At 39.7% G+C, this 114,543-nt stretch overlaps 5 protein-coding genes and 1 long non-coding RNA gene across 11 annotated transcripts; 3 read left to right on the top strand and 3 right to left on the bottom strand.

The window, feature by feature from the left end:
- Positions 1–4,569: 4,569 nt before the first annotated feature.
- Positions 4,570–11,561, bottom strand: si:dkey-17e16.9 (hydroperoxide isomerase ALOXE3). Its single transcript, XM_031727713.2, has 15 exons — positions 11,462–11,561; positions 11,097–11,251; positions 9,891–10,095; positions 9,679–9,760; positions 9,443–9,565; positions 9,239–9,342; positions 8,835–9,007; positions 8,615–8,758; positions 8,239–8,442; positions 8,002–8,088; positions 7,730–7,896; positions 7,362–7,483; positions 7,169–7,269; positions 6,299–6,469; positions 4,570–6,190 (listed from the first exon to the last, which is right to left on the bottom strand). Exons 2-15 carry the CDS (start codon positions 11,247–11,249, stop codon positions 6,011–6,013), a joined length of 2,016 nt encoding a protein of 671 aa, XP_031583573.2. The 5' UTR covers positions 11,250–11,251; positions 11,462–11,561; the 3' UTR covers positions 4,570–6,010.
- A 2,534-nt stretch (positions 11,562–14,095) lies between these two features.
- LOC116310744 (F-box only protein 30) lies at positions 14,096–19,421 on the bottom strand. 2 transcript variants are annotated; one of them, XM_031727644.2, is made up of 3 exons: positions 19,244–19,421; positions 15,090–17,219; positions 14,096–14,898 (listed from the first exon to the last, which is right to left on the bottom strand). In XM_031727644.2, the coding sequence occupies exons 2-3, from the start codon at positions 17,166–17,168 to the stop codon at positions 14,704–14,706; spliced, it is 2,274 nt and encodes a 757-aa protein (XP_031583504.1). In that variant the 5' UTR covers positions 17,169–17,219; positions 19,244–19,421; the 3' UTR covers positions 14,096–14,703. The 2 variants fall into 2 exon arrangements, with proteins under 2 accessions (XP_031583504.1, XP_031583505.1); XM_031727645.2 differs by lacking the exon at positions 19,244–19,421 and adding an exon at positions 19,044–19,181.
- Positions 19,422–23,615: 4,194 nt separating this feature from the next.
- grm1a (glutamate receptor, metabotropic 1a) lies at positions 23,616–57,181 on the top strand. Its single transcript, XM_031727525.2, has 9 exons — positions 23,616–23,674; positions 24,544–25,384; positions 28,041–28,290; positions 44,947–45,182; positions 46,670–46,916; positions 47,402–47,570; positions 50,408–50,534; positions 52,653–53,589; positions 55,107–57,181. The coding sequence occupies exons 2-9, from the start codon at positions 24,655–24,657 to the stop codon at positions 55,918–55,920; spliced, it is 3,510 nt and encodes a 1,169-aa protein (XP_031583385.2). The 5' UTR covers positions 23,616–23,674; positions 24,544–24,654; the 3' UTR covers positions 55,921–57,181.
- On the bottom strand, positions 48,425–60,658 carry LOC120433312. The gene is made up of 4 exons (XR_005608485.1): positions 60,461–60,658; positions 50,488–50,527; positions 48,950–49,109; positions 48,425–48,855 (listed from the first exon to the last, which is right to left on the bottom strand). It is a non-coding gene; the product is annotated as an uncharacterized LOC120433312 (long non-coding RNA).
- rab32a (RAB32a, member RAS oncogene family) lies at positions 59,271–73,546 on the top strand. The gene is made up of 3 exons (XM_031727643.2): positions 59,271–59,670; positions 69,590–69,867; positions 72,205–73,546. The coding sequence occupies exons 1-3, from the start codon at positions 59,457–59,459 to the stop codon at positions 72,352–72,354; spliced, it is 642 nt and encodes a 213-aa protein (XP_031583503.1). The 5' UTR covers positions 59,271–59,456; the 3' UTR covers positions 72,355–73,546.
- Positions 73,547–74,399: 853 nt separating this feature from the next.
- On the top strand, positions 74,400–112,635 carry adgb (androglobin). Of its 5 annotated transcripts, none has more exons than XM_039599476.1 (36): positions 74,400–74,597; positions 74,804–74,963; positions 75,138–75,230; positions 76,313–76,384; positions 76,629–76,805; positions 78,357–78,496; positions 80,031–80,114; positions 82,524–82,696; positions 84,625–84,927; positions 86,261–86,334; positions 88,228–88,402; positions 88,827–88,920; positions 89,400–89,550; positions 91,916–91,958; positions 92,867–92,978; positions 93,088–93,151; positions 93,291–93,386; positions 93,795–93,903; positions 94,106–94,244; positions 95,954–96,068; positions 96,891–97,058; positions 97,962–98,091; positions 98,423–98,557; positions 100,082–100,175; positions 100,881–101,012; positions 101,302–101,455; positions 101,661–101,848; positions 101,955–102,121; positions 103,097–103,224; positions 104,568–104,679; positions 106,661–106,794; positions 107,625–107,780; positions 107,914–107,998; positions 108,085–108,187; positions 110,908–111,091; positions 111,229–112,635. In XM_039599476.1, exons 1-36 carry the CDS (start codon positions 74,527–74,529, stop codon positions 111,430–111,432), a joined length of 4,719 nt encoding a protein of 1,572 aa, XP_039455410.1. In that variant the 5' UTR covers positions 74,400–74,526; the 3' UTR covers positions 111,433–112,635. The 5 variants fall into 5 exon arrangements, with proteins under 5 accessions (XP_039455410.1, XP_039455409.1, XP_031583499.1 ...); XM_039599475.1 differs by having other exon boundaries at positions 93,792–93,903; XM_039599477.1 differs by having other exon boundaries at positions 74,402–74,597; positions 74,804–74,925; positions 93,792–93,903.
- The last annotated feature ends 1,908 nt before the right edge of the window (positions 112,636–114,543 follow it).

Below are 114,543 nucleotides of genomic sequence, written 5' to 3'. Positions count from 1 at the left end.
GTTGTTTTACTTTTTTTTCTTTGGAGGTGGTGATTTGTGGGGGAGGGGCTAGTGAGGGTTGTGCATCATGGATTGATAAAATGCAAAACTTAATACATTAGTGCACTTCTGAGAGAGATGTCGAGCCATTCCTGCAAACTCCACTGGCTCTCCAACATTTGGGAGAGTCTCCAAAATTGTCTGCACACACAGCAAGAGCGAGCCATTGGACACCCAGGAGTGGTAATCAAGCTAGATAAAGGAGTGTTGAGTAAATAAGCTTCACAGCTGTGCACACAGCTTCCTCTGGAAATCATCAGGAAATCTCTGGACTTTAAATTTAGTTTACTATAAATGTGATCTAAAATTGACAACCTGTATATAAAAGATGTTTTAATTGAAACACTTTATCCATTTCATTGCCCAACCTGTCTATTATTGTTTGCAGCGAGTTGACTTGTCACTGTGAAGATCAGCATTGTGATGAACTTGATCACTCCCTCAACAGTATAAGTATGCTACTCCATAAGTATGGATCTCGTGGATCCTCTTTTGAAGCTCTGTGTCTTTTTGCACGTCGCCGTCTGACGGATAGTATTAATCCACTATATTCCTCACAAAGCTGGCAAAAACATGACAGTTTGACTTTCAATGAATCTGACATCAGTGCAGCATTTTTAAATTAAGAATTAATCACCACACTCCCAACAATGTGCAAGACTGTTTATTAATGAATTAATTTGTAGACGTTTATGTAATGCTTGAATGGATTTCCTGAGTGACATGGCCTCCAGTATTACTGTGAATTGCTGAAATGAAGCCATCCTGCCTCTGAGTGACAAAGTAGTTTATTACTCCTTTGCTACTCTATTATAATTCTTCAGAGTCAGGCTGTCCGAAAAACGCTCCGAAAAACCTTTAGCGGATCCAAAACACTGCCCTGAGAGTACTCACCGAGACTCCCATATTAGCTTCTACTCATTGGCTTCCAGTTAAATCCAGAATTTATTTGTTTACCAGAGTTTGCAAAAGAATAATGGCAGTCAGACCTTTTAGCTATTAGATCCCTCTCCTATGGAACCAGCTCTCACTTTGGGTTTGAATGGCTTTTAAGACCAAGCTTTCTTTTTTGATTAAAGTTAATATAACAGTTATGCTTCTATATGCTGAGCATCTCCCATTTCTTTACTCCTCATGCATTTGTCACAAATTACCTTTTGTCTTCTTTCTCTTGTAGCCCATCACCCTATACCACCCCACCCCATTTATGGCTCTCTTTATGATCCATTTATTTCTTTCCCCTCCGAGTGACACCATATTAGTGGCCTTTCTAAATCTAGTCTTTCATCAAGTTCATACTTCTCTACTTCACCCTCGCTACTTTACAATATAAAAGTGCCTAAAGACAACTGTTGTTGTTAACTATATAATGATTGAAAAAAAAGTTCAGACTGTAGCAGTTTTCATACTCTTAATTTAATGCTGACCTGTTGATGATGCTCCACAGCGTAGTAGAAGTTGGGGATCAACTGCAGTCTTCATGCAGTGATGTTCTCTGGCAGGCAGAGGGAGCTGCAGGAAGAGAGACCCCGTCTCATGAGCTCTTTTATCCCCTCATATCCAAGTAAACTCTGTTGCTAATCAGGTGTTAGTTGAAATTTCTAAATATATTGCATAAAAAAAAGAGAATCCACACATTGCTCTTGAAGTCCCATCAGGTCCAAAAATAGTTGTACACAGTATTGATGTGCAAAGTGTACCAGAAGTGTGGGATCAGTAGCTGTACACATAGAAAGTAATTATCAAAGTAAAAATTTGAATAAAGATCAGGGTAAAGTCCTCTATATGATATAAAATGATATAAGTAATATAGAAACATCACTATAGAAGGGTTTTATAGTGTATCTCACCAAATTTTACCTTGTAGAGAGGATGGATCTCAGGGAAGCAGCGGAAAGTAGCAATAGCAAAGACCTCTGCCAGATAGTGAGTGCTCATGAGGTGATAGACTTCTTGATGTTCCAGTAGATCTGCACTTTTAATAAACAGCTTGGCTAGCAGCCAGTCTGCCTCAGAGTCACTGGGCAGAAAGATGGGTTCTGCTCAGAAGGCTGTAGATGCAGCTGTAATAATAAATATATTGAAAGATATTGTACTAATGCTTCTGAAAAAACCCTAACCATTCATAATGCAAATTTTCACTGGTACCAATGACTAGTATCTTCTGTATTTACCGTCCTGTTGGAAGACATCTGAAAAACAGTGTGGTATGTTGGAGCAGCAGTTTATTGGCAGCTGAGAGGAAGAGGTTGGATAAACTCATCAGGAAGGCCAGCTCTGTTCTGGGATGCACCCCGGACCCAGTGCAGGTGGTGGGAGACAGAAGGACTCTGGCCAAAATAACATCTCTGATGGACAGAGTCTCCCACCCCATGCATGTAAATGTTGCTGAACTGCAGAGCTCCTTCAGTGAGAAATTGCTGCATCCTAGATGCATGAAGGAGCGTTTCCGCAGGTCCTTCCTCCCTGCAGCTGTCAAACTGTACAATCAGAACTGCTCCCAACAATCATAGATGTTTACATCTGCGCTGTAACTGCAATAAGTTAATCAACCGATTCGCACTACAACCTGGTTTGCCTCTTATCTGTAGTTATTTATATTTAATTTAATAACTGTACAGTACTCTGTTTATAGTAACCATTGTCCATTGTAAATATGTAAGAAAAAATTGTGTATGTTTCTGTTCTGTGTCCTGTGTACTGTTTGTTTGTATATGTGTCTTTCTGGCTGCTGTTACAACCAAATTTCCCCTTGTGGGACAATTAAAGGATTATTCTATTCTATTCTAAAAGCAATAACCGTGCATTACCAAACCCTGAACTGCCCCTCTTCCTAATCTTTGGCACATGACACGTCACCGCCACACCACCTCCTTTGTGATTGGGATTTGGGGGAAGTTCTGTGCACCTCTTGATCCCATTTGGGTTTATTGCATTCAAAAACTGGAATCCAAAAAAATCACCATCCTTCCAGTGCTCTATGACATACTCTGGAAAAAGTTAGCAAACAGAGATCTCATATGATAGGGGACTTTTTCCACAGTTGCTGTGGTCAAGTAAAATCCTTTGGTCCAACATATTCTGCTTTTCTCATTCAAGTTTTTTCGTATCCTCTTACAATGAAGGACAACTGCATTTACGAGAGAGTGGTTAATAATGAATTAGATTTAAAATAAAGTGGGTTAGAAATGTGAACCTCCTGTTGGTTTGCTACTTTGCAACTTTTGTCCTGCTGGCTAGCACAGCTAACCTTAGCTAAATTCATGCTAGCTAACAAAGATTGTACAAACCTGCGTTTATTAGCATATAAACAATTTCTGCTTTATGACAGGGCTAGAATTGTCATGTGACTTCAATGTCTCAATTAACTGAATAGACACCTGTTAAGATGGATTATAGCAGACTACAAAGCATTTTTATTACAGCATAACACTTTTAGAGGGAAAATGTAGCATTTCCTATACCTCTACATATGTTAGCACAAACCTAATCTCCCACATACTGACCATTAGTCTTTTTTTACTTAATGCAATGGGTAAATTATTTAATTAACCACTCCAGTGTGTCTGTCTGCCTTTGGTAGTGAAAGCCTGGAACGGAGAACAAAGTTGCAGTCTTGGTGTAATCTTTTTAGGCCTTTCCAGAGAAGGTACACCACAGTTACACTGGAATTGGCTTGTTAACCCTTGTATGGTGTTCGGGTCTGTGAGACCCATGCCATTTAGAGGCCGTTGCCCCTTTAGGCAGTATATACCATCAAAACCTGCAAAATATGGTATAAAGATATTTACACTTGATTATAACTGATTTTATTTTTTTTATAACATTTTATTAAAAAAAAACGAGAAGCACATTAATTCATAAATGTGATCGAACAAAGGTAAAGGGAAAAAATTAACCATGTTTGCTGTTCACATGGCTCGTAATTGGGATGAAGTAAACATCTGTTGAATAATTTAACATAAAATTGTTTGATAGTGTTAATTGGAAAGCCAAAACGCTAGCGGGTCCACCAGACCCATGAACACTGGCTGAGTAACAAAAATACGAACACCACACAAGGGTTAAACTGAAATCAGTTTTCCAAGAAACAAGTGGTTAGGTTTGGACAGCTTTTTTCCCTTAAATCTGTTTCTCATTACTGGAAAACAGTACTGGTCAGGCAAGATGTTCGTTTCGGGTGTGTTTTTCTTCTCTTCCAAGATATCCACCCCCCTCGGGCATCACCTGGAAAATAATCTGATTCGTGATAAAAGAAAGCTAATCTTAAAAAGCTACAGGCTTTAAAGTCACAGTCCTTATTTACAGAATTCCAAGATTTATTTTGAGAATCAGTCTTAATGTTCAGCTGAAATTGTCCACTCCCCTTTCTGTTCCACATAAAGTGATGTATATGTGGTCTAGTGACAGCAGCTCACATGCGTAATGCGTGCAAGCTGTTCTCACCTTTAGCTTTTATTTACCCATGATTGCATTGTGGAAACTACAGAAAAAGAAATCAAAGATGCAAAAAGATTTTTAATGCTTGAATTTGCTGAGCCTCATTAGTATTTCTTTATTGGTATTTAATGTCACAGCAAAAGGAAAATTAAAACATACAGCTTTACACAAAGCGTGATTGTTCCCACCGTTCTGTCGTGAATAAATTTCCTTCTTTGTGGTTGTTATTTTTAAAGCCAGTTTGTGTAGTGTGTCAGGTTTGCCTGCAGGTCTGTACCTGCATACTGGGTTGTTTTTTTTGATAATTTTTCTGTTTCCCAGCGTTTTTACACTGTTTGGCTGATCCCTTTAAATCAATTCTGAACCACATAAAAAAAGAAAGTGAAAAAATGTATATTGTACAGTGCTTAACATGATTGTTAAGCCATCTGTCATGAAAACACAAAATAAATATTTTAGAAATTTCTCAAAAAGTTGTTTAAAATTAAGAATTATATTGTTATTAGGGAAATAAAGTGAGTTCACATTTTTATACCCAAATGTTAGCCAACACATTGGACTTGAACCAAGCATATTTTTTTTCTGTTCAGGAATACGAGTAAATAATAAAATTTGGTATCTTAATTAAAAAATAATGAGCTTTACTATTTCTTCTTCTTTTTTATAAAACAGTATATTTGAAAATTAATGGATAACAATACTTACGAATCAGCTCGTGCATACTGGTGCACTAACCATTACAAAAACATAAAAAATGATTTTGGTAATTACTGGTGCTTTTTATTTTATACAACTGTGCTATAAACTTTACATTGGCTCACAGTCTAAATCAGGGGTCTCCAACTCCAGGCCTCGAGGGCTGGTGTCCTGCAGGTTTTAGATCTCACCCTAGCTCTACACACCTGAATCAAATGATTAGTTCATTACCAGACCTCTGGAGCACTTCGAGACATGTTGACGAGGTAATTTAGCCATTTGAATCAGCTGTGTTGGATCAAGGACCCTCAACATCAAGGACCCTTGAGGCCTGGAGTTGGAGACCCCTGGTCTAAATCTTCAGCATTATAAAAGAAGGACTAACCTTTACATATCTATAAGTAGTTAACAACTGTGTGTTAGGGTAATAGGCATTATCCTTGGTAACATTAGCTATGCACACACTATGTGTCTATCATGTGCCTCCTACAACCAAAAAAAGGAGTGACAGTCTGAACTCACTGGAGTTAGATACTCAGATGTGCATGCTACTTTCAGGCGTATAGGAACAAACTATTTTAACTATTCTTTAAAAAGCATGAAATTATGACAAGTTAAAAACCATTTTCTCATTTTGTTGTAAAAAAATTGTCCCCCAATGTCCCCAAACTAATCTTGTAATCTATGTAATACATAGTAGATACAAAACATGAACATGCGTATTTATCATGATACAACTAACATATAAAACCTGAGAAGCTGCCAGCGTCACCTCACTTGGTACTATATGTACCAGAATTATAGACAAAGAAAGCAGGATACAATGTATTGTTGACTAAATGGTTACACTGTTCTCTATTTCAGTCGGGTTCAGATATGTGTAGGGTACTTCAAGCCGAGAATTTCTTGCTGTAATTTCTTCACTGAGGTAGGACAGCTCTGCTTGAAACTCTTTAATCATTTGTTTCGGGGTAGGTTCATCGAATCGTTCTTCAGGGTACTGACCCAACAGAACCTGCAGAGGCAAAATTAGTTAGTCAGACTAACAATATTTTATTTGTGATACTCTTTTTTTTTTTAAAAGGAATATAAATAAAGCATGAAAAGAAAAAACGATACATACCACATCTGTATACTTGTGGGAAAGTACCCAAAGCATTCCTGCAAACTTTACGGTCTCCCCAATATTTGGAAGAGTCTCCAATAATGTCGTCATGCTTGACTGCCCCTTTGTGGTTGGAGCAGGTTTGTGAAGCAAGCCTGAGCCACAGGGCGCCCAGGAACTGTAGTCAAACTAGAATGAAACAGAAGTTTTTATAAATGACTTGCTTTATTTTTCAAACAAAGGACATAGCTATTGTATCTATGTAAATAAGGGTAGATATCTGTTCTCATGTTAAACATTATCCACCAATAGCTTCAGAGCTACAGCAAATTCTATTATTCTTCTATTATGTTTTTCTGATACATAAAGCAAAGGGAATTATAGTCGGAGAGAATAACTGACAAAGCAGATTTTACTAAATGTTTTATATAGTTATATAAATGATAAATGTGGTCCAAGATTTTGCGTGCCATAATGTGTGTTTTTTGATTTTTGCTTCACCTTATGATAGCATTAGGTGAAAATTGAATATCTGGAAAATGTAGTTGGTTTCAGAATGTCAGCATTTGACAACATTCACATGTTTGCATAAAATCTGATAACTCAGCTTATCCCAGCATGATGGGACAATGATCCAAAGAACTGGGTGCAGTAACTTGCAATGACTTGACTTACTCAGCCAAATGCTCCTAAATTTCTTGTAAAATTATGAGGTGTGTCTCTGGATCTGCTGCAGCATGTATCCTTTACAAAAGTGCAAACCTGGGAAACATGGAAGTGAATAGAGACACTTCTCTGTGGCCAAAAGGGAGCTGAATCAATTCCTTATTGGAGATGCAAAGACTCACTGTACTTGATCAAACATAATTACATAGCCTGCTGTCATACCTGTCCATTATTGATTGCAGCATGTTGAACTGACACTGTGAAGATCACCATGGTGATAAACTTGATCACCTCCTCAACAGTATTAAAGGATGCCGGAAACCCTGTTAACAGAACGCTGGCTGTCAGTCACTATTTTTTTCATTATAACCTAGGCTTTATGTGACAAATATAATTAAGGGTATTTATTATTTACCAGAGAGTTTGTTTCCTAAGAAGCCGTGTGTAAATATCTCATTGATCCATTCCTGCAGCTCGCCGTCCTTGCACACATCACTGTCTGATGGATAATAGTACTCCACTATATACTTAACAAAGCTGGTAAAAATATATAATATATGCATGTAAATACAATTTTATATTAAATTTGCATTGTAAAACCATATTAACACCAAGTTCCATCAATGAATCATTGTTGTAGTTGCAAAAATATAAATGCAATGTGTAGTGTACCAAACTAACAAAATCAGATTAATATTATCTAGTAATGAACATCTTGCAGCTGTATTGCAATGCTGTTGCTTAAAAACTGTATTATTTCCATACAGTTAATTTAATCCTGACCTGTTGATGATGTTCCACAGCTTGAGGCCGTCATCTCTGTAGTAGAAATTGGGGATCGACTGCAGTCCTCGTGCAGCGATGTTCTCTGGCAGGCAGAGGGAGCTGTAGGTCATTCTGGAGAGACCCCGTCTCATGAGCTCTTTTATCCCCTCATATCCAAGTGAACTCTATTGGTAATTAAGTAGTTGTAGTTTGGTAGGTTTCTGGAATTTATAGTTATTGAAATATAAAATACAAGAACTATGAGAGTGTTGGGATGTACATATGCATACAATGGTTAAAGGCCCATCAGGTCCCAACAGATTGTTGCGAGCCCCGTTGTTTATGTTCAGAGTGTAACGGAAGTGTGGGATCAGTAGCTGTGCAGACAGAGGGTAAAATACCAAATATAAGTTAGAAAACAAATCAAAGTGAAGCTCTGTTAACAGAAAAGAAATTATTTTTAATGTTGAAATAGGTTTTTCTATAGTATATATTACCACATCTGTTAATTTGTGGTGTCATTTTACCTTGTAGAGAGGATGAATCTCAGGGAAGCAGCGGAAAGTAGCAATAGCAAAGACCTCTGCCAGAAAGTGAGTGCTCATGAGGTGATAGACTGCTTGATGTTCCAGTAGATCTGAACTTTTAATAAACAGCTTGGCTAGCAGCCAGTCTGTCTCAGAGTCACTGGGCAGGAAGATGGGGTTCTGCTCAGAAGGCTGTTGATGCAGCTGGATTTATAAGAAAATAAAGATAATAAATATATTGAAAAAATACAAACAAAAAGAGAGAAAAACTACAACTTAAATGCATAATGATACCAGTGGCTCCACACGCACGTCATCACTGTGCAACACAAAAGAGCTCATAATATGAATGCCATCTGTTCTCTCAGTAAAATACCTGTATTGCAATTGGCATCAGTTTGTTCTCTGGGTTCATGTAGAACAAACACAAGCCAGCAGTCACATGCAGAGGGTGACCATCATACGTCCTGGTGGGTATTCCATCCATGATCTTCTGGTCACAGATGAAGATATTTCCTTTCTGATCAAACAACAGAGAACAGAAGCTCAGAAGTTAACTGGAGACAGCAAATTTTAAAACTACATTTCATTCATACCCCCATTTCCTGCTTCAAGGAGCTTCCATCTCTCAGGAATGGCTTCACCATCTCCTCTGTGACGGGAAAGTTTGGGGGAAGTTCTGAGCACCTCTTGATCACATTCGGGTTTATAGCATTCAGAAACTGGAATCCAAAAAAGTCATCATCCTTCCAGTGTTGTATGACATACTCTGAAACACATTGGCAAAAAATAAGGTTTCCTATCTTATCAGTAATTATTGAGCTTTTGCAAATGAGTACCTTCTCATAATCACTGCTAACAACAAAGAAAAACAAGATTCAGACTGTCCTTTATAATACGGCCCTATAAAACAGTCCAATTTCTTCAGGTTTAGTTGCTGACAGTTATTGACGCGTCAGCCGTTGATGTAGATGTATTTCACCAAGATGGTGTTTTCTACCTGATATTGTAGTCTTTTTGAACCAAAAGATCTTCTTTATATCATCTGTGTTTGTCCATTGTTTAGTAGATCCAGCGAGCCCCTTGAACATCAGTTCAACACCACTAAGTGAGGAGGAGTAAGAAAAATTTTAAACAAGATACATGACCAGTAATTCACAATTCAAAAAAATCTATTAAGATACAGATTGAATTCCTAACTTACACCATCCTTTTGGTATGAAGCATCTCATCTGATTTGGCTGCAGAGAAACGTAGTTCAGCTGGAAACTCAGACACATTTTTAAAATGGCTGTGGTGCGGTAGCTTTTCATCAGTGATCTCCCATCTAAAAACAACAACAACAAAAGAAAGTGTGAAGTCAAGTGTGTAGCTCAATGTTTAATGTTAAAAGACACAAAAGTAAGAGTATTAGCAGCATAAATATGCATGTAAACTTACTGGTACAATTTCTTTTTATCTAGTAGCTCATTTCTTCTGTGGTCAATCAGCAGAGGATGATCATCATCAAAAACCTTCATAGCTGTGAGGTATAAAAACGGTTTCAAATAAAAAAAAATAGTCAAAAGCAAAATACAACAATGTTTGAAAAACATTCAATAATATCAGCATCATTAACTTATGAAGAATTGCCATTTAAGTTTTTAGCAGACCTCGCCCTCCTCTGAGCTCCACCAGCTGTCCCCTGGAGATCCATCTGTAACAGGGGAAGAGAACGACATCTCCCTCTGGAGTGGTCACCACTATTCTGGAGCAGTACCACTCATCTTCTGAGATTAGAAAAAATGGATCTTTCTCAGCCTTGACAAGAAGAAGCTTTCCCAGTGACATACTGGTTTTTATGGTGTATGCTCCTGTCTGGAAGTCAGAATATAAAACAAACGTTAAAAAACAAACTCATTGCATTATGCAACTTATCATACATGCATGTTGAAAGCAAGCTAGAGACTCGTGCAATAGTGCAGTCACTCAAGTTAAAGCTTTCAAGTGCTAGGAAAAAACAGAATTTAGTGGACATTCACAGGCCACTATATTAGGTACACCTTTTCTGCTGCTCATTAACGCACAAATATGATCAATCACATGGCAACAACTAGATTCATTTTGGGATATAGACATGGTAAACCCTGCTGAAATTCAAACTGAGCATCAAAAGCCTGGGTGAATATTGGAGTTGTCTCAATTTCTGCTGCAAGGGTCACAATTTGGCATAATGAAAGCATAATACAACATAAAAGCATAGATTCGTCTTGCGTTATACCAATGGGCCAGGCTGCTGCTGGTGTAACGGTGCGGGAATAATTTTCTTGGCACATTCTGGGCCTCTTAGTAACACTTGAGCATCATTCAAATGATCTAAAACATGCTTCTTGAACATTACAATGAGCTCACTTTACTCAAATGGCCTCCACCGTTACCAGACATCAGTGTAACAGAGCTCCTTTGGTATGTTTTGGAACAGAAGATGCACATCATGGATGTACAGCTGGAAAATCTGGTGCAACTGCAAGATGGCTCAAATTCTCGGAGGAATTTTTCTCCATAATGAACCATTAAGGCAGTTCTGGAGGAAAATAGTGTTCCCTCCCCAGTACTAGCAAGGTGTACCAAACCATTGGCTGGGGAGTATTTGTCACTGTTATAGTCCATAAACAATTCAATCCAGTAGTTTTTATCATATTTATTATAAATAATATTTTTTGCATCATTTTTGTGTTTGTGGGACCTGTGTTGTCAATGGCATCAGGTGCTGGTAGGTTCTCTCCCTAGTCCCTAAGAGTGACTCAAAACATGGCTGCACTTTGCCCCTGGAAGAAGGAACAAGGGCCCCCTATTTTATAACATTGTTACTTACTTACCTTGCCGGATATAAAGTCGATGCCCAAGTTGTCCAACTTAGTTCGGTCACTCTTCCCTTCTGTTCCAAACAGGGTGATGTATATGTTGTCCATTGTCCCTGCATATTTCATGTCACCCGTTGTCACCTCTAGCTTGTACTCCGCCATGGTCATGTCTTTGAAAAAGTGTAGGAGAAGAAAATAAATCTCAAAAATATGATAGCAAAACAGAAAGACGTTAACTTTTGTAAACTTAAAAATATTCATCGAACGAAATTCTTGTTTAAGCCCAGCTTCACTGAATGTTGTCCCGGGTGCATTATTAAACCTAAAATGCAATGATAATCAGCTATCATAGCAAGCACAAGCACAGTGAGTACACAAACCTTTGCTTTGGAGCCGTTCTTACTCTCCTCTTAGAAGCTGCGTTAGTCGTCGGCTTTATCTGTGGTTTCAATTCAAGTGGGAGTTACATTTCTCCCTTTTTAAAAAAAAAACTTAACAGGTACACCTGGTTAATCAGGTTTGCCTGAGGGCAGCTCCTTAGATGAATGTATACTCTGTACTTGGAAAAAACCCCACAGACATTTTTCCAGATAATTATTATTTTCTCATTGGTTAGCAGATCCATTTAATATCAAATAAACAGCATCAATATAAATATAAACTGTCTAGTGTCAGTTGAGATAGGTTCCAGCCAATGTGCAACCCCGAATTGGATAAGAAATGGAAATTTAGGTTTATGAGACAATTTTGATTTTTAAAGTGATTTTTCAGTCATAGTTAGAAAGTGTTGGTATGTGCTGTAACCCTCTTAGAGCTACACTGACTTATCCCCTTGTATATGTCTGTCAAAATAAAGTCATGTATATGTGGTCGTTTACCCTTACCTATTGCAACCTGCATGCTCAGCTCACTCAACTCAACCTCAAACCTCAAGTTTGCATGATGCAGATTTACAGTGAGGAGCTGCATTAAGTCTTTCTTGTTTGCGGTCTGAATACTTGCTTTGTGTCTGTCCCATTGTGACTCTAAAGATTACTTCCTCACAGTTAAGAATGGCTCAACACCAGCACCTGTAATAATAAAAAATGTCCACAATTAATTTCAAATCTCACTTTATGGATGCTTAGTTCCCTCTCAGAATTTTGGCCTTCTGAGCTCAGGTCTGATTTACCTTGCTGCTGTCTTTGCCCCTACTATCAGCGAATCTCTGGCACTTACTGCAATGTGGGTTGTGCAAACCAATTACAACGGAGCAGTGATGACATAACACTTACAAAGAAGCTGTGTGAGATAATACCACACTGATCCATTCCTGGGAGCCACTGTCTTTTTGTGGAGACATTGCAATACTCAGTAATAATCACTCAATAATCAGTTTAAAGACATTTGTGCAACAACATGCTACTAATCTTGGCCTTGCATTCAACTCTTTCTCCCTCTGGAAAAGATCAGTTTGGACTGTGGCAATATGCTTATTCTGTTAATTTAATCTTCACTTGCTAATGATGTTTCACTATATGATCCCGGGAGGAGAAACAAATCCCTTTTGGGGTTGGCATTAGGAAGTTCAAAAAACCCCTGCTAAATTAAACATGTAAAGCTACCCACTGTGACAACCCCTTGTGAATATGGAAGCAGCAAGTAGCATATTACATCTCTGTAGCAGAAGTTGGGGATTGAGTCCAAACTGGCCAACAGAGGGAGCTGTAGCTCACTTTAGTCAGACTTTTTTCCCATACCTGCAACTAGGTAGGATGAGCAGCTGTACAGACACTGAAGACACATGTTTTTCATGAACCGTTTGATCCTGTCAGATCCAAAAGACAATAATTATTATTAGTTAAATATAATTAATAATCAAACACATTAGTGGTAGATGTGCTTTTTGAATTAAGGATAATCTAAATGCAAATGTAAAATATAAATACGCCGATGCTAGATCTACTACTAGATGCAACAGAAATATTTTTACACAATTAAAAAATGTAGATGATTTTTTTTATCACTGAGTAAATACCACAGTTTTCCTGTATTTTCACCAAGAGAATATAAATACTGTTGTATTTGTTTATGAATATTTTAATGCTGATATTTGACTGGAAAAAGAAGTGGTGAAAATGTTTTAGAATTAATTTAGCTGAGGTTAATCTAAATTGTAGCGTAAATGTCAGCCTAGAGTTGATGACAATAATAGATGTAGCTGTAGTTTTTAAACGCACTGTTTTTCCATAGACTGCAATAATGGCCAAAAAAATCTGCAAACTGCTGCAGATTTATCGGCAGCACAGCCAGGATGAAACCTCCTGTTCCACCACATGCCAAAGGTGCTCTACTGGGTTGAGGTCTGGTGACTGTGAAGGACATTTGAGTACGACGACCTCATTTTCACCAGTTTGGGATGAAATCGGCTTTGCGACATTGGCGTTATCCTGCTGGAAGCAGCCATCGGAAGATGGGTACACTATTTAAATGATGCTCAATCAGTACCAAGAGGCCCAAAGTGTCCCAAGAAACTGTCCCACACACCATCACACCACTAGCAGTGGTCTGAGTTGTTGATACAAGGCAGGATGGATCATGCTTTCATGTTTACAGACATGTATTGCAGCAGAAATGGAGACTCGTGAGACGTTTTTCCAATATTATAATGTCCAATTTTGGTGAGCCTCTGCAAATTGTAGCCTCAGTTTTCAGTTTGTACCTGACTGGAGTAACAGCCGGTGTTGTCTCCTGATACTATAGTTCATCGGTTTGTGTTTAGGGAACACATGGCAAACACATGTCCAGGGAACTGATGCTCACTTGATTTTTGAAGACCATTCTCTTTAAACTCTGGAGATGGTTCTGCAGGAAATACCAGTAGATCAACAGTTTCTGAAATACTAGTTTTAGAAACACAGCTATGCAATTTTAATTAATAATTTAACTGTGATTTAACTATACTAGCCTAGTTACAGTAATAGAAATAAATAAATAAATGAAACAAACCCTCCAAAATAAGAAAGAACTGTACAAAAATTGTAAAGACTTTATTAAACTGTATTAAAGCACATGCATTACTGTGTTATCCATCTGTTTACACTCACATCCGGACATCCTACACACCCAGACAACAAGTTTGCACTTGGCTGACACTTGAAGAGATCAGAGCTATAGCATTCAGGGTCACTGAGAAGGGAATAGCAAATATTATATAAAGTGCTGGCATACCTTCTGACAGACAGAAATTATGCAAAAAACCAAAAACAACAATCTGCTTTTCCCCATGGCTACTACTGAAAGGCAAGAGTGTGAAAACATTTAAATTCCTGTTAATATAGATATCATATCACATAGAATAATATAAATCCACTGTGCATATCTGTAAATATAGTTCATCTTATCAGAATAAGTGCGCATTTTCAGATCATATCCATGCGAAGTGAAATGCTTGTTTTATTTCTCTCTCCACAGGGACCTCACACACACACACACACAACAAACCTGGCAAGTGAAGTGTGTTTTCATTAAGGCTTCTTCATAATCTAGTGTGATGCAGGAAGAGATTTTCTTTTTTTAGTTGCAGCATTCACACATTATGACAGTGAATCTCATGCAGCTTTGACTGGTCGGTCATGTTTGGTCAGATGTTAACATGACGTAGGACGCGACGGAGTGAGTGTCCATCCCGTGCGGTGCACATGGCGGGAAGGGGTACAGGCTCGGTCTTGTGCTCCACAGTGTTGAAGTGGCACTTCTTAAGGTGGTTCGACATGCTGGGGACATCAGTGAAGCCCCACGATAACACCGGGCTGAAGGCAGTGCTGAATCGCCACACCTGGGGTAGTAAATAAAAAAAGTAGTTTTTGATTTATTATCTTTAAAATCTGGCCATTTATATTTTACTCTGCATTTAATACAGGTAGTACAATAGCTATATACATTGCTACTAACAAGAAATTTTATTAACTATTTTAGAGAAATAGTTAAACACCAGTATACAGTGCAGTACACTGGATTTCTGCTTACTTTATTTTTCGTCTGCCATGACACAGTGCCATGAGGACCAGGGCTTTGTCTTCGCTCCCACTGCAGGTCCACTACACCCCTGGTTTGGAGGAGGCTTGCACACACTTCCCTCATAGTCCTTGATACCAATGACAGCTGGCACAAGCTGAAACTGTCCAGGAATCCAGCTATGTGCCACAGTATCTCAATAGGAAGCCCACTAAACTGGTCTGACTGGGAGTCACCTGGAAGTTTTGCTTTAGGGCAAGGCTGGACTCCAAAGGATTTGAGGTGCCTGTCATGAATCACCTTTGCCCCCTGGACAGATGGGTAAAATCTTCTTTGGGAAAACGTGCAGCCATAATACGCCAGGGGGCAGCGTTGCTCCATCCAACCATTGAGACCAGCGTGAATGTCACCGTGGACATTTGTGAAATGGGATGAAAACTGGTCCCGGCGGAATGACTGACCACAGACAAAGGGGAACATATGCTGGTAGCGGGGGTTAGGAGGGAGGTAACGGTTATGGGGGACTGCCTCGACCTCCAGAGCTTCCAGGACAAGACCTAAGCGGAGGGTACGGAAAGGGCTGGGGTAGGAGATCTGTGGGGCAGCATGGTCGCAGGCAGAAGCAGAGGCCATGTCACCCACTCTGGTGTTAGTTACTAAGATTGCAGCAGGAAAGGTGAAAGTCTGTGTGCCAAAGTTAACATGGTAACCATCAATATAGACTGTATCAGAGATCCTTCTGCACTCTCTAGACTCCTCTAAACAGAAGAGCAGGGCTGCTGTGATCAGATCGATCTCTCCTAGACCCATGGGGTCGTCATCCTGCTCTAGCTCTGAAGTATCCACTGCCTTGTCCTCCATTACGGGTTGTAACCTAGGCAATGACCTGCCTGGAGTGATACCCATCTGACCATTAGAAAATGAAGATTGGCTTGGGCCCCTAAAGGTCTGGTAGTTCCTCTCGACCCCATGGTTTTCTGAAAGAAAGAACCCTCTATCTTCTAGAACGATATGACCAGCCTTCTGTGCCACAGGCTTTCTGACATGGAGTGGAGGTGCCATTTGACGGGCAAGTAATTCTTGAGAGTCATCAGCATGCAAGTTATCTTGAACCTCAATGGGACAGGCCGTCTCAAGACAAGCCTCAGGTGCCCCTAAAAATGGTCCATTGGCTGTATTCACAATCATTACGTCTGTTTCTTTTAGAGACCCATTTCCACTCAAACAGCTTGAACAAACACTTTCCTCCTTAATGCCGCTTTTATGCAAACTATCTGAAGCTGCAGGTGTTTCGTCTTCCAGTCCATTCTGAAAGTCTCCATTGTTGCTCAATCTACTTTTCTGTACAGCAGCTTCTTTGTTCACACGCTCTGCGCTGGTTTCACCAGAGCTGGCACTGCTAACAAAGTCTAAAGCAGCAGCTAAGCTTCTTGCAGTCTCAACTGTGGCCTCATACAGTTTACCAAAGTGCTCCTCATTCAAGCCATTAATTCCACTGAAAATTTTCTCCTTTGCTGAGCCTGGTGGGGGTGGTTGTGCTTGATCAGTGGCTGGCAGCGGGTAAGATGACTGAATAAATGAGGAGGCCTTAGGAGCACACGTTTGTAAAGTGGAGTGTGTCGCTCTGTTCTCTTTACTAACACTGACAAGTGGCTCTCCTTGTGCAGTAGGTGCCATGGCAATCACCTTGAGGGACTCCAGCAGTGTACGCTGGTCCTGAAGGGCAAGTGCCATGTCCAGCTGCTCCACCTCTTCCACACCACGGCTCAGACTTTCATAGGAAGTATAGTCCAGGCAGCTAACAGGCCATCTGTTCCACTCCATAGTACAGCACACAAGTCCAGCTGGACACACTTCCAGGTGAGCATACATCTGGTTGCGCACCAGGGTGGTGGGGCAACCATATCCACTGTTTAGGCAAGGAATCCTCATCAGTGGGCACATAAGTTGATGTTCATCCACTTTGCAGGAGTGAAAAACAGCCCCACAAACCAAAGGACACGTTATAAGCTCGCAAGAAACTCCTGTTTCAGCTTTGACCATGCACCTCTGGTTAAAACAGGACATACAGTGAACATGGTCCTCTTCCATCTTCAGACCAGAGTGATGGGGAGTGACTCTGGAAGAAGACAGTCCAAAGTCCTGCCAAAAGATCAAATGCAGTAAGTGTAGGGTGACGACATATAGGCAACAAAGTCTGCTCCACATCTGGAATCTCCACATTAGAATAAATAGCATCATCTTGAAAAGACAGCTCGTAATGGTCACTGGGAACATACCCCAAGGTAATTCTTCATGCTAACAACAATAACTGACATGTAGGCCATCTCGGCACCACATGAAGTATGTTGCACATTCTTCATTTACTACAGCTGTTCTTTCTAAATGAGAAATATTAAAGATAAAAGAATTAAAAAAAAAAAAAAAGAAGTAGCCATCTGAGCCCTTCCTTGTACACATAAAATAAAGAAAACTATAAAATCAGTATTAGAGTTTTGGTCAAGTCTTGAAAGGCTGTTATAACTACAACAAACCAGTAGATGTCACACATGAGAGCCATGCCTCAGCCATGCCTCAGTACTAAATATCTTTATTTCAACCAAATACTGTGTAAGCAAAGCATCAAAGCTTCTTAAAGATGCAACAAGAAAAGTAGGTAATACAACAGAAATGATATTTCTAGGTAGCAGAAACTGCATTTAAAAGAGACTTTTACTGTAGTTCAAAAGAAGTGTGCTAACCTTTTTAATTTATTGTCACAAATTATTTCATGAAAGAGTGGCGCATTATACTTGCCCCCTCTGCATACAACATAACATGCCTCATGAAAGCACTGGGGAAAACAATCAGTAGTGACAAAGCAAACCTAAATATTCTGCAGTTTTCTTCTTTCCATGAATGAAGCCTGCATGGTAACTGTGAAACAGTGCCCTCTCTCCCAAAGAATAACAAACTCAGCTGCAGTCACGTGACACACCTAAAAGGCTGTCTCATACAGTACCTTATTAGGAAAATTCCCTGGTCAGTGCAGGACGCTGAAACCTTTTCCTTTTCACATTTTGGACAGGAGAATAACATATCTCCCTATTTTAAGCATGATTTGAGTCGGCAGTGTGTTCTTGTTAAAAACGTGACAAATTAACTTACACTGAAAAACAGCATACTAGCTTTCAGTATATTAAACACACTGCTGTATCTATTATGTCATTCACTGGCAAGGCTCCAAAAAATCTTACAAAACAAATAAATGGTATTAAATCAAATTTAGGAGCAAAATAAATCTTCATCTTTAAGAATTTACATAGCCAGTGTAATTCCAGTGTTGCACTAGCATTTGATAGTGCACTTAAAGTTTAACTTCCTGCGGGCATAAAATGCAAAAGTGTGTTGGCTCATAATGAATGATCCTAGATTATATTAAAGACTTTAACAGAAGTTGTGAACAGAACACATTAAGTAAAGTTATTTTGTAGCCAGGACTTGGAGATCAGCTAGTGACATCTTTAAGAGCTGAAAACACGTCTAAAATGTATCCAACGAAGCTGGACATGTAGAAAAGGCACTTACGGTGCAGCCATTTTTAAATCTCACGTGTAAAAAGATTAAAAAAAACAAACAAAAACCTGATGCCAGTGGCAAGTTACTCAGAGCATCCGTTTCTGTAACCACTTCAAGCAAACGAGTGAATACAAACAAATCCATCTGAAAGTTAAACGCTACCCCGTCACTTCTAAACCTTGCAGCATGTATAAATACATAACCCAACACGCCACTAACATCCACAATATTTTAGCAAAACAATACTACTTACTTTTTTTTTTACCAGCATCTCTTTTCAGATGTGTGACCCAAATAAAGCGCATTCACTGACAACAAATGTAACACAAAAACACAGCGTGGCTAGTTAATGTTCCCCGCTAAGTTTACTTAAAACAAGAGCAAAAAAAGACGAGAAGCTTTTACTACCGTGTACAGTCGTATATAACGTTTCCAGTGCTGCAAGCTTGTTTGTTGTCATCAGCTCCTTCCCCATCAAATCAACTTGTTTTTGTAACAATGGCAGGCAGGCTCATACTGTTAGCTAAAAACAGCTAGCTAGCTCGGAAGTTGAACGGTTCAAAACAACAGCGGTATAAACCCGGGTTAGCATGCAGGGCACTTCTTACCTGATCGTAATGTTGGCAGCAAAAAGTCCGATCAAAAGTATTAAAAAAAATTACAACAAACCCAGCTGTTAACTGCAGTTACAGCTATAGAGAAAGTGCTAATGATAGCCACTAGCTAGCTACATGTCCTCTCAGCCTCTCTCTTTTTTTGTGTTCAAAACTTTATTGACCAAAGCGCACATCTGTTTTCCACGGGGTAAAAGAAAAAAAAGAAAAAAAAGCTGAGAATAATCACGGGAGTTGCCTACATAGGCGAATACAAGGAGTTTTGCAACGATTTAAAAAGCAAACAATACTGAAAAACTGGTGTTTTTAACTGAACAATGAATCTAAATTTTAAAAAAGGACACATATGGTCAGTGTTTAGTTCCACTTATACATCATGACGTCTATAATTTCTATGACAGAATAAAACTGTGCTGTTATGTCACGTGTTGTTTTGACATTGTAGCATTAACATTTGTAAAACCTGTAAAAATATATTTGGAAGCCCAATCATTGGGCTTCCAAATATATCATTGGAAGACACAAATGTTACTTCAGTAATGTGTGTATATCACTTTAATGATGTGTTTAATAATGTGATTAGGGAGAGAGAGAGAAAGAGAGAGAGAGAGAGAGAAATTGAGAGTACAATATTTACAACAATTGTAAAAAGAAGGCGAAAGTAACAACATTACACTGAAACAGTACTTTAGTAAAGTTCCTGAGGGAATGTACTGAGTTACATCCCACTGCTGATTCCGTACATGCTCCCATCCGGTGGTGTTGGGTTCTGTAACACTAACAGGACTTTCGTCCAACACCAGTGGATAAGGATGGACAAGAGGGTCCAATAATTAAGTTAAGTTCAACTTCAATTCATTATAAACTGCAAGTCTAACTAACAAAACTGGCATATTACATCATACAAACCTGATTATTTTATATAGATTAAGCCATTAGTGAAAAAGATTTTTTCCAATAATAACTTGTGTTCCTTGTTTGTTTGCATTCAGCAATTTCTGGATACCTGACAATATACCGTGTATGAACTGATGACGGAAGCTCCTTAATGTATGCTATAAATTTATTTTATTTGTTCGTTTTATTATGTCTCCGTGCAAAAAAATAACTCACAAATAAAGTTGCTGGCCTTAAGTCCACAAAACATTACAAATATGACTTAAATGATCATTTGAAAGAAGATTACTGATTTTCCCATGTGCTGGTGATTCTAACTTTTTCAAAAAAGTGAGAAAATGAATGACCTGCTAAACTGAAAATTGCTCCTCTTTAAAAACAGAAGTCATATAAACTTTTGGGTCTGATATGTCCAAGAGAATGCAGCTTTACAAACATTTTTTTGAATAACATGCAGTAATCGCTAACAAACAGGAGAGGTCACTGTTGCACTGTTGTTTTTGTTAAGCCTCCTCCCAGGTGGAAAAAGATGGACTATGCTTCACTTTATTGCTGTTAACAGAAGGACATGCCACGTTTAGAGGTCGAGGCCACCTACATAACAGCACCACAAGACCCGGGGGAGCTGACTCACGGACACATCAAAGCTGAGCAGAACTGAATACACCTGTCACGAGGTGCTGAAACAAACCCATGCAGTGGGAATATGGCTGTTTTACATCATATCAACATCATATCAACCGAAGTCTCACTGTCATTTAATTTAAAGAACTAAATAAAACAAACAAAATGCATTCAAATCCACTCAGGTTGAGGTCTGGACTTTGACTGGGTTATTGCAACATCTTGTTTCTTTTGTTTTTTAACTATTCTGTTGCAGACTTACTGCTGTATTTGGGATCATTGTCCTGTTGCATAATCCAGTTTAGGCCAAGCTCTAGCTGTTGGACAGATGGCCTCGCATCTGACTCTAGGGGAGTTTGTGGTTGACTCAATGACTTCAAGGTGCACAAGCCCTTTGACTGCAAAACAAGCCCAAATCATTGCCAGTCCACCACCGTGCTTAAGAGATGAGTTGAGGTGTTTATGCTGATATGCACCCAGTCTTGTGGGTTGTTCAGATGCAACTTGACAAACCTAAGCTGTACTGCGATGTTCTTTTCACCTCCAAACAAGCGACACTTGTCCTGTCTTTTTCTAATTGTGACCTTTAACATTTAACATACTAACTGACGCTTGTAGAGTCTGAGATGTAGCTCATGGGTTTTTGCACCTTAATGCTCTAGACCAGCAAACTGCCAAAACATTGGCGTTTATAAAAGTGCTCACACTTATTGATGATCAATTAATCGAGTCCATTTAATTTTAATTTTATAGAGGGTTGTAGTCTATACTACTTGGTTTTTCACAGAACTGTGAAAACTTTCTTGCTCTGTGTAGATTATTTTTAATTCTCATCTTTATCACTCCACCCACCCTCACCAACCTGAAAACCACGTCTATCTGTGCACATTCGCGAGAGGGTTAATGTAAAGTATTTCAACAAGAAAACAGATATTTATGTACGACTCTTTTCACTGTTGCTTATTAAGCAGTTCTTACTTTCTGTTTTTAAGAGAGGCTATCAATCGTCTGCTGTGGATGAGAAGGGCAGACATTGCTGCAAGCGGAACAAAATAAGGACTGGTAACACAAGACTTTTCAAAATGTTGATTGATGACAGTAAGGTTTTGAAGATGTAAAATAGCTAGGTAAGAGTGTTTTGTGGGTGATTTATCTATTTTTTTTTAAATGTCTCTTTTTGCAAGCATAAGCAGCCACTGTATTAATAGCAGAAGGTGGAAACAATGCAAAGTCTAAATCAGGAATGTCAAACTCATTTTGCATCATAGGCCACATAAGGTGACTTTAATCTTAAGTGGGCCGGACCCATAAAAAACATGATAAATGTGTGAAATTACAGAAAAGGTTCCAGCAGTTATTTTTCCCAGACTGTCTTATAATTATAAAATATAAAGTTTTCATTTTCACAGAAAATGTCCTTTTTTTTGGACTCAGTGTAAGAAGTGAAGTATATATGTGGTATGAATCCAACTGAAGGGAGAAGGTATAATTTGAAAAGCTGTAAAACATGAAAATACAATTAAAAGTTCACATTTTCTAAAGCTGTCCTGTCTTGGCCTTGCCGATTTTGGCCTTATGTATGACACCCCTGATCTAAATGGACATCAAACATACAATACCCAGTTTATAAAATAAATTTAAGGGTTTTTTTCTTATCTGTTTTCACTAATATTGCATAATCTAAATAATATCACTCTTAAGTGGTTGCTACAAAGCCTTGCGGTCCACCCACTCAGGCTGAAGTCCCCGCCCACAGCTAGCTGCAGTATCCAGCAGTGTCTCCTTCTTAAACATGTCACTTCTATTCAGGTTCAATATCAGATGCTCGCTCCCGGAGCCCTGGGCACCAGCAATGGCAGTAGTGACGCCTTTGTATAAGTTTATTTTTGATTCATACCGCCTGGCGTGAGTCACGACAGGGCCCACTACTTGAGAATACATGCCTCTCGGGAGGGAAACCTTTGCTTATGATAATGGATGGGTAAAGATGAAACAATTACCAAATTCAACTCAGATTTAAGCGAAATTATTTCAGATTCCTCTCTGTAATCATAACTGACAGGGAGTAATTATTTAAAAATACATAAAAATTAGATCTTACGTCCCAATTGCAGCTCTTTGAATCTGCTTAAGGGTCGAAAAGTTGAGATCCGTGGCCGGCTTTTGTTGACCTAATGACTGATAAGTCATCGAGCTCCTTCAACCAAACGCTAGATGGCGCAACAGACTCTACTCCGTGCTGAAAACATCCACGGCTTCTTTTTCGTGCTGGAGCCAGAGGCCTCAAGTAAACTCAAGTGAGTGGAGATATGAGAAGCAGGCTCCTCTCTGTTTGTTGTTTGCACTTCTCATCTCAGCGTCCTAAAATTCTCTTCAGCTGTCAAATGACTGAAAATGGTGGGTAACGCCAGACTTCAGACTAATCTGATGTTCTTTCTCCCTTTCAAAATAAAACAAGTGACAAAATACAAGTTAATTGAAATAATGACATACAAAAGCCTGTGTCCAACACAAACATCCACGCACACATGTACAGCTACAGAATAATTGTTTTCAGTGCCCTGCTCACCTGACGTCACAAAACGCTCAGAAGATGCATTTTTTTTGTGCGTTATGTTTAAATACAGATTTTGCTCATATGCTCGTATTCTTATCTCTCATAAAACCTTGCAAGATTTATGGGCTTAGACACGGGGAGGGGGAAGGGGTGACACTTGCAGAGGGGGATCTTCATTTTCATGTTTGGAGTCGAGAGAGCAAGCAAGAAATACGAGAGAGAGAGACACGGAGAGAAAGAGAGAGAGGGGGGAAGAGAGAGAGAGAGAGAGACTCAAGTCTAATACCGCCGAAGACCACGCGCTACAGAAGACGGATGAAGGCACGCGACATGTCTCAAGGATTCAGGTAAGTTTTGACACACCAGGAAAAAAAACATGTTTGAATGTGCATGGTGTTTGTAGCAGAATGGGAAACATGGATTGATTAAAGGTGACAATAAGAACATGTCATGTCATGCTTCCTATTATAAAGGTAACAGCTTAGTTTGTTTATCATTATTATTATTATTATTATTATTATTATTATTATTATTATTATTATTCATTTAAACCGAGAGGTACCTTAGGCTGGACGACGGATAATAATAATATGTTTATATGTATATCGTCTATCTTGTAGGCTTCCTCGTATTAAACTCACATAGATGCCGATTCGTATAATAGTTTCTATTGTTCGGCTTTCATTAGAAATTAGATGAGTCAAATCGTGAAGAATGCGTCTGTGAGGGGATGACGAGTGCAGGCAGTAGTCCCAAAGACGTCCTTGTAACGTGTTTGGAAAGCGCGCTGTCCACGGTCCTGAAATCGGCAGCCTGCCTGATCTTGTGGATGGCAGAGCCAGCATCCGCACAAAATAGCAAGCGATCATTTGCAATGAAAACACCGTATTGTCTGAGAGGTTTTGAAGTAACGGACTGTCTCCGCACGTGTTAAATAGATGTAGAGGCTTGGCAGACCAGACAGTAGTACTGTTGAACCACTGTTGGCCATAGACCAGCTGGGTGTCCGTTTTGAATGCCTTGCTCAATGGCATCTCGCATCTGGTGGTTGATAATAGCGGGATAAGGAGGGCTGCCAGCTGTAGGAATGTGAAGCAGGGCGTTGATGTAAAGGAGCATGCGTGCTTAGTCAACTCTTTATACATAAACGTTTGGCACATCTGTCCTCGTTTCTCCTAGCTTGCACGTCACAGCAGTTTGTCTTGTTTCCCCGCAGGTGTGCGTGGATGCCTCCCAGGTGTCGTGCTCGCAGGTCATGGATGGGATAAGCGTGGAAGTACTGGCAGACAGCAGATGATATGCCTGCACAGTTGGCACGGCTCACGCGATGTGGCGCAACATGGCACGCGTAAAGATGGGTCTCTTAGCTCTCCTGTGTCTCCCCGCGTGTTTCTTTCGGGTTCTCGTGCTCTCCCACAGCAGCAGCATCTATGAGCGGTCGGTGGTCCCACGCGCTGTTTCCCGCTCCGTGGCTCGCATGGACGGAGACGTGATCATCGGCGCGCTCTTCTCCGTCCACCACCAGCCGTCTGCTGAGAAGGTGGCCGAGCGGAAGTGCGGGGACGTGCGCGAGCAGTACGGCATACAGAGGGTCGAGGCCATGTTCCACACTTTGGACCGAATTAACGCCGACCCCAACCTGCTCCCCAACATCAGCCTTGGCTGTGAGATCCGGGACTCCTGCTGGCACTCGTCTGTCGCCCTGGAGCAGAGCATCGAGTTCATCCGGGACTCCCTCATCTCCATCCGGGATGATAAGGACGGGTCCAAATGGTGCATTGACGGTACCCCATCCAACCAGCCACCACCTACCAAGAAACCTATCGCTGGTGTGATCGGACCCGGATCCAGCTCTGTGGCTATTCAGGTGCAAAACCTGTTGCAGCTTTTCAACATCCCGCAGATTGCCTACTCTGCCACCAGCATCGACCTGAGTGACAAGACTTTGTTCAAGTACTTCCTGAGGGTCGTTCCTTCAGACACCCTTCAGGCTCGGGCCATGCTGGACATTGTGAAGCATTACAACTGGACCTATGTGTCTGCAGTGCACACTGAGGGTGAGAGCCTATTACTGCTCATCTCTAACATCACCACAACAGTAGAATAATTCACCCATAGTCTCGCAGTCTATTAGTGGACAACATAGTGAAGCATCACAGCAATGCTGTAATTGATCACAGAGTTTGGAGCTTGACAGTGACACATGTCCAGCTTTTGTATAAGATGTTGTGCCAATCCTGGGTGTTTGATTGTCCAAGTGTGAAGGGCTACTACATATATTTTTATATTTATATTTAAAAATAGCTTCACGAGTATGTTTTTTTTTAAATTCAAGGTAGCTGGTCTAAGACATTTGATTACTATTTTACTTCTCTTTGAATATCACATTGCACCTTCCTGACAGTCTCTAACTTTTTTGGCAAATACATCCACATCTCTGTAATAAGTGTAGACCCTCATTAGTTTGGAGGGTTGTGTTGGCCTCACGTACAGCAAAGCATCTCATATATACTAAAACAGAATTATGGGTGCCTTGCTCGCAAAAAAACAAACAAACAAACATGCACGACTGTGTAAGGTGACTACATATCGGACCGTCTGTTTTTTTTTTTTCTTCATATTGGCATGATGTTACAGTATTGGGATCCAAAGCTGGACTTTCTCATCAGTGTTATTAAAGTCATCATTACAAGTTGAAAAAGTAGAAATCTAGCAGGACCTTTATTAACATTAAAAATGTAGGTGTTCTTGTGGAAATTTTAAACTGTTAAGTGTGAAGGGTGAGACTGGACTGAAAAATGACGTTAGTTCTTAAAATTCCTCTCAGTGCATATAAATTAAAATGAATATCATGTCTCACACAGCGGGCTCACTTTTGTCTCAAGAAGTCTTACCAGTGCATTATGGCAGAGACGGGAGGTAAAAAGGAGTGACAGGTTGGGAAGACAAAGTAATTACTGTGACATGAATTATGTCCAAGGGTTTTCATTAAAGTCTTGGTGAACACACAGTCATCGACTGTGCGCCCAAATTATGAGTGACAGGCTACATTACCCAGGATCCCCCCTGAGGAACTGCATACTCATGGGGAGTGTAAAACATCTTTGGAAAGTCCTATTATAGTCAGGTGTTGCAGATGGGCTTTGACACAGGTTGCTATCAGATAGATGAAGATAGGGAGTTAGGGAGGTGTAGTACCTGGAGGCACATCTAGGTGGCGTCAGCTGTCTGACCTTCAATGTACCTACAGCAGGATCCTGTGGGACTGAAGTCATAATTTAAGAGTGATGAGAGCACAGTCAGGGGAGGGTGAATTTCATTGCATACGGCATCACTTTTTCAGTTATTATTACAGTAATCTACTTTTGCACAATATAAACTTTTAAGATTTAATTAACTGTAGGCATTCTATCTTTTAGTTTATTCAGACTTAATATATTTTGCCTTATGCCGACCGTACTCGACCTTTGAGAAGTCCAGTGTAAATCCACTAATTTGTTTTGAGCTATCTTTATTTATCTCTGAAACTGTGGTCACGACTGTCTTAAGCCCACGAGTTCCTACTCCCTGCCACCTTATTCAAGTTATAATTGCAGCTTGTTGCCAGTAGCAACAGCTAGGGCTGTGAAATTGCATAAATTACCTGTCCCGATTATCATCTGTCTGGTTGCAATGCTCCGAGTGGGTTTTTGGTGGTCATTGTCAAAAGGCCTGTCAACTAATGCACCACCACCCACCTGTCTCACAGCTGAGATGGAAAGAGTAAAATAATTGGATATCATTATTTCCATTTACCAGTGGAAGAATGAAACGAGGCAATTGAAAATATCATCAAAGGGCTATCGGAAAACCAACACGTGGCCACATTGTGTCAGAATAAATGCTTTAGTGTGATGCCTGTGTCAGCTGCTGTCTTCCTCGCTCTGTAAAGCCATGCCATGCACAGACAGAATACTTTTTCTCCATCACCCATGTTTGGGGGGGGACGGGGGTGGGGGCAGTGAAGCCAATCACACAGCCAAATGTTTACACATTTTTATTTAAAGGTGCTTTTAATTCCCTTTTGATAACAAACACAATCAAATGCAAGTTGGTGTTCCTGCATGCACAGCTGATTGACTTGTCTGTACAATCCAGGTATCTTGCTAAAGATCCGTTGGCTTCATCCGAAATCCAGCTCTTGACGCATTAGTCAAGAAAAGTAGTTCACATGAAAATAGAAGATTTAGGCTCAGCAGCTTTGCCGTGCTCTTGATTGGGATAGCATGCTGTTAAGCAAGGACAACGATCTTCACCCCTCTTGGCTATGATTGCAATCACTAGCCGGCCGACTCTCACACTCATTATCAGTGGATCAGAGCTTCAACTCGGTCAGGGCTTGTTACAGTGAACAACTGGTGGGAGGGGTGGGGGGTGGGGTGCTTTAAACACTTGTTGTCCATCAGCACAATAATTAGAGATGTGTGGTTAAAAGCAATTACTCATATTTAATGATGCCAGTGTGTTATTGCATATAAAAAGGCATGCAATGCAAAACACCAAGATGTGGATTGTATCCCAATCACAGATGAAAGCTTCATCTTTTAAGCTCTCAATGACTGAAAATGGACCCATCATTAAGAAATGGGATTACAAGACACTGAAGATACATTTTATTGGACGCCATTTAAAATTTCGTTATTCTCACTGTCTCTTTTGTTGCGTCACCTGCAGGAAACTATGGGGAGAGTGGCATGGAGGCTTTCAAGGAGCTGGCTTCTCAAGAAGGCTTGTGCATTGCTCACTCGGACAAGATCTACAGTAACGCAGGGGAGAAACATTATGACCGCCTTTTGAGGAAATTACGGGAGCGACTACCCAAAGCTCGTGTGGTGGTGTGTTTCTGCGAGGGCATGACTGTCCGAGGTCTGCTGATGGCCATGAGGCGGCTCGAGGTTTATGGAGAGTTCCTCCTTGTTGGCAGGTGTGTGGGTATTTTAAATTTTTTTGCCTTTTATTGAACAATTTAGAGCCTGCCTTTGGAAGGCTGCGAGATGCTGCGTTGTCCTCCTGATGTGCATGTCGCCAAGGCAACTGAGAAGAATTAGACCACATACCAATAGCACTGAATAGAAATGTTCTCCAACAATGAATAATTGGCATTTCTGTTGCCAAAAAAGCTGCAAACAATGCCTCAAGTCCATTCTCTCCGTGTCCATGCTTCGTCATATTTGTCTTTATTTTAAGGCAGTAGCAGTCATTTCTTATATTCAAATGTGATTATACATGAAGCTCATACTGAATCCAGCTTCTTTATAAGAATTGATCCCTTTTATTATTACACATCCTCCTCGGATATTCACCCAGTCCTTTCTTTTCCATATTTCTTCTCTTCCTTACTGTCTCTGTCATTTCTGGTGGTGGCTTAGTCACTGGAAAAGGGCAAGTAGAGTTGTCTCACACACTAGTATAGTGTCACATTACACCATGAAATCATCCTCAAGGAACATTCACAGTTGTCAATAAAAGTCACAGCGTATTTGATGCTAATTTTCAGTTTATTCCTGCAGCATCTTTCACTCTTCATTTCAGAGAAGGAAGAGGTTTTTGGCACTTCTCTATTGTAGACTATTTCAGCCATATGCACAGTACTGTTAATATGTATTTTGATACATATGGCAAAACATATCCACCTTAAATGTAATATTTTACATATACCGTTAAGTTACTTAAATGGCTAAATGGCTGGCTAAGGAAACCTGTGCTCACAGAGTCCTTACTGATGATGATGATGATTAGACTGCTGAGGATGACTTTGTAGCTGAATCCTGAATGAATGCAAATCAAACTCATAAGCCTAGTAAAACCAATACAGTACAGTGACTTCCTTCATTTTTGTATGTTCACTCATATCAAAATCTTGGTCATAGTCCAGGTAATTCTCACAGAATAAAACTGTTATTGTTCTACACTTATAAAAATGTACGAACCAATTCAACACTGGATGTTAAATGGGTTAATTGCACGTGAAAATCCTTTTGCAGTTAACAACTATTGGCTCTTTGTTTGTTGCATGCTCTTGTCACAAACTCTGCAACGCACATTTAATGTGGAATCAAAGCTCTGTGCATGAAACATGTTTTAAAGGAGGACTCAATGTGCATTTCGGTGTTTACCTCACACGTGTCAGTCAGCAGCTGAAGTTTAAAAATGGACTTGTGTGTTCTGTTATATTTGTTGACATCAGTAAACTCGTCCTCTTAACTAGATGGTGGTTTTCATTACAGAGTAGTGTGTTTAGACAGAATCACTTCCTCTTTATTACCATTGATGTTCAAGTGTTGCATCAGTTTCAACTGAAGCCGATAAGGTGCAATAGCATACAGTTTTTTCTGTCAACAAGTATAATTATAATAACTGTTTATTGTACACATATCAGTCTAATATAAGTTTTGTTTGTGTAGCCAAAGCCTCACCTTTCATTGTTTTAGACCCCAGCTGCTTCAACATGGTGAATTGAAACACTGTGTTAGTGGATTTCCATGGACACTGTTTGTTCTGGTGCTGAGAACCACTTTACAAGGGAGGGAAGTTAAAAATATTTAAGATACATTCTATACTTCTGTTGGTCTTTTCATGACAATTTTCCCTTTATTACTTAGCAGTATGTAGAAAGCTAAAGAAAAAGGTGATAAGTAGCAGGAGAATGATATGAAGTAAAGCTCTGATTGACTTGCAAATGAATTTGGGACAAACTGTTGATGGCATTTGCACTCATGTGGTATGATCACTAACCACTTACTTATCAGGTGCCCTCTATTACAAGTTGTCACCAAGAAAAATGCTTATCTTTAAACTTTAAGTTGTCTTTAGGTTGTGAATAAAAAAACTGCTGTTGCATTAGATAAAATCTGTCAGTGACTGTTTGCCGAATCTAATTCTCTTGCACACACTTAAAGATTTGCTGGTGTGATTAGAGCATTTGTTTCCTGTCATTGCCATTGGCAACAAAGACGCCTTTCTGACTTCCTGTTCCATGTTTCGCCTCGGTATATGAAGAGAAGACACGTGGTGCTCTCATCAGGAGCGTCTCTTTTGATTGAATATGCCATGTTCAATGCACACATGCATATTTAGGTTCATAGCAGAGGATGGCACTCTTTCTTTTTTTACAAGCCTTTTAAATTATCTATTATAATGACACTCTGGGATCGGCTGCATTGCTTCCCATATCTTTACTCTTCTCTTTCCTCCATAGGAGATGGGAAAAGTGTGTCTTTTTTTAGCTTCTGTGAAAGTCTCGATGGGCAGAAGAAATGCTTCTGGGTCAAAGAGAGAGAGAGACAGAGAGAGATGGAGAGAGTGAGGGCCAACACATGCAAAGCCATGTGTGTGCATGAATGAAGCTGGCACACAGGTATTAGCTTATCAAAGAGAAGCTTGTTTTCGTAGTTTATGCTTTCACCTCTGAGGAAGCTTTTACGAGCTGCGTGTGCGTCTGTTTATGTTTGTGCTTTTTTTGTGTGTGCATGTGTGCGAGTTCTAATAAAAGTGGTAATCTACCACAAAAAGCAAAAAGGGCCCAGTGAAAAGAAAAGAAAAGAAATAAAGAAGTCCTCTGCACATTTTAGATGACTTTGCATGCCGTGATCAATTTTTTGGCACTATGCAATATGTGGGAAAGTAGGTCACTTGTAATGAAGAGCTGACAATAACTCAGCGCACTGTTTTAGTCTTACAGTCCCGCATTGTTTGTAGTGGCAGCAGGTAGCTGATTTCAGTGGAAAGAGCCACAAAAAACCCAGTACCAGCACCAAATGGTAGGCAGACAAAGTTAACAAGTGGCTTTTAAACATAACTGAGGACAAAAACATGACAAATGTTGCTCCATGCCTGCTGGGTGTGTAAATAAACATCTCATAATATCAAGTTAAACCTGGTAATATGGTAATAATCTTCTTTCTGCCTTATATACTGAGACACCAGTTCAAGAAGAACCGAACACGATTTATTGAGATACAGAATTCAATTAATCTATTTGGCGATTACACACTTTACATCCACTCCACATAGCAGAACGTAATCCTGGTGATAGGAATTAGGACAGATCTGAGTGACCACGGTGGGAGGAGGTGGGTTGAGCGGACAAAAGCATGAAAGGGACGGTGACCGATGAGCTGTGAGATTTTAAGCACGTGGAGTGGTGACTGACTGGTTCGAAGAAGGTGGACAAAAAGATGATTCAACTAGTGTCAGCATTGGTGTCAACATTGAGTTTGACAGCATGGGAAAGCGGAAGTGGTGTAAATAATAGACGAACGACCGAACACCCAGGAAAGCAGGCAGATAAGTGATTGCAATCCTTCCTTATTGAACTTCCTCATTAGCTTCAGTAACCAGTCAAAAAAGCTTCTCTGTATTACCGCAAAAACGTCCTTCACATGGTCTACACCACGGAAGTTCATTCAAGGTCTCAAGTTCAACTATATCTCCCTAAAATCACCACAAAATGCTTAATATCAGAAAAGTTAAAACAGACCATAGCCAGGAATAATATCAGCAACAGTCAGGATGGAATAGAAGCGTAATTTTCTTTCAAAATCACACAGGCACACTTGAGGCTTTCACTGCTTTTTTTCACCAAAATAATAAAACTTCCAAATACTGTCCTCATCAGGCCAATCAGTGTACTAATTAAAATCTAAGTGCGAGTAAAAAGCATTACACTTCATCACAATTATCCTATTGTTTTTGTGGTAAGGGTACATCTGAGAATATTTGAGTGTAAAATATGACACCAATTTAACATAGTTGGTGTATTTTTTTTAAGGATAATGAAGCAAAACCAGTGAGGCAGATACTGCGGCCAATTTCTTTTGAAACTTTATGCACGTCCCCATTTCATTTTACTTGGCATTAAAAACAATAAAGGAGTGTAAGTGGTGCACCGGACCGAAATGTTTGCAGTGTTCAAAAGCAGGGAACGCTGCGGTTTTCTTTTCCTTGTCTCGTGTTTTACGGTGATCACAGAGCACCACAGAAGCAGACACAAACACAATACCGCAGTGGCTGCATAAACTACAAGTGGGCATTCGGGGATGTTTGAATCTGAGAGCCTTTGTTGTTCTGTGCAGCTAACCTGCTCTTCAGACGAGGGCCAGGTGTGGCGACGTGCTCGACCCACTTCATCCCTTATCTGCGGTCGCTGCTCTGCATTACTTCCACACTTTACATCCACTCCACTCTCGTATTGTCAGTCAGAGGGCCTCTTGTTTTTCTCTCTCTGTTGTCAATCATGATTTTGCCAATCATTTGCTTCTATTACTTTGTTGCTGCAGGCATATGTTACACACACACATTGCATAAAGAGACAATATTTATTCCATCCATATATTCTGTCAGGGAGCTGCCAAGACACAGTGGCAACATAGATTATCTACTTCATTCCAATCAAGAAAACACTGATGTCCATCTTCTTGTTGTGTTTCAAGTACATTTCAAATTTTTTCTCTTCTATTAGGTAATAATATGTTCCGCAGAAGATGAGACAGAGTGAAACGTAAAAGCATAAGCAAAGCATGAAGAAAAGAGTAAGTGTAACTTAGTCAGACGTTTATGGAGACACATAGGGGAGGAGAAGAAGAAGAGGTAACAAACTGAAACGTTAGAGGGAACAGGCTGTGTTAGTTTATTATCATAATACTGCGACCGGTCCAGTTTTTTGTTGCTTCTCAGTAGTTTGAGTAATTCCTCTCATTTTTGATCTCACAGGGAAAACAGCAGCATCATTTACTCAAATCTATGTTAAACAAAAGACTCCTTGGACGTTGGCAAGTAAATTAACAAAGTGACAAATGAATTAATCTAATTTGGATGTATCATTGTACACTGAACCTTTCTATCCAGTCCCATATATTTAAAAGCTCCGGGAAATTCTGATGGAACTGCAAGTCTGCAGCTGAGTCACGTACACCTCTTGTCTAACTCGAGAACAGGCTCTCTTAACTTTTAATGTGCACAGTGCCCGCTTTCAAAAACACGGAAAAAATGAACCATCATGTAATGGAAACTCTCATCAGTACATCTGAAAATGTAGACTTTTATGTAAGCTGTAACTTCCACAATCAAAAACATGATTCTGCACCCTCAAAAGTCATAACTTTTATTAAACGCACCTAAAAAACATCAAATCAAAGTTTAATTTATTTAAAAAATCATTAAGGAAAATGTGCTTGGTATAGTCAGAATGGATATCAAAGCAAGTAAATTTGTAAATTTCTATTATGTAACGTTTTACATTGTCCATACATAACAAAATTACATGGAAAATATACCTTTAATTAAATTAGTTAGTCAGGAATTTGCTGTAAAAATACTGGAAATTGCTTTTTCACAATAGAGCTGAACCCTAAAGATTACAAAGGCATAATAGGTGAAAACGGGGGAAATATTAGAAGTAAAATAATTGAGTAAGGGATTAAAGTCAATATATTCAAAATAAAGTTGAAGTACTAATTTCAGAGTAATGTCTAATTACAGAATAAAGATGACATTCCTTTATAAAAAGCCTTGTGCTGGTGGGTTCATCATATTTTATACTTTAAAACTGGTTTTATTAACAAGCAAATTGCTTCTTTTTCAGGACATTAGTGGCCTGAGTGGCCTCATCGATGTTTAAATCTTTGTGTAGTACAGGGAGGCTAGGTTGCATCATAATGCACAATAGGACACTTGTTCAAGTTGTTTAGGCGTGAAGGTGTAGCGCTTAGGTAGGTGACACATAGATTAGTCCAATAAACTGCAGCCACGTGACACTGACTTCACTGGTTTTAGCTTCTGTGTTGTGCAAACTGAAGCTGACTTCACTTTATTCTTTAGAAAGCATGCCAGCCCTGATCTTAAAGGTGGATTTTACTCTCACAAGTACAACGTTTTTCCTAAAATTTCAACTTTATTCTCAAAATGTGACAAAAAGACATCCTTGTCTTTTTCAGATACTGGTACATTTTACACAGAGTGATATATAATATATTGAGTTATATTTTACACTCGGATCAGCATAATGGCAGCCAAACAGCTGACAGTGTTTTACTGTAAAGCTTGTATTCCGTATAACACAGCAGCATGTTTCGCAGGATTTGTTGCAGATTGCAGATGTGACAGAAATGCATCATTAACGAATCTGACAGCGTAGTGAGTGTGTGTGTTTGTGTGCCGTGTGTGTTTAACTGAGGGCTCCTCGGGGCCAACACCATTAGACTCTCTCACAGTCTCAGGAAACCTCTGAATCTGGAATGTTAATTTCAGTTCAGCTCTGTCTGCTGAGCTGTAGTTTCTGAAATGTTCGAAAGCTGGATGCACATTTACTGTACGGTGTCATTATCATTGCCTCTAAAGTCTCTTCCCCAGTAGGCTTACCGTGCTTGGTTTCTGAATGGCAGCATGGAGTGCATCCACCTACTCATTTGCCTGCCTGCTTGCTCTCTTGCAATTAGCATCATTCGTTTTCTCTCTCCCGCTAATGCTGCTTGAATGCTGTTATTACTAAACATCATTTGCATAAGCTGCTTTTCCACATGTAACGCTCATTTCTGTCCCTGTCTTACAAACGCAGTTTTGGTCCTGGTCCCATTTTGACTGCTCACTTCTTGTTTGTGTTTTATTCCTGACAAAATGGACACTGACACAGGAATGCGGATGTTCTGCCTCTGCAATAGCTTGGCACCGGTCATTAACGCAGTATGACTGCATCTTTTGAGACGGCACTGAGGTGCGAAGAAAGCTGCAAGCCCGTATTGTGTGCGTCACATGCATTTCTGCATTTGCCTGTCCTGTTCCATTTTCTGTAATAAGGGGACGCTGAGCCGGAATAAATGAAATGTTTAAGGCAGGAATGAGAGACAGAGAGACAGAGAGACTGAGAGAGAGGAGTTGTGGTGGGACACATTTAGAGGCTTTTTTCCATCATCTCTAAGGCTCTCATCTCCTCCCCATCTCAGGAAGGAAAGCGTGGAGGATGTGGAATTTTGCCTATTGACTTCTTCTTGCGAGTAATTTGGCAAATTGCAGGGCTTCAGCAAAGAGCGATGTTATCTCTGGCAATATAGCACTGAAAACACCGCCAAAATAAACGGGTATATTTGCCATCCAGAACTGTAGATTCGGAAAGGTTTAGGGCTAAATTTCTGATTTATTCTGCTTGGGCGTAACCCATAATAGCTCTCACTGAGTCAAATCTTTAAAAAAAATATATGCAAGGTAAAGGAAACTCTTTGGATATCAAGTTTAAGGAGTTAAAATCTTTTTTTCCCCATTTGGTGATGGTTTCAAACTTAAATCCAACACTTCAGAAGAGTGCTTTTCATGTACTGCGTTAGTGTTTTCACCATCTCAGATTCTCCTCTTTATTGGTGATGCGCTTCATGTTTGCTTTCAAGCAGCAGCTTCCTTTTGTTAGACATCCAGTTTGCAGCAAAGTCGTGACTGATAAATCAGTTCTGAATGCAAAGATTCGAGATAGAGAGCGAAGGTGTGGAAGGCAACACGAGGCCTGGCGAGATCCTCAGTCTGTGACGTGACCCTCTTTTTTGTGACCACCCCCTGCTCTAAGGAAAGTTTAGTTTCATGAATTAAGGGCAGTATGTTTGTTTGTTAGGAGAATAGGGCTTACAGTACCGCTGGAACAAAAGGCTCGTGCGCTGCTTGTGCTGCAGTCGCCATGGAGATTTTGTTTGGCCTCGAGATGGAGTTGGTATGATCGTCTCGCTGCAGATCTGTCACTCAGTCTGTCAGCGGGGGCTCCACAGAATACAGCACAATAGTCCCTTCTCAGAAAATACGGCTGACATCTGAAAAATTCCTCCCAGCAACAACAGTAACAAAGATGGTAATTATAAGATAAGAAAACATTGGCGATGATCATTCAGTAATGGAGCCTGGCTCGCGAACACTTGTGGCTCCGAAAGTATATTCAAGTTGATTCAGAATTCACGATTACATCTGTTTGTGTTCCACTGTGCAAGGGAGCACAATGAGCTACATTTGAATATTTATAACACGCCTCTGATGTTAATTGAAAGCAGCCACACTTTGTCAAGGACATCTCCCTCTCTGCAATTGAAGCCCGGTGCTCCCAAAGTGCACAGCGACGGGTGAATGACATTGGAGCGATCAAAAATAGCACTCGGGCTTTGCATCTGGACACAGTTGTCAGATCCAGATTAGTAGAAGCTTTCTGCTGCAGACAGCTAACAGTGGACCAAGAGAGTAGCGAAAGATGCCATAGAAAATCTGAACCTCCACTCAAAACATCACAGAAAAAAGAAAAGCAATCAATAGCAATGTTTTTACAACCGTTTGCAATTTAAATAGCAAATATTGTTTTTCCAGCCTTTTAGAATCGCTGCCAGTCGGACCGCCTCAAGTGTTGGACGGTTTCTCAGATGAAATAAGCGACTGGAATTTATCATCCTGGGCTCTGAGTGATTCTCATGTAACGCCGGATAGTGCTCGCCCCCAACCCCGGCTGGGTAAAGCAGCGGGCTGAGTAAAAAGAGAGGCAATCGGCAGTGAATTGAAAAAAGAAAAGAAGAAAAAAATCAATGATGTAATGTTTTTACCTAAAAGGCCTTTGTGAAGCAAATGGATCCAGACCTACCTCGCTGGCTTAGCTTCCCATAACATATAAATATTTATTACTTTTACAGTATTTCTTTTCTCGTGGGCAGTTAATATAATACAAAACCATCCCCATAAAATAGTGTATTATGTAAATAAACATTACGTAAGGCTACAGTTTGTCTTTAGGAGAGAATGAGGTTTTTTGCCCTTTCTGTTAACATTTAAAGCAAAAATATTGCATTATTAGATTTTTGGGTACATGTGGCATCATGATAGTCATTATAGTTTTCTAACATGTTACTTGTACAGTTGTACAAGAAAGATCTCAAACTTACACCTTAATCAAAATGATACTGGTTAATAAGTATTTAGTTATATAGTAATAATGTAACAAAATATGCTGAGAATGGAAAGAAAAACATCTAAAAGAGCATTCTCCTCACACTTTAATAGAAATTCTGCATTAACTTAATCAAGTATTCATAAAATATCATTGAGATTTTTGTGATGAGATTTTTTATTGAACTGACATGTCTTGGCAGTAAAAAGCAAACGCTATTTTTTCCCAGCAGTGTTTCCTGTCATTGTGGAGGACAGTGATCTCCCAACTCAAACTGGAGCATGCTGAATAAATAAAAGCAGCCTGGATAGGCTTTAAAGGCTTCCCAGCAAACCCAGGGCCTCTGCGTCTTGCTGTTATACCGCCAAGTAGCTAACAAGCCACCACCACTTCTGTTTTAACTCAGAAGAACGCAGATTGAGAGAAATAAGAGAAAAGGAGGAGAATGGAAGAGCGGGGAGACGGAATTTGGTAGACAGAGGATTAGTGCTTAGCTAAGAAGACCGGCGTTGGTGTGACGAGATCTTCATCCGCCTGAACAGTTTCAAATTAATCAAGAGTGTTGTGGGATCGGGATGAAGATGGAGAACTGAGACCTGAAAAAGAAGCAAAGATAGCAGCATTGAAAATGTCAAAAACATTTAATTAAATACTGCTCTTAAGAAAATATATGAGACAATTTTTTTATTTATTGGAATATTTTAATTCATTATGTTTTTACTCAGTTCACGAAGTCATATGTTCACCTTATAACATGCGATGCTTGTGTTTTTGTTCAGGTGAGGTTTGTAATAGAAATGCGGTATTATGCTGTCAGTCGCCATAACAAAAGTGGTCCTTGTAACGATAATAAGCTGCTGGGTTATTTGTAACGTCTCTGCATGCGTTTTTATGGTATGGTGTGGTGGTATGTTATTAGCCTGTATGTCCATCGGTTGTCCTTGAGTTTAGAAATTGTAAAGAGTTTAATGAATAGCTGTTATTTACAGGCTGAGACGCTTGGGTGCAGTTCATTTCATCAGTTTTCATTTCATTTAGTAGTCTTGAGGTTTTTGGTTGCAGGAGTAGTATACGACAGTATATACTAGTTCTCCAGTAAGTTCTCCAGCACTTCTGAAGGGCTTTCAAAGTTTTTCTTTGGACGTTGGCTTCTTTATGACTTGAAGGACATTCAAAATGCTTTGAATGTCCTTCAAGAAGCCTGAAGAACAATTCCTGAAAACTATTCAAAGAAATGACACGAAAGTTTGCCTAGGAGAGTTCAGGCTGTGCTGAAGAACAAAGGTGGTCATACAAACTACTTACTCACAAGCTCATTAAAATTAGACAAATATGACAAAGTATATTTTTGGCTTTCCGTGTTTTTCTGATTCAATACACCTTTGTACCATTTCCCATTTTCAAACCCAAAGAAATGAGGCATCGTAAATAATTCTACTGTTTTGAATACTAAGCACAAAAATTGCATTCACTTGTATGTAGATCACTAAATTTAACTGGAGAATGTGCAAAAAGATAAATGACACCAAAATAAGGTATAAAAGAGAAACAGTATGAGGTTTAAGCCTTGAAAGTGAGAACTTTTGTCCATCATCCTCTACTACACCTTAAAGGGCTATTAGGGTGGAGAAATGGTATAGATTAGGGTTAGTGTAAGGCAAGCATTTAGATTAGCTTGGAAATGCAATATGCCCATAAACACAAATGTACAATGATGATGATGAAACATTAAACAGACAATTTTATTTACTTTTATTACTTTTAGAGCAGATAAACGTTGGCGTTTAAAATTTCTGCGAATGACAGGCAGACAGATTAAAAGTTTTTTTTTCTATTAACTAACTGAACTTTTTGTACAGAGCAATTAGGAAACTCTTGACTCCCCTATCCTCCCCTTCTTCTTTTTAAAGTAACTCTTCTCATTCATCCTCCAGGGGAAACAGTGCATGTGATTAAATCTCTGCCCTGCCAATTAATTCATGGCTTCATAAATATACAAATGTGCTATCAAACTAGAACTAGATCATCCGGCAGAGTGAATGGAGCTCTCGGTCTGCTCTCTGTTGTGTACACTTCTATTAATTATACAGCTGTTGACACACTGTGCTCCTCTAAACAATGCCACACATCATCGAGCCTTAGTATGTTATCAAAATGCGCTCGTCTTAATGCTAAGCATATGGCGTTGAAGGGATAGCAGCTTGCTGACTTTAATTGCCGAGATAAATACCGACTTAGATTTATTAGATTTCAGTAGATTTATTTGGAAAGTATAGAATAAAGCTGAAGGGAAATTTTATTCTTTTATTCTAAAAGCTTTTATTGATCTGTGAATGTAGACATACACTCATGGACCACACGATAGAGCGGTGTTTATCAAGTCCTGCCTATAAGATGAGCATCAGTGTAATCTTATACCACTATAACACTGTGAAACCTCTAAGGCATCTTAATTTTAGATCCTACAGCATTTTTCAAATCATTATCTCGATTTTTTCCGAGTCTGGCTTCCTGTCAGATTTAAAATTTAGCTCCAAATTCTTTTAATTACTTTTACATAACATCATAACTGATCCAATATAGAAAATCGGTAGCTTATTTTGCCATAATCAATGACTTTGAAATCAAATCTTAAGCCCAGTGCTTTCATGCCCAGTTTGTTCTAATTCTTTAACAAATCATGGATTTGGATTAATATTTCTTGGACAGGTTTCCAGTGGCTGTTTTGTAAAGAGACAAAAAGAGATACATGAATAAAGATTCACATCATAAATGCTTAAAATCATCATAATTCTATTTACAGTGTTGTCCATGGTTCATCTTCAGTTCTTTTCTTACCTTGCACACGCTTCAGCCATGAAGGTAGGAGATCAGAATTCACCCATATGATCACCTCCGAAAGAGTCACATGGATCACTTTTGGTTGGTGAAATAGAGGCTTTTCAGGTGTTATTATTAATATTATTTCAGTGTTCGTTCTTACTGGCGCTCAGTGGGAAAACTGCAAAAGTAACGCTCTTGAACAGCAGTGACTCCTTAATCTGCTTAAACAGGTGTTCCTGTAGTATATCTAACCCAGGTTATGTAATAATGGGCCTTCCGATATGCGGTGTGAACATTGAGGTGACATTAAATCAGATTTGATCCCATTAGGCATCCCTCTGGTGGCCCGAGAGTTTTGATGAGCTGTTTGGAGCCCTGCCAGACGACGCCACCCTGAGAGAGGCGAGCGAGAAAAGAGAATGTCATTTCACCTCATCACAAACTCCACTGTGAGAAACAGTCGAGCATGTCTTCTGTGCGTTGTGCATTATTCATGTCGCGTGTTGAACAGCACTTCTGTCTCTCCATCTATCTCTTCTTCTACGCCCGTCCTGTCTTTTTATCCGCGAACAGTCGGCTTTTCTCTGGCATAAAACCTGAAGTGTACTGACCACATTAGGGCGCATTAAATGCAGTTAGCCTGCAACATATGTGTGACTCGGAACATCGAAATGGAAATATGCAGGCTAGTGTATGAGTCTTTGTGCCTCTCCCTGTACTACATGTACTGAAATGGAGGGTTAAGGGACAAGGACTGTATTCACTTAGACTAAATGAAGTAAATGTGACCAGGACTAATGCAGTTCACGTTTCTCCAACTCTTGACTTAATTACGAGGAAGAAAAGGATGACTCAGCTGAATTATGCTCTCCAAATATACGGCAGAAAATACTGTAAACATTTTAACATATTAGGCAAATATATCCTGCTGTAGTTACCCACATAAAACAAATGTTATGTTGTGATTTTATACTGCAGTAATTTTGCCCACTCACAATTACCTAACACTGTTGCTGTCTTTAGCAATATTAGCTGCATGCAGCAGAGGATTATTTAATGAATCTTGGAGAACAACATTCATTACAAGCTATGAAAAAAATGCTCAACAAAGCATACCTTTGTCAACCTATCATGCATTGCAATATGTCAATACAAGCTCACAAATCCATAAATTGATATCAAATTGATTAATTAATTATGCAAATATGCAAACCTGTTCTTCCTAGATACACCACTCTGGCTAAAGCATGCTTAAATGGCACTGATTGAGCTGTTCTTAAGCAAAAAGAAAAATGACCAATGATTACAACCATTTAAAGTCAGATATGGAGCCAAACAAGATGAGAAAAGCTTTTCTTACTATTTTTTTTTTTTTACATTTACATTTTCCTAAAGCTGCTGAATTGGAATCCATCCATCCATCTTCTTATGCTCATCCATTTCAGGGTCGCGGTGCTGGAGACTAGCCCAGCTGTCTTTGGGTGAGAGGTGGGAGTACACCTTGGACAGGTTGTCAGTCTATCACGGGGCTCACACATGGAGACAGCCAACCATTCACGCTCACATTCACACCTACAGCCAATTTAGAATTGACAGTTAACCTGACATGCATGTTTTTGGACTTTGGGAGGAAGCTGGAGTAAAAGGAGGGAACGCACGCAGTCATGGGGAGAAAAGTCCACAAAGAAGGCTTTCAACTAGCCCGTGCTTTCAAACCCTGGACCTTCTTGTTGTGTTTCAACATCAGGCTTTGGAATGGAGTGCTGTAATGTACAGTACTTCTGGAGGTTTCTTGCCTAAAAATAAACACTGAAAGTAACCTACAAACCTACAGCATGCGCATTATTGCAAAGATGGTACTGAGGAATATTAGCACAATATTAAATTATTACCTATCATTGAATATAGCTTATTTATCTTCTCATTTCACGTCTTATATAGACTGGCACTATTATACCCTTTTCTTATTTGAGCCTTCTTGCCCAAGACTGGGCCGGCTTTTTGGACGGGACCATTTATCCAACCCAGAACTCTCAGAACTGTTTGGATTGTGTTGTAAGAAAAGAAAACCCCGAAGCCTCTGCAGCAGGTGATTAAAGCAGAACATCGCCAGTACTCATCGACTGAGCATCAGCGACATCGCCAAGGTGCAGGGCTCAAATTATATTAAAAGACAATATCCAGGCCAGTCACAGCCTGTTCACCCTTCTGCTGTTTGGCAAGCAGTACAAAAGAATTAGTATCAGACTTCGACACGCTATTTTCCCTTAGGCTGTGAAACTTGGGAACGCATCTTGCGCAAGCAACAACAACAGTTAGTTATTTATTCATTAAGTTTTAATTGTTTTTTTTTTATCCCCTGGACTACGAATTTTGTAATTCAAGAGCATACACCCATTGCACAATGCTTTATCATACTGTGCATATAAAATGCCTTTTATTTTTATCAGTATGGTTATACATCACCTGGTGCTGAATGTGCCAGTTGAGTATTCATAGGATTGATTAATTAATTGATTATCATTCCATCATAATTCTTTGAGTTTCCAGCTCCTGGTCAGGAAGTTGATGATGGTGTGGTTTTCTTTTAGGACACAAAGCCTGTAGAGAGGTGATGGGATCAAAAGGTTGGACATTAGGGTCAGCTGGAGCTACTTTAACGACGTCTGGACTACGTGAGGTTTATTTTTAGGATGTTTTTTTAGTTTCCTGCAGGCTGAAGGAACCCACATGGATTTTACCATGAGAAGGGTGGAATAGCTCAACCATAAATTCTCACAAATTAGTTTCAATGTCTCCTTTTTCTTGACTGGCAGTAATTGTTGAGGAAAAGGTCATAGACTTCGACCTGCACCTACACGAACATGCACACGTCCTTATCCATCACCCAGAGCATCCTGTGTGTGAGGTGCCTAATTGGTTCCACGGTGAATCATATCTAATTGGCGTGTAGCTGTCTATAGCGAAGGTATGTTGAGGCAGTAGACTGAATCCCACATAAAAGTGTAGAAGAGTGTAAAAGAGAGTAAAATCTGAAGAGCAGTGCTGCTGGAAGCTTTCAATAGGACAGAGAGAAAGAGCAAGTTCATTGTGGTGTTATTTATCTGTTAATTTGTTTTTTCAGTGTCCCCATCACTGTGTTTTCCATCTCTCTTAGAGCCCAAATCAAATTAGCTCAGTAGGCTAGAAATTCTCGCGCAGAGGGTTACAAAAGTAAACAAACAGGCAAGCTGACTTGATTGTGTAAAGTCTGCATTTATTGTTGAGGCACTATTGCTGAGATGATTACGGTCTTCTTAAACTGAGGTTTGCTGCAGGGGACGTGAGATAAGTTCCCAAGCCGCCATGCTAATTTAGCACTGCACAAGAGCCGAGGCTGCAGTCTACCTACTTGTGATGGAATATTATTTAAATAAAAGCAACGCCTGACTTAAAGTTTTGACTTGTGCTATGATACTCTTCTGTCATCGTTTTTGCTTTGTTAAAGGATACTTATTCTACAGCCCAAGCAGAGAAATCCATAAGATTTGGACCACTGCTGAAGTTTAGCGCTGCTTTGTTGCTAGTTAGGCCTCCAGTATTAATAGCATACCAGCCACCATGAGCCTCATATTTTTCTGTGTCTTTAAAAAAACTTTTATTAAGGTAATAAAAATGTACTTTGGCTCTGAGAGAAGTTTCATTGTTAAAAGTTAATGATGTGGACAGGGATAACAGTGATTTAGTACAGTGCTTCAGTTTAAAGATTTGGTGTAACTAATATCTTTGTGCGTGTGCTAAACACCTATCCTCTCCTGACTAATGTGATTATGATTAAAGGGAACAATCCGTCCTTTCGTACAGTGATGCTCAATTTACAGCCTGTAAGACAAATGAGTCCCACCACAGGATGACAGCTGGCCTGTCAACCACTTTCTAATTCATTTTAAAACACAGTCAGATACATCTGCAACTAAAATGCATGTACAGCCTTTGATCACAGTAAAATATTTCCTCACTATATTTGGAGGTATGGCTCTGTTTTGGGACCCCTCCACCTTCCCAGATACATACATGTAAAGCTTGAGCAGCAACGCGGCTTTTCATAAAAAACATAGCGGGCAACAGTAACAAAAGATACAGCGCTCATTGCTTCACATGTGATCGGAGAAGAAGAAGCTGGGGTGAAGATGTCCAGCAACTATAGGCAGGTTAAAGCAACTTAAATGCTTTTATGAGATTTCCCAGCTGGGTATTCATGGAGCACATGCAAAGGAATCAGCTGAGCCATCAGCTGATAGGGGCTGACATTAAGATCACCTGATCTGCTATGCCCTTTGACCTTGTGGCCTACCTGAACTAACCCTATGGTTGACTGATGATGTATGAGTTTGACGATTTATTTTATAGCCTTAATGTGAAACCTTCTACTAAGTTCATGTAGTTAATGTCAGTTGAAAGAAAAAGGACACTAAATTTTCCCTTATAATAACATTATTAATAATAGTTTATTTTTTTAATTAAATCAAATTAAATGTAACTTTTTTACTACTTGGTCTCTGACATCCATCCATTCAGCAAGTGTCTCAAACCCTCGTTGTTTACAGTGTGTTGAATGAATGAACAAAGCAGCTTTTGTTAACAGCTTTTTGGGTTTGTCAGTCTGAATTAGTAGTTGGGTACTAATTACAATATTCAAGAATCCTTTATAAAACAACTATGACAGTAACAAGCACAGAACATCATCATTGTCTAACAGTGCCTCTTATTATTATGACGTTTTGTCCTTCCTCGAATCTTCTTTATCTTGTACTCTTTTATTGTCCACCCTTTGACCATTAGATCATAGTCTCTTCTTTTTCTTCTGTCTGTCTGTAGCGACGGATGGGCAGACCGTTACGAAGTTGTGGAGGGTTATGAGCAGGAAGCAGAGGGAGGCATCACAATGAAGCTCCAATCAGAGGTGGTCAAGTCCTTTGACGACTATTACTTAAAGCTGCGTCTGGACAGCAATACCAGGAACCCCTGGTTCTCAGAGTTCTGGCAGTATCGTTTTCAGTGCCGCCTCCCAGGCCATCCCCAGGAAAAGAAGAACTACAAAAAAGTCTGCTCCGGTAGGACATAACAAAATATTCAAATTTCTGATGTTCATAAATAGGAGTGGATATTTTTTAAACAAATGACTAGTCACAGAGTTTAGTTTTTCAGGCACCGTCTTCTTTTCTTCTGACCAGAGGGTTAAATATGATCATGTATATGAGAGCAGAACTCATGAATATTAATAAAACCTGTGATTTGTTTTTTTCCCCCTGTGTTTTCCTCCATGAATATTCTCTCCATTTGCTCGCAAAAGGTGATCACGGTAAATTGTGTTCTTGACTTGTTGATAGCTTTTCAACCACAATTCAAAAACTGCTCCAAACAAATCCACCCTGCAGAATGGCATTTAGGCTCCTAAATTCAAATGATCAATAAAAATCAACTAGTGGTTTGTGATGACTTCTCAGAGCTGTAAGGTTATGGATGCTTTTCTACTTTGTATCACACATTTACAAACCTCATATGTTCCAAAGATCTTCGAGGTGGTAAGTGTATCTTTCTAGACACGGTTATTAAAACGGTATCTGTCTGAATTTCACCTGCACTTTGTTTGCATTTGACTCCTCCAAGACAGGATGAGTTTGACTGATGCTTTTTTAAACCTAGCGCTCTCTGTAATATCTGCGATTTAGTCAAATAAAGTAGATGGGTAGATGTCTTCATCCTGGCAGGCTTAGAGTGCGAAATTCATCAGTCAAACTCTGATGCAAAGCACTTGCTTGTTTGGTCTGTACGAGGAAAAGGAAAGAAAACAAAAGTTGACATATACGTTGGAAAGCTGCACAAAGGAATGGCTCACTCAGCACACGCTGCTGACACAAACACCTGAAAAATATGTTGTACGGTGAGAAGTTGCATCCCTTTTTCCCCCCACTGTGTGTGCATGTTGATGTCACAAGCAAAACATATCAGTATTTTAAATGCACTGTCAAAGGAGGCAACAATAAATGTAGTTTTGAAGAGATCTGTTTTTCCCCCCTTCTGCCAAACACTGTGACTGTGGGACAGTGCCTTTAGATGACTGAAGTACAACTTGCACAAACAGTCTGAGGATTTTTATCCCAGGCACTGGCTGTTCTCCTCATCTGTTTCCTATTGAGCTTTTGGGCATCATTGCTAATATATATTTTGTTGCTGCACAAAAAAAGAGTTGTCTTTGTTTCTCTATTCTTCATGTCTTCTTCGAATTTCATCATACTTCTAATGCTGTCATTCACACAGAGTAATAAATCTTTTAATACAGCAGCACAAAAATCTAGTTTAAGGAATAGTTGCAGGCATGCAAGATTTTTTTTTTAATCTGGTGCCCTTTGTTATCAAGGTTAAGAAGAGGGGAAGAGATTGACAGAACTAAAAAAAATGAATCGAGGTTAACACGGTGCTTCGATTTGTAGAGTTAATTTCTCTCTCTCTCTCTCTTTCTGCCTTGAAGCAGATTTTCTACACGTGCAGTTCAGAATTCTTGCGACTGTGTGACGACCTCTTCTTTCATCTCTAACAGGAAATGAAAGTCTGCAAGAGAACTATATGCAGGATAGTAAGATGGGCTTTGTCATCAATGCCATCTACGCCATGGCTCATGGCCTTCATGATATGCACAAGGAGCTATGTCCGGGACAGACAGGGCTCTGTGAGGCGATGGATCCCATTGATGGCAGCAAGCTTCTGGACTACCTGCTCAAAACATCCTTCAGAGGAGTCTCGGGAGAGGAGATTTATTTTGACGAAAATGGAGACACCCCAGGAAGGTAAGAGGATGAAAAAGCTAGTAAAAAATTAAGAAAAGCCAAGAAGTGAAAATAGAGATTTGATATCACCATCTGGGTCATAAAGTGCATTTCCCCTTCTCCCACTCTCCAACTCATTAGCACACACGTGTGTTCCAGTCTTGAGCATGAGAGGATGTAATTAGTCTGGACTGGAACAGATTTAGTGGATTGTCCACTGCGGCAGCCACTTTCATGTCTTTACAGTCCAACGCACAACATTTGACAGTCAGAAAACACAGCCGTGTCATTCCTCTGTCAGCTGGAGGTTAGGTGCAGCGCATCCTGGTTCAGTATGTAAGCAGTTTGTGGCTACAGATAAGAGGAAAGGTTTAAGCTGTGGAGTTGTTATCATTAAATTACCTTTCACTCTGATTCTCTCCTTTCCCACTCCCTCTCAAATCCTTCCCTTTCTCACTTAATAAGTGTGTTAATACGCAGTCCTCCATCTCTCCTCAAACATCCAGGTATGACATCATGAATTTACAGAGCGTGGGTGACGATCGCTATGACTACATAAACGTGGGGTCGTGGAGCGAGGGCATCTTGAGCATTGATGACAACAAACTGTGGATGAACAGCAGCGACGTGGTTCGCTCAGTCTGTAGTGAGCCCTGTTCCAAAGGACAGATAAAGGTAGGGATTCAGATCCGCCTTAAAGTTAATTCCCATACAAACTCATCCGTATCCTTCTCTGAGATATCATCTCGGTACATTTCACACTCTTCCAGAACGACACAATAATCATTTAATGTTTGAGAAAAATGCAAAGTTTTTCACATTTTAGAAGACAAAGAACAATTAAGAAGCCTTTATAGAATTTAGCCGAGGCTTAGTTGACAACCAGAGCTTTATGCGACGACGTAAAGGGCTGTCCTATGGATTTCTCAATCTTGTTTTTATCTCGCCTTAATAAAAATAGACTTAGCAGGATAACTGAGCTGGAAAATACTTTGATCCAGCTTCAGGCACAACAAGAAGTCGGATTCTCTGAGGCTTTACAGGGAAGAATAGCGGCGACTTGAACTGAACTTAACTCTTTGTTGAGATGCATAAAGGTGTTCTTATTTCACAAAGCCGGAAGAACGTAAAGCTTTAAAAGACCCAGACAGAGTCATCTATCAGCTTGAAGGCTGAAAAACTGTAAAGAATACTCCAGTATCATTGCTTTTTAAACACTTCTCTGTCTGATAATGAATCCGAGTCAGTCAATACCAGCGTCACAGTAAAAGAGTTAAAGATAGAACTGAATGGGACCCCCACTGTTGGATATGATTAATACTCATATTAATCGGGTGCAATGGACAAAAGTCTTACCACAGGTTCGCCAAATACAGACTGAACTTAATGAGGTAGTTACACACCTCTCTCCCATTTGAATGGGTGTGTTAAAGTACTTGCTAATTTATTAGAGGTACACCGAATGAAGGTGATGCACATTGATTAAATCAATTTTATTAAAACATGTTAATCTATCACACATCATTTTGTGGCAGAGGGTGAATATTCCTGCTTGTTAGACTGGGACATTATTGGTACAGATAGTACAGACTGGCTGGAGAATAAGATTCATCATTATGATAAAGCACTTATAGACAAATTGTCAGTGTTCAGCACAGGAAATAGTTATTCTCTGTGTACAGGGAGCAACTAGAGTTGACCTCTTTTAACAATACTATTCTTTCTCTTCCTCAAACCACTGGATCAGAAAATCAGAGAATATCATTGTATGCTGATAATACCCTTCTTTGTGTAGGTAGTGCAGTTTCCTCTATACCACATGTTTCCACTTTTGAGTTGTTCCGCTTATTATGTGGATATAAAATCAAATGGACAGCAATTAAAAAGCATTCTGCCCTCCCGTATACCAGGATCTTCACGTTGACGTGTCCTCTTGTACATCATCCACTATAACACAAAACTGTCAAGGTAAATACAGACACATTTAAAACCTAATGTAATTTCCCACACTAACTCATCGCTTGCATATCAATATTTAAAATGGACATACTCACTTGGGTCGATATTTACTCTTTTACGATCCCTTTCGCTTCTTCTGGCTATTTCCAAATTTTAGTATGCACTTCTAGTTCTCTCTCTTGGTTTGATTATACTCCTTCCGTCTCTTGGAGATGAATAATATGGAATATTTTGCTGCCTCACAGATTGCAGGACCTAGTAATTAAATTTGGGAGCTGTAATTAAATTTCTTTTGCTACTTGCTATACTGGTAACAAAAAAAAAGTGCATGCAGATCTTAAAGGGCACAACCATTTGCCATTTTCTAAATTCCAAATGCAATATGTTTTCTTTGTTGTTTCTGCAGTACAGTTATGGGAAGGTAATGTTTGAGTTTGAAAGAAAGGTCTCTGTGTTTAATGGAATTTTGAGATTTACAAGCAGAATGTAATCTACCGTGATAATCTTTTTTCTATCGCAAATTAGGATTAGTCATGTGGGCATATGTTATCCTATAGGGATCAGCACTCCCTACAACCCATCTTAAAAAATTATTAGCCTCAATCAGATCAACACTAGGACAAAGTGTGAAAAACTTTGCGTGGACTTCAGCACACATATGTGTTTATGTGCATGAAGGTTGCAGATGGAAATGGGGGAGGTCAAGTAAAGACATCAATATAATCATTAGGATTAAGCATTGGGGGAACCACAAATGTCTAACTTTCCAATTAATCTCTACTGTAATTAAATGTTTTAAGAGCTGAACCGGTGCCCTTACTGTACATCTGTTCCCAGTAAATATGTCATTGATTTTTCTTGCAGTGAATCTTAATCCTTTATTTGCTTATATCACATGCTGGCAAGAAGATTGCTGATGCTACACTGTCCTACATTTTTAAATCCTCCTCCCATTACAAATGATTTAAAGAAGGGATAATGAAGGAAAAGAGAAGTCTATGTAAATATGACAAACACAGATAAATTCTTATGTCACATAAAAAGTTTAAGTTTGCACCATAAACTCGTGGGACTTGCACTCTACCTGAGCGAGGAGATGGACCGTTTTGGACAGTAAGCAATAAAAAGTGGTATTGAGCACAGGCTGAATAAATGCCCTCATTTCCTTCATTCGGGGACAATTGTTTTCAGACTGGCTATGCACCGAGTTGCCCCGAGGGAGGGTGCATCCTCTCTCCTAGCTGCTCATGTTTCCCCCCTCTATCTGCTTTGTTTCGTGCCCCACTTATCACCCTGCTTTACATATCACAGTGCTGGTAACAGCTTCTTTGGGAGCAGAATGTAAAAGCAGCCGGCCTTGTTTTCTAAACACGCTGTCTGGGGCTCAAAAAAACGCACAAACAAATCCTCATTTTGATATCCCCTCTGTGCTGATTAATTATTTAGGTTGCTTAAGGTGAGATGTGCTTTTTTCCACAGCTCACTGTAGTGACTGGCTACTGAGCTTTCTTTGATATATTGTTGTTGATCATGTGTTGTTTCTCTGCGTGCAGGTGATTAGGAAGGGTGAGGTGAGCTGCTGCTGGATTTGCACCACATGCAAGGATAACGAATATGTCCAGGATGAATTTACCTGCAAGGCGTGTGAGCTGGGATGGTGGCCGGATGATGACCTGGCAGGTAGGAGAAACAAAAACAGAAACTGTGTTTGTTTTTATTACATTGTTCATCCACACTCCTTGTCCATTACCCCTGAAACGATTCACACTTATTATTTTGCCCATTTCATGCATTTACCCTTAGCTCAACTACAATACTTTTAGTGGGGCTGACTCCCCTGTTCTCTCAATAGTCATCTTCCCCCACCGTAAGGCTATTCACACAGCACCTCAGTGGTCTAACAACACCTTTTTCACCATGCAGGTCCTATGCCCTTGCTTTCTTCATTTCCTCAAACCTCAACACCACTCCCTCAAAAAAATGCTGCTGCTCATTTCCTTCTTCTCTGCTCTTGCTGTGACCCGGTGCTTGTTCTGACAGCGATTTATAAAGTTGAGAGGAGCCCTCAATTCCCAGGTGTAAAATCCTATTACTGCCATGAGAGGCTTGAGGATACATTTCAGCAGTCTGTCAAGAAAGAAAAGTTTCCTTCAGTCCCATTACATTTGAAAAATACTAATAGAGAGAGGTAATATGCTATTCACAGAACAAGGGTCTACAATTGTGAATGTGTATTTTTGAAAATATCCAGCAGAAGAGTAAATTTCATTTTTCAAATATTCAAAGGTCTTCCCAGAGCTTAGAAACACAAATAAGCGATTTGAGGATTGTGTTAGATAAGTGAATGCAGATACATTTCATCTTTGCCACCCGTGCATGTTTGCATGCAGAAGGGCAAATGCATCTGCAAACTGAGCTGGGTGTGTGGCCAAAAGAAAACAAGCAGCAGTTCTCTGTCCCCACTTCCCCCTGCATTTAAATGAAACCCTGCTATAAGAGCTGGTTCACACCTTGATATGCTCATTGCTAACTTTCTGATTAGAATCCCCAGAGGAAGAAAATTTGGTTTATTTTAAAATTTCATATGTCTTATGATTTGGCATATTAGGATTTAGCATGCAGACCAGAACTGGGTTCCTCCGTGAAGTCACTGTAATGCTATTAGCAGAAGCATGTAATTTATGGAGTGTTAAGCTGGGGAAGTCTAGGGATGTCATTTTTCTCCAATTAAGCTCTCCAGACTTCTTCTCTGTGTTGGATGACGAGTATGCAGGGCATCATGACAGAAGAGAAATAGAGCTTTGGGGTGTGTAGGATGAAAAATGCAAATGAGTTCCTGTCAGTGCCATAGCGCAAATGTTGGGGGCACATGTATGGGCAGCTATAGGTGTACAAGGAACTACATAAATAAGAAAAAACGCATCTATTAATATGGTCATCAGCAATTAAATATTGTCAAATACATTTAGGACAGTCTAAGAAATCCAAAGTCTAAAAATTTCAAACCTTTTTTTCCCAGCATGTTGTTATTGCTGTGTGAAGCTTTGGCTCTGAGGTTTTACAACATTATTTCCAACACAGATTTTTTGTTCTCTTTATACCTTGAACATGACACAAAGACTTGCCATAAGAAGTATTTAACATTAATATAGGTTATTAAACTTTTCTGATGCTGCTGAAAGTTCATTTTTATTATCATATATAAAATGATGTCATCATGTCAAATTATTAACTGAGTGTAGATTAATACTGTAAGTGTTAAAAATAAAATTCCTAAAACTAAAATGTATATTTAAAAAATTGCCAAACCAGTGAAATCTATTTTCAGTGTACAACCATTAACCGTTACACAAAAAGCTTGTGTAACAGAATGTGAAGACTCAATGCAACAATTAAAATACTGCAGCATAGGGTTTGTGAGAAAACACAAACCCTTTATGGCATTTTTAAATTAAAATATAGGTTTTAATTGATTTGCAAATCTTTGAATTGTTGAAAATTACAGGAAGTTTAAGCCTCATGAGTTACACATGAGTTAACCTTGACTTATTATTATACTTTTTTCTATTACATTTTTGTGTTACTTCCTAGTTCTTTTATTTATTGTATTCTATTAACACTTCAAGACAAGGCAAAGACCCTACAATAATATGTGTTTGTGAAAGGCACTAAAATCAGGCCATTGTTCACTCTTTCATTCTGCTTCCCACCATGTTTTAATGCACCTTTCATTCAGTAAAACTAACCACAGGACGAATAAAAAAACTGACTGAACACTGTTTCCTCCACTGTTTCCAGGTTGCCAGCCCCTGCCTTTGAAGTATCTTGACTGGGCAGATGTGGAATCTATAGTTGCTGTGGTTTTCTCCTGCGTGGGCATCCTGGTCACCTCCTTTGTTACCTTTGTGTTCATCCAGTACCGTGATACACCTGTGGTTAAATCCTCCAGCAGAGAACTCTGTTACATCATCTTGGCAGGCATTTTCCTAGGCTACATCTGTCCATTCACATTAATCGCCCGTCCCACAGTGGCCTCCTGCTATTTGCAGCGGCTCCTAGTGGGCCTTTCATCTGCCATGTGCTACTCTGCCCTGGTGACCAAAACTAACCGCATTGCACGCATTCTGGCTGGCAGCAAGAAAAAGATCTGCACCAGGAAACCCCGTTTCATGAGCGCCTGGGCCCAAGTGATCATTGCCTTTATGCTTATTAGTGTGCAGCTAACTCTGGAGATTACACTCATCATTCTAGAGCCCCCCGAGCCCATCAAGTCATACCCCAGCATACGTGAGGTCTACCTCATCTGTAACACCAGCAACTTAGGCATGGTAGCGCCGCTGGGCTACAATGGCCTCCTAATCATGAGCTGCACATACTATGCCTTCAAGACGCGGAACGTGCCCGCCAATTTTAATGAGGCTAAATACATTGCCTTTACAATGTACACTACCTGCATCATCTGGTTGGCCTTCGTGCCAATCTACTTTGGCTCTAATTACAAGATCATAACCACATCCTTCTCCGTCAGCCTGAGTGTAACAGTGGCACTGGGCTGCATGTTCACACCCAAGATGTACATAATCATCGCCAAACCAGAGAGGAACGTCCGAAGCGCCTTCACCACATCTGACGTGGTGCGAATGCACGTTGGAGATGGGAAGTCGGCGGCTCAGTCAACAAGCAACAGCTTCCTGAATATGTTCCGCCGGAAGAAGCCCGTATCAGGCAATGCCAAGTGAGTAATCTTTTGTGCTTTTTCATCTTTCTGTTTGGATTTCTTTTCTGGGGTCACTGGTTAGAGACCAAAAAGGTGACTAAACTCTCAAATTGGAAAAAAAAAAATCATATCAAGTTATCATGTTTTTATGATGTGTTTGCATGTCAGTGGTCTGTTTTTATCTTTCCAGTACCCCAATGAGTGTTTGTATTTATGTAGTAAAAACTGGTTTTTAGGCACATCCCCCTCCCCCTGAGAATGAAATATCATCAGCGAAATTTAACAGGAAAGTCAAGATGGGACATTTGCTGTTATTGATTTAAAGCTGAAAGGCCATTCAAACGTGCCAGGGATAATGAAAGTAGAGATTTCATGTGGCGATTCTAGATGTAAGACTTGCATATAACTTTTTTGAGATCCACAGCAGTGGCACATGGACAAGTGACTAAAGTAAGGAGCGGGGCAGAGAAGGAGAGTGATCCCAATATGTTTAAGTGTTGTCTCTTACCCTTGCTATGCAGCCTATCTAATCTTCTAACCCTTCAACCTTCTATACTGAGAAGCGCACTGTCAAGTGTCAAGGCTGGCAAATGTTTTGGAGTCATTCAACCTCTTTCTTGGAGAGCTGCACTGCCAGTTTGTCTATTTTATAATACAGCCTGGGGAATAATTTAAGTATCCAGCATTCAGATAATCACAGCAACAAGACAGCTGAAAAGTGTTAAAGTTGAAATCAATTTTTTCTACAAGTTTTTTCCCCAATGCACTATGACAAGTTGGTTGTTAAAAAAAGTCTTTAGGTCAAAAAGATGTGCTGAAAGTAATTGTTTTTTTATTGATTGGTTCTCATCTTTTGGATCATTTGTTGCCAACCTGCCTGGATTCTAGATCTCATTTAAAGACATCATTTGATTGTGTGATCCTGGCACTCCTGAGCTGGCAGTGGCAAAAATATTTTTGACCATGCAGCCCTCCAAGAGAGTGATCTGCCACCCTGCTGCTTTCGGTTTATCCTGAATTAACCTCACATTTAACTTTTCTCAGCATGAACACCCTCCCCTCACCACCTCCCCGACTAATCACATTAGAGCCAGTCCTAGCTCATTCTCCGCTAAACACTGTGTCGTCATCAGGCCAGTTCGGGCAAAACCCGAAATACTTTGCAAATGCATGCACCCCCTCTTTAACAATAAAATTAGACAGTCAGGAAGAAGACAAAAATAAATGAGATGGATGGCTCTTAAACCTGTTATTTCAATGTCTGACAAAAATGTATGATCATAATGCTGTCTGCAGCACATTATGAATCACTGTTTGTGAGGCTGATAAATGTGATGCTCTTCGGAGGTCATGAGTGAACACCTTAGCAAAGCTCTTAATGTCAAGTCACGTACTTCAAAAGTATTTTAACATGCAATGAAATGTTGAAATGCTGCTGCTCTGTTGTCTTATGTTGCTGCTATGTTGATGTTGTTTTTCTGCCTCCACCTCCTGGTTTCCTGTGATAGTAACTTGGGTTTTTATCTCGTTCATAGTTCTAATGGCAAGTCTGTGTCATGGTCTGAATCAGGTCCAAGACACCCTCCGAGGGGGGGGAATGTGTGGCACAGACTGTCTGTGCATGTGAGGAAACAGGAAGCCGGCTTGAATCAGATGGCGGTCATCAGGCCCCTAACTAACACCCCCGACCCCCACAGCTGTGAGCCCTCCACCTGCAACACTGGCACCAGCTCCCAAGATCCCCCCCCAGAACCACCTGGCACTAAACCTCTGTACAACCTGACAGAGGAAGACGACGAGGGCGACGCGCAGCGCCCCCTTTGGACTCCAACTAGCCATGATCGGATGCGAGGGCGGGAGTCTGATTTGGATGAGCCAGCTTGTCTTTTGCCCTCCCACTTGACAGGCCACACCACGGATCGCTTGCACAGGGATGTGGTGGACACGCACAGCTCCCATGCACCTGCACTGAATGACCGCACTGCCAAGGAGGCAGTGCCTGCCAACGAGCCTTTGAGCTTGACACCCTCTCACCTTCCTTCAGCTTCACAACGTGGGGCATTTGCAGAAGAGGGGCTTGAGGATGAGGAACTGGACCTCTTACACAGCTACATTTATGACGCCAAGGAGGAAGGGGAGAGGGAGGATGGGGAAGGTGAGGATTTAATTCAAAACAAGGCAACACTGGAGGATTCCCTAGCTCTGTCTCCCCCCTCCCCTTTCAGAGACTCTGTGTATTCAGGGGACTCTGTCACCGGCTCCCCCATCATCGATTCGATGCTCGGTAGCCCCTCGGTCTACACCGCCGACATCCTCCGAGACTACGCACACAGCTCCTCAACACTGTGAGAGCAAAAACCAACGCTGGCACAGCGGCTGTCAGCAGACTTGAGCATCACACAGAGTGCATTACACCGACACACACAGACACACAACACGTGCAACGATACAATTTAACATTTCAAGTTTTTAACATTTGTTTATTTGCTCTGACATTTGCTTGCTTAACTGTATTTATTACTCTGCTGTTATCAGTAAGTGGTTAATCGAAAATACAGGTAGACCACAAATTATCTACGAGTGCTTACATTTCTGAGGGGCCGTGAGTGCACAAAGCCTTCCTGAAAAATGTAAAACTGGGACGTGTGCCAAAACTACTCAGCTCTCACGCCAAATTTTTTAATGAATGAAGTAACACGGAGAGTCATAATAGAAGATGTAGCTGTGTTTTTTTTGGTTTTTTGTTTTAATAGAGACAGTGCAATTGTAGAGTCTGCAAAAAAGAAAACACGGCAAGAGAAACACAGTAGTGTTTACGCAGCGCGCTTACACATCGCAGACCAAACTTTCTCTAAAGACTGCAATAGCTTAAGTGCATTTCATGCCAGTTTTGATTAGCTCCGCTCTTCTGCTGCAGCACATGCACAGGTCTGTTCATGTGTATAGCAGTCAAAGCTTCATTCAAGAAAATCAACTTTTCATTGAGTATTCATTAAGTAACTGCACCCTTTCTCTAATCAAACCTCATTGCAGTTTATATATTACAAATTAACAAGAAAAGTGAAGTATGTTGTTTGAGTATTACATTTATGTGCCGCAAGGTGTGCTCATCACAAAAGTAGTATCAACGAACTCAGATCCTGCTGAAGACTTGCGCTGTATGATATGTGACTATGGTTACAATGTGCCAAGCAAAGTTGTTATCAGCCTACAGCCCCCGCTTTCTGTTTTATTTATTTATTTATTTTTATGATGTAGCTGGTAAACAGGTAAATAGGGTGATTGTAGATGATGGCAATGCTGTTTATTCCGTTTACACTAAACCATAACCCTGAGAATTTTTACGCGCGTGGGAAATGACAAAAAGATTTTGCTTTCCATGCTGTGTGGATATTTCCCACATTTTCTGAGTTTGCTGTGTCATTGTTATGGAAAAACACAGTAAGTTGTACAAGTTATCAAAGTTTGTAATACTGTTAAGCCATCTCTTGTTTTTCACGCAGGTGGTATGTTTGTAATACTAATAAATGTTTCTATATTTAGAATGTCAACAGAAAAACAAAGTTTATACATTTTGAAACTGTCCTCGGATACTCGTCAAAAAGCAGTGTGTTTGTTTTTTTGGGGTAAATTTTAAGTTGAGTCAGTTGTATCCTCTTGAACACATTTGGTTGTAAAAGTAACCAATGATTGATTGCTTCTTGTAACGAGATGATACATGTTTCGATTTTGTTTAAATCTTGCATTACAAAGTTAAGTAATTTAATTGAGGTTAAGTTTCTTAGTTCTTTTATCTATAAGAATGCAAATAATTTCAAAGTACGAGACTACACAGTACATAGTGCAATTGTATTGTATTTCCAAATGTTTTTAGTCTATTATAGTGTAAGTTGTTAAATGATCTTAACCAGTGTAAAATATATCAGGTGCCACCTGAAAAACACTGTCAAATCTAGAACGAAATAGGCCTTTATGTTTTGGGTGAGCTGAACATGAAAGATGCTGTAAAATAAAAACAAAACTTATATTAAAAAGACTGATTACTGCCTATATTAGCTGAAAAAACAAAACAAACTAAAACTAAAGTTATATTAGTGAGTCAAACATATAGACTGACCCCCCCCAAACTGATTCTTTAAAATGTTCCAATCTGGCCTGCCTGCAAAATGTGAAAACTGTAGGGAAAGAGGGCATGCATAATATACTGTGTTGCAAGATGTTAATAATTGCATCAAGAAAATGGTTGTTCAAATTGGCCAGAGATTTCAATTGTCATCACTTTTACAAACCTCTTATTGACTGCCCTTTCATATCACACAAATAAGATGTTTGAGCCAATGTGTCATAAGTTATATTATATGGTAAGTTACATGATAAATTAGGCATGCAGTCTGCTTTTACAAACACTTGTCGTTCTAAAGAGCTCTCTTGTTTGACTTTGGTACTGTAATAGGATGTTATCAATGCAACAAGTCTGTTTGTTAAATTTCATTCTCCCTAGATGCCAGGGGCATGTCTAGACGGGGGTCATGGGGTGGCACCATGCCCCCACTGATATTTTCTTGAATACTTTACTGAACTTCAGGTTTAATATACTTGTACTTAATGTAAGTATTTCTATGCTATCATATTTCCTGCTTATATGCCACTATATTTTAGATGCAAATGTTATATCTTTAGTTTTTTATTTTTTGAAGATAATTTCTATTATTAATCCTATAGGTCAAGCAAACAAAAATATGGAAGAAATTAAATACATCGACAGCTGGAACATACATCAATGGACCAGTAATTGTGATATATAGTTATTGTAGTAGTAACACATTCAGAAATTCTAATCCGATTCTATATAATGTGTACCCTTACTTTGAGTTTTTTTTTTTCACAAAATATATTTTGATTATGAAACGAGTGCACTATCAAGCTGCTTGAATAGGATGATAATTTTCACTTGTGTAAAAATCCTACATGCTTTTTTTTCCACTTTGCAAAACATTTATGCAACACAATTTCCTGACCTGTACCACCACATTTAAAAACCTGGGAACATGCCTGCTCCTCTGGCATTAATATCAGCGCAAAACTGTGCACTGGAAGCTTCATGGTATGGGTTTCTACAGCCTAGTATCTGTTGTAGGTGTAAACTGTACGTTTTTTCCATGTAGTTAAAGTGGAAAAAAACGAGATCTTTTTTTTTTTTTTTTTTTTTAATTTTTATGTCTATTAACTTGATTTCAAATGGAATATCCTTGAACTTCTTTACATCAAAAGAAAACAAGAATTTTGAGGTGTTTTATGAGCTATTGTACAGTGGTTTTTATTATTTTGGCTCAACTGAGATAGTTTGGGATGTGCAGAGCACCTTTACTATAGAGCCATGTTTTCCAAATTAGAGGTTTGGTTCCATTGAGGATTCCTGAGGATTTTTTTCACTGTTTGTTTTGTTCTTTCACTTAGATGTGCTAAAATGACCCCCGCCCCGGCAATTTCCTGAATTTAGCACGCAAATATATATATATATATATATATATATATATATATTTTTTTTTTTTAAAAGGTGCCTTCGAATACGAAACCAGAAACCACGATTTTCGCACGAAAAGCTTTATGTACTCGCACTAGAGGGAGAAGCATACTGTATCAAGATTTGCATTTCCGCCTGAGTCCTGTGACTTATCAGGTGGTTGTTGAGCGTCAGGAGGAGGAGGCAGGGGAGGAGGAGTGAAAAGGAGAATTAGAAAGTTGGGGGGAAACTCGAGTACTTTCTATTGCATCTGGTCTTCAGCTGTAACACCGGCCTAGTCCTCAGTCGCTCCTCGCAGGACATCTATATGAGCGAGATAGCAGAGGTTGCCTGAGTTTTGAGAACAGCTGTTAGTCTCAGCATGGCCGGGGGCTCGGTGTCCGAGTGCAAGGAGTACTTGTTTAAAGTGCTGGTGATCGGAGAACTAGGTGTGGGCAAGACCAGCATCATCAAACGCTACGTTCACCAGCTTTTCTCGCAACACTACAGGGCGACGATCGGGGTCGACTTTGCACTCAAAGTTATCAACTGGGACAGCAAAACGCTGGTCAGGTTACAGCTGTGGGACATCGCAGGTAAGGACAAGCTCGCTGACGTCATAATTACGTTTCAATAATGGATCCGGTGTTTTTGGAGCCACAGGATACCAAATCTAACTTTTCTGTGCGTCACGTGTCACATTGGGGAAATTTCACTTGAGCACGCCACATCGAGACTTCAGAGATATGTTTTATCAGAAAATGATTTAAGATGACAACAACACTCAACCAGAAATGCAGATTTTATTTATCTATTTTGCAAAGAGTAAATTTTTAAACTCGCAGATGGCCACGAATTCAACGGAGCATGGTGGGGGAATTTCCAGTACAAAAGACCAGTTGATCACGTCTGCTGTTGTCTTGCCCACTTTATGATCACAGCAGCTCATAATTGTCAGTGGAATGTAGGTCACGTTGTTATTATCGACTAAGCCCCGCCTCGCTAAACTCGCCGTCATATTGTGGCGTAATTCTCACCACGGCTTACAAGTATCTTTTGTTAAACTGGTCACGATATCACTGTTACCGTCCTGTGATTCAAACGGCCTGGCTCCGTTTCCGAGAAGATTTCCGTAAACTTAAGTAACTTGGCACACAGGCCAACCTGTGCATTCCAGCAGCTTGAGTAAGCAAGCTGAGAGGAATCAGAGCAGTGTAAATACAAGTTTCCTGCATGCAGGCGGCACTGCTCAGACTCCCAGTGTTTGTCATCTCCAGGCACAGAAATATCACACTGTAAACAAAAGAATCTGAGGATGACGCGCTTGAGAGGACAGGTGAGAGAGAGGAAGTGAGCAAAGATGAGAAGTGAGCAAAAAAGACCGACCTTCAAAACGCAAGCAGGAGCCAGGCTGACAGACACGGTCTACGCTGCACTTCAGTCAGGGGGAATGAGGGTGTGATGTGACGTGGGTGAGGGGTCTCTGCACTGTCCCATTAGCCTCTATCTTTTCATGTTTGATCCCAGTGCCAAAAATCCATCTGACACTGGGGCTTTTGAAATTCAGAACTGTGCTGACTGCATTGCAACTCCCAGCTCTAATTTGTGATGGTTATCTTTGTGTTGAACAATGGCCCTCGTGGAAGTCGTTGTGGAAGTGTCACATTTTAGGGCATATTTTAGAAATTTTACAGTATTTATAAAAGGCAAAGTATAAACTGAGGTGGTTTACAAAATGGAAAAATAATAATTTGTCTCTATTTTTTATCAGTAGTGAAACAATCATGATCATGAACATATATTACACTTTTCAAAAATGGCAAGGCAAATAGGGATGCAGTTATGTTGTGTGTGTCTTTTTTCTTTATTTAAATGAATTGACTATTTATTGGGAAAAAATAAATAGTTGATTAAAAAACTGTCCAAAGAATGCAACAAAATTAGGTTTAATTAGATTTTAAGCCCAAATCATCATCATAAAGGTTTAAAAAAGCAAACAAATACTTAACAGCCTGAGCCGCTGTTGCCTGGGAAATTATTTCAGTATCCATCAAAGTGGCAAATTGTGTTCCTGACATTTTTAAGCTAGATAAGATTGCAGCTTTTGGCCTTTCTGACAGTCTTGTTGCTAAAATGCAATTTCGAAGTTTTTTTTTTAAGGTTAATCACAGAGCTTTTAAAGACTAGAATAAGGTGAGCTCTATAAAGTAGTCTAAAGAGACAAAAATCCCATGTGCTTTGGGTAAAGCAGAGGATTTTCACTGAGAAAAGTCTATATGCCATTCTTGAAAAGTGGAAGGAGTTTTAAAGCAGGGCAAATTCTGGTCGTAAGTGTTTTTACTACTATTCTTATAGTCTTGGATAAAAAAGGTTGTTGGCTTCTCTTCTAACTGTGTTTTTACTGTTGTTGTCAGTCTGAAGTTAGATGCAATGGGTTAAAGCCATTGTGGTTTGATTACAGATTTTTAAAGAAGTGAAAAACAGGACTTATATAACCTATACCTCAAAGGAATTTTTGGTCACTGTGTTTGTTCCTCATCTTGGTTCTTGGTTCACAGCCTGTCGTACCGCTTTGGTGAGCTTAAGTGCTGGATTAGTATCACATTGTTGGATTAGTACAGTTATAGTGAACAATAAGACAAAACTATAATCATAATTTTAGTGACCAAACAGGGTTTCAAGAGTTTTAAAAATCTTTGTTTGGTTATTATATAAATTTTTCATGATTAAAAAACAAACAAAAACAAACCCTGCCTCTAGATATGTTCTATTCTTACTTTTTGACGGGGTTGAGCAGGTCCTTCCTCTCCCTCAATCAAACAAAGCTCATATGCTGAGACAGATCAGGACAGATGGTTAGAAGACTGCTGTTTTTATTTTATTTATTCCATCGCTTACAGCAGTGACAGAAAGGGGGCGAAGATTTGGGTGTCGGGGGGGGAGTCGTCACAACAACTTGCATGTCTGTCACAGACTGAGTGGCAGTGCGGGCTCAAGTTCCCCACCATCACTTTGGCCCTGGCAGCACAAGCTCAGTGTGCAGGGGCATCTGTGACTGAGCGCCAGGAAGTGCTGTCTGCCTGTCACAGACCGACAGCACTTGATTAGAGGATCTGCGAGGGTAAATAAAAGCCTGACACACACACGCACACACACACACACACGCACACACACACACACTTTGATAGGCTGATATCATTAATTAAGACGGGAACATGCTAGCATAGATTAGGGAAGGTGTGTGGATCTGGATGGTCTCACCAGGTAGGACGACTCGGTTATTAAACTGCATTATTCACACCTACATCAAGGCCTGCCTTGAGGACACTTTGAGCATAAAATAAGTAATGACACGTGGGTGTAAAAGCTAAAAGCTCGAGGTGTAGTTGCCAAGTCATTAAGACCATTAATGAATGGCCATTAAGCCATTTAATGTACAGAAAAGGAGGAGGAATAATCATCTTGGCAACACTGAAAGCAACTTCAGAGCTTCTTTGTCTCTTACCGACCTCACTAGTGATTACAGTCTAGGAGGAATAACAGTAATCAGAGGACTGTACAACATCGGGGAAGTCAGTGTGAAGCATGCAGGTTTCCCACCCCTTTTCCACTCACAATTGCTACTCTCTCCTGGATTTACTCAAGCCAGTGGACACAATGATTACCACTATGGCATAGAGTGAAAAGGCCTGCACCTTTTGGGCTCAAGCATTGAAGTGATGAACGGTTTCACATTAATGGGATGTGTGCAGTGACTCCTATTGCAGTCCAAACTTTTTGTCCCATTAGGATCCCTCATTTCACCTGAACTTTTTATACCTCGATGATAAACTTCTCTTTATCTCGTAGCGCTGCCACTAAACAGGGTTTGAAAAAGTAGATGCTACCCAGGACGAGGTTTCCAACACAGGTAAACTAAGGAAGAATGAGAATCAGAAGTCTAATTTTTAATTTCTGTTGCAAAAATACACAAAAACTGAAGTGTTCTGTACAAAGGAACCACTCTGTGATAAGAGGCTTTTATCTATTTGTTTGCACAAGAGCCAAAAAGGCTGGCAAGGAGCTGTAACTGATTTGATGATTTGAAGCCTGATGTTTATGTTATCAGTAATCTGAAGATGTTTTTTGTTTGTCCTCAACAGTCACTCATTTGGATTACAAATAACAAGAAAACAGGGAAAATAAATCAGTTTTCCGTTACTAAAAGGGATTTTTTTTCAGTCGCCCATTGTGTTTGATTTGATACTCTAAGAACTTAATGGTATGACATTAAGCATATTGAGAAAAACATATACCCGTGATCAAAATATGTAATGTTCTCAAACATTTACACAACTGATTCATTTGCTATCAAAACAGTTGCTGATTAATTTTCTGTCAGTGGTCTAAAAGATTCATCTTCTTGCTGTTTGTGCTCTACTCGTAAACGACCCAATGAAGCCAAATCGCTGCCAAGCAATTTAGCTCCTTTTGCCAAGTATGACAGTGCATACTAAATGTGACACTGAGACGTTTTCAAGCACACAGTGTGGCAAGCGGCGCAGCCATCGACGGAAATGGAAGCGAAGGCAGAGAACACAATGTACCGGTAGGTGCGAAATGAAAGGAAATATCAAATGTAAGTGTCTTTGTAAGGTGTTGGACAACCTCACGGTGCCAGAACAGCTTTGGTGGTTTTCGGCATATATTCGCACATCTGAAGTCTAAACTCTCTTGGACAAGCTGAGCACCATTCTTCCAATTCTCTCATTTGGTGATGATGAAGAGCAGTGCCTCACACCTAAAGCTTTTTGTTTCCAACTGGGCGTCCAGATGCAAATCCTGTAACGTGTGATTCACCTTTATTTTCACACTCTTTGCTGCTCTGCTTTCGGACATCTGGATTTGTTGTTGTTTACCTAGGTTTTCCTTTAATATGCCACTTATCTGTTTGTATATAACGGGAATAAATCTGATGCTTGTCATCAAATGTATATCTTAAGTGGATCATCAGTCCTTAGATTGATTAAGGATTCAGTCACGTGCGCCTAGAGGCCAGTCATTGACACCCTGGCAACCACTGGTTGATAGGGAACAGTGCATGCTCTGGGATCAGAGAAAGACTTCCTAACCACTTGCCAAGTGGAAGTGACTTAATTTGCGACGTAAAACACAAATGGAAACAAAGACCATTAACCTTCAAAGTATAAAATGAGCCGGCAGTAGGGCACAACTTTTACCTAAAAGGTGAAAGGTCTCTGTTTCCAGCACTTTTTCAAGTTTCACGAAAACTCGTAGACTAAACTCAGGCAAGTCGGCGCCTTTCATCCAAACTACAGGGAACCGTACTAATGTGCTAACAACCAAAGGAATCACAAGGAGATTTTTTTAATACAGCACTCTCTTTGTAACCAGTCCCCTATGGTGTTGTGTCAGGAAGGTCATCCAACACAAGAGCGATGTAACTCCCCAACTAGTCAGGAAATACCTCTATACACCGTCTGCTTTCTTAACACTCTAGTGGTAGAGTGGTTGTGTTCTTTTGGCTGTTATCACCAGTTGTGGTAGTAGTAGTAGTAGTAGTAGTAGTAGTAGTTGCTGACATTTCAATCACTTTTTGGTGTATTCTTGCCACCAACAATAGAGGTTAAGACCAAGAAACCTCTCTCTACCCGTTCTAGAAAGTTGCACAGATTCCCACAGGGCTGTCAGTGGCAGTAGCACTGTAATTATGAATTAAATTTCTAAATTAAGGTGCACACAAAAACCTTGTAGCACAAAGTGAGGAGGGAAAAAAGGCTGTGGATTTTCCCTCAGTTCAGACTGTTCAGCGGTAGAGGCTGTAGTAAGCTGTAGTAAGTCATGTCTCACATGCTGCTCTGAGGAATTTGAACGTGCCAGTCATGTGTTACGCTCTTTTGAAACTCATGCTGAAGACTACCTTCGCGACTGGGCCCGATGTTGCTACTTTAGTGCTGATGGGGGGAGTGTGTGGGGAAGTTTTGCAGCCAGTTGCTTCCTAACAGCAGACGGTGACTGCTGCTGTTGTTACTGCCATGTCTGGCTTGGACAGTTTCTATGGCAACCCACCCACAGGATAGCAATATCTACGAACGTAGAGGAAACTAGGGTTGCTAGGGCTTTGGATAATGATGAGACTTCGCTTTATTTCAGTCTCTCCCACACAGCAAACAGAGATGATACAGTGAATCTAACTAAACCATTTCAATTTCATCAAGTACTTCTGTAACTGAAAATTTATGAAGATTTCATAAGCAGAGCGTCTAACTGCACTTGAGGTCATGAACCCGTATTTATCAGTGTGGTCGACTGAATTAGACCAACCCTGTTTAAAGCACTTGAAATTCAACAAAGTTTGGTTTCTCTCCAGCTAGATTTAGTTTTCCACTTTAGTTTTCGAGGCTGTTGCCTAATATTGTGCGTTTGATGCAGAAGCACACACCTTTGTTCTTTCCTGATCTTCCATGCTCCTCTGTGGTACGCTCTGAGTAAATACACAATTCTTGCTCAGTCCATTCCCATGTTTTTCTGCTGATTGGGTTAGGAGCATATGACACTCATTACTGCTTTTAATGTAATTAAATTTGTTCTTTTTTTTTTTTAAATAGTAAAATGCCCTTGAAAATTGCTTTTACAGGAAATTAAAGCAGCTTGATAGATGGCCCTCAGATAGAAAATCTGTAGTCTGTATCCATTTAGAATTTTATTTCCTATGAAAATCCATACAATGAAAACTTTTTTTAAGGTGTAAATGCGTTTTGAAGCAGAATAATTTAAAAGAACTGTAACACCACAAAGGCCAGGCATTGCAGGATTTGCATTTAACTTAAGGTTAGTGACTTTTAGTGGTTCCAGAGTGTAGTGGTTTACACGTTTGCCAGACAAGTGGAAAGAAAAGATGGAAAAGATCCTGGAAGGGGAGACAAACCTCTTGAATCGTGAAGGGCATCTGATTTAGAAATCTGCCAAATCAAATATGTGGAGCAGCTGAAACTACCTAAGGTTACCTAAGGTCAGTGACTCGTGTGGGAAAAACCACAGCAACTTGGGAATGCCCTGAAAAGCAAACAAAAAAAACCAAACAAACCCTTAGACGATCATATGGCAGCCAGGTATGTGGAGCAACCAGACAGCAATTGGAGTATCTGAAAGGTTAGTGAGTGATATGTGGAAACCTTGGGAATACCCGAAAAACTTCTAATCCAATTTTTGACAGTTCAGCAACTTATTGCTTATTGTGCAACGTTTTTTTTCCCCCCCAAATTCAAGATAGAATCATAAAACATAAATTCTTCAGGGCAGTGTTACAATTCTCGCCAGCAACCAGGCACAAAGAATGTTTTCAGGATTTTTTTTTTTTTCCAGATCTTGTCTGTTTTTGGACTTTTTGGAGAAGTTTGGATTTATTTTAAATATGTTGTCATACTGTTCCTTCTTCAAAAAATTCTTTTTTTTTTACTAATCTAAATAAAATATGCTCTACTATATTTTAAATCAACTAATACAAATGAGAATATTTGTAAATATCAAAATTAATCAGTGGTCAGCATTGTTCTCTCACTCCATTTGGGCAAAATCATATGTCGTCCTATACTACCTTGCAATGGTATAGGACGAAAAAAAGAAAAGAGGCCTTAAAAATCATTAAGACAGTACTTCCATCTATATTCTGCCCTTGCCTTTGCTATCCTGGATGTATGAGCTTTACAAGGCTTGGAAATGAAAGCCTTATTTCAGTCTATCGGCTCTTTATCCCACTGTGTCGTGTCTCTGGTGAATTCACCTGGGGTTATATCAGCTAAAATTAGACGCTCAATTATGAGCAATTACCGTCAGGCCTGTGGGCCCCACAGTGTATTCACTCTCTTGCTCACACCCGCACTGCGCCACGCCACTCCAGTTTATTGCGTGGCTGGGTAAGTACAGTAAAGTGAAAGTGCGCTGGGTAAAGCTTTGCTCGCACTTCCTCAATCTCATTTTTGCTTCATTATTTGTTTGTGACTCAATAATAGTAAAGACTGCAAATGATCTAACACGCTGAACACTTGGAACTTTCTCTGGAGCAGTGTAGCATAAATATGTGCTAAAAACATCACATGTTATCTCAAGCTTATGGTGGCCTGCTGTAATTGCAGACACTCGATCTAAATATGATAAACGAGCAGGTGCTTTAAAGGCTTCATTTGTGGTACTATGATAAGTAACTATACCTCTGGGGGTGACCCAATATTTGAATAGTTAGTTAAGCATAGCATATGGACTAAAATGTCCTCAGCAGCACCAGCAGCAGTCCTAATCATGTGATTACAAAGGCAAGTTCAAACTGGGTGCTGTTGTAAATTTGTCCCCATTAGAGAAATAAAAGACTCGTGTTTTTATTACATGCAAGGGCATTTAAGAGCCAGGACCTCTTACTGGAGCTGATGTTGTCTTACAACTAGGAACCATATGCAAGAGAGCATATGTCTGAGAAACTGTTCACATAGAGATAAGATGGATATGATTTAAAAAGTAGAAATGCAAACATCCTTATCCAAGGGTTGACGCTAAAGTGCTTTTGTTATATCTGGTAAATTTAAACCACTGGCTCTAGACAGTAAAAAGATTTCATCTGTGGAGGAATCTCCAAAGCTGTATGTCTAAAAAGGGAGCTCATGCTTGTGCTCAGTCCTACTAGCTACTAGTGGTTTTAGGTTAGCACAGTACTGACACACTGCACTGAAATATTTAGACTGGCCCATTTAATGACTGGGAGCTAAAGCCTTGTAACATTTAAAAAAAAAAGTGTAATCAAGTAACCTAACAATTCAAATATATGCATATATAAATTGACAGAGTAAGTGTTATTTTGAATGCGATGCAGTGATGCTGGTGTTTAACTCATCTCTGCTCTATTGCTCTGCTGAACAAGGATACTTGCCTGCTGAAACATCAGTGGCTTCCATGCATAAACAATTCAAATAGAGCTGTGTCCTACTTTCATTTTTTTATTGTTGCCAACAATTGTCTGAGCCTACTAACAACCCAGCACCTGATACAGTTCACTGCAATTAATCAAGAAAACTCATACACGAAAACCCATTGAAGCAAAAGCCTATAACAAAGACCATGTGACCTTGATCTTGATATAAACTGTTGCAACATAACTTCTGATTAGTAGGTGACCTACTCGACCTCCTAAGCTATAGCCACCCCAATTTTGTGCACTCCTTATTTTATTATAATTATTAATATTATAGTCAGTATATTCCTGGCCTATCGGGACTGTCCAGAGATATGAAGTATCACAAGTTCCAAAGCTGGTGCTGCTGCTAACTTCTGGAGGTTGCTTTGCCTACAAGCTTGCAGTATTTAAAAAAATGGGTGCCCTTCATCCATCACTTGCATCAAAGTATCAACTGCTTGACTTCCCACCAAAGACCATAAAAATGAACCATTAATAATGTGGCAACCCCTTAATTCTTACAGAGACATTTTGGGAAAGTAATTAAGACCTAAAGTTTTGGTATTTCAGCTGCCTGATAAATCTGCACACTATGGATGTGTAACACTTGTATGTTTCCTGGAAAAAGCCTTTTCCTTTGTACACCTTTGGAGATGTGGTTTAAAAACATTTTAGAGTGAACAAGTGCATTGCATGTGCTGAACTCCCTGCGCACGTGAACTAAAGTGAAATAACACAGGAAGGTTAAAGCATGTAATTCAGTTCCTAGTATTATTTACTTACCCCCAGGGAATATTTCCTCTTTAAAGTTTCATTTTAAACGTGCAAATAAGAAAATGGAAGTACTCAAGTATTGAGGTTTCAGTTATAATTACAGTTAATCTATGAAACTGTAAGCATTTCCACGATGTTTTGACATCTAAAAAGCATCTACTGCACTCAGTATAAAATCTGTATTCTTAATAGTTGGTTGATTTAAGTATCCATCTGTAACAAAACAAAAGGAAGCAGTTGGTCTTCACTGGTTGTAAAACTCTTAATGAACTGGGGTGACAAACTGCCTAAAAGTGATTCAGATTGAAAGTGACACACCTTATACTCCTGGTAATTTCCCTTGCTTTGCCTTGGTGAAATATCAGCTCAGATTTTCTCAGAGAATGACTTCAGAGAATAGGCTTATTATAGTGGCAGATTACTCCTGTCATTCATAGTGTGTGTGGATTAAACCCGTGGCAAATGAGAAAAATAGGTCAAATAGTAACCATCTCTATCCTCGTCATTTTTGGCCACATTTAGAGGGGAAATGATTTCATTTCTCACCAAGTTGTTACAAATTGGAGTAAGAAATGACAAGTCCGAGTACTAAATATTTATTTCTTCAGATACTGTTTGCCGTTCATTTCAGGTGAATTATCACATGTCTTTGCAGGGTCCACACGTCCACCTTTTTTTTTTTTCTTTTTTTTTTTCCACTCTTACAAACTCCAAACCATATTATTTATCTTTTAGTTGCTTTTAGCTGTTTTGTAAAAACTCTGCATTTACCGCTGCATTCTTTTCCCACCCCTCAGGTCAAGAGCGATTTGGGAACATGACGCGGGTGTACTACAAAGAAGCCGTGGGGGCATTTGTGGTGTTCGATGTAACAAGGGGCTCCACATTTGACGCCGTGTCTAAGTGGAAGCATGACCTAGACAGTAAGGTGAAGCTGGCTAACGGCAACCCCATCCCCTCAGTGCTGCTCGCCAATAAATGTGACCAGAAGAAGGAGAACTCCAACAACACTGCTCTAATGGACAATTTCTGCAAAGAAACTGGCTTTCTGGGCTGGTTTGAAACCTCGGCTAAGGTGAGAAAGTGCCAGTGGACAAAAGCCGTTTAATTTCATATGCATTCCTCTTTAGAGCTGGCTGACGCTCTTCTTTTTAAACTTGTGTCCTCTCATGTTTGTTCTGCACTTTAAAACATCCTACAGCAGCATGAAATGAAAAGTTGAGGCAGGCTGAAATATTTCCTTTAAAGTCAGCCGAGTCATTGTTAAACATTATTAGTGCTGGATTCAAATCCCATTTTACACGTGACTGTGACTTGTGTTCAATAACAGCTTTGTGCTCAGTGCTCATGTAGCAAAGTCAGAATAAAAGGAGATACTTATTCTTTTACTGAACAGATTTTTAAACCATTGTTGGCAGACAGGAAATCCTCAAAAGTTACTCCAAAGAGAAGTGAGACATCTTCTGTGTGGCGTAATCACGTTAGGTTGACTGTAGTTATTGTGAAATTGTTACATGTTCTTGTTTTTTTTTTTTGTTTTTTTTTTAGTCAGAAGCCCATTCAGCAGTTGTTCACGTTAGCATTTTTGATTCAGAATTCAGTGTTACATATGGAGGCTTGTAAGTAATTTGCATTAGATTAGAGTTAAGGGCTGCAATCTGTTTAATGATTTAAAAATGACCAAATACATCGGAACAATTAAATTTCTTTTCAAAAAGACAATCATCGATCCAGCTGTCTTTGGCATGCATCCATGCACAATATCCGGTGAAAAATTTGTTGGACAGCTGGTGTGATAAGGTATCACATGACAGTGATGGATGTTGCAGCCCAGAGCTGCAAGGATTAGAGGGATAAAGGTTTGAATGATAATGTTTTGTAGTGTTTCTTCTCAACTTGGGCCATGATGTCACTGGTTTGCTATTACTACTTTGAGATTGCTGCCCTCTTGCACTTGCTTTGTAAGCTAATTCTCATCTCTCTCTTCCACACACTTTAATTTAAAGGTCCCACATCCTACTGCTTGGAGATATATTAATGTTAATGTTGTTTGTTCTCTACAACCTTTTAAGGGACTGTTATCCATGTAGAAAGAAAGGAAAACGGATACACTCATACTTTACAAAGTTTAGAAAAATCTTATAACTCTTTAAGAGTGGATTGGAAATAGGGCCTTTAAAAGATAGATTAATCATTAATCAACTGAATCATTACTCGTAATGAATTAACTTATAAAATGTTCCTATATGTATAATATCTCCATCTGAAATAAAGTGTAGTGCTAAAGTTAGTTGTGCTAAAAGTTCTGTGCCTCAGTTGTTAGTACATGTTGTAGAACTTTGTTTTGTGATCATGAATATTCTATATTTTAAGACTCCTGGGAGACCTCTTTTTTTTTTTTTCTTTTTTTTTTTTTTCTCCCTCAGTGAGCCTCTTCCTTCTTGGAAACTTCAAAATGACAAGCCGATAAACCAGGAAATGCCTACAGTCACGCACATGTACATTTCAAATAACAAACATCCATTATGTTTCCATGTTGTGGAATGCTTTGATGACTCTGGAATCAGCTGTTCCCATTTAGCTCATTCTAAATAACTGTTGTTCCTGGAGCTGTGCTACGTACTGAGTCATGTGACGTGTCTATGTGGGCGTGTGATGAGTGCAGAGCCAGTTCCTTTCTGTGGGTTAATGTTTTGTGAGCCTGTCACACTTGCACTAAACTCAACCCACAACAACCTGCGACTGGGATTCTGTTAATCAGTGCCAAACTTTCATGCTGATTCAAATGACGAAGAGCATATTTTCCCTAAGGCAGTACAAGGGGAAAATGCAAAGTCACAGTGAGCTATGAGCTATAATGTCGTCAACAACCACATGCCATTACAATTTATTAAAAGAAATTACTTTAAGACTAGATTGATTGAGCTAGCATACCAGCAAGTACTGTTTTTTTAGCTCAGTAGTCTTTAATAGAGTAAATGCTACAAACCAATTTATCTCATTATATTTTAAGAATTGATTTTATTTCTGTTTGCCTTTACTTGAGGTGCCCAGGCCTTTTTTGTAAACATCTTTGCTACTGTAGAGTCTGAGCAAAATCCATAAATATTCATTACCTCTTCAACCCATGCTATGACAGCTTTGGGCCATAGTGTGAAGGACAAAGGCAAACAGTGATTTTTAGCCTGTCTCTGCTGGTCTTACTTTTGCCTTCTGTTACCCAGCTGTTGCTTTAACAGGCTGGTTCACATAAAGGGCTTTCGTGAACTTCTGAAACTGCGTTGAGGACCATAGTGCAGGCCAAGGCAGAGGAAATTTCCAGTCTCCATACATACTGTGCTGTAAATTGCATTTTTTTTTTATTATTATTTTTTTTATCACCTCTCTAATATATGCTTTGACCTTTTTATAGGACAACATCAATGTGGATGAAGCTGCTCGATTCCTGGTAGAGAACATCTTGGCTAACGACAAAGGTTTGCCATATGAGGAGAGCAATGGAGACCGGATCAAACTGGACCAGGAGACTGTGGCTGCTGAGAGCAAGTCAGGCTGCTGCTAACACTCAATCCATTCACATTAGCCTCCCTTTGGCACCCATCCAGCCTGTGGCTCCTGCTCTCTATTGCAGCCTTGGAGAGGAATATATTTTTTTTTTTTGTGAGTCTTCAAAGCTCCAGGAACTTCTCTCTTCACTGATGCCCATTTGACCTCTGTATCCGTAGTTTTTACACAGATACATTTTATTTAGATTTGCCTTAACTGCTCCCCTTCTTGTATCTACACGACTCTTTCCGGATCTACGGTGCTGTCTTAATGTTACAGTGCATTTCACCACCACCAACAAACCTCGCCTCACTCACTCACCCCTTGTTGTTCTGACAGCCTCTGAAGGCTTGAGACTGTATCACACTGAAGAAGGGTTCAATCTAAGCAAAAGGCTGAGAAACCCAAGCTCTAAAATAACCTGTAGCCTTTAAAAGTCTGTGTGTTTTCTTTGCTGTACTTTCTCTCAGCCTCCTTCTGTTTATTTTTGTCACCCAGCAACAAAAAAGTGTCTCAGAACCAACGCAGGTGGACTTTAATGGCCTTTAATTTTTCATCTTACAGCAGCAAACCATGTTTTTGTCTGTGGCTTTTCTCTTTTTTTAGAGTACCGTGTAAAAAAAGCAAGTAAATGGGCATCTTAGTTAAGTATTATCTTATTAGAAATGTGTTGTCTTAATGCCATATTTTCTCTAAAAGTGCCTTAGTTGATTCATATTTTAATGAGGCAATGGATCGCGCATTTATTTTACACAGAAGTATACAGCCGGACAATGAAGTATTTCAGTAATAAGAGTTATAATAAAAACTTTAATGATGGTACTAAATGAGACAATAGGAAACCTTTCTTTAATTGTCTCTCCACTAGTATGATAGTATGTTCATGTATGTTTCAGTATGCATTTTTAAATTGTGTTGGATTATGTATTGTATAACTTTGGAATTTGTGAAAAGCAGAAACAGACTACAGGGACTACACTCAGTCGTCTTTTTGGATGCTAATCTGTTGAGCTGTTCAGATGAAATGCGAAGGACTTTTTTTTTTTTTTTAAACATGTTTACATGTAGAAATACTTAAAAAAACAAACAAACAAAAAAACTCAAGACCAAAACTAGAATAAACATTTGAACAGGTTTGTGCTGTCCACTTGTGATTAACTTGTCTGCTCAACTGTATGAATTGATTAAATGTGTTTATCGGAACTCTATACATATGTAACAAGAAAACACACTGTGACAGTGTACATTACCAATCTTGTATTACCAATCAATCAATCATGTTGCCTAATCTGCTGATAGATTGTATGAATTAGTAAACGTATTCCGATCCGTATACCTAAAAGATCACAGGAGTATAACTATTCCTTATTATATTAATACCCTGCTTTTTCTGGCATGTAGAAATTCAAGCATGGCTGAGCTGGGATTATTCTCCTAGTAACAAATTTCTTATTAGCATTTTGAGCACAAGCACTAATGCTAATGCTTGTGAGGACTTGGATCTCTTCACAGGAAATTCACACTGCAATTGTTGATCAGAAGTGGTTTATTAACAGTAATATTGAAAACTATATACACCACATTTTAGAAAACACTATACCCATTGTGTTAAACTTACCTTGCAGTAATTCAAAGCACTGACGACTATGTTTGAAGCTGTATTTGTGACGTGTGTGTGCAGGGTTGCTACATGTGACTCCACTCAAGAAACAGTGTGTGATAGTCATCAGACAGGGTTCTCTCACCACTAGAGCTTGTGCTCTTCCACACACCTAGCACAGAGATCTGCCAGCTGTTAAGCCTACAAGCACTAGTGTAACCTTTTTCATTGTCGGTACTCCAGTCTGCTTCAGCTTATGAAACTCTGCGGCATATTCTGTAGTTTTTGGTAGTAATGCTTTGAATTTCATTTTATGTTAAGAAATTCTTCTCATATATCAAATATATACCACTTTCTTGTGGTAGATGGGAAGTAACTTTGCTTAAAATTTAAATCTGTTCATCCTTCACAAGCACGCAACAAGAGACGCAACTGTTCAAGGCCTCTTCCGCGTTACAGCTCGGTTGCGTAGCAACGTATACACTTTCAAGAGTAGTTTGACAAAGACAGAGGGACGATGATAAACAAAGGCCGCCTCTAGAGGCTCCTTCTCTTACTATGTGAGTTGCCCGCGTCTTTGCCACAATAATGTCCAAGGCACATGCAAAGAAAAAGGAGTCATCTTCGAGCAAAGTGTCTTTATCCGACCGGCAGACGGAGTGAGTTCAGTGTAATGAAAGGAGAGACATAGTTAGCTTTAGCGTTAGCTACCATTAAGCCACTTAAGAAGAGATGTACTTTAGTATTTATAGTATTTCTTTCCCTGTCTGAGGGTAAAGGGGAACTGGTTGGGTTTAAATAATAAATCGTGGAGCTGTGTTATTAAAAACTCGCACAGAACAAATGAAGTATGTCATAATTTCAGAGCAGCGTCTCTAGCAGCCACTTCCTCTGAGAGCCTAGGAGGTGTGGGGAAATACAGGGTCCCCATTTGGCCCGAGTGGAATGATGCAGACGTCAACAGGGAGAAATGGGACTCAAACAGAGGTCCTGAAGATGGCAAGCCAACCAGGAGTCCTAGTGCTGTAAATATGGAGAGGACAATATTTACTTTTTTAAAATAATCAGTTAATTTATCATTACCCAAACTATCCTGTAAAGAATATATAATATGCGTAGCTAGGGTTACATAAATTGTAAAGTTGTGTTAATTTATGGTTTCTGTACTTCACATTCACTTTGTTCCCTTTTGTATGCAGCCATTTTTTGAGGATCCCGAAGGAAAGCTTCTTCTGCCTCCGTGTTTGAAAGTTCACACCTGGAAGCGCCCAGCAGAGTTTATTGTTGACAAGGTAACCTTCATGCTTCTGTTTCCTGCCCGCCTCGATTTTGCACTGATGACTGCTATTATACAAAAGGGCTTTCCACCTAGACATCGGCAGTTCATTTCACGTTTTATATACCTGGCAACGTTAACAATGATATCCAGGGTCCCGAATATGCGTGCAATAGGTTTACACATTTTAATGTCAGTTGACATTAAATTTTAAGACAATTCCTACTTCCTTTAGCCTTTTCGGCCGTTTGTCATTATTGGATACTTTCTAGACTACAGGATAGATCTACTTATAAAAAAGGCAGGCTAAAGCTGTTTTAACTTTCTGTGTTTCTTTGCCACACAGTGTGAAATATAGTTAAGGAAACATCCTCTCTAGTCCCCTCCAATGAATTTTTAATTGCATCACTCCACTTTTCTGTTACCCCCTTCTTAGTGCAGTATTGAGCAATTACTGCAGGCTTCCTGTTTTTTGAATTAGTCCTTGCCAGGTCACATGCTGCCTTTTCACTCAAGATGTCAAAATCATTTAATTAATTTCATAAAAGAGGAGCAGAGGCGAATCACAAAAGCCATCAGCAATGCAGATGGAGGCAGCAGCTCTTCTACAGCATTCTCTCTTCAGTCTGTTTCCACAGAAAGTATTACTAGATTAGCAACGTTGTTTTTGGATATGGTTTAAATTTGGTTCTTGCTTAGAGTTGCTTGCGATTGTACAAAACATTTTTTTTAATCTTGCAGCCTGCCTCATAGTCAGCTGACCCATTTATCCATATTTAATTAGTAACATGGTAGAATCTATGAACTTGGTTGTCAAATATTCAGTGCAGACACAGTTCTGGGAGTGTCATGGTAAAGTTACACCAGTTTAGGCCCTGGGTTGAGCTTACTGTGTACGTCCCTCATTCTTTTGTACTTTAAACTGGTGACATCAGTATTGTAAAGCTGATATGTTATTACAATGAATGCTCTGCACACATGCTACAATACACTTTATCCTGAGTGCAGCTTTTTCTGTGAGTTTTCTGTGACGATTCTCAAGCGAATAAATGTCTATTATAATTTACCTACAGTGAAAACTATTTTGCTTTATTTTAGACTCCCACTGTTGTTGACAATCAAATGACATTTGACCTAGTCTCCCCCAATTGCCATCTGCTTTGTAGTGAGGTTAGTATTCAATATTTGTTTTCTACTTTACACTGACTTGTTGTTAGCTGTCATCCATCAGTGCTCAGATAGTCTAATTCCAATGTCAGGAGAGTGATGTCTGACTGACAGAAACAAATTATATGGGGGAAAATGTAATGCCCTTTGTGAATTAAAAATCAGATGATTGAGGATTTCGCTAACACATACAGACCGTTTTTTCCTCTCTCTTCTTCATCCTGTCTCTGCTCCATGATCCATGAAGCTGATGAGGTGGATTGTCAGCGAGATCCACATTCTTTGGATGCAGTTTAACTGCCCATCTACAGAGCACGAGGGATGGAGACCTTGGGGGCACATCTACTCTATGTGTAAGGTGGTGAATGGTCATGTGCCACTTTTCAACAGCTATGGCAAATACAGCGTCAGACTTTACTGGATGGTAAGGATGCAGACAGAATGCAAACACATACTCAGACATAGCTATGTTTCGGAAGAAGCCCATTTTACTAGTGAGAATTGCTTTGATTTGACGTTTATGCAGAACATGGTGAGAAACTTAAAACTAGAAAATTCTCTTATCACTACTTAGGAAGTCGCAGCTTTACGGCAACTGTTTGTTAATGAATCTTTCTTAAATAGGCATAGCTGGATGGCAAAACATTGCATTACATTCTTCAACAGACCACAGGATGTAGCACATGAGTAGGGAGTGGTAACGGACTGATGGGGGATGTAGGGGGGGGGAGGGATGAGAAAGCCTTATCCTCTCAGAGCTCAAATCAATCAGTCTCGCTGCTGTGCCAAAAGTGGCTGGTCTTCATACATTGCCTGATGAATAGATAAGGCTTAACAGGAGTCAGCTGCTTCTCACAGAGCAAAGCTCAAGTTTAATAACTACACTTAGTAAAACCCTGAGAGCAGGCACAGCCTGTGAGGATTTTTTTGCATGATAGCGTTGTTCAGTTTGATTATGTGGAAGTGTAAAGACTTCACAGGTTTAAAAACATCATTGCACAGGAACACAGTCTGAGGGCTTGCCATAGACTCTCTGTATGGCAGACCTTGCATCTTTGTGTCTTTTCAGAGGGAGAGACAATTTGGGTCAGCAAGAGAGTGAAAAAGACAGAGTGATATTGTTCTGTGACTGTGACACTGTGATTCTTGCCTTGACAAACAAGACTGACATGGTTGTAGGCAGCCGTCGGCGTGCCAACCATAGCACGCTAGCAGATGGTTGTTGAGATGGCATTAAGCACCCAGCCCCCATCTCCCTCTTCCCATTTCCTTCTCTGTTTTTCCTTAAAGGCTGCTCCTTTTCTCTCAGTCATGTGATTCTTTGTGGTTCCGCGCCTATATTTTTCACGAATAATTTCTTCACACCGTATGGATCCTGTCAACACTGCGTTCCCATTCCTGCTTTTCTTGATCTGTCCTATAATTTCCCCAATTGCACTGTATATTCATCCACCGGTCCTTCTCTGGGCAGTGGTTTGACGAGAAAAGGGTAGAGCAAGTGAGAAATGGTATATTCGTTCGACCTCTGTGTGGGTTTGCATTACTTGGGTACACTGTTCTCATAGATAAGGAGAGCTGCAGATGTGATTATTACCTGCTTTGCTGCGTTTCCTTACAAGCAGCGTGAAACTCCCTCAGATGGCCTCCAGATAGACCACAACACAGATAATGGCTTAAAACACAAGCATAATCGTGGCAAATGCTAGGAGAAATGTGGGACAGCAATACCAAAAGGCTGTCCTATCCTAAAGATGCAACCCCAGTTCCAAAAAAGTTGGAACTCCAAAAAAGTTGTTTATGGACTACACACTGTGTAGTCCAAAAACAACATGTATTGTGTAAAATAACAAAATAATCTGCCAGATAATCATCTAAACAACACAAATCAATGGTTTAGCCCTCTTATTTGAGAAGCACTCATTGTTACGTCATTTTATTTTTCACTGTCTTTTCCTTCCTTCCTTTCTTTTTTCAGGGTTGTTGGAGAAAGATATTAGTGGATGATTTTATGCCATTTGATGAGGACAATAACCTGCTTCTCCCTGCCTCTACCTGTCAGTCAGAGTTATGGCCAATGCTGCTGGCTAAGGCTCTAATTAAAGTGGCAAACACAAAGTGAGTTAACATATGTTCAGACAGAAACTTTATAAGTATTTTAGTACTACCCCAAGGAGCTGGGGAAATAATTTATAATCCTAATGTAATGCTGCTTTAGAACAGACCTCGGGTTTTTTGTAAGTAGGAGCAAATAAGGCCACAGTAAAAATACATCACACAGTATGCACCCCAAGACTGTACACTAAACCTACTTTATTTCAGCAGGGTTACTGTACAGTGTTAAATTTTAATTTATTTTAATAAATATGTATGGGGATAAACTACATATGCATGAAAAATTGAGAAAGTCATTAAATCTGCTCACTTTGTTTTTTGTTATTTCCTCCCCATCTAACTGCATTGTAGATATTTAACTGTTTCCAATTTTCACTGTGAAACTTAGTTTCAGGACGTTAATCCCTAAGCTGGCAAACATAAGTGTGTTGCCCACATTTGTTGAAAAAATTTGAAGCTTACACACATGCACAAGAACCCCCACGGAGTGCCATTTGCTGAGTTGGCTGCACCTTCCCATGACTTATTCTGTGTATTTGCCATGGGTGTAATTTGACAGTGTAATTTGGTGGCAGATAGACAATGTTCATGCCTCTGATGGGGCTGTTCTGTTGTCTCTTGAAGGTTGAGACATAGATGTTTCTGCTAGGGCAGAAAATAAAGAGTCTTCCTCACAATAATAATAATAATAATAATTTATAAGACAGGTTTTAATATAATAAATGTCTAACTTACCTGTTCAGGTGTTCGCCACTGCTTTTCAGAAAAAGCATTTGTCATTTTTTTGTGAAAAGCTGAATATGAGGGCTCTTTCACTTTGGTGCTGAGAAGGAATTTTGGCAGGATTAAAGACTGTGGCATTACCATTTAAGTTTTATGAATTTCACTTACTCGAACATAGTATGAATATGGACTGGATGTGGACGTCATAAAATCCCAAAAGGACCAATTAAAGCAAGGGCAGCTGTCTGTTTCAAGCAAAAATTGTGTGAAAAGGATACCTAATGTAGACATTCTTGCACACACACGTCTCAGAATTATTTGAGCAGTAACAAGGTTGACCAACTAATGCAAATTCAACAATGCTGAGTGTAGCCTGAACCTAAATTCTCGATATTCTTGATATGTATTAAAAAAACCTATACTATAAAAATGCCCAGGTCAGGATAATGCCTTACAGGTTTATTGACTTGTGACTCTTAGAATACTACTAGGTATCAATGACCTTTGTTGTCCTATTAGCTGTAATTCAAAAGCATGATCGGAAAGTAATTACACAATCTAAACACACAGTTCTTTACTATGTTTGAAAACAGAAAGAGACATTCAATATTTCTTCTCAGTTAACAGCATTCTCATGATTTAACCACCCTGTCACCAATCATATTAAACACTTATTTCCCGTGTTGAAACCGTCACCTCACATGATCTTTTTGAGAACAGTGCCAGTGCTAAAAATGGTAGTTTGAGTGGTGTATTTGGTATGTTGCATATTTTGAACAAAAGAAAAAGAAGTTCTTATGTGTTTGTTTCTCAGTTTGTTAGATGTCTGCGGGGGGATGGACGAGTTCACTTTTATCCACACCCTCACCAGCTGGATTCCAGAAACTCGTCCTATAAAGTAAGGACTTAAATGGTTGACTATAGTTTTTGATCTATAGTATGATATGTGCTTTGTATGTTCTATATCACTTTCTGTTCAATAAATTATACACTGACGGGATGCTTCAGTAGTACACCTGTTCAACTGCTCATTAACACAGATATGTCAGCCAATCACATGGTAGCCACTCAGTGCATTTAGGGATGTCGATATGGTCATGATGACCTGATTTAGCTCAAAATGAGCATCAGAATGAGGAAGAAAGGTTATTTACATGACTTTGAACGTGGCATATTTGTTGGTGCCAAATGAGCTGGTCTAAGTATTTCAAAAACTGCTGATCTACTGGGATTTTCCCACACAACCATGTGCTCCAAATGGTCAAAAAAAGAGAAACTATCCAGTGTGGAGGATATTGTCTTGGCAAACTTTAAGTCCCCTAGACATTCAAACACAACAGCCACCTGAGTATTGCTGTTGACTACAACGATGACTTTATGTAATGTGCCATGACTCAAACCTCAAATCATCTCAAACTGGTTTTGTGAACATGACAGTTAGTTCACTTCACTCAAATGGCCTCCACAGTCACCAGATGTCAATAGATCCAATAGAGCACCTTTGGGAGTGTGGTGGAACTGGAGATTCAGATCATGGATGAGCAGCCAGTAAATCTGTAGCAACTGTGTAGTGCTGTGATGTCAATACCAAAATCTCAGAGGAATGTTTGAAGGCAATCGGGTACTGGCAAAGTGTACTAATAAGGTATCCAGTGGCTGTACATGGAATATATGTTCCGTTTACTGTGTGTCTTTGTTAACAGGGCTGATATTTTTTATTTTTTTATATAGTTTAAGGGCTGTGGCAAAAATAATGCAGAAAATTGCATCTGTCCTCAGAGATGGAAGGAGATATGTTGTATACTGGAGGGAGAGTAATTTCAGTGTAGAACTGCAGCTCATCAGTGATAGAGCTTTAATGGGGCAACAGTATTTGGTGGTGGAGGCAGGGAGTGTTATTCTCTGTAGCTCAGCAGGTTAGCTGTTTTTAGTGGGTCGCTTGGGGAATCTTATCAACACGTGCAATAAATGAGCATGACGTTTGCTTGTGTTTCAGACTGATTAATGAAACATGAAGTTGTAGTTACTTATGCACTTGCCCACACAGAATACACAGGATCCGATATACCTCAGTTACTGCAAGGTAGAAGTTCTGACAATATAAACATAGTAAATAAATATATCATTATGTTAAATGTTATGTGACACTGTAAAGGACCTTTAGGGTGCTTCTTTCCTTTGCTTATAATATTCAATTATATTGCTGAACACAAAGACGGTCAAAAACGCTAAAATAAATAACACATTTACATCCTCTCTTCCTTTACTAATAACAAGTAACTGTGTATTAGTGCAACTAATACTGCCGCTTGAGCAATATTAGCTCAAGTTGTTTTTATTCATACACCGCAGCCCTAACCTTTCTAGACATTACCATACTGAGTGATGCATGAGAACTTCAGAATTGTTCGGACCAGACATTAAATGGACTTGGCTTTTCCTTTACGCTCCAAAGCTCCAAAGTCCATGTCATGTCCAATTGAGCTCATGCAAGAATAGAGAAACTAATTGCATGGAGAAGTCAAATGAAATAAGCTGGTGACACATGTTTATCTCCTGCATGCTCTGTCCAGTCATCACCTGTTTCCAAACCTTTGAAAGTGCAGACTGGTGAAGCTGGTATACCTGAACAACACTACAGACTTTTATTTTTGCTCATTCATTTCTTTGTGAGATGTTCAGGGGGCTTCTTGCACGTACTGGCTGTAGTATCAAGTCCACCTCCCCCACCCGTCCACCTCCACCCCCGAATCAGTAAAAAAGTCAGTAATTTCCTTTGGATGCATGCTTGCTTTTTCACATGACTGTGTATACGACAGCCTATTGTATTGCAAACAAAGGGACAGTATAGGAAGAGGAACTGAAATTGCAGTAGTCACAAAGACACTAAGCAAAAGTGTACTTCATTTGATATCAGACACACTTAAAGTTGGCATGAGTTACAAATAAAAAGGCTTTAAATCCAAACAACTACTAGGGTTAAGCCTTGTTTCACTTTTCTGAGCTGAGCAGTTTCAAACATATTTCAGGCCTGCTTCCAGAACAAAATGACTGGGTGTGCATCACAAATTAGTGAGAATGATCTATACCTATAGACCTTACAAAGGATAACCTTGGAAAAAAGCGGGAGCATGGTATAATGGTTGTCAAACAACGTCTTTATTGATATATACTCAGGTGTCAAAACTCATTATTAAGGGTACTGGTGACATTGTGAAGTGTTTTCTATTCGGGGCAAATAGTTAATAAGTGATTACAGTGAAACTAATGTAACCTGCTGATAATGTTGTCTTTACCTCTCTTTCAGGTCAGTGTACTTGAGAGAAATTTGGGATTTCTTACAACACTCCATTCCTACATTTAAACACCTGGATGACAGTTTGCCAGTGACGAAGCCTGAGCCCGCAGATGCAGCTCAAGTCAAGGATTCCACCCTAAGTGACAGCAAGAATCAGCTACTGGAGTCAGAGAAATGTAAAGGTACATATTGTGCCTCAGTTAGACACAACAAGTAAGACACAAAGTCACAAAGAGGCAAATAATTATGCAATTATACATACTTGCAAACTTTTGTCTCAATTACACACTCTGCTTGCACGTTTAATTGAGTGAGTAAGTCAATGCAGTCAGCCATTACTGTCATAATTTGTATGCACAGAATTGCTTTGCTGCTCAGTTAATTAATTTATCAGCAGATGGTTTTAGAATCATTTCTGTGTCCTGTGTCTTTGTAACTGTGCTGTATTAATGGATTTATATGTCATGTCTACATTTCCTTTGCTGAATTAACAGCTATATGCGATATATATTTCCTTTCCCAAGGCACACCAGAAGCCAGTCTGCTTCTCACCACAATGACATAAAAAGGACAAAACTGAATTTCATGAAACTTGGTAGAGAGGTAGAGGAAGGTCTGCTTAATTTAAATATGGAGGTCCTGCTTAAGAGTTCACAAGTATAGAGTTAATGCTTATAGAGCTAAAGAAATCCAACTTGTAGCAATCACAGTTTTGGTCTAGGGATTTACTTTAGGACAGGACAGGCTTAAGACCTAAAGTCACTACTTTGCTGTACTTCAAAATGCCAAACTTTCTGAACTTCGTTGTCAGCCCTGGGGCCTCTTTCATGTTACATCAAGAATAACTTCCTGTCTTTTGTGAGGTCTGCAGCCCATATATTATGGAGTGCAGAGGGTTAATGTGTGTATGGTAGACCATAAATAAACCAGCAGAGGGAGCTTTAGAAGGGTAAATTATTTGGTGCTCCCGCAGGGCAGGAGAGCTTCCCCGGTCAACTGTGGTTATCTGAGGAAGATAAAAATGAAACGTCCTCACAAATGTATTTGTTGCTTGGAGTCATTTCAGGCCATAGTAGAAATACAATGCTTTTTAAGGCTGTACAGTTCATTTAAATGCTTTGCTCAAAATGCTAATTGCGTGGATAAATTAGCTGAGGTCTTGGTGTTGCATATTAAAGGTGAAGGGGCAAAACAGGTAATTATGAGGTAATTATGTGGAAGCTTCCTCTTGTATTAAAACCCGCATATGTAATATTCAGAGTAGTGAATTCAGAAATCCTTGTGTGATGTTTTGCTATTTTCAACTTCTATATAAATTAAAATCTATCTTTGTTTTGCTCTCACATTCACCCACCTGCTCTTTCTGACAGTAGACTGTTCCCTGTGCTCTGCTACAGTCCCACTTGTTTGGAATAACTCAAGTGTTGCATATTAACATAATGTGATGTCACGCATGTGAAGGTGGTATTACTTCACAAAACATTTTCTGCTTGAGGGAAATCTGCTGCATTGTCCTTTTCTACGTGTGCAAACACTAAAAGACCCTACACGTTTCTTCTGTTTCGCTGTTTTGGTGCTCACTGTGAAAATCCAGTGAAATGCTAAATTACTACTCAATGTGAGAACAACTTCTCTTTTCAATTTTTAATGTGTAGCCTTTATATTAGCCTGGCGGTGTTCCCATCACTCTTCACCATGGTCTGCCAAATTGATTTTCCATGTCTCCTGGCCCATGTGCTCTTATATGATATACTTTTAAGATGCACTAAAGGGGGAAGAACTCCCTAAAGAACCTCAATATAGCCTCATTGTTTATACCTGTGGAGGACAATAGTGTTTTTTAATCTAATCTTTCTAATCTGGGAAAATAGGGGTAAATGTAATAAAAGGATAGAGTGCAAATAGAAATACACAATGTATTGCCAACTGCTGCACCTCTAAGAAAAAACAAACATACAGCACGTGGAACACAAAAATTAGAAAATACACGGATATATAGGTCAACAATCTTCTTATAGTGTGAATGTGTGAGAGAGAGGGTGGGAGTATCTGTGTCTTTGTCTCAAATGTACTTGATAATGAAGGTGTAAAGCCGCAATAACGCCCCCAGGAGCCAGAGGCAGACTGAGATGGAACCAGGACAACCGTGCAATCCACAGCTCCCAAGAGTACCGAGTATTTGAGGTCACACATCTTGGCGACATCCCCGGAGGAAGGCCCCATGGCCAAAGGGTGAGAGTCCCAGAGGACCAGAAGCAATGGGAAGTTGACCCTGCTAGAGGTGGGCCACCCTTGCATGAGTTGAGAGCCGGATCCCAGGTCCCAAGGAGGAGGTCCAAGCCAGGAAGTGGGCCAACGACCACACCAGAACATCCAGCCATGCACCGTGGAACCAACAAACACCCGCATCCCAGTGAGAGGGAGAAGCCTTCAGTGGGGAGCATTGACCATGTCCCACAGGAGCAAAGGCTCAGCGAGCCCCAGCCATGCACACACACACTCATACAGACCATTCGCTCACTACCTCTCACCTAGGGGTAGGCTTAAAAAATTTATTTTCCGATTCAAATCGATTTTTAACTTGAATAACTTAATATTGATTCATTAAATCCTGAATTGATTTTTAAATATAAATTTACTTTGCCAGAAACGCCAGAATCTCAGGTTAAAGCTCACAAAACTATTTCAACAACCACCAAATAGGTAAAACAGAAAATGAGAGCAGATAAACACATTCGGCACAAAGATGTAAACACAAAGCGCGGATCGTTCACCCGACGGCACACAAACAGACACGCCATCGGGTGGTGAAAGCTGACATCTCACAGATTCTGATGCTGCAGGTTTCATCACTCACTGACCAAAATTCACTTAACCAGCAGCAAAAGAAGATCAAAGCTACACTTTCCATTTGATAAACATTGTCATTAATTCCCTCTTACTTTTGCTGTTTTGCTTCCAACACAATAAAATCACACTTCCTGCACAGCTCTTTCTCTCGCTCAGTGTATTTCAAGAACAGTTTACCATCTCAAATCTCTGTTTTCTGCATTATTCACTTGCTTATTAAACACCAGTCTAGTGTTGTGTACAGTGCTATCGGTCTCTGTTTTTTTGGGGGTTTTTTTCAAAAATGTCCTCCTACAAGAAAGCCTAATTTTTGCTGTTTAATACCAAAGAAATTTAAACTTTTTAAAATCATGCCAAATTGCAAAACGCTTGGCTGTCTCTAAAAAAACCTCTGTAACTTTGCTCTGCTTCACCTCAGCAGCATCAGGTAATGTTCATATGTTAATATGATTCATGGGTTTTCTTCCGTTTTTGATGTACTGCAGAATATTTTTAAGGCGCGTTATCTGCTATAAAAAGCCAGACCAGGGAAATCTCCTTCATGTACACATATGGACCCCCTCCCCTTAGAGGTGTTGGCGAGCAGGTGCTGCCGCAAACCAGCAGCAAACTGGGACAAAGCCAAAGCGTACCACAAACTGCCTGTAGACCCCTGTTCCAGGCAGGGGGTGTGGAACAGGTTGTAGGAAGATATTTTGTGTATGGTATGTTTTGTCAGCTATGCTTTCTCTCTTGTTGGATTTAAAATAATTGTTATGTGGTACTTTCACTATATTGATGTTACTATTTAGAATCAATCACATTTAGTCTCTAAATAAAATTAGTTGTATATTAACACTTATGACAATGCAGTTTAATTGTACCTGTTATTGTTCATTGTGTTTGTTTCTCAGCAGACCCTGACATAGTGGTTTTTGCTGCCTGCTACCCTTTTCAACTACATAACAGTTCCTTTGGGTTTCGCAAAATGGTATGTCTTTTTAATATTCCTCCTAAATGTTGACCATGTATATATGTTGAGTCATAACGTGCAAGTTTTGCTCTTCAGACTTTTGGAACTATGAAATTTCGATTTTACTTGCTAGGGATTTTAGTTGGGTATTTAGTGCAAATTTGGGAGGATACAAATTGAAATTCTGATGTAACTATAACATGCACATCGTGACAGGTTTAAAGTATATATACACAAATTTTATGTAATCATTTCATATACCATACTGTGTCTTGAGTCAAGACTCATTTCTTTATATTTATTTAACTGTAGCTCCTGAGCAATAGTTCTGCAGGCTCTCCAAAGGTTTTTTGTATGTTAAGCCACTTAACTTTTAACTATGAATCATTCAAGCGTTAATAAAACCACCTAATTCACAGAATGAACCAGTGTTGTATCCACACAACTTACCATTTGAAACAGGTTCTTTGCTAGCTTTAGGCACTTTGTTACTAGTGGTCTGTCACAAAAACACATAATTTGTTCCCATTTCCTGAGTTTAATCTTTGAAAAATGTGAACGATAACAGAGTTTGACAGGCATAAAACAAGGAGAGCTCTTTAAAATTTGACATATTTCAGCATAATTAGCAGTTTATCCTTAAAAAATCTGAGGCCTGAAAAATATTTATAGCAAATGAACAGTATCTGAAAGTCTTGTGCTTAAGTAATATCCAGGAAAGATCTGGCACAGGACCTGAGAGACACACTAGACCCTTTACTTGAGCCATCTACTGTTCGTTGAAAGCTCATCAGAAATGGTCTCAGTGGAAAGCTGGCTGTCAAGAAGCCATTCTCTAGAAAGGGAAACAGCACAAAAGGCTGAGGTATGCCAAATTACACAAGAACTGGACTGAAATTCAGTAGCAACAGGTCTGATGGAAAATTTCCAAATGTTACATTTTTGATTTAAAATGCCACCAGCATGTATGGTGGGGTTCATGAGAGTGAGTGTCTACAGCCATCTGTAAAACATACTGACACACCGGAGTCTCTGTCATGGTTTGGGCCAGCTGTGTTGGAGATCTTTTCAAAATTGATGGTAAATGGACTGGTACTTATATACCTCTTTTTTATTCTTCCCTTTTATTCTTCCCGTGCACTCAAAGTGCTTTATATAACTCAGTCAACACCCCCCCCCCCAAAAAAAAAAAATTAGTAGATGATCTGCTGAGCTATAGCCACCACAAATGATGGAATTTTGAATGCAGAAAAGATTTTGATCCACCATGCAAGACCAATTGAAAAGCATCTCATTGGCGGGGGTTTCAATTGTCAACATGACAGTAATCACAAGCACACTGCCACAATTATACCTGGGTAGGAAAAACACACAATGAAACTCAGTCAGGGATTGGCCTCCCCAGAGCCTGTATCTCCACATTATTGAAGCAGTGTGGGATCTTGACAGAGAAGGGAGCAAAACACATGCAAAGAAGAGCTTTAAATGTCCTTCAAGAAGCCTGGAGAATTATTCCTGAAGAGAAAATTTTCCCAAGGTATGATCACTTTCTTATGATGTATAAAAAAGTGATCATACCAAATACTGACTTTAAAGCTCATTAGAATTGTACAATCACTGTTTTTGCCTTACATACTCTATTTTCATGTATTTTGGCTGATGTTTCTGAACTTATTGCCTGAATGATTCTGTCCTCCGTGCTAATATGCCACTATGTTTTTAAACTAACACCTTAGATACTCACACAATGATGTTAAAATGCAGTGGGTGTTAAAGATTAAAAAATGTTTACTATATACATCCCTAAACCTGACTGGAGAACAGTTTCTAAATATTTGCCAGAGTATTTTTTAAATGTTCATGGTTGACTCCTGCATGCATGATTTCTGTGTATGTGTGTCGGTTATGCAGGCTAATTCCTCTGAATTTCTACGTCGTTATGGCCTCTCCTTGCTGCACAGCCATGCTGTCCTGTTGACTCGTACCCGCGCATGCCCGCTAGAGTCACCACCAAAACCTCCACCTGTGCCCCGTTGGAAACTCATCCGTCAGCCCAAGGAGATCTTGGTCACTGCTGAACCAAAGAGTAAGTTAGAGGAAGATTGAAACAGGAAATGAAAGATGTTAAAATTAAGTTTGGAAAAAAGGCAGTGAAGGGGGATCAGGAGGAGTATGCAGGGGAGGATATCAAACAAATAGAAAAGCGCAAATTATGCGATAGCGTGTAGGTGAATGTCATAAATAAATATGACTCCAACGAAAAGTGAGTGTTAATGCAGGAGATTTAGAACCTGCACTAGAGAGGGCATGCAGCACCGCATGCTGAAATGAAAATAGGAGTAGGGCAGCTACATTATTTCAGTTTTGAAAATAGCTGCTGGCTCAGGCACATCTGACATCAGCTGATCTCTGAGTGAAAAACAGAAAATGAAGTAAAAAGAGTCAGAGTGTGAAAAATCGGTGCTGGCATGATATGTAAAGGGTTTTTTTTTTTCTCTCTTTTTTTGTAGAGATCCCTTTGTCAAAACCAGAGCAGTTCATTGAGGTTGCCAGCCCTTTTCTCTCCTACCGTACCAGGAGCAGCGGGGGCTCAGTTCCAGAGCTGTGCGTACACTGAAACTGATAAATTTATAAAGAACATTTTCTTCTCTCCTTTCTGATGTCTTTCAGTAGTCTATAGGTAACCTGAGCCTGACCTCTTTAAAGAAAAAGGAAAGCATGATAACAGCTTCCATATGGAGGTCAACAAAGTACATCACCATTATCATAATACACCATTATCACCTGTTTTTTTTACGATCTTACTTAACCACCATCTCGACTCTCTGTTATGAATGCATTCATAGTAATTGAGAAATGTGAACTATGGGAATTTTGCTTTTGTGTTTTAAAACCCACAGTGGAGTAAAGATTAGAGATTTGTTCCTATTTACTACTGTAATACTATACTTTTTTGTATTTACTTGGGATCAACAAAGAAAAATTACAGATTATAGAATGCAATGAGATCTGTGTATGGTATGATTATGATATGTTACATTTGCACACAACTTGGTGCTTGAATACGTGTCTTTATGTGTCAGAGAGACCAAGCAAAACACTCCCAGGAAGTGTTCCCACGGATCCCCTCTGGTCTCCATTACTGAGGAAGAGGAGACTGAATGTCAAGAAGGCCTTGAGCTTGGCGCGGCTGAATGCACCACTAACTCACCAAACTGCACTGACAAAATGGAGGTATATAGCATTATGGTCCACGAGGGCGAAATATTTTTAGATTTCACAAATATTTGCAAACAAAGCATCGTTGTAGAACCGCTGTTATCCCTCAAGTAGAATTTAAGGATCTGTGACCTGTTGGAATGCCAAAAAAGGAATGAATGAAGACATTATTTTATTTCTGCAAAAAAAATTTTGTTGCCCTTTGTTATGTCTTCATTTCATTGCTTTCCTGTTGCCTCACTCCTCTCTCTGCCCGGCATGTATGCGGTCAAAGGCTATTCAGAGTAGTTCTGTGTGTCAGTGACAACACGGCTGCCATCCCCCAGTCTCAAAGTCACTTCTGTTGTCTCCCAGCCAGGCCACTACTGACCAGGGGCACATCTGCACTAAAGAGAGAACCAGCTAGGAAAGGGAAATAACAGGGGGTGGGGATTCGTTGTAGCAGACACATGCAGACAAAGAGAAGAGGGCAGAAACAAAGATAACAAAGACTAAAAAAAAGGGTGGACAACTGTATTGTTCAATTAAAAAAATATTTAGGGGAACTAAAAAAAATAAGAAAATAGAAACAGAGTCACATTTGCACTGAAATAGATGAAAGCGGGGCAAGAAACTGGGAAGCGGGGAAAAGAGAATCTCTGGTGTGCGGTGGTGGTGAGCTGAATGCGTGGGTTTCATGCAGGGAGAGGTCATGTACTGTGCTGATGAAAAAAGCAGCACAATTAGATGATGAGCCATCAGTGTCTGCGTCTCCTGGGGGCTTCATTATTACACTTCACTCCTAGCATAGGGGAAAAAATAGAGTTCATATTAATCGCCCTCTTGTGTAACTGTGACCAGTTATAGAGCGGTTAGGTTAGGGCAGTGTGGACATGCTAATTTAATGTGTCGTTTGATGTGTGTGCCGGGGCGCACGCGCGCGTGTGTGTCACATGGGCCACATTTCTCTAAAGTGTGTGTTCCTGCTCTTGACAAGCACATGGCAGGGTCACGTGTTGACAGACTATAAATGACATGAGAGGGGTTTTTTTTCTTTTTGGTTTTTTGATCCAGCTCTATATTTCTATGAGAGAAGAAGGTGCCTTCACATGATGTGCCCTAAATGGCCCGCTCTCTCAACTGTAGTGTGCGTTAGAGCATTGTGTTTTATTCTAATATGAGTATGGTAGTCATTAAACAACCAAGCACCTGCATAGTTTCAGTTTGCATCACTAATTACAGTTTATCTCAGGGGGAGAATGTTAAATATGTTAAGAGTACATTGGAAAGGCTTTAATTTGTCTGTGCAAAAATAAAACTGTGGGGTGCCTTTTGATAATGCCATCTTTCTCCCATCGTGACTGTGATTTTTTTTTTTTGTGGAAAATTGCTGAAAAGCCAAAAGCAGCAGCTAAACTCCTAGGAGCCCTGTGTGTAAATTGTGTCTGTCTCAATATCTCCTTAGTCTACACAGGTAAAACAAGCAGCGCACCAAAGTGCTGTGCTGTCGGTGAACAGGACCTACCACAGACTGGAGCTCGAAAGCTTAAAGTTTTATGCACACAAGACACGTTGACATACACGCTGACATTTTTGCAGCAGGAAAGTGTTGCTATACAGTGATGAAGAGGAGGTCAAGTGTGCCTCCCAATCACAATGCCTCTTTCCGTCTGTCTGGGTCTCTGGGTACTTATTCAAATATGCAGTGACTCACACGCAGAGACACACACACTCACTCTGACTCATCAGAGAGTCTTGGCAGGGGTTGCTTTGAAGTTACACGACACGAAGATATATAATTCTTCTTCGGAGCTGAGTAAACTGTTGGACGTTCACCAGAATTTTCCCGGAGGGGAGCATTGTTTGACATACATAAAAAAAAAATTTTTTAAAGGCGGTGGGGAGGCTGGAGGAAAGTTGGAGCCAGCTGATATTGGTGTACTAATTCTTGCATTTCTTTTTCATAGCTCTAATGCTCTTTTAAAGACCACAGCATCTTCCTTCTTGCTCACACCGAACATAATGCTACTTGAAGCATATGATAATAACTCGTTAGCTATGTTTCTTTATTGTGCTGGCCAGATGAGCATGAAATCAGAACTGTTTAGTAAATCCCCTCTCAGAGAAGCAACACGCTAAACAACATTAAAACTCCTCATCTGTCACTGACAGTCGGGGTAAATTAGAGCTGGTATTCCCTGTTGGTGTTTTTAGCAGGGGGAGGGGCAGACCCTGTCACATTAAACCGTGTCTCAGTGTTGGGTGAGAATGGCCCAACACCACAGCTGGCATGGAATCACTAGAGGGTGGAGGCGTATCTCTGCCAGTGCTACTCTGTCAGCAACACACAGTTCATGCCTCTCTCACTTTCTCTTTTTTCACTCTCTCGTTGTCCCTTTAGGTTACTGCAGAGGACAAGAAGAACAGTGATGACATCTCCAATGGTAAAAGCTGTTCCTTTGCAACACCAGGCCCCTAATACGAGCTGTCTTTGAATCCCAACATAAGATGGCTTTACCCGAGGTCAAATATTAGACTGCCACAAATAACAAATGCCCCTGAAATTCAGCTTTTTCTGTTTTTTTATGCGGTTGACATATGTAATGGAGGTCTTCATTACTGTTTGACTCAAACAGCATCCATGGAACGTAGTCCCAATTAATGCAATTAGACATATTTTTATCTCTTGCCTCCAATCCAACCATCGTCCTCTCCGTGCTTGTAGCGGTTGGTCGAGACGTTTTGAAAAAGATAGGACTGAAATTATGCTTTGTGACAACCGGCCAATTCCCTGCCTCCTCTCTGCCCCCGTTTAGTTGCTTAGTAACACCTGCAGTTTGAGTTAACGGACCACCATTGCTCAACAGCAGAGACGGTGGCCCTCGCCACCTCAGCTTTCTGATCAGACTCTCGCTTTAAGTAGAGCTCGGGGGCAGACTGTTTGTATGTGTATGGGTGTGCATGTGTGTGTTTTTTGGGGATGTGTGCATATGTCTATGAGATGCATTGAGATAGTGGGAGTCGGTGAGTGGGAGTGAGGATGTGCATGTGCGCTTACACTGTGCCATTATGTGGGAGTTTGGCCAATTCGGCTCGCTGTGTTTAAGATAATGATTTGAGTCTAGGATAACTTGCTATGAGTCACAAAAGGAAAAGCGTTTAGTTACTCCCTGCATTTTGACAAAGAGGATATCAAGAATTTTACCCAGTGGCTCCACTTTCAGCTAGGTGTCTCTATTCTACATGCATACTACATCATACCAAATGACTAACGCAAGAAAATGCATGTATATAAATGTATTATTACTCAGGAACGGTGTCACCTTATATTCAATTTAAACTTTACTTGCAGATAGGCCCCAAACTGAAATCAAAGAGCCTGTAACTGAGGAATCCTCTGCTACTAGCAAACCGGTCCTACAGAAGACCTGGGTTGACCTGGAGGACTTTGATAAATGCTTTCAGTGAGACACACATATACACATGCAGAAATAGGTTCTGATTAATATCATAATTGCTCATCCTAAAAAAAAAATAAAAAAATAAGTGGGATTATTTGTATTCTAATTTCAGGACTCTCTTGGTGTTTCATAAACCACAGACTTACCAGCATCATATTCAGAAATCACATTTTAAGGTACAGACTGTGCAAGTTCTATCTACGGGACTAAACTTTGGTTTTATTTTCCCACGTAATTGAATGCGTTTGTGCTTTGACATACAATTAGTAATTGTACGGGACATATTGTGTTTAACTAAGCTGATGTTATCTGCAGAATACTGTCCTCTCCAAAACAACAGTAGCCGTCAAATCCAGTGGATCATCCACACAGACTCTTAGCTCCGGATCCCTTACTGTAGCAAGCCCTGAAGTAAGCATGTAAACAACAGCAACACTCCCATATGCACACTAAGAATTGTCCCGACTTGTTATTCTGAAATTCATGCTTTCTGACCCTTTTGGTCTCTGTCAGTCTTCCCCTCTCGTTGTCTCCTGCTTTGGCTTTCTCAGCAGCTGCTTTTTCTGACATTACTTAATTCTTTGTTTCTGTATCTCTCATTTAGATGCCAACTATGAAGCCTCCACCTGTTTTTTGTTTTTACTTCTGTTTATTTGAATCCCCCACTGCCACCATGCTCCCTTCTCTTCTCTGAATTTTCCTTCAACTTCTCCTCCACTAAGCCACCGTTCTATTAGTTTATCTTCCATGTCTCCCAACGGCTTTCTGCTCTTTCTCTCTTCCACTTGTCCTTTTCTGTGTCTGTGTTTCTTCCAGCAGTGTCCAGAGGTGAGAGGCACTTATTACCTGTGTGTGGACAGCCTGCAACCTTCCCAGATCCTCATCAGCTTCTCTGCTCTTCTTCTCTGGGGACATGCAGCTGAGGAGAGTAAGGGCTTATCAGCGCACAGACACAAACACACATACATGGAAACACAAACACTAACTCTCCTCGCAGGTACAAACCGTGCATCAAAGACGTATTTAATCTACATTTTGGGTTATTTTTATTTTTATTTTGTGAAACCACTGTAATTGTGTTCCCTGCAGAGAGCCACCAGTGCATTTATTTTTTTACTCCACTTTCACAGAACAGGAAATGTCAGCAGCACATAGGTCTGCAGTTCTCATCGCCGTGCCACACTCCTGGACAAGTCTGCAGTCTCAGCTGCCATTTCTCTCCATCAAGACCACCTCCACAAAGGCAGCTGTGTTAAACTTGCCCTCGGGGTAGGACAGCACTGATTAATATTAAGAACTGTAGAGTATTTTGATCAAAATGATAGGCTTAGATTAAATTTGCAGTAATGCCATTGCAGTATCATCGTACTGTACTTATTATGCTCCATTGTTTCTTTTGCCTAGGATTTTGGTGATACTATGGTTTCCTAATAAAACATTACACTCAACACACAATACTAAGTAAAAGCATTACAGTTGTATCCATTCTAATCTCATCCGTATGCAGCTTTAAACCTGATCTTCTGACTTCATTGTCAAGTTATGTATTGAAACCAAAAATCAGCTGTTTTAGCATTTCTCAACACTTCAATTCTCCTCCTTCACGTTTACTCTCATAATCCTAAATTACCCTAAGCGGTATGTAATTGTCATCACGGGAACTTGTTCTAATAATGGTGATTTTTTTTGTACAGCACCTGTGAGATCTTTTGACAAAGAAAAGAAAATGTTCATGTTTCACACTTGTTGGGATTTATACAGCTGAGCAAAGATCTGTTCTGCAAAGCTGTAGAGTATCCTGCAGAGGGTACCCTGCAGAGGATATCTTGCCTACCTCAGATGCTCTGAAAAGCAGTAAAAAGCATCTGTCCTAGTCTCTATTATTGGGTGTGACTTGGCCTAGAAGCAGAGGGCCTAGTTTCTGGGGTCAGGTGCAGGTATGGAGGAGTGCAATTACCACTGAGCCATAATCACACACACAGCACTCAACTAACAATGCCCATAAACCTCATAGTATTAGCTCTCCAAGACATAATATCTGATATTGCTTCTGGGCAGCAATCATTTTAAAGCTCTCTTTGTATGCCCATTTTCATATGTTAAACTTTATGGTCTCGCCACTCACATGATGATCTGTGCTAATCTGTTAATGTTAAAGAGGTTTTTGTCATTACTTCATCTTGTTTTTAAGCCTAATCTTTTGTCTCAGTTTCTGTTTTAGTTTCTTCTCACTGTCTTCTCTCCCATACGCCTCATCTTCTTTTGTCTCGCTCGCATTTATTTCCCTTTTGAATGTTTCCACAGTACTAGCCCAGCTCCGCCTCAGTGCTCATCCATCTAGTTAGGGCTGTAATGGCTAAATTATGTAAAGCTAATGGGGCCAAGAAAGTGGAGCTCCACTCTCTCATGCCTGACCAGGCCTTGTGAACTCAGTTTGGTACTTGGCGGAGAGGACATTAGGCTACTGCACATCTGACTGTCTGACCTAGTCAGTATTATTTGACGGGAACATAGCTCCTCTAATGCTAAAAAAAAGAAAGGGATTTCTCTTTGATTTTGTAGCTTCTATTAACAACTACATGAATTACAGGACCCAAGTTTTCGCACCAGACCATCACATAGTTTATCAGTGCTATTCGCGTTCTCTGTCAGTAGCTTTAATTGTTAAATACAGCAAAATGTAAATAAAAACAGAATGCAGAAGCAATTTTTTTGGAAATGTGGTTGTAGGACAAAAACAGTTGGTGATTCTACACAAATAGTTTGATTTTCTTTTGATTTCTTTATCCTAGATAGTTTTATAGTTGAATCTAAAAAGGAAACATCACTCTGCGGTTGAACTAATGGCCACACGTCAGGCCCGCTGTGGACAGACTGAAGGTCACAAGCCAAATAGGCAGGAAACCACAGGTTTTAGGAAAGTGCAATGAATGAGTGATTGCTTTCAGAATGCGTTTTTTTTGTGCTCTCCCCATCAGGCGGCATGTGCTGTGCATCCACATAAATGCAGCATTGGGTTACCATGTCCACCTCTGCAGCAAGACACCATTTATCTTTGGAGAGGAAGAAACCATCATGCCACACCTTACGAAGGTGCCTTTATTTATGACAATGATGGCAATTCCATTGTAGTAAATGGGTGGCTTTCTGAGCAGTGGCGCTCCTTTCAGAATATTATCCTGCAGCGTTTTCTGCAGCATGCTGCTAATAAATTCACATTTCTGATATAAGATTTGACATGTAAACGGCTTTCTTTCTTTTTTTATCTCCAGGAAAATGTTCACAAAAATAGAAGTGATCGCTTTGATGATACAGTATATGTAAATAGAAAGGGTCAAAGGGGCACATACTGACTATGAAATATAAGGGGTGGTTAAACACATGAAGAAACTAGCCCTCATGCTGTTCAATTTAAGCACATCTGTCATGATATTTTCTGGTGAAATCACTGAAACAGAACAAAATAAAGGGAAACTAAAGAGAATATGTGCAACTTTTTATCCTACCTCATGACATTATTTTTAAAAAAGCAGAGCTTATTGGAACATAGTGACAAAGAGGATAACATTGCCCTTGTTGCAATGTCCTCACTGTGGCATTTTGAAACTGGGCTTACTCCAGCTTCAATTTAAAAAATCACATCATGTTAGACAGTGACTCTGCTCTCACACATTTTCTCTTACCTTTGTATGGCTGAATGTATATTTTTCATCTTTCTTTTGTCAATTGTGTAGCCTTAGCCCATCACTGTTTATGTGCATATAGCAAATGTTCTATAAGCAATTCTGATTTGATCACCATGGAAGTGCACCAGATTGTAGCGTGATACACTGTCCCTGTTTACTTTCTTTCTCTGTAAACTCCCAACACTAAATAAAACTGAGATGCCTCCCAACTGTTCTTCTCTTTTAATAGGAAAGTGTCCATTTCATTGAGCAGGCCTCTTCCATCTTTAGGGCCCTGTCCAGATTGGTGGCTTCTTTTAGTGATAAGCAGCAGCAACCAGCACTAAGAAAGAGTCTGGAAGAAACTCACTGTCCCAGAAACATCAGCACCACCCAGGAAAAATGGGAGCACTGCAAGGTAGTTTGCTCATAGGTGCACACAGTTAGATTCTATGTAGAGTGCATAGCTCAGCATCCTTTATACCTTTGGCAAGTCATTGACAGTTGACAGCTGCTAAATCTACATGTTGAAAAATTCATTTTACAGTTGTTAGGCCATGTCTTTAATTTAGATTAGATAAATTGATTTATGGCTTTGAATTACCAGAAACTTAATTTATTATTGAGTAAATATGTTTGGCTGTTATAGAAAATTAGTGTTTTGCTTAATTGACATTGATTTACAATAGCTCTGAGGAATAATCATTTCTGACTGGTCAGAATTTCTGAATTTCCTCAATGGAGTCCATATTTATGCAACTGTGGTGTCTTTTACTTGGAACAGAATGCATTTTTCACAAGCCTTACAAAGATACCAATGGAAGAAAGGGTTTTTATTTAAAGAATTTAGGTAATGGTAATGACTGATGTGGGGCCTAACAACCCTCCTACACATGAAAGGCTATTGGTCATAGGAGTTATGAATTCACATAGTTACAATTTTGCAAAATGTACAACCGCAGCAAAAAGACAGTTGCTGTCTTTCCTCCTTGGCCTTGTGTTACACACACCCAAATGGTCACATTTGCTGATGATCAATTAATTACGTCTATTTGATTAGCAGGTCCTGGCTGCTACCTACCCTCCTAATTCAAATGGAAGCAGTAAAGGTGTACTTGGTTTTTCACACACTCCTTCTATATTTTAAATAAATGACACATTGTAATATGCCATATGTTGGTGTTCATCTCAGGTTGTATTCAGGTGATTTTAAGACCTGCTCAGGCTTGCTTGCTTGTTATGTCCTGGTATGTAAAACCTTAGAATTGACAGAAGGTGTGTTTTCTTTTTACCATGACTGCATGTGTGCTGGTGTTTGTAGGTGTTTAACTTGGCAGTTTACCACATGCTGTGTGAGGCTCTGGGGAGAAAGCTGAAAGCAGACGAGCAGTTTGCTGTACAAGCTCTCACTGCTGACCCTTCACTGTTCCCTGAAGAATACCCCGCTATATGTAGGTGCCACTTATTTGTTTGCAGATATTGTACGCTATCATGTTATATACATAACATTAGATTGTACATGTAATTGTAAAAGACCACTTCTGTCAGTTGTGCAGCTTATAAAAGTCTTTATACCTGCGAAACTCAGTAGCTTTAAACACTGTAAGGCACTGACTCATCCTAAGTAATTGTTCACATTAGAAATATCATAAGATTGCAACTACACATTAAATCAAAAGAATATTAAATGAATGTGTCTTTGATTACATGCAGTGTCGCTCTTTTCATTAATTTATATTCACCCACAATTTGCTGTTTTATGCCCTCATTCTGCTTGTTAAGTAAATGCAGATTTGGAGCCCCCAGAAATGTGGAGCGACAGGGAGCCAACAGACAGAGAGGTCAAGGCAGTGACCATTCTGCAGGCTGGATTCAGAGGGCACTTGGTGCGCGAGATCCTTGATGCCTCAAAACCTGGTAAACAACTGAATGTACACGCGCATACACAGAGAATATAATATTTCAAGGAAAGTGGTGTGATTCAAAGCTCATCTTTCAAATCAATGATAAAAAATACTGGCTTTTGAGTAGACAGCGGCATTGAATACTTTATTTTCTGTGCTCTGTGAAGGAGAAGAGAGACACAGCAACTACAGCAATTTAAGAATGCATAGAAAATGTGCAAAAAAACCTACAAAAACACAGGATGGTCTGTTTTTCATTGCTAGATTGTCATTTATTATCCAAAAAACCCCTCACACACAAAACACCTGTTAGTTCTGCATTCACTGTATAATTTAGCCTGCTGGCGTACATCGAGCTCCTGAGCAGCAACGCAAATATGTATTGATGAGACTGCCACTCTTACTAATAAATCCTGACGGATGGAGGCTAACTACATCGGGGATACACAGACGTAGAGGAAACATGCGCATCATATACATGTGCAAACAGCGTTCCTGCATCACTGACTGATGTTCATTAGTGACATCAACAGAAAGATAGGGAAGAGAAGACGGGGAAGCAGTGGACACTTTCTAGGAAAAATGAGAGATTACATAGAGACAGTGTTGTGCAGCTATTCCAGTCTGGCTTTGGAATAATATGCTGTTTTAGTATCAGCGTTGCTTTTGAACAGTTTTCTGGTAAATTAGAAATTTCCCTCAGTTTTAGTGAAAATATTTGGATGTGTTTTTAGAGGTAATGTAACAGTAATCGTCTTAATGTGAAGGTCCATCACTGTTTGTTGATTCCCAAGGAATCACTGAAGGCGATGTACAGCCATTTTATTGCCGTGCCTTCTCCAGGCAACAACACATGACACTGTGGCCCCTCTGAGTAACTTGTACATATGGGCGTATGGACAGTTTCATTAATGCGAGGTTTGCCTAAAGCGGCACTGTAATACACCATAAATGAGAGAGTGCCTAATTTCCCATGGCTTGAAAATGTAGCTTGAGTATCTGAGACATCTAAAATACCCACATCATTAGAGTCAGTCTGCCGGCATCTCGAAATTATAATGCTGGTGGTCGTGTGACATTAGTATGAGCGTTATGTACATGCACACACTGAACAGCTTGACTTTTTTTATGAAATTGGCCTAACATAGTTAAGTTCGTTCCTTTTGCCACAGTGAACGTGGGAAAAAATACAGCATTAAGCGGTCTCTTCTGAGCATTTCTCTTGCCCACGTGCACAAGCACACATTGACTGATACATGCATACTCGCAAGCATGCAGGATTCCTTGTCAAAAATTGCATTCTGTCAGAGGGGTTACCTCTCAGGTGAGATGAGTGTGAAAATTAAGTGCCAAGGTGAGATTAATCTTCTCCTATTAGCCTATCGCTGAGTGAAGCAAAAATGCACTTTGCAATATCTGCTTCCCACTCTGAACTAGGTCAACTTCAATTATTTTTTCATGCGTTTGACAGCAACATGGATTTTTCTTTCATCTTTAATGGAGGCTACTTTTCTGTGCGTGTGCTCATGTCGTTAAGGAACGAAGGAGAACCTCAGTGCGTCCAAGATCCTTTCATCCCTGTGGTCGACAATTGAATCTGATGCACACAAACATGCAGCTTTCTTGCTGAGGTAAATGAACAACTGAGGTCTATAAAAGTGTATGACAGAGGTGACTAAGTAATAAAAATGTACTAACCGTGTGCGCTTACATGGTGAGTCTAGCTAACGTAGTGGTTTTTTTTGGCAACACAAATATTTGAAAGTATATGAAAGCGCTGCAAATGCATTCCGGTGCCAATGCTGTGTATATTGCATGGCATGCGTTTAGCCTCTCTGTTGCACTGCATGTCCAGAATCTGCTCCCTCTCCTGGTTGTGGCAGCCTGTGGGGGACATGCAGGGAGCATTTTCCACATTGTGTTCCATCTTTTCCCAGTGGTACCATCTGCTGTTTATACTCTCCCCGTTCCAATCAGCTACCAGCGTCTGCCGAATGACCCGCTGCCTGGGGATGCATGTGTGTGTGCATGAGCAATAAAAGCTCGGTCAATGTGTGTACGGCGGATGAAGGGGGTGGGGGGGTTGTGATCCTTTGAGCATGTGTTTTTCTTAACTGACAGAAATAATCACTTAAGTCAAAGATCACACTAAAAAGCAAAGTGCATCTTGGTTTTTTCTTATGAAAGAGGCATAGATTGTTTTCTGGGACTTCGTAATGAATACTTATTATTTTAATGTTAGGGTTAATTAATTATTAATACTGTATTCATGACATGGTTTTAGTTTAAGCTGAAATTTCTAAATGTGCTCTGAACTTTCTATGTTTCTTGCACAGGGATATCATCAAAAATTCTAAGAGGAAAGCAGACCTCTACCCATGTCTACGAGATGAATGGACTAAAATCGCCTTTGCTGATTACACTGTCTCTCTTCCAGACACAGCCAACTCATGGGTCTTGGTCTTTAGGTCAGAGAACATTGTAGACTCAGTGAAAGAGAATTCCTAGGCTTCTTGGAAAACCCTGGTGGAAATGCATGACGTCCTCTTATAACCTTGCTACCTAGCCGTGCTATCTTTGGTGTTGCTCATAAATGTCTCTTTAGAATTGACGTCTCTTCCTTTGATAATGTCTCTGCTTAAAGCAGATTTATGCTGATAAAGCTAAACAAAGTTTAGAAAAATATTTCTCAATACTAACAGTACCAAGTAGCAGAATTTGATATATTATCAGCTTAATTTTTTTACTCGTTCACAGAGAGATTTTCCTGGTTTCTGAGGAGATGCTGGTGATACCAAAGGTCTACTCTCCAATCCCTAATTGTCTGCTGCACGTCATAAATAATGACACAGGAGAGGAGATGAACATGGTCTTCAACAGAGTAGCACCCCATGTCTATCAACCCAATAAGGTGTGTGGATATGACAACTGTAAAAAACGACTTGATGTAAATTTTTTGCGTGGTGCCTTTTTTGAACTTTTTTAGTATTATATATAAAATAAATCCTTTTAAAACTCTTTATTATAGTATTTGGTATTGATATTATCTTTCCAATATACCTCCCTTCTAAAATAAAATTATAATTTTATGATGAACTTTCTATCCCTTGGCCCAGCTTGGTTATACCTTTGTAGCGGAGGCTATCACACCTGAATTACCCCCTTCTGGCGCAAAGTGGAGGATGTGCTTGATCGGCTCAAAGGAGCCACTTCCAAAGCTGTCCCGTGACACTCCAGTTAGTGAATTCTCAGTAGAGGAATTCCGGGATTATTACATTCCAAATAACAAAAATCTCATTTGTCGGTAAGAGAATTGTATGGCACACAGTGTTATTTTTTAATATTAATAAAATGGAAAAAGCATTTTATTAAGAGAGTTTAATGCTCTAATAATGTGAAGTGTTTTATAGTTACAGAGTACATGTAACAACAGACACTATAGGAACCATTCAGCTTCAAACTTCCCATCCAGATGTCTTGATACGTCTATCCATTCTGGACCATGAGAAACAAGTAGCTGGCAAAACCGGGAAGGGCCATGTGGTGATTCCTGTTTTTTTCTTCCTGGCGAACAAAGGTGAGGTGTCATTAGGTGCAGTAACCAAAGCTATTGATGAAGGTTGTTGAGGTTGTTCTGGATTGAAAGTGGCATTTACTGGCATGAAAATCTGGAAGACTCGCTGACAGAAAGATACAGTACTTGGACAGCATCTCTTTCATTTGTGATGATCTGTGTTTCATAATTTAACACTCGGCATACGAAACCAATTTAACTGTCTCACAGTTTTACTGTTTCTTTCAGTAACCTTTTGTGACCGTAGTTGTTCAGTAGTTCTTGAAATTCCACCTTGCAGTTTTAGTTGGTGAGAGCTACTACAGTCGCCAACAGCAAACCTGAATCTTTATTCTGCTTACAGTAACATTTATAGTGTTTCACAAATATACAAGACAAATGCATCACACACAAGACACGTCAAATTTATGAGGAAGGTGGTATGCTACTAATGTTAAAACAGATTCAGCATTCAATATTGCTAATATTATTAGGGTTTGTTTTTTTTAAACATATGCTGTACTTAAAAAAAGAGGATTATCTTTCCTCCTACTCTTTTATTTCATTTTTATTTTCATCTTCTAGCTGTCCAACAATCCACAGCTGGCCAGCAATTTCTACAAAATCCTCCTTAAAAGAGTTCCGTGTTCCTCCCGACCTTTTGAGTATGATTTTCGTTTTGCAGAAAACATTTTAAATGTGGCACTTTTTGTTCACTCATATGCTGAGAGAAAGCTCTGCTGTTGTATGCTCATTGTAAAACCAAATTGTACACAAAACCGCCCTTGAACCACTTCGGAAAGCACAAGCAAGTGTTCTTAATATGCTGGAACTCTACCTGTTATTCAGAGTTAATTTTAAATGTTAAAATAATAGGAGAAGAGCTTTAGAATTTTGCACTTATTTGGACCAGATGCTAGAGTGTTTATAAAATATTTCCTAGTATATTCATTATTCTTGTCTTTTATCAGCGTTAATAGATTTCTCTTTCTGTTACAGACACTGAAGAAAAGAAACAGGAGCAGTCTCTTTCGGAGAACACTCTCCAGCAAAACGAAGGGGAAGACAGCGCAGTTAAAAAATCTATCTCCTCATCTGACCAGTACCAGCCTCCCACAGAGACTATGGTATCACTGACAACTGTCTGCGTGGTATCTGCTACTGCTCAAACACTTAACTATTCTCACTTTCATGGGTATCTCACTTTCCCTCTCTGTCTCTCTCACCCACGTGCTTGCTGCCTGTTGATATCATTTTTTTCTGCCAGATTACGCCTGTAAGCACACATACACACACACGCAAATTTAGTCTCACCCACACTCACATTCTCAGAGACACAATTTGACAAGAAGAGGAGAGCAGCAAAAACTGGAGGGGTGTTTTTTTTTACTGTCTGACTTATCAGTGCTTGTCAGGGAGCCATGATTTGTGCATGATTTATGACTCACTGTAATGTCTGAAGACCCCCCATCTAACACACCTGTTGTCTTAGTTTAAGGGTTGCAAAAGCATATGTTATGCTCTGTAGGTGTGTATCATCACATATTCACATGCACACACACACAGTGGAAAATGAAAAATAGTTATTATTATTCGTTATTATTATTATTATTCATTCTTTTCTGTGGTGATTTTTTTTTACAGTGATGCATCTGGTGAATAATAATCGCTTTTCCTCGGCAAATTCTCACAAATACACACAGTTAATGCCGCAGTTAAAGCAGTGAATTAAGGCTACAAAAACATATAATTTTACAGACGTGTTAAGACGTTCGCTTCGGATACGCCATGTGTGTTTTTAAATCTTTTTTTGGGAACACAGTGAGTCAGTAGCACTAAGACAGATAATGTCAGATGACACTGATAGCAGCTATTGATTAGAGCTTAGAGCAGATAAAGACTTAAAGCAGAGGGTGAGTGAATAGGGTGGCGTTGTTTGCCACAGGGACTCACAACACACACAATGATGCATCGTAATGGTGGAATAATTGTAAAGACTTGTGTAGGGTGAGTTGGGGGGGGCTCAAAGATGTATGTAAGCGAATGGGGAAAAAAATTAAATATATGCCACTTTTATTTTTTGTAGTGCTTTTTCTGTGTTTCTTTATACGCTTGATTTACTTCTTGGAATTTTGTCTGAATTCTGTCCTTTCTGTTCAGCCTGATGGACGTGGGTGTTACGTGAGATAACCTTGGTTAACCAGCCCTCTGCCTTCACTCTGTTTTTGTGGTGAACATGCACTTTAATTGTTTACCACAGCAGCAAAGTGGGTTCTAGGTCTTTTTTTGTCTCCCTGTGTCATGAACACTGATGCAGATGTTTATAATATATTATCAGGTTGTGTTGGCTTTAGTTCATAGTTTTGATTCCTGCATATATCATGTCGTATATGCCTTTTTTTGTATGTGTGTAATGCGTTATATTGTACTCTGATGCAGGTGTTATACATTGTTCATCCATGTTTCACAGGTTCACAAGTACGTGGTGCAGGCAGAGGTGCTTTATAAGACCTGGAATCTGAGTGAATCCCAGTTGGCTTTTGCCTGTTCAGTCAAAGACTTGGAGAACAATGAGACAAGAGGTACATACTCAAGGCATTTACTATTACCACATCGGTTTCCAAGGGGACAGGCAGGAAAGAAACCCTGTTTGCATCTTTTTCCTGGAAAACATACACATATGATTGGATTGTTCATTATAATGCAAGGAATCTTCTCACAGATAGGACTGTAATGGGCCATGAAGCAGTTCATTTTTATTATTCCATCAAAACTTTGTCAGCATTTAAGCACTTGGTTCTGAATGGATTTTCTACTAAGCCCTTAATGTTTGTTTTCGCACAGTTTATTTTGTGCTCAGTCTGAAATGTGAGTGATACTCAGTAGGCAGTGTCAAGGGCCAAGACAGGCACAGTTTATTCTTTGCTTCCACTTGCCATGGGCCTGTAATCACAACTCTAATGAAAGCCAAATGAATGCAGCTGCTTTTGCAGATCACAGAGTGTGATTTCTTGTGCCCAGTGGTCGCTGGCTGTGGCAGTAATCCCGTCCTCTGCCACCAGCTCTTGGTTCTCTGCCTTTAATCATGCTATACAAATTGGATCAATTGAAAAATCACGTCTTTGAAATTGGTTGAAGCTTCTTAAAAAAAATAAAAAATTGAAGGGGATGAAATAATCGCAGCATCTGTCGATGCTGATTTGAACGGGGTGCTGCATGGGGAGAGCGTGCATGAATGCCTGGAGAGGAAAGCAAGCTTGCTATCACGAATTCCCGTTGTGTTTTCTCTGGAGCTGATGCCAATGTTCCCCGTACTTAACCATTCAGTTATTCCATTTGCATGATATGAAATCTACAGGTGACATGTGTGTTTGGGTGTGTGTGTGTATGTGCGTGTCAGTGTGTAAAATACACTGTCATTTGAGACTGCCATAAATAGACAGTGTTTTTCTGTGTTTTTAAATGTCGTTTTTCCTGCATGTTCAGATTTTTTTTTGCCACTTTATGCTCACATTAGCCCACATATCTATCTATATGCCAGTGTCCATACAAAACCTTCTATGTTTTCCCTAAGCTTATGAAAATGGGTCAGTGGGATGTCAAATGAAGCTGGCTCTTGCCCCCTGGTGTCCTGGGAAATATCTCAGCAGGAAAGTGAATTAATTTCATCCAGTTTAACTCTGTCTCAGTGGTGAGCCTCTGCCCTTGATCATGCTCCCTGCATGCTACATGGATACGCACGCACTACATGGCACGCCAAGCCTTGAAACCTCTTTAACAAGCTGTTTAACAATCTGTAGTTAACGCAAAAACTGCATTGCTTATGTTTTTGAATGCATGCACATTTTCACGTATTTGCCTAAAGTCCTACTGTTCGAGGAGTCAACCTCAGTTCTTTGCAGCGTTACCATGAGAACGCACAACAGTCTTTTCTTACAATTTCTTCAAGCATGTCCAACTTAAATCAGTTTTCAGGATCCTTTTGGGATAAATTACAACAGCACAGTTGTCCACATCCAGTTTTAGCATTGATTTTTTTTTTTTTTTTTGTATGTCTTGAGATAGGAGTAAGTCATTGAGTATTCACCAAAGCTCTTCAGGCAGAATGGCAGGGTGTCAGCTAAATGATGGATTATTACGCCTTTATATCAGAGAAGTGAGACTCATAGTTAGTACTTCATCTAAGCTGGGGATTGAATCTGACTCAGTTTTTAAAGTGCAACAGTGCCATCTAGCACATGTTCAGCCGCACAGCACCTGCACTGTTTGTGTGGCAGTCTCCATCTTTAATTGTTTAAGTAGAATGTGAATATCTGATACTCTTGAATGTCTATAGACATGGCATGCATTCAAAACTGAAGCATTCTAACATTTCACATTAGAAAAAATATTTAAAAAATCTAAAATTTTAACATTTCCCAATAAGAACATTAAATAATTTAAATCTAGATGTAAGGTAAAGTGGACACCGTAGTTAAAGTATTTATGCAGCTAAATGCACAGCAGATTTTTTAGAAGACAACAGAAAACGTTAATGTTCTTAATCTCTGCTTCATAATGCAGTAAGCAAGCTTGAGGATATAAAGCGTTCATCAACCACTAACACACCAAATCGTGACGGCCACAAGTCTGATGCAGCCAAAACCCAGCGCAAAACCAAAGGAGACAAGGGGAAGTCAGCTGCTGCTAACGAAACGGTAATATATTACTACAGTACGGTACAGGAAAGACAAAACGCCACAACTCTGCAAGTCTGTCAACTGCACATAAGGACTAGAAATATAAAAGCGCTTATAGAAAGGTATATGCATGCATTCACATGTATATACTGGTTTATACAGTCACCCACTCAGATTGAAGGCCATGTTTACCTAAATGTATTTTTCACAGCGACTTTTAAGTTAAGAGAAGGTGCTAAGATATGTCACAGAGGTCTTGTTGTAGTTTGAGGAGTACAGGATGGAGGCATTTGTTTTGACGGTGTAGTTCACGTCTCTCCAAAGATGTTCATCCAGCTATGAAATGCTAGGCAATGCATATCAGGGTGAACCAAATCTCTGGCCTGCCTGTATACAGGATGTCTGAAACACACTCACCATGCATGGTAACATAATCTGCATGGTGAGTGTGAATAATAGTCTCAGATGTCTCAGATAAGAACTTGGTTCATCAGTCAGAACCACTCAATAAACCTATCCACATAATAGCAGCATTTTGTTCAAAGCTGTGCCACACATTAAATTCACACGTTAAGCACGGTGACATTTAAAAGTTTTTCTAATATTGACCTCCTTCGTTTTTCATTTAAAATCTGATGGTAAGCGCAACTTTAATGGAGAAAAGACACTAAGCGATCTCCAAATAAACTAAAAGTTATCTGTTCTGTAAAACAAAGGCAAAAAAACTAAGTTTGAAGTAGACATACGTACTTTAGCAAACCAACCTTCCGCTCTAGTGTTTGTGTGTCTCAGCATGTGTTATTTTCTTCTGTGGGTTCTTTGCACTCTGTGTGCAAATGTCTGTGCAGAGCCTTGACTTAACTAAACCAAACTGGATGCTACGTGTTGTCACGGACAACAGCAAAGAAAAAGGCATCGACGTTAAGAGAGACACAGAAAGAATAGACCAGATTAAAGCCATTAAAAATGCATGGGAAATGGCCGAGCCGGGACGCTCTGCCAAGGTAACCCTTTTAATTCAATATATTCTGTCTTCTTTTGGAATATATAATGTACTCTATTTTTTTATTTTTTTTTAAGTGGGCTACACTGAAACATACGCCACAGACAGAATGATTTACTATGTCTTGCTTTTAGGCTTTTCAGTCTCGTCTCCATTTTCTTAAACAAGTGCAGCAAAAAGAGTGTGGTGATGCTGCTACAGAGGAAAACAAAGATCCTGGTATGAATCTTTAGAAATGGAAACATATTTATGGGAACTCATATGGTGTATGGTAATGTGAGCTTTTCCTATTGGTACTTCTATAGATGCTTCAAGACCTGGTCAAGACATCTCTCAGAGTGCATCCAATCAGAAGTTGACTGACACCCCCTGCTCCTTTCCTCACATGGACTACAGTCACTTAACCAGGTTCTCCACTGCTATACTTATCCGTCTCTGTCCCTTTTCACTCTTTCACTATCTATTTGATTGTTCAGCTTGTTCCAGCATGCAAGCTTAGAAGGTATAGATGGAAAATGACACACAGCCAACAAAGAAAGTTACATCATCTCATTGTATTTTAAAACAGATGCTTGCATTTTCCTCCCCCTGTTGTGGTCCTGTGGCTAATATGCAGGATGCAGTCTAGTTACCTAATGTAGATTTGTGGACCTGAATTAAGAGCTGGAAGGCTTTATGGCATTAGGGCATTTTTGTGTGTGTTTGGATGTGTGTCTTTGTGTGTGTGTTGGTGAATATGTCGGTGTTCTTGTTCTCAGGAACAGATTGGTTCATACAATATCTGCAGAACATTGTTAGTAATTTCCTGTCTTTATGACCTTTGCTCTCATTGGTCCAGTGTGAACAGCAGTGTTACATTGTATACTTAACAGGGCCTGAAAGGGCAATGCAAGGACTTCAAGCCACAGCAGTGTGTGTGTAATGTATGGAGATAAGGTGGATGCTATTTAGTACAGCTACTGACATAATGTTTTTTTAAGCTGTACCTTTCATTTTTACGAATGTAATGAAATTATTTACATAATAAGCATTATATTATTTTGCTGTTTAGTTCTTCTTTATCTTTTTAAATTCTCCCTTTGGCTGTCTGGGTTTACTCTGGGTACTTGGACCTCCCCCCATAGTCCAAAGACATGCATCTCAGGTTAACTGGTGATTCTAAATTCTATCCCACAGCTCTAAATAGGATAAATAGTTAGGAATATGGATGAATTGATAGCTTGGCACTTAATCATTCATATTCTAGTGTTTGATAGTAACTTGATTTGAGTGGGTACTCTGAACATCAGGGTGATTAGTACATGACACAGCAAAAAGAGTAAGTAGTTTATTGTGTTGACATCTCTAAACATTTGGATTTACAGGCTGATGTTCATGCATTAAAAATATACACAAATGTAACATTTGTGAACCTGCCATTCCTCCTCTTATATAGCTGACTTCAGTTTCTAACAGCACAGCTAAATGTGCCTCAGCCCTCAGAATGACAATACAGCAGCTCCACTACTGACATCAGTTACTGAAGGACTGACAGTAACAGTCACAGAGTTTTTACTGCAGCTACATTTTTTTTGTTTATATTTTAGGTTCTGATTTCTATATTTTGAGGCTGGGATTATTGTGTGGGTTAATCTTTGGTTCTGATTTCTACTTTAATGTTACTCTGGTTTCCTTTAAAGGCTAGTTAGCATATTTTTCCTCCTTATATTCTGTGCTATTTAACCTTCCCTGTGTCCTTAACTTAGAATGTCGAGTTCTTCGTCATCTTCAGGGGTTTTATGTTTGGTTGATTTGTGCTTTTTGCACTCATGCCTTGTTCTTGTTCTTGTTGCATTTGAGTTCTAGTAGTTACTGTTTATAGAGTCTGTTTGTGATTAGTGACTCTTAGTTATTTCCTATTTTACCTTTCCCCCCACCTCATTGTCTTGATTGTGTACAACTGTGTCTAGTTTTCCTCAGCTGTCTTTCCTTGCCTGCTCTCCCCATGTGTATAAATAATTCTGTCTTTGTGTTAACTTTCCCGTGTGTTTTCTCTCTGTGATCTGCTGGACTAATTTAGAATTTGGGCTTCTAGTTTTCATTGTTAGTTTGAACTGTGAAACAAAGACTCACCTTCTGTTTTATCCCTCTGCCTCCAGAGTCTACATTTGGGCCCTTTAACCTGCAATTCATGACGATTACCAAGAGATTAATTTTTAAATATCTTTGATATCAATACACATCTAGGATTATAAGCAACTATGAGCAACTATGTACCCATCGTAAACAACTATTTGCACTTAATTTTGAGCATCAATAGGAAAAGGGCTTTTTGGTTTTTGTACAAGTCGCCTAGCAATTGACCAATCACATTTCCCTTAACCTTGGTTGCATATAGATACATACTGTACAGTATAAACTGATCGAGTATAGTTAGGAAACAGTTTCACCATAATCCCCCCCAAATTCCACGTTGCGCACCAAAGGCTAAGCCAACAGACTAGCCAGTGATTTTCCAAATGTCCTGTGTGTGACTGTGTTGTCAGAGTAAGAGTTTTAAAGGGAAGAATCTCCCTCTACAGTCCCCCCTGGGTCTCCCATTACTCTCCCTGACACCATCTCTTGTTCCCTCCCTCCATCTCTCCCTCTGTCCATCCCTCTCCAGGATAAATGAGATGATATTTGGGTCTTTTAATTAGAGAGCTATTTCAGGGACCCAATGAGCTCGTTACTCCAATGAGATGTGCCCCTCTCCCATCACCTCTCCATCCTCTCCTGCTGTGAGCGTGCGCGTGCGCATGTCCGTGCCAACACGTGTGTCCAGCTAATGGTGGCTGTCGACACTGGCCTGCAATATGAGCAGAGAAAGAGATGTGTTAAGTTTATTAAAGGGTGTCAGGCAGGCACATCAAGATTCACACTTGTGTACACACAGGCGTGTCTATATCCTCAGTTTCCCTCTCCAAAAATTTGTTTAACACCTGATCCTGACACAGTAGCTACAGTGCATGTAATGACACTGTGCTATAGTACAAAGTACTTGAACATAAATTCAGATTTCTATTCATTTTCATTTGATGGGTATAAGTTCATGTGACAGAAAACTGCTGTGCACACCGTATACATTTAATTCTTGTGCATACATGTAGACACCAAAAGGATTCTCCTGTGGTGATGGACTTGCACATAGAAGAAGCCCAGCAGAGGGAGCGCACTGAAAAGATCCAGACTTACCGGTTAGTCCGAGAGCATGTGTTGGAGTGCAGAAAACAGGAGGCGTTCAACAGGATGGAGCTAATGAGACGTCAGCTGGAGATGTATCAAAACATGCAGGTCAGTGACAGAGAGGCAGAAGAATGTAATGAAACAGAAAGAAATAAGCCACTGTGACTATCAAAGTGAAAAGGAGTCAGCTGCCTTTCCCTCTAATTCTTTAACTACTTTCTCTCTGCCATTTCTCTTGTTTCCAGGCAGCCTTTGAGCAGCGCTGTAAGAACTTTCACAATGCGTGCGAAGCATTTAATAGCCGTCATCGAGCGAGCATCAAAAAGGAACAAGAAGAGAAACAAGCTCTGGAGGAGGCCCAGTCGGCAGCTCTGGAAAAAGCAGCCTTCACCTCTGCTTCCGCACAGCCACCCAACAAGCAAGCCAAGAAAGCTGGCAAGAAGAAATGATAGTCATTGGCACCAACATCCAGTCTCCTCAGTAGACATCTCAGAAGTCGTCACACTGAATTATCGTCATTGTGTCCCAGCATTGTTTACGTGCGCCTTACCATACAACATCAGATGGGAAGTTTATTTGTTCATGATTCAGTGTGTTCGCCTTTTCACTACCCCTTTAACTTTGAAATGACTAGTTGCTCTAACTATAGTGTTTATTAAATGTTCTAGTTTGATAGTAGTTTAACAAAGATGTTCAAACAATTATAATATTTAGATCATAAGATATTTAATGTGTTCTTTACCTATACTGTTCATTAATAGCTATAAAAGCAGGATTTATAGTTTTTATTCATTTGAATCTAAAGTGAGTGTTCACTGTTCATGTTTTCTCTTTGCTCTACACAAGAATAAATTCAAATTCTTTTGCTGAAACTGTAAAAATATTGCAGAGCTAACCTTAAAACTGAATTGGAGGTCTGAAGGATTTTTTTTTATGGCAAAACTAGTTTTTAGTTTAAATTATAAATTAAATAACTTGAAGGACACATTGAGGATTCCTTTTGAGTGATAGTTTCTGTACTGAGTAATTAAACTTAATTTTGAATTTAAAAGAAAAGCTATTTAACCACTTAATATTCAAACATGGCTTGCAAGGATCTTCCTTTTGCCTCCTTTGGCTTCACGGAGAAGCCAGTCTCACTTGCAATGTATGGCTGGGACCTTCTGATGCCCAATATCTCTGATTATATTCCCCCAATCTTTAGTTTTCTTGAAGGTCGCTATATTGACCGTACGACTCAATGCATAGTGGGTACAGTCAACCTCCCACAAGCTGAGTGGTACTGATTGATCGGTTGATTGATATATTCTTGCTGATACAGTCACATTGTGCAAGACCAAGACAAAGTCAAGCACATAACAAAATGTAACACAGGTAGGTGGCAGATCTTTACTGCCACATGGCAACGATTGATTAACATCAAAGCTAAGTGAATGCACAGACTCAGAATGCTGCCGGTGTTTTGTTTTGTTTTTCTGTGGTCAAATAAATCTAATATGGTAAAGTGCCCTTTATCTTAGTTAAGTATTTAGCATGCATGTAGTTCTGTGTACCTCAGAGTCGGCTGATCAGCTGAAAAATGAGAAGTTAAATTGGAAATGAAAAGGAAGAGGGTGCCATCTAGTGGACATTAATAAATTCTCATTACCATGCCTGCACTGTGCTGTCTCAAGATTGACAATAATAAATAGTTCAATTTTTGAGCTGCTGCATGGAGGAAATTATCATTATGCTGCGCGTGTATATGTGCACATTTTAGACTGCATGCATGTTTATGCGTGGACCAGATAGCAGGAGGAGAAGAATTATATGTGCCTGCTTGTGTAGTATGTGTGTCCTGCAGCAATTTGCTCCTCTTCTGAGGCTTTTGTACAGTGCTGCTGAAAACTTATGGCATAAAATTCCTCTTTGCAAAAAATGATTCCCTGTTATGGAGCTAAATTAGGCAGATTCAGCATACGCATAACACTTTAGTTGAATTCATTTGTGTGTGTAGTCAAACATGCATACAGACTACAAATCTATCTAATATTCCACAAATATGCCTTGAGCACAGTGTTATTGCCACGCTATTTTATGTGTACATCTCATGCCGTGTTTTGTGTGTCTGTTCACTCTGTCAGGGTTCATTTAACCAATGACTGTTTCTACTCTTGCAACAGCATGACAAAGCTAATCCTGAAAGCCTCAGTCCTGGAACAGAACATTCCCTCTTGCACTGTTGCACCATTCTCACTTGCCCGGTTCATTTTTTCCCTTCTAAACCATTAGCTGTTATTTGACAGTTTCCATACATCTAAAGCCGACCTCGCTCTCCCTTGCAGGGTGCTTGTGATACAGTGGTTGTCTGTCAGTGTATGTCTGTTGTATTATTCTGTTGTTAGAGAGATCACCCATGACTCTAATTGACGGTGACATGTGTGTATTAACAGAGAGGCGGTTTGTTAATTGGCAGCTGTTGGCTGGTGGTTTGATGCAAATGTGTTGTGAGCAACAGGGGAACTCTAAAGTAACCTTGAAACCAAGGGGACAGACAGCCATTGTATATGAGTGTGTGTGTGTGTGTGTGTGTGTGTGTGTGTGTGTGTGTGTGTGTGTGTGTGTGTGTGTGTGTGTGTGTGAGAGAGGGAGAGAGAGAATGGGTGTGTGACTTCCACAAGTAATAAGAAAATATTTGATTCTTAAATGGACCCATATTGAGTGGTGATGAAATGAACTAAATACACATTCCCGAGTGATGTGGAGGTGGTGGTATTTTAATTCACTTTACATTTCAGAGGTAATAATTCAAGAATACCTTAATCAATTTCTTTGCTGTTGTTTTATGAATGACAAAAAGGGCATTTTCCACTTGGAGGATATCCTGTCTTTACTTGGTTGCCCTTACCCTTACTTTCACTCTCTCTTTTTTTTCCTTTAGAAGAAAAATCTTTACCAAACTTATTATTTCTAGTGACCATAGCCCACAATGGAAAAACTACTAATCTGTTTTTATCAACATCTTGTAGAGCAGTAAATCCAATTCACAGTCTTCAAATGACAAAATATGGCCTACCTAAAGTTTATGTAGACTCATCACGGGCATGAATGTCATAATAATGAAAGGTACTGAAGGTTCTACATGGTCCATTGTTTTGTTTGTTTGTTTGTTTGTTTTTTGCCTGTCCCGTTTGGTTCTTTATCAGAATTTTTGTCTGAAGGCCAAGTGAGATGCCCAACAGATTTACTTTGCCAAGTGGATCATCACGGCTTTGTCGTATTGGTCCATTTGATTGACCTTTGTTATTTTATTTTATTTTATTTTATTTTATTTTATTTTATTTTATTTTATTTTATTTTATTTTATTTTATTTTATTTTATTACTGACAGGACAGACATAACTGGGGGATAGGAAAGGGAGGAAAAGAAAAACATAGGGGAAGAGGGATAGTGAGAGAAGACATAGCCCCGCCCCCAGGGCATGAAGCATGCATGGAGGAGATCCAGGCCCCAGACATCCAGAGGCCCCCAGAGTGCGAGAGCCCAAGGAGAACCATTGGAGGGGCAACCGTGCCACCCT

Source organism: Oreochromis aureus, linkage group 15 (genome assembly GCF_013358895.1).
Source record: "Oreochromis aureus strain Israel breed Guangdong linkage group 15, ZZ_aureus, whole genome shotgun sequence".
Classification (NCBI taxonomy): domain Eukaryota; kingdom Metazoa; phylum Chordata; class Actinopteri; order Cichliformes; family Cichlidae; genus Oreochromis; species Oreochromis aureus.
The sequence above is the reverse complement of the archived record's forward strand: the minus strand, read 5'-3'. Positions and strand labels throughout refer to the sequence as shown.

Excerpts from the sequence above, each read along its gene's own strand:
- si:dkey-17e16.9 (XM_031727713.2), bottom strand. The coding sequence starts at position 11,249 with ATGACCATGGCGGAGTACAAGCTAGAGGTGACAACGGGTGACATGAAA. Across the intron at positions 8,443-8,614 it reads TGATGCCAATTGCAATACAG|CTGCATCAACAGCCTTCTGA; the intron begins GTATTTTACTGA and ends TTATAAATCCAG. Across the intron at positions 6,191-6,298 it reads CCCACAAGTATACAGATGTG|GTTCTGTTGGGTCAGTACCC; the intron begins GTATGTATCGTT and ends TTGCCTCTGCAG.
- rab32a (XM_031727643.2), top strand. The coding sequence starts at position 59,457 with ATGGCCGGGGGCTCGGTGTCCGAGTGCAAGGAGTACTTGTTTAAAGTG. Across the intron at positions 59,671-69,589 it reads ACAGCTGTGGGACATCGCAG|GTCAAGAGCGATTTGGGAAC; the intron begins GTAAGGACAAGC and ends CCCACCCCTCAG. Across the intron at positions 69,868-72,204 it reads GGTTTGAAACCTCGGCTAAG|GACAACATCAATGTGGATGA; the intron begins GTGAGAAAGTGC and ends ACCTTTTTATAG.
- grm1a (XM_031727525.2), top strand. The coding sequence starts at position 24,655 with ATGTGGCGCAACATGGCACGCGTAAAGATGGGTCTCTTAGCTCTCCTG. Across the intron at positions 46,917-47,401 it reads AATGGAGACACCCCAGGAAG|GTATGACATCATGAATTTAC; the intron begins GTAAGAGGATGA and ends TCAAACATCCAG. Across the intron at positions 50,535-52,652 it reads GCCGGATGATGACCTGGCAG|GTTGCCAGCCCCTGCCTTTG; the intron begins GTAGGAGAAACA and ends CACTGTTTCCAG.
- adgb (XM_039599475.1), top strand. The coding sequence starts at position 74,527 with ATGTCCAAGGCACATGCAAAGAAAAAGGAGTCATCTTCGAGCAAAGTG. Across the intron at positions 74,964-75,137 it reads CAACCAGGAGTCCTAGTGCT|CCATTTTTTGAGGATCCCGA; the intron begins GTAAATATGGAG and ends TTTTGTATGCAG. Across the intron at positions 91,959-92,866 it reads CAGTGATGACATCTCCAATG|ATAGGCCCCAAACTGAAATC; the intron begins GTAAAAGCTGTT and ends CTTTACTTGCAG.
- LOC116310744 (XM_031727644.2), bottom strand. The coding sequence starts at position 17,168 with ATGGAAGAGGACCATGTTCACTGTATGTCCTGTTTTAACCAGAGGTGC. Across the intron at positions 14,899-15,089 it reads CATGGCAGACGAAAAATAAA|GTGTGGCGATTCAGCACTGC; the intron begins GTAAGCAGAAAT and ends TTACTACCCCAG.